General features: G+C 44.1%; 3 protein-coding genes across 3 annotated transcripts in view; 1 reads left to right on the top strand and 2 right to left on the bottom strand.

Annotated features, from left to right (window-relative positions):
- Positions 1-27773: 27773 nt before the first annotated feature.
- On the bottom strand, positions 27774-41640 carry LOC147891701 (uncharacterized). Its single transcript, XM_087388765.1, has 2 exons — positions 41457-41640; positions 27774-28710 (listed from the first exon to the last, which is right to left on the bottom strand). Exons 1-2 carry the CDS (start codon positions 41626-41628, stop codon positions 27908-27910), a joined length of 975 nt encoding a protein of 324 aa, XP_087244891.1. The 5' UTR covers positions 41629-41640; the 3' UTR covers positions 27774-27907.
- Positions 41641-55546: 13906 nt separating this feature from the next.
- LOC147891700 (ribonuclease H2 subunit B) lies at positions 55547-115497 on the top strand. Its single transcript, XM_087388868.1, has 11 exons — positions 55547-55699; positions 66210-66284; positions 73411-73512; positions 85553-85629; positions 95949-96072; positions 96153-96217; positions 103111-103177; positions 103407-103482; positions 114303-114381; positions 114728-114842; positions 114934-115497. The coding sequence occupies exons 1-10, from the start codon at positions 55555-55557 to the stop codon at positions 114830-114832; spliced, it is 915 nt and encodes a 304-aa protein (XP_087244994.1). The 5' UTR covers positions 55547-55554; the 3' UTR covers positions 114833-114842; positions 114934-115497.
- Positions 115498-143079: 27582 nt separating this feature from the next.
- The window catches only part of LOC147891699 (mitochondrial dicarboxylate/tricarboxylate transporter DTC-like), a 16070-nt gene continuing 14970 nt past the window's right edge, over positions 143080-144179 (bottom strand). The window contains exon 6 of the mRNA XM_087388641.1: positions 143080-143606. Coding sequence (XP_087244767.1) covers positions 143550-143606 — 57 coding nt within the window. The 3' untranslated portion in view covers positions 143080-143549. The remainder of the gene's footprint in view (positions 143607-144179) is intronic.

The following is a 144179-nucleotide window of genomic DNA, read 5'->3' as shown; positions in this document are numbered from 1 at the left end:
AATCTTCTTCAATAATTATGTCAACTTTACTCCACCAGGTTAAGACTTAACCTATGCCCACGACTGATCTATTGTGACACCCCTTTACTGTTATTTTGACGCATTATGATTAACAAAGTTGAATTTGACCAACAATGCAACGGAGGACTTACTACTACCTAAATAATTTGATAAAATGAATCTAACACGCATTCTGGCCTATTTTAAGTGATGTGTGGTTTGGTAAAAGGTGGCTATGACAGGCATAGGAATCACTTCCAACACAACAAGAGGTAGGATCTCAGGTCTCACAGTTTTAAAATGCCTGATTATGAGAAGATCACTTCGCTGTGCTAGGGGGGGTAATCATCTACAAATAAGAAAACGGGATCTAGAACTGCTGTAACACATAGGCGATGTGAACTGTAGAGTTAAGCTTTCCAAAATTATCTGCAATTATGCATGGGTGCAATCGTAAAAGACCTAGGTGTCCCTATTTGATTATTTGTAATTTACCCTTGTAGGCCATTCTATGGGCTATCCATAGTCTTCCTCATTCCTTGGTATGTGCCTAGTTATAGGGCAGTTAGGACACTTGGTACAGTTAGTACATGTACCCGTTAGGACACTTAGTCCAGCTAGGATACCCCGTCCTAGGGTTTTGTTATATTGGGTGTACTTTGTACTAGTTCATTCTTTGCAGCAATACACTTCAGCATCTCGTTTTTGCTTCATTGCCTCTTTTCTTGAGCTTCCATTGCTTGTCCTAGCCTACTGTGGTATCAGAGTAGGTTAGGGATCCTTTCCCTTAGACATTGACAGCTTTTCCAAGCTCTTTGGCAGTCATTCTCTCCTTGCTACCTACTGGTCGGCTCATTTTGAAGGCATTTGCTGCAAGCTGAAGTGATTTGAGGCTGTTTTAAGCAGTTCCATTGCTGGAAATCACCTCCATTGGGGCTGTTGCAGCATTTCAGAGTGTTGGGTTCCTGAATCAGCATTTCGGAGTATTTTGGTCATCCCCGAGCTGTTATCTTGCTGTCGCCTCCACACTTGCAAGCCATACCACCTGTACGGATTGTCGTACCACGTGTATGGACAGATCTGGACCTGTACGGGCACATTTAATGCTGTTGCAACTCGTACGGACGGTCGTACACCCTATACGTACAATTTCAGACCTGTATGGCCTGTACGGCACATTTCTGATCATTTCGATGCTGTTTGAAGCTGCATTGTGAAGCATACCTGCATTCTCAAGTTCTACATCAGCCGATTTTGAGTTTTGGGGCCTGTTGCTACATTTCTGAGTACCTACATCCACCAAAATTAGGGTTTGGAGCTTGTTACTTCCATTTGGAGACTTCTCCTTGAGCCCATTTGCTCTCATTTGCCATCCCCTTGCCTTAGGCTGCAAGATTCTCTCCTCTGGTTGCTTGTTGCACTCATTTCGAGGTGCTCTCCTCCTCCTGGGAGCACATTCTCTTGGCTGTACATCCATTTTTCAGCCTTCTCTTGGCACCCTTAATTGCCATTTGATGTCCATTCCACCTCTCCTCCAAGAGGACTACCTGTGCTCGCATTTGGAGCATTTTTCTTGCTGAATTTGTTGTCTACATCGCTTGGTAAGCCTCTACTGAATTGATTGTTTTCATTTTTAGGAAAACATTCCTTTCTTTGCTTCATTGGCATTGTGGAAAGGCCCCGAGTTGCCTTTTGGGAATCTTTTTGCAGCAGGTACACCTTGTGACAGCCACGCATTTGCAGTGAAAATCTTTGAAGCTTGTCTATGAGGCACTTGTCATGCATGGATTCATTGATAGTGTTTGGGCAGGCTGTTCTGATACTCCTGTGTCACATAGTGGCAATTGTTTCATGCTTGGTACATCATGCATCCCTTGGTTCAGCAAGCAGCAGACTACAGTTTCTACTTCTAGCTTTGAGGCTGAGCACAGAGCAGCTTTTACAGCTATAGTGGAGTGTGTGGCTCCGGAAGCTACTTCCAAATCTTCATGCATGTTAGACAGCTCCTCCTATCATCTTCATTGATAGTCGAAGTGCTTTGGCTATTGCATAGAATCCAACGTCCATGCCCGCACAAAGCATATTGAGGTTCACTATCACTATGTCAGAGAGAGATTATCAGCAACAGGTGATATTAAGTTGTCTTTTGTTTCCACTGAAGACAACTTCGTAGATTTTTTTACAAAGGCTCTTCCTTGACCTAAGTTTTAAGCTTTTTGACAAACCTTAAAATTAGTCCCTTTTGTGACTTGATCTATTATACTCGGTACAGTCATAGGTTGCTATATCCCAATAGGATGAACATGTGCAACCATGACATTAGTTATTCATGTATTTTGAGGCATGTCCAAGATACTTCAGCCCATACCATGGAAGGAGGTTTGTAGGCCATTCTATGGGCTATCCATAGATGCCACTTATACCTTGGTATGTGTCTTGTAGGCCTAGTTATAGCAGTTAGGACACTTGGTACCCTTAGTACATGTACCAGTTAGGACACTTAGTCTAGCTAGGACACCCTGTCCTAGAGTTTTATTATAGTGGGTGTACTTTGTTCTAGTTCATTCATTATAGCAATACATTTTAGCATCTCATTTTTGCTTCCATTACCTCTTTTCTTGATAAACTGGGTGTTCAAGTAAACAGCAAGGGCTTTTGCTCTAATTCAATATCCTGTAGATACAAATATATTGAGATTCAGATACTTGTGTGTTTGCGCCTTGGTGAGCACAAGGGTTAAGGTAGGTGAAATGTGTGACATCATAGCTTAGGTCATTGATGAGATGTCAATGGATATGCCTTTGTGGCAAGGATATCGATCGGGTAGTTCCATGTCTCATCGACCTATCCATTGAGAGTGGGTGGGTTGAGGGCATACGTATAGAAGGTCGCATTTGCACTTTGTGTCTGCAGGAGATTGAGTTGGAGGAGCACTTTGCTTTTAAATATCCTATGTTCTATGAGATTCAAGGTCAGTACCATTGTCATTTTGGCGATGGATTTGAAACCCTTTCTAGGCTCCACTCTTATTCAAATCAAAGATGCTTGGTGACTCCCCTGATGCTTGGTGGCTTTTCTTCATGAGGCAGTCCGACACAAAGATAATCTATTAAGGGCACATAGACAAGATCAAGATGCACAACCATACTCCATTCAGAGCATGATCAATAAGTTCTTCCAACCAAATAGCATAGACCAGTAGTCCCTAGGGAGATGGCATAACCGAGGCTCAGGGCACACAACCCAACAAACTCACCAGTAGGTCAATGCAGAGATATGGCTTGGCGATGTTCCCTACTAGACACGACTGATGAGTTCACAGTGACACTCGTCCTACATAGGGCCACAATGGACCACTCACACTAATCATCGCTAGCAATCTATTGCAAGTTTTCATGCCACTACAGCCTCGTACAGCACTGGGATCTCCCATGGGATTAACCCCTCTGCTAGCATCCAAAGGACCATCGCAATGATGTCACACCATGGCTTCCATCCTCTCCATGAGCTCATACATTTTATGTACTAGTGTTTGTATGTTCATGTTGCACTTAGAGGCTCCACCCATTCAACTCATTCTATCTAGATTTTTTTGTCTCATAGATCCTTCGGTCTTTTGAAGGATTTTAAATAGATCCTTCGGTCTTTTAAAGGATTTTAAATAAACTCTCTCTCTCTCTCTCTCTCTCTCTCTCTCTCTGTCACATACACACACAAACACACACGCACACACACACATTTAGGTCAGTATGTTTGTGGAATGTTGAGGGATGGCAAATCATGCTACACTAGACCATGTTTTCACGCTGAGATGTCATTAACGAGGCCTGTGCATGGAAGGAGTTAATTTGTGATACTTGCAAAACCTTAGATACTGTATCACAAGCTTGACTATTCTAATGACTACCGGATCTAGGATACAGTGACGATATCATTTTGGCAGTACGAACACTATATGACCGGGTATTAGGTAGAGTCAGGACTTTGACTTAGGTAGAGAAGATCATGAGCCAATTCGATAGTCCCAAGCTACAATGGGATGGAAAAAATATTGTCTTGACATCGTTGCTAGTATCACTCCTTGGCACATTTGGAGCGTATAGAGGCAATTGATAGGAAGGGTTTGACCTAACTCCGACGTTGGCCAATCAGACATTGTGCATATATGGTCTAGGTTTGCAAGGACATCCAAAGCAACTTCAACTAGAAGGAGGTCATTTCTTAGGAATTGGAGAAACAACACCTTGAGCCTCCCTCTAGCATGGTTTGGCTTTTTTTTAGCATTATCAAAAGTGTTGTCAAATATGGGTCCAATTTTCTTTGATTAGTGTATAGATTAGGTTATAGGCATGCATAAATTTTTTATTTGAGTCCTACATTGTTAACAAAATGAATGCTTGAAAGACTTTGCATCCCAAATTTGGGGATGGGCAACTAGCTAGCCATCTTGAGTGAAGTTTAATGAGTCAGAAAACTATGATACTTAATTGAACACCCGGCTTCCCTAATTTGGGAGGAACACGTTCATTCAACAACGGTGTAGACTATTAGAGATTTCAACACTTGGCTCTAATACCATGTCAAAGAACAACACCTCACTAGTTACCCTCAGATTACAAACAGCAAAGACTTTTCTCTTTGAGGGACAAAATAAGATGAAAATCCTTTCTTCAGCCCTATGTCGAATGTACCAAAAACAACATAAGGAAGCACTGCACACAAATGTACTATCCATACAAGATTAAACCAAATTTGTTACCAAAGATTACACCTGATTCATTACCAAATATCACAACAATCTGCTTCTTGTTTACACATAACTCATCAAGGAGCTTCAAAACTCTTAACCTTGTTTGAATGTACAACACTTTAGCTAGAACTTATGACTAATAAATGGATGATGTGGATCCCGCATGCCTCCAATGAGGGCTTAAGTAGAATTCATGTGTAGCTCTTCAATGCATTGACTCAACTTTTGACTTGCCTTTCATGCACAACTTTGTTAACTTATTACATTGTTGTAGCCTTCAGTTTAGCTTGGATTTTCTTTCATGTGTTGGACTTGACTTGTGGTCACTATTCCATGTCACTAAGCCTCATAAATTTGCATCCTAAGTGTGTAGCTTCTACTATGGGATAAATACAATGTCATGCCGCTATATCTCTTTAGCTCTATACTTTATTGACAACTATGCTACATTTCTCATTGTCGTCTCTCTTTGACAATTGCATTTTTGCCTTTCTCTAGGTTTGCCTTGATTCCACACTAATTGTAACTCATCTGTGACTATTTAGTGAGATCCCTTCCCCACTTCCCTATGATTTGGTGGTAGCTTTAATCCATGGCTGATGCATGATTTAGCTCCAGTAACTAGGGTGATTGTACCTTGATTTAGAACCACTATCATCCCCAAATCACTCCTATTTTGTCCCTGGGATGCCTATACGATTATGCATCATCTAAATCCAATCCAAGAAATGCCTTCTAGACCAAATTCTAGGCTACCTTTTGGAATTTGGCTTCGCTAAGAAGTCCAAATTTGGTTTATCTAGAATTTGGATTTGCTACAAAGTTTGCATTTGTTTTTCTATCCACCCTATTGTCCTCCTCATATGGGGACTCACATGTGAGGCGGTGATCTCTAACATTTATACACTATGGTTTTTTTAGCCACCATGGCTACGATGCTGGCCTTTCTTGATAATCACTTGTTGGAAACACTTCTCCTTTTTGTTGACTTCTCTTCCTGTTGAGAGGATTTGCCACCGTGTTAGACTTAGCCATGCAATCTTTGATGTCTACTGCTACCTCATGGACATGACTACATTTGATCACCTTTTATCCACCCCAGGTATTTTCTCACTTTCTCATTTTTAGGTTGCTTGATTTTCCCAAGTTGTAGAGCAAGGTCACTTTGCAAGATTTCTATTTTGAGCCTTCTTTTGAATTGGTCGGTAATTGATCAAAGAGCACATCCCAAGCAGCTCTTTCTTCTATCGATAGGTCCAAGTACCATTCAAAAGCTTCATTAACCAGATCCATGGGAAAACTACTACCTTCGTATGTTTTGATAGGTCCTCTTAAGATTTATGAGAATCTGTGTCAAAGAGCTAAAGACATCTTTGCGGATCACCTCTTCCATTGTGTTTTGATAATTCTAGTTTGCCAAAGTGACTTCTTTTATTGTTTTTGGGAATTTTGCTTTTCCCATGACGTGGTCATCTTAGTTATGCCATATCATCCTCATGAGCTTCACCTCCATCTCATCTTCATTGTCCCATGTTTTTGGTAGAGGATGAAATATTAAAGTATTGGATGGCATCGAGGGTGCAATAAAGTTCTTAGAAATATGTTGGCCCCAACTGTCTAGCTAACCTTAGGTGCTAAACAATATCAAACAAGACTTATCACCCTCACCTTCCTAGAAATATGCCAGCCCTAGCCTTAGGTGTTCTCATCTTTTCTCATCAATAAATTCTCTTGGAGCATGTTTGGCTTTGGCACTCTACAATCTCTGAATAGTGTATTATCTTTCCATTGGTAGGTGTCCTAGGTTGCTAGGGTCAAAGTTAACAATGCCAATGATTATTGGTTTATTTATCGGGGCTACAGGAGGTTATAGGTCAATACCAAGGGTCTATAGCTTCCTAGGAATGATTGAGGCACTATGGGGATTGGTCACTATTTGGGAGTCTTTGTTTGGAATCACAAGTTGGCATGGAGTAGTATGAGTACTTGGTGCTTTATTCATAAGCAATCTTTATAATTTGATTGAAAAAAGTGCAAAAATGTACCAAACTATTGCATTCATTATGTTGAAGATTTTGGTAGACATATCTCAATACTGACCCATGTGGACCAAGTGATGATAAAAAATGTGTAACTTGTTGGTCAAAATTGTCTTTTAATTAGGACAAATAATAATATTCAAATTGATGGGCACGATGCTGGAAAAACTCCATTGTCTAATTGAAATCATGAATGGTAGCATTAGTAGATCTCTTGAATAAGCTGAAGGTGATACCAAAACCCAAGTGTCTCCAAAGTAAATAACAAGACGTAACCACCAGTAAGACATTGTTAAAGCTGAGATTAACAAATAAAGAGGACATAATCTATCTTTAAAATAAATAGAACATGAAAAGGATCCCATGCTGATCCTTCTACCATTTTTCCACCCTAATTTACCTTGACAAAACTCCAAAAAATACAAAGCCTCTTTAGTTAATCCTTCTTTAAGATATTGGACTTATTCAATGTCTCCTCTCTCATCTCTTAGTAAAGAAGAGAATGGACAGCACATGGAAATGGAATATGTACAAATGTACAAATTAACACTTCCAAGTGGTCTCTCCATAAACACCATGTAGGCCCTCCTCACACCAACTTAGCCAATGTTGTTAGAGAACACATTGTGCTCTAATACCACGTTGAAAAATTTTCCAATTCTTCCCCTAGCTATGTATTGAAAAACTCGTTTTGACCTCGAAAGCCTCTCTTATTCCTACACTTGATTTACCAAAACAATCAAACTAATGGACTCTAAGAACAATGCACACTTAGAAATAATCTTGAATATCAACAAAATATTACACCAATCGATTCCTTGATAAGACACAACTATCAAGGACCTTCAATACTTTTGACTCTATGGGAGTATGTGACAACACTTTTGGATGCGACTATGAAAGAATGAAATAGATACTTCAAAGGTATTCAATGAGATCTTGTGTGTGTTCACTTAGCTTTGCAACTCCCTAAGCCCTTATCTAACTCTTGTACTAAGCCCAACTTAGTACATTGGGTATGGACCTTTGTTGTAATGCTAAGCTTTGTCTTGGATCTAGACCTAGGCTTGCAATATGTTATCCTACTAATCTTTGTTCTTTACTATTGAAGACTGGTGACTTCTTGCATGCCACTAAGTCATGTATCCCACAAATACTTCCCAACAACATGAACAATAATGGAACTAAGAAATGCTATGTCGATTAGCTATGTCTTAGCCTTTGTTCCACTTTCATCTAGTTGTGTTTCCTTTATTAAGTTGATCTTCTCCCTTCATGACTACAATTCTAGAACTACTAATGGTGTCAATCCATTGATTGATGCCCCAAATCTCTCATCGTAGTAGTCCCAAAGAGGAGTCAAGCTTTGAAGTAATGCTATGATTTTCCATTTGGTCTATCAACAAGGTTACCTCTCATTTGAGTCCAACCTAGGAGTTCTACTCTTTTAGAACCCAAGTTGGGTAGTTCACAGGTCTACTTATCATCTAGATCCAATCCAAGGTAACTAGTGTTCTAAATTTGAGTCTGGGAAGGTTACAATCTACTTATCATATGGATCCACCCAATCCAAGATAACTAGTGTTTTGGAACCTAGTCTAGGTAGTTTACATTTTCTCCTTTTATAAGAAGACCAAAGACATCTTCATCATTTGGCTTCAGAGAGAAGACTGAATACCACTATGTACTTTGGCTTCCATGTGAAGGGTGAGTATGATCTTCGTACTTTGCCTTTGATGAGAAGGCCAAATATGAGCTCGTCATTCTGCTTCACTAACAAGACCAAATGGGATCTATCAGTTGCACATTGTCCTCTTCATCGAGTGGCTCACATGTGAGGTAGTCATCTCTGATACCCTCTCTCAATGAATCAATGTGGGCCTATGCCCAAGTGTCACATGACATGCTCCATCTATTCTCTAGATAGGTCCTTGGTGAAGATGTCAATACGATTTTCCTTCATTGAGCATTTTGGAAAGTACTAGACCACAAGCCTTCCTTCTTCACCTTGCTTGCTGTGTTTTGTCATCACATGGCACACCAAGTTCTTCACAATTGCTATGCAATCCTTAGTTTTGGAATAAATTCCATAGCTTCATCACTTTGGAAGGATTTTGTGTCTTCCAAGTTTTAGCTAATAATATTCTTCTTCCATCATAAAGACAAAGCTACACTGGGTTGATTGTTGTTGTTGAGAGCCACAAAATGGACCAAACTCCTAATACAAAGCAATTTTTGAAATGGATCATTATATGTCCATGTCTGTGGCCCAATCTGAATCACATACCCATAGAAATCAATTCCACATTGCTAGGGGGTTCCATGTTCAATGGTATCCTTCAAATATTGAGTGAAGCATATGAAGGCATGCCTTCCATTGTGTCTCATTTAGTGCATATGCAAACTAATAGAGTAGTCCAAAAGCGAATGTGATGTATGGTAGGATATTCAACAAAATATAGAAGCCTCTTTGTAAGATATTTGATGCTCAACTTTGCTCCAATTTCCATTAGAATGTCTACTACCTTGTAACTGTCCATCGAAACTCACTTATGTATGTCTAGTAGTATTTCTCTATGAGATGAATCTGTTGCTTTTCTCCTACCAAATTTTGATGTCAAGAAAGTAATATAGATCAAGCTCCTGTTGAGAGTTCATGCTCAACATCATGTGATCATGTGTGCCTAACCCTAAAAGGGTTTGTATATATTCTATTTTTTCAACTAATTCTAGTGTACAGTTAGTCATTTGTGGTGTGCTCTCTAGCTGTGCCCTCTCTCCTCATCTCCACTCTTCTCCTCTCCCCTCTTCATATTTTGTCATGGTATCAGAGCTTCCTTGTCTTCCGCTGAGACATTGAGATTCTTGAGAGTGCGAGAGAGATTGTGAGATTGAGAGTTCTCTTGAGTGATTGTGAGATTCTTCCCTTCACTTCCGTTGAGAGAAAATTCCGTCCATTTGAGAGAAAATTTCCGTCATTGCTTAAGAGATTTCCGTTCATTTCTTGGGTTCCATGTGAGGATTTCTCTTCATTCCATTGAGATCTTATGAGTGATTCCGAGAGATTGTGAGTAATGCTTTGAGAGAAATATAGGGAGTGTAATGCTTGAGAGGAATATAGGGAGAGAGAGAGAGCTGCTCCTCTATGTTCTCTACATTAGTGGTCGATCAAAGGTTCTCTACAGGACCTTCTACAACTCTAAGGCTCTCAACCATCTAGCCTTAGTGCCCGGCAGCTCGACTTGTTGCTAGCATCACAACAAGGATGGACAACTGCATCAATAGCCTCTTCTAAAGGCTCTCGCATAAGCCATCTACAGCAGCTCCTCAACCCGTGGTTCTTCAACAAAGCATTCAGCAACTTGACCTACGGCTCACGATTAGCCAGCAGCTCTAAGGCTTAGACAGCCACCACAGTCCAAGGCCTCAAGGCACGGCCTCGACTTGCGCGGACTTGCAGAAGACTTCTACGCAACCTCTCCATCAAAGGCCAGCGCAGCCCACCGAATGGCTGCCATTAGCCATTGCCCACCGAATGGCTGCCATTAGCTCTCATAGCGCAGCTCCAAAAAAGGCAAGTGCTCCTTCACGAACTGCTCACTAGTCAGCAGCCTCTTCTACGACAGCCCATAGCAAGGCGACCCTGCAACAGATCCTCCATCGACCGGCTTCATTGAAAGACACAGCTCTCGCGGGTGCCTCCAACGAGCTGCATCTTCGACAGCTCTACCGATCAGCGGCCGTCGACCCAATCATCGCCATCAATCTCCTAGTTGATCTTCTACATCACACAACGATCTCCAGACGTGCAGCCACCATGAGTCCACCGGGCTCAACTGCCTCTCTCCAGCCTCAACGCTTCATCAACTGAAGTCGTGAGCCGTTGCAGTAACCGAGCCTCCACGCTCAAGGCGATCAGATAAGTAGTGCTACGCCTTGAGCCTCCGAAGGCTCTTCGACGATCGGCCGCCATAGCTCCAACGAACGACCTTCGCCAATCTGTTGCATCTAGCTCCTCGCACCCAGGCGACCTCCGCCAACGACACCCTCTACACGACATCGACGGAAATCCGCAGGCAGACGGAATCTTCCTAGATTCCATCAGAATCTTCAAAAGATTTTGTGAAGGGACATGGCGACACGTGGCAGATAGCCTTAGCCACAACTGCCATGTCATCAGTTTGCCACGTCGTCTTATCTGCCACGTGGCAGATAAGCGCCTCATAAATCTGACACGTGGCAACCTTATCCACAGTGCCACATCACTCGCACACATCAGCTGACACGTCACCATTGCCACATCATCCCACGTCAGCTCTGCCACATCAGCACCAACAGCCACGTCAGTAGGCCACGTCACTTTGCCACGTCTGTAGGCCACGTCAGCAGACCCGTCACTTGTGCCATGTCATCAGGCCACGTCATTAGGCCACATCATTAGGCCATGTCACCAAGCCATGTCATCAGGCCACGTCACCAGGCCACGTCATCATTGCCACGTCATTTCTACCACATCAGCAGTGCCACCTCAGCATTGACCTCTGCAGGCACAGTCCCTTGCCAGGCACATTGTGCACACACTGCATGTGCACACTCCTGCCACCTCAGCACAGAGCTTCACTGGCACACCTCTTGCTAAGCACTGTGCCACATCATCACTGCATGTGACTCACAGTGACACATCATCATTGAGCACCATTTGCACTCCTTTTGCCCCTCCACCTAGATCAAGTCGTATCTCTTGATCCAGGAAGAATTTGAGGGTGCTCCAAAAAGAAAAGTCGCTCATTTTTTCGTGCTCTACGTGCTCGTCATATCACACGCACACTTTGGTGCAAGTTACACTCACATTTGAGCCTCGTCGAAAAAACCACTTCCTTCACGCACATTTGCCTCTACATCGACGCATCTGACCCAGCACTTAAAAAGAACAAAAGAAAAGGAATTATTTGCTGCTCTTTCATCGATCGACGGTTGGTTTAGATCTAGATCAGAGTAGACTAGATCGCCATAGAGGGGACGCTTTGAATTCCCCAAGTTGCCAATCTAAGCCATGCTCGAAATTCCCGACTAGTACCTACTCGGAGTCAGTCCATACGCTCACATCCGATTTCACATCATTACATTACCTGAAACCTTACGTTCATTAGTTCAGTGAGCAGACTTCAGAGTTCAGAGGCATTGCAGCTTGATTCAGTGGGCAGATAGCACTTGATTTCACACACACATGCCACCATTGTAAAGCCTATTTGGCTATCTCACGGCATCGTGCACATAATTTTTCAACCTTGTAAAGCCTCTTGGCTATTCCCGGCATCATTGCCACAAGCCTTGTAACACAGATCAGATCTTATATACTGCAGTTCTATCTTCACCGACGGTACAAAGATTTCACTTGGCATCTTTAGTGTATTTGCAGTTGATTCATACAGAGATCTTCATGACACTTTTGAGTACATTTCTTGCACCATGTCGACTAGCAACCTTAATCTGGAGGCATCTGCTAAGTTAGACAACTCCAATTACGGTACATGGAAATACCGAATGGAGACCATTCTTGTGCTTCATGACAAATGGGAGTATGTCGATGGATCTATACCTAGACCATTGGCCGATCCAGCCACCAGTAGCTCTACTCCATCTGTTGTCACAGTACTAGCAACGGGATCTACATCGGGATCTACATCTACACAAATAGTTTCCGCACCAGTAGCAGATCCTGCCATTGCCCGAGCTCAAGCATAATGGGATAAGAAAGACAAGTATGCCTATCACCTGATCAAGCTGAATGTGCAAGATGTCATGCTAGGACAGCTCAATACAGTCAAGACATCAAAAGAAGCATGGGATATGTTCGCAGCTCTCTACGAGTCTAAGAACACATCCAGGATTCTCACCCTGAGAAACCAGATCAACCAGAGTTTCCGCAATAGCAATGAAACCGGTCATGCTTATGTACTCTGCATCAAAGACTACAACAATCAACTTGCAGCAGCAGGAGAGACTATGAATCCCGCAGAAATGGTTCAAGTAATCCTGAATGGACTAGGAGAAGGATATGAGAATCTAGTCCAGAGTATTGCCATCCAACGGCAAATTCCAACACTGGAAGAACTTCAGTCAGTTCTACTTGGTGAAGAACTCAGGACTCAGGCCATTCAAGCACGTAAAGGTCATTCTAATGATCAAGCATTCATAGCTTCAGACAGAAGTAGAGGCAAAGGTAGAAACAGAGGTAGATCATATCAGAAAAGTGGTCATCATCAACAAAATCAAAGTCAGAATCAGCATCAGCATCAGCATCATCCTCAGCAACATCAAAATCAGCAAAGAGGAAATCATTCCAACCAAGGAAGATTCCAAGGACGAGGGAATGCATCCACCAATGTGTCAAACATTCAATGCAACTACTGTCACAAGTTTGGACACTATGAAAGAGATTGCCGCAAGAAGCAGTATGACCAAGGCGGTCAATCCAGCAATAATCGAGGGAATTCCCGAGGAAGAGGAAATCATCATGGTGGACATTCTAGTCACAGTCATTTTGCAAATGAACATGGCAATATGTTTCTTGCAAGTGAGGAATTGCATCAGACTGATACAATGCACCTAGACACTGATCTCAATCCCAAAGAGGATTTCATTTATCAAGTCGACCAAGTGGAACAGGATCCTTGGTACATCGACAGCGGTGCATCATCTCATATGACAAATCATCAGGAATGGTTCACAGAAATGAAGCCATTAGAAGGTCAAAAGAATGTCATCTACACAGCAGACAATACACCGAATCCGGTTCAAGGGACAGGTGTTATCCCTATGAACAATTTCACTGGTACAAAAGGATTAGTCAAAGATGTGCTCTATGTTCCGAAGCTCAGCAAGAACCTTTTGTCAGTAGGTCAAATGACGGAACACAACTACAAAGTCATCTTCGACGGTGATGAATGCACTATCAGAGACAAATCCAAAAGAGGTCAGCTAGTAGCAAAAGGTGTCAAGGAAGGATGCTTATACAGGATGCTAGCAACAGTACCAGATAAGCATGCCATGTCAGCTCAAATGCAACAGATGCTACTATCTGCAAAATGGCACAAAAGATATGGTCATGTTAACTTCAAGTACTTGTTAGATCTCAGGAATCAGAATATGGCAATTGGGATTCCGAAGCTACAATTTCTTGGAAAAGTTTGTGAAGCATGCTGCTTCGGCAAACAAAAGCGAACCAACTTTGTCAGAAGTACCTCTCGTGCACGAGGTATTCTTGATTTGATTCATACAGATGTATGGGGTTATGCCCAGACCCGCAGCATCAATGGTTCACTTTATTACTTGACCTTCATCGACGACTACAGCAGATATTGTTGGGTCTACTTTCTGAAAGAAAAATCTGAAGTGTTTGCCAGATTTCAAGAATTCAAAGCCATGGTAGAAAACCAGACAGGTAGAAAGATCAAGGTCATGAGATCAGATAGAGGAGGTGAATACATGTCTTCAGCATTCATGAACTTTTGCAAAAATCACGGCATTCGAAGACAAGTCACATGTGCAGATACTCCTCAACAGAATGCAAGAGCTGAAAGGAAGAATGGGACTTTAGCAGACACTGCTAGAGCAATGCTTAGTGAAAAGCATCTTTCGAATCAGTATTGGGTAGAAGCAATAGCTACAGCTAACTTTTTGCTTAATCGGCTTCCTACCGAACCGATACAAGGTATGACTCCTTATGAAGCATTCACTGGACACAAGCCATGCATTGGGCATCTCCGCATATTTGGTTGCATAGCATATGCCCACATACATGATGATCATCGCAGGAAATTGGATGCGAAGTCACACAAATGCATCATGGTTCGCTACAGTGAAGAAAGCAAAGCATACAAATTGTATGATCCCATCAACCACAAAGTCATTATCTCCAGAGATGTAATCTTCGATGAGGAATCAGAATGGAAAACCTCACCTACACAGGAGATAGAAGCATCAACTTCACAGTCATCTACTGAACAGGTTGATGAAGAAGAGCAAGAATTGCCAGCAACACCCCAAGCAGCGCCACAGCAGCTCAGACGGTCTACTAGGGAAAGCAGACCACCAGCCCGATTGACATATGCTCAGAAAGGCAAAGCAATTCAGGTGGAAACCACCAACTATGCTCTTATGACTACCATCATGGCTACAGAAGAGCCAGTGTACTTCGAAGACGCAGTAGATAAGCCAAAATGGCAAACTGCTATGAATGAAGAAATGGATGCTTTGTATAAAAATAACACTTGGGAATTATGCAACCTTCCACCAGGAAAGAAGGCCATAGCCAACAAATGGGTATACAAAGTGAAGTACAATCCAGATGGCAGTATTCAGAGATACAAAGCCAGATTAGTTGCAAAAGGATTTGCACAACAATATGGCCAAGATTATGATGAGACTTATGCTCCAGTAGTAAAGATGGATTCCATACGGTTCTTGATATCACTAGCGACACTCAGTAAATGGAATGTGTATCAGCTCGATGTCAAGAATGCATTTCTCAATGGTTATCTAGACGAGGAAGTCTACATGCAACAACCAGCCGATTATGTTGAACCAGGAAAGGAGAACAAGGTTTGCCATCTAAAGAAAAGCCTCTATGGCTTAAAACAAGCACCCAGAAGTTGGTACAGCAGAATTGACAAGTATTTTGCTAATCTAGGATACATGAAGTCCAATGCAGATCATACTCTCTACTACAAAGTTCAAGGGGAAGATATTACTATTGCACTTTTGTACGTAGATGATCTGATTGTGACAGGAAGCAAGGATAGCTTCATCAGAAAACTAAAACAAGACTTATCTGCAGAGTTCGACATGAAAGATCTTGGACTTATGCACTATTGTCTTGGAATTGAGTTCTGGAGAGATTCAGATAGCACATTCATGAGTCAGCTCAAGTATGTTGACAGTCTCCTGAAGAAGTTTCATATGGCAGATTGCAAGATTGCAGCCACTCCCATGGAACAGAGTTTGAAACTTACTAAAGATTCAGAAAAGCCTACAGTCAATGACAGATACTACAGGCAACTCATTGGATCTCTTATATATCTGACAATCACATGGCCAGATATTTGTTATGCAGTAAGCTCACTAGCACAGTTTATGGCAAATCCAAAACAGTCTCACTGGAATGCAGCCAAAAGAGTCTTGAGATACATCAGAGGTACAAGACAGTTTGGGATAGAATACAGAGGAAGTCATCCACGGTTGCATGGATACTGTGACAGTGACTATGCTGGAGATCATGAGACCAGGAGATCGACACAGGGATATGCATTTTTCCTTGGTCAAGGTGCTATATCATGGTTGTCAAACAAACAGCCAACTGTTTCTTTGTCTTCGACTGAAGCAGAATATAGGGCACTCACTACAGGTGCATGTGAGGCTATATGGCTCAGAAGACTATTATCAGAAACAGATTACTTTGATGAGTCAAAGCCAACAACAATATACTGTGATAATCAATCGGCTCAAGCATTGGCCAAAAATCCAGTATATCACTCCAAGACAAAGCACATTGATGTCAGAGAGCACTTCATCAGAGAAAGAGTGTTACTTGGTGACATCACACTGCAGCATTGTGATAGCAAAGAAAATGTTGCAGACATCTTTACCAAACCACTCGGTAAAGAGGTATTCGAGAAACACCGACTAGCTCTTGGTTTGATGCAGAGGAAGGACATTCCCATTAAAGGGGTGTGATGGAATGTAATGCTCAGTCCTTCTTCGATTCCCTAAAATCATCATCTTGAGGGAAGGCCTACTTCATGATGTTGATCTTGAGGGAAGGTGTTGAGAGTTCACGCTCAACATCATGTGATCATGTGTGCATAGCACCATCACGTGATCATATGTGCATAGCACTAACCTTATAGAGTGCTATAAAGGAAAGGGTTAGATTCCCTAACCCTAACCCTGAAAGGGTTTGTATATATTCTATTTTTTCAACTAATTCTAGTGTACAGTTAGTCATTTGTGGTGTGCTCTCTAGCTGTGCCCTCTCTCCTCATCTCCACTCTTCTCCTCTCCCCTCTTAATATTTTGTCAGCTCCATCATATCAAACCATTATAGGTTAGATCACCAATGTACATGATCTTCAATATTCTCTTTGTGATCACCTATTATGGGTTAGATCACCAATGTACATGATCACCATCTATTTCTTATCCCCCTTCGAAAGGAGATATAGAAGCAACATTGATTTCCCATACCCTTCTAATGGAGATAGGTTTGCATCTAATGAACTCTGAATTAGAGGTTCATTCATCTAAAGAAAATGTTTATCATCTAATATGAGACATGGACCTACTTCATCCCATACAACGTCTTACAAAGTCTACATACTATCACCTTGGATGTGAAACTCGGGTAATTCCTCCACATAGACCTCCTCTTAGATATCCTTGTTCAAAAATTAGACCTTACATCCATCTAATTAATGGCCAATCACCATTATTTGGTTCACCCCCTTTTGTAAAATTACAGTGAATGTTGCTTTGGAGTTCATCCCTTCAATTTGTGCAAACCCTATCCCCACTAGCTACACCTTATACTTGTTAAGCATCTTCTTAGACTTGTAGTTGGCCTTGTATATCTACTTGGTATTACCACATTTTTCTTAGCTAGTCTTAAAACTAAATCCTATGTATAAATGGATTACATCTTAGAATTTATTTTAGATTTCCAATATTTATTGTCATTTGCATCTTCAAAAGACCTAGGCTCTATGATCACCTTGACATTTTCCATCAAACCATAATTCATTTCTGGTATGATGTGAGCAAGCATATGGATGTAAGTATCCTCACCTATGAAAGGGAGGTTCATTTGAAGTAATATAAATCAAGCACTTTGCACTATCTCAAGATTCTCTTTATGAGTCCAAGCTAATCTATCTTGGAACCTAATTGACTTGAGGTACATGTCATGAGCACTCTCTTCATCATGTTTCCACATAGGTTCCATCCACCTTAGAGTGCTCCATAGATCCTGAGGCACACATGATTTGTCATGGTATCAGAGCTTAGGTCTAGTATCCTAGATTAGTTATATGCATGCCTTAGGAACTCGTGAGTTCTCCTAGGCTAGTTTTTAGTTTTAGATTGAGAGTCCACTTCCATTGAGAGAAAAATTCCATCCATTTGGTTTGAGATTTCCATCATTCCTTAGAATGAGAGAGAGATTTAGTTTGTGAGAGTTGCTTCGTGAGGAATAGAGATGCCATTTCCTCCATGAGATTGAGAGAAATTTCATTATGAGAGAGAGCTTTAAAGGTTCAGGTTGATAGGGAGAAAGAGTCTCTCTGATGAAAGAGATCTAAGAGGAACACCGACACTCCCAGCAAGCATGTCCGCGACCTCCTGTCCCAAGTGCAACCTGCAACAAGCTCCCGTTTCTTGGTCTCCTCTACGAGCTCTAGCTTCGGCTAGTAGCTCCTTCTATAGTAGCAACTTTGGCTATGCTGCAGCCTACATCTCTAGCCGCTAAGCCACTCCCTACGACCTAACAAGCAAGCACCTATGTGTGAGCTACAAGGCGGCTCCTACACCAACTACAAGGCTCAAACTCTCCTCTCTACAATAGTTCGACGACAGACCTCCTGCCTCAACACCATGCTCCACGAGCTTTGTGGATCTATAGCTGCACCATCTACATCTCCAAAATGTGCTCCAAGCTCCTGTGAGCTCCTATATGACCTTACAACAAGCCCTCCAACATCGCCTGCGACTACCAGCTCCAACTCTCTACATCAATAATTGCACGGTAGACTCCAATGAAGAGTAGCGACTACTCTAGCCACGAAATCCCACGTCTTTGATTCCTTCTCCACGAGCCCGAATTCGCAGCCGTAGCGACTCCCTCTCCAAGCATCCTCCTCATTGCATCGCCGGCTACAAGAAGCTTCAAAGCTTCCATTTCCTTATGTTCTAAGGTCCTAACCTTAGGACATGTGGTAGCCTAAGGTAGAGACATGTGGCAGATAAACCACTCACCTTGGGTTAGTCTACAAAGTGACACGTGGTAGATAAGACTCAATCATGGTTTGGTTAACTTAACCCACCATTATTAGAGTTAGGGTTGGTTAACTGCCACATAAGCATGCATAGTCAGTAGTGCCACCTAAGCACAAAGTCCCTTGCTAAGCACAGTATGGAATTCAGCATGTGAATCCCTGTGCCACATCATCAAGACCCCCTCTTCTTCACAAAAGCTTCGACAAAGCATAACTTCCAATTCAGAAAGAATCTGAACACGCTCCAAAAAGAAAAAGTGATCATCTTTTTGAGCTCTATGCGCCTATCAGATCAGAATCATTGTTAGCAATTAGACACTACCAATATTGAAAGAAATCAATTGGTAAGACCTTTGCAACAAATGACATATCAAAGCATGAATGCACACATCATTGTCATAAGCATGCCAAAAGCACAAGTGCATGAGATGACCATAGCACGAAGCATGGCATCCACACATAAAGCATCAAGGCACATGGAAGAACAAAGCATCATGCATGAAGCTACACCAAGCGAAGAAGACAACGACATCGTCATCAAGCCATGAGCCAAAAGGTGACATCAATGGAATGTATTGAGAAACAAAAAAAAACCTTGCCAACCTTGCCTATATTTTGTAAAACAAACTTGACCACACCTGAGAGTAGCTATGAAAGCACCCAGGGGAGGTATTGACATGTAAAAACCACACTTTACCACCTTAAGTAGCAATGTATGCACTAAGGGGAGGTGATGGAATGTAACTCACATCTAACCACCTTGCAATAGCAAAAGGATCATGGCACCAAGGGGAGGTATTGAGAGTTGTGGTGCCATGAGCACATGTAGAGCAAAGGTATGAGTAAAGGGCAAGCTGCCACATGGCATGGAGGAGATATCCCACTTGTGAGCAAGCATATGGATGTAAGGACCCTCACCTATAAAAGGGAGGTTCATTTGAAGTAATATAAATCAAGCACTTTGCACTATCTCAAGATTCTCTTTATGAGTCCAAGCTAATCTATCTTGGAACATAATTGACTTGAGGTACATGTCATGAGCGCTCTCTTCATCATGTTTCCACATAGGTTCCATCCACCTTAGAGTGCTCCATAGATCTTGAGGCACACATGTTTTGTCACTGACTCCTCTGCAGAATAACAACGAGGGCAAATAGGGTCAGCCCCAAATCGTGACCTCCATAGATTCACTGCAATCCCTCCATGAATAGAAAGCCAAAAGAAAAGAGTGATCTTTCTATTTTTGAGGGATTTCTAGAGCCTCCTCCAGAAGTTCCTATGCAAATCTACGGTGATGAAGAAGCTATCCCAATGGGGGGCTCTGGAGGGATTGCTTTAGGCTTACTTCCTTTTGGTGATTAATCTATTTCCCTATCCATGTTTATAGTATTGTCATTGTCGTCGTCAACATTGTCATCATCATCATTGTTGTTCTTGTTCTTGTTCTAGTAGTTGTGGTTGTGATTGCTATTGCTATTGTGGTTATTGTTACTATTGTTGTGTTGTACTTGTTGTTGTTGCTATGGTTGTTGTTGCTAGTGTTTTTGTTTCTATTACTATCATTGTAGTTGTCATCATCGTCAGCATCACCATCATGATTAGAGGCATCATAGTCTTTGTCTTCATCATTTGTTGTCATTGTTCTTGTTCGTCGTTTTTATTGTTATTAATGTTGGCATTATCATCATTGTCATTTTCCTCATCCTTCTTATCATCATTATTATTGACATTATTATCGTCATCATTTTCCTCATCCTTCTTGTCATCATTGATGTCATTGTGACTCATTTTCATCATAAGATTTGCTATGGTTTTGGTTGTCATTGTTTTAATCATCAGCATTATTGTTGTCATTGTCATTGTCTCGACATTCTTGATTCTCTTCTTGTCATCATTATTGGCAGTATCACTACCATTAATGTTGTTGCTATTGTTGTTATTATCATCAACCCCCTCATTGTCTTGATCTTTATCATCATCATCATTGTTTTTCTTGTTATTTTCATCGTGGCTACCTGTTTCCCTCTATTGTCCTCATGGATTATGATCTACAAGTTATTAAAATCCCTTGTTGCCCCTTGACATCTCTTCTAAGATTCTCTTGTCGTTGTCCTTTCTATTGTTAATGTGATGTACATGGTATTGAAATCTCTTTTTGCCCTTGTCAATGTCTTTTATGATAATATATCACTGACAAAGACATCTTTCAATATAAAAATAATATGTATATTGAAATTAAAAACTTGTAGATTTTTTCATCACTACATCCGAATTTGTGGACTTTACAACCACGTTTGTCCTCTAATTACCCCTTATTTGTGCATAAGACATGCATCAAAGTATTCTCAACAAATCATCTTGGGATTCTCTTGTAGATTTCTCTTAAGTGTCTTGGCTATGAGCCTTCCTATGAGTGAACAAGTTTACATCATTTTCATGAGATACGATGTTGTGTGCACTACATCTTTCCAATATATGTTTTAAAAATAATTATCATTCACCATCATGGTTTTCATTGTTTTAGAAATGTTGTCTTCTATCTTTTGGATACAATAGTTGGTTGTTAAGTGTTTAGGCATGCCAGTTTTCTTAAATACCTTTTATTTTGCAAAAAATGAAGAATCTGTTAGATATCAATGCTCCACTCTCGTGTAACTATGCGGAAACCAGCTAACTCTACTTGTAAGCCCCCCATATGAGGAGAAGGCATTTGAGTAGCTCAGTCATCCGATAGGTCCTGGTTTGGACACCAGATGGCGATCATGTGTGTCCTGATGGCTGGACAGCTTCAAATAGAGTTGGCGTACTACCAACTAGGCTACATAGAAGTGTGGGAATGCATCCCATGACTGACCGCACTAAGGGTAGACAAAGCATTTCTCGGGGCAGCCCACTCTCGGGCTGCGGGGCCCGTTTGGAGCCCCAGATGATCTTGGATGGTTGGCTCTAGGTCGAACGGTAATCGTAGGTTAGTTGCTCTATTCTACACCACGGTTCTAACGTGTGGTCGGTGGCCTATTTCGGGACCGATCTCCAGTCGACCGTTTAGGGCCAACTGGGTCGGTCTCCCAATTGGGTCTAACTGATTACGATTGGTGGCTATATAAGAGCAAGCCCGTGCAGCCCATTATCATCACTAGCTATAGCAACCCTGATTCCTTAGCATCCAACCTCCGTCCTCTACTATTTCCAGCACACCATCGAAGCATCTCACACAGGAGCGCATGGCTGGGAGGCAGTGCATCAGTTTTACGGTAATCAAATTTTTGATTCTCCATACTATCTGCTTTTCTCTCTTGCATACGAGATCCTGTTATCTGTTGAGCATAGACGTTGTATTGTTTTCTTACATGGTATCAGAGCTTGGGATCTAGCAAGAAGATTTGGTAGTGTGTTTCTGTTTGTGAGCAGATTGTGAGAGATGGCCCAGCCTGCAAGACTGCGAATCCCACCATTCGACGAAAGCAGAAAGTTGGACGGCACTAACTATCCACTCTAGAAGTTCAAAATGAAGACCATCCTAAGCGCATACGAGCTTTGGGATACTACTACTGGGGTGGACATGAAGCCGATTGCGAGACCGAATCCAGCCAATGCAGGACAACAGATAGTACCAACTACAGATGAGATTCTCACGTGGACAAGAAGAAATGCAGATGTGCTGTGTTCTATTGTCTATAGTGTAAGTGATTCTATCATGGTGTTAATTCAACATGTCACCATAGCGGAGGAGGCATGGATGGTCTTGAAAAATCAGTACGAGCCCATGAATCAGACGTGGATTCAGAATCTGGAGACTCAACTCGCAAACGAGAAACTGTCTGAGTCTGAAACACCCGAGAAGTTTATCACAAGGGTGAAGAATCTGCACGATCATATGACTGCAATTGGCATCACCATCACCAACGAGAATCTAGCACGAAGGTGCATACGGATTCTCCCACCAAAGTACCACGGTCTTGTTACGGCGCTGAATACGTAGAAAAAAAATCCGCCCCTCAACTTTGAGGATTTTAGCGCAATGCTTCTAGAGGAGGAGATGCGTCAAAAGACAAGGACTGGAGAAGATTCGGCTTTCTCAGCTGGATCAAAGAAAGGTAAGGGTAAGGACTCTGGTAACCCATCTTTTTCTGATGATAAAAAGAGAAAGAAGAAGATCAAGTGCTATTGCAACAAGCAGGGCACAAGTAGAATGAGTGCCAAAAGAAGATTACAGATGAGAAGAACGGAGTAAAGAAAGAGTCCCGCAATAGCGCGCAAGCAATACCAGTAGAGCTGTTCGTAGCAATTGAGGAGATTTGCATGGAGGCAATTCATGTACTTGCGGATGAACCTTGGATTATTGACAGTGGTGCATTGCGCCACATGACCAGTCGGAAGGATTGGTATACCTCTCTACATCCGGTAGGGAATGACATCCTGGTAGCAATCGGCAATGATGCAAAATATCCAGCAAAAGGAAAAGATACGATTGCTCTCAAGTCAGATGGAGTTGTAAAATAGTTGTCTGATGTTCTTTATGTGCTAGATATCAAGAGAAACTTGTTGTCCGTTTCTGCGATCACGCATCGGGACCTCAAAGTTCACTTCGATAAGAATGGTGCACAGATTTTGGATCTTCAAGGGAGGAGGATGCTTCCTTCCAGACAACCAGGACCAGGATATTCATCCAATATAACCACCAACAGCAGACCAAACTCCCCCAACGGTGCTTGGGAGGATTCAAGATAAAGAAGAGGAAGAAGAGCCTGCAGAACCACAACGGCAATGGCCATTCCCGAAGTGGGTAAAGCAGCTTTTGGATGGCAGAGAACCTCCAGCCATTGAGGAGGAACCATCCGAACACCGCCATCAAGAAGGGCGCAGGAACACTTGGTCAACTACGCTTTGATGAAAGAGGTGATCCGTGCTCAAGAACCCAAGTGTCTTGAAGAAGCACATGGTGATGATAAGTGGATGGAGGCTATGCAGTTGGAGTATGGCTCCATAATGAAGAACAACACTTGGGACCTTGTGGATCGACCACCAAAACGCAAGGTAATCGGCACCAAGTGGGTGTACAAGACCAAGTACAAGTCCAACGGCATGTTGGATAAGTACAAGGCTCGGCTCGTGGCAAAAGGATTCGCACAGGTACATGGTTTTGATTATCAGGATACTTTTTCTCCCACAACTCGACTAACCACAATTCGCAGTGTTTTGGCTTTAGTAGCACAAGAAAGTTGGCCCGTGTTTTAGATGGATGTAAAATCTGCTTTTCTGAATGGAGATCTCAAGGAGGAGGTATACGTGGAACAACCACCAGGTTTTGTGATCCCCGATTCAGAAGGTAAAGTCTGTAAACTAAAGAAGGCACTTTACGAGTTGAAACAGGTCCCACGAGCGTGGTACCAGCATATTCATGCCTACTTTCTACAAAACGGGTTCAGGAGGAGCCCATCTGATGCAAATTTGTATATCTACAGAGGAGGAGGCAAGTGTATGATCGTGGTCCTTTATGTGGACGACCTTGTCATAACAGGGAATCATGAAGAGAAGATCTCGCAGACAAAGCATTTGCTAGAAAGAGAGTTTGAAATGACAACTGATGCATTTCTATTTGGGGATTGAAGTTTGGCAAGAGCCAAAACAGATCTTCATTTCACAACTGAAGTATGCTGTAGAGATAATGAAGGCATTTCGCATGGCTGAGTACAAGACAGTTAGCACTCCTATGGAGATTAACGTGAAGCTCTCAAATGAGGATTCATCACCACTGGTGGACGAAGCAAAGTACAGAAGGCTTGTGGGCAGTTTGATTTACTTGTTTTGCAACTGGTGTACTAAGCAGGTTTTCCAATAAGCCCCAGGAGAACCATTGGAGGGCAGGGATGCGGGTGCTGAAATACATCAAAGGCACACTTGATTATGGCATCACCTATACCAAGGGCAACACCTTGACCGGATTCTGTGACTCGGATTGGGCAGGAGACGTGGACAGTAGGAGATCAGTGACAGGTTACTGTTTCTCACTTGGATCTCGAGCTGTGTCATGGGTCAGCAAGAAGCAACCCATAGTTGCTCTTTCTCCTACCGAGGTTAAGTACAAATCAACATGTATTGCCTCTTGTGAGGCAATGTGGCTGAGGAGGATTTTAGGGGACATGGGTGCAGTGCAGAACAAGCCTACGCAGTTATTATGTGACAATCAAAATTGCATGGCAATTGCAAAAAACCATGTGTTCCACGCTCGCACAAAACATATTGAGATTCAATATCACTTTGTATGCGAGCTCATCATGGATGGAGAGGTCGACTTGGTGTACTGTCCGACTACATAGAATGCTGCGGACATCTTCACGAAGGCTCTTGGAAGAGACTTGCTAGAGAGGCATCTTCATCGACTTGGCATTGGGCCGAAAAAGTAAGTTCACTTGCGAGTGGACATTGAGGGGGGGTGTTAGATATCAATGCTCAACTCTCGCGTAACTATGCGGGAACCAGCTAACTCTACTTATAAGCCCCCCATATGAGGAGAAGGCATTTGAGTAGCTCGGTTATCTTGGTTTGGACACCAGATGGGGGCCATGTGTGGCCTGATGGCTAGACGGCTTGAGATAGAGTTGGCACATTGCCAACTAGGCTCCATGCAAGTGCGGGAAGGCATCCCATGACTGACCGCACTGAGGGTAGACATAGCATTTCCCGGGGCAGTCCACTGGGGCTGCGAGGCCCGTTTGGAGCCCCAGATGATCCTGGATGGCTCTAGGATGAATGGTAACTGTAGGTTAGTTGCTCGATTCTACGCCACGATTCTAACGTGTGGTTGGTCAGGACCGACCTCCAGTCGGCCATTTTGGGCTGACTGGGTCGGTCTCCCAATTGGGTCTAACCACGACTGGTGGCTATATAAGAGCAAGCCCATGAAGCCCATTATCATCATTGGCTACAGCAATCCTGATTCCTTAACATCCAACCTCCGTCCTCTACTATTTTCAGCACACCATCAAAGCATCTCACACAGGAGTGCATGGGTGGGAGGCAGCGCCATCTATTATATCAGTTTTACAGTAATCAAATTTTTTATTCTCCATACTATCTACTTTTCTCTCTTGCATACGAGATCCTATTATCTGTTGAGCACAGACTTTGTATTGTTTTTTATAGAGTCCACATTCATCACCTCTATTTGTTCTCAAACATATAAGTATTCGATTGATTTGATGTTCATTTCTCAAAAACCGTTGACCATTTGCAATTGGAATCAATTGCAAAGTGATTCTAATTTTCAATACAAAATTCCCATGAACAAATGAAAGGCAGGGCTGCTGGTGCGAGAGAGGGAGAGACGACGTCAGCACAAAGAGAGAGAGAGAGAGCCTGCAAGAGAAGGAGCAAGTGATAGTGAGAAAGAGAGGGAGAGAGCACAGAGAGAGAGAGAGAGAGAGAGAGAGAGAGAGAGAGAGAGAGAGAGACCACAGGAGAGGGAGCAAGTGGCAATGAGAGAGAGAGGGAGAGAGCAGAGGGGGGGAGAGAGAGAGAGAGAGAGAGAGAGAGAGAGCAGAGGAGGGAGCTTGAGAGAGAGAGAGAGAGAGAGAGAGACAGCACTTGAGAGAGGGGGGGAGAGAGAGAGAGAGAGAGAGAGAGAGAGAGAGAGAGAGAGACAACAAAGAGGAAGGGAGGGCAAGGGAGTGATAGAGGAAGCAAATTTATAGAGGAGGGGACGCAGGCATGAGAAGAGGCGAGAACCTTTGAGACCAAGCTTTCGTAACCTCCTCAAGCTTAGGTGTTAATTCTTTCATTCCATCCCCAAGCTTAGGTTGATTCTTTCGCTCCCTCCCTCACTAATTAATAGAAAGAATAAAACTCATCGAGGGCACCTACTAGAATGCACTTAAAGTCTAAGATATGGTAAGACATGCTTCATTTCTCAATTAGATGCTTATCCATGCTAGTTAGCTTTATTCATCAATTAGACTCCATGCTTCTTTTTACTATTCACTCTTCCTAGTTCAAAAATTCACAACTAACAAACGACACATTATTTTAACGTAGCATCAATTGGAGATTGTTTGTAATTTTGCAAATAAAGTTCCCATGACAATTTGGAGGCAACTGAAACAGTGGAGCTTCCCATCGGCACATGAGGAGTAAGCTCCTAAGGAGTCATATAGAGGAGTGTCAGGGCAATGAGGGAAGAGGAGTGAATGTAAGTTGGGGAACGTTGGACGAGACAGGTTGGGAGATGTTGGACGAGACGGACAAGAGGTAAAGGGCAAGAGGGAGGGAAAGGGAGAGAGAGCACAAGGAGAAGGTAGGGAAAGGGCAAAGAGGGAGGACAAGGTAGAAGACCACATCAGTCGAGTTGTGAGAACTATGGCACTATGGTACACATGACTCGTCACAAGCTGAGAACTTCAATTCAATCAAATGTAGTGGAAAATATATGGAAGAACCCTAGAAAGAACATGGATTTCACAAGTCGGATGTAAATATTGACCAAGGCTATTTGAGTAATGGAAGGGAACCCGTAAAGAATAGCATATATGCTAATGTTCTCCAACAATATAGTACACATGGATTTTTCATTGCAACAAACTCAAATATTACAGAGACACACATAGAGCAATTTACTATGAAGCCTTATTCTCTCATGGTAGACAATAGAGGTGGTAGGGATTCATACTGCGGCACCTAAGAATATAGCATACAAATCATTCACTGTAGGAGAACTCGGGGACTTGACATTATGGTTGATGTGACGTAAGTAGCTTGTAGTGGCACAGTAACAAATAACACGTAGAGATGACGATAATAGTAAGCTTGTTAGTAAGCAGAATATTAATGTAAGTAGCTTGTTAGTTAGTAGAATATTAAGGTAAGTAGCTTGTAGTGGCATATTAACGAACGAAATGTAGAGTTGACAATCATAGTTAGGAAACTTACGATTGCTTTGATCAAACTCAAAAAGGTTCAAATAATATCAGCCGGCATGCCCTTGAATGCCTGCATAGCAGGAAAAACCTTGCTCTGTATATTTTGAAATCTTTGGCATCCAACAAAAACTGCATGATATCCCAAAAGCAAAGATTTTATAATGTTACTTTTATATTATCCACAGGACCCTTCCATATCAATGTAGCCTTCTTAGCCAGCTGTTGACTTTCGCTCAGGATGAATGAGGTCAATCTGTGTTGTCCAATTGGTTGATAAATATTCACATTTATGTTCTTACGCAACAAAAGGGCTTGTCTAGCAGGAACCACATTGGCCCACCAAAAATCACTTAGCACACCAAACATTAATGACCAATACTCAGGATTCCGATCTACTCGAAAAATAGAACTCCCATTCAACGTCCAAACAAATACGTCAAGCCAATCTCTATCCAAAATCTCCATAAGGCCTTGCACCTGAGGCATGTAGTAATAGGGAACTGCAGACCAGGGCGCACACAGCTCTGGTCTCCCCTTATTATGAGGACATTTCACCTCCAAGATGCCACCTTTCTCATACACTCCGGATACACCTTCATCTATCAGACCATCAGGAGATGCTCCCAGCCAACCCTGCAAATCGTCCCCCTCTTTATAAATCTTGAATGCCAAATCTAGAATAACATTTCCTGTTACCTCTTGGTATCTCTGCACTGCAATAACTTCGTTGTTGATGCCCCATTCTGTGGCGGAATTTCCAGCAAAGTTCCCTCTGCGACCAATTTTTTCTTCCCAAAGTTCTACTCTTTTATCAATACCCCAGAAACCTAAAGCTGATGAAAACGTGCTAGCAGTTAGTCTTGACTGTCTCAATTCCCGCCATTCATCCGTCCGCTGCCTCAGTACTGAGTTGCATTCATGTGGTGCAGTATTGCTTCCTTGAACAAGAGTAATGTCATCTTCAATCACAACCAAGTCATTGATCAATTCAAGAACCACCAAAATAACTGAAGGTGATAAGTACATTGATTAGATCCTGTTTTTGCGATTGTACCCATGTATGCATGTATGAACAGACCCGTGTATGAGGACCCTGCCCCCTCCCCCCCACCCCCCCCTCTCTCTCTCTCTCTCTCCAGCCTCGTTGTTTGTCCTCTACATCTTTCCTTTTTCCTTGCGTCATGTTGATCGGTCAAGATTTGTGTCCTTAAGGAAAGTCTGGTCCTTTTATACCCCCCTAGTTGCTTTTGCCCATGGAATCAAGAATGCTGCAGCCACGGCAATTTTTGAACACCTTTGTCTATGTTGCATTAATAAAAGCCTCTTACTCTTACATTTGGAAGAGATTTAGCAAGGTTATGCCACAAGCTCAAGGGATCTCTCCAACCCCCAACAGCAACGGGTGAAAGTTCTCAATATTCGTCTTGCGGACATGTATCATGCTGCATGTCAGCATAAGCTATAGATGATGTGAGCAATTTTTTGCCACGAGTGTAATGAATAATGTAAGCATTCACTGAGCTTGCAAGTTAAGTGACCTCAGGAGGTTATGCCGTCTCACAGATCTGTAATAAGGCATGTAGCCATTTTTTGGGCTTAAAGCATCTCTTGTTTTTTTTAAAACCACGATTTATGAGGACAAAGAAGGAGAGGGAATGTTATAGATTCAATAGGACTAACCATGGCTACCAAGATTTGATAAACCATGTTATAGCCAGTTGAATCCAATATTTGGATAGATCTGGAGTAACCCAGGAATGGTGATAGCCAGGGCTGAGACAAGGCTAACCTAGAATCTGTTGAGACCAAAGATTAGGACACAATCTAAATGAAATATTAGGAATAACCTACAATTGAGGCTGGCGCTAGCATGGACAAGGCTTAGATTCCAAGAAAAAGGCTATCCTAAGAAAAGCAAGGGTAATTTAGGAAACGCAAACCTTTTATGAACAAGTGACCATAACTCTTATGTCTAAATTGGATGCCAAAAATGGTAGAGCTATTCTTATAAATACAAGCCAAGGCTCAATATTCTGGACATCTTGGGAGAGGTTGGAAGCCTAGTATGGGATTCATCTTCTAACTATCAAATAGGCCTTTGTAAGACTAGAATAAGTCCAATCAAACAAATTTAGATTTTTTGTTGTTCTAAAGACCAAAAATCTACACAGAAAATAAAAGAGAAAACGAAAGAGAAGAAAAAAGAGAGGTAAACAAAAACTTTTATGAAAAACACAAGGAAGACATACTTAGCAAGCAAAGCAACACTTATGTCGTCATCAGTGCCCAAGCATAAGCAGCTATACTAGGTTTCTAAAGACCCGCAGAGTCTCTAGCTTCCTTGGTGGTCTACATCTAAGGCTTGGAGGTACAAAACCTATGGCAGGCAGGCGAGCTTGCTAGCTCAACCTTAGGGTTTTGTTATCATGTCGTATATACATATCGATGAATCCAGGAACATGCCTAGACTCAGCCTCTAAAAACACAACATAGTGCAGTCTCGATCTCATGATAGTCACTCATAAGGTTAAAAACCATAAACTCCATCACGCATAGCAGGGACTACCTATTCTAACATCCCGACTGGCGTCATCAGCGTCCAACAATGGGTGTAGACCATAGTATAAATATATGTTCTCACAGAAACAAATCCACACACCCACACATACTTGAGCATCCATCAAAGCTCTTCGACTAGTTTCTGTCAGCACTCCAAAGGTGAAGAGCACACCCAGCATGACGGAGGCTAGCACTAAGGGAGAAGGCTAATAAAAAACTAGTCCAAAATCTCTTCATGTTCGTATGGTCATCAATGTGGTTTGATAGATCAAGGAATTCTAACTCAAGGCGATTAGCCCCATGGGGTGCTAGCTAGGCCTTATACTTGTGGAACTATAGGAGGTCCTCTCTGATGACCTTGTTCGCATCTTCATACGTGATCAGTAGGAGTGGGGCCTCACAGCTATAGTAGTCTTTACATATGGAGTCTAGGCCTGCAAACCATCTATACATCTAGGCATACCAAGTCCTCCTATCTCTGTTTGCCCCTAGAGACTTAGATGAGCTCAGGGCCAACCAGGGTATCTTACACCGTCCGAATGTAGTGATGCTGAAGTCCATGACTCCATGAAGGTATGTCACAGATTTCTACATTCCATCGCCCCCACCTAGAGCGGACCATACCTACTTGTTTTTTAGCTTGTCCATCCCACTCGTCACTGAGCACATCCCACCACACATACATCACCTATCAGGAATTCAATTTGATCATAAATAACTCCTACATACACTGCCATGATACCCTTCTACTAGAAAATAGAGCCGCCTATCACCCGCTCCTTTCATGATGCCACTCTCTAGTCCTTTTCCCACACCACCAAATCCACCCACCCACCACCCATTGATCGATCCCTTGCAACAGCTGGTATGATGAAAAGTGTGAGGCCTTGCGCAGTCAACTTCAATTCGAAAACAAGCATTAGCTTCTAATAACGAGGACATCATCATCTAGTCTGTCGAAAGAAGAGGGACTTCATCCACTAGAATGTGAAAGAATTCCTAAGCATTATGTTTAGCAATAATTGTTAGCAGAAGTTTCTCGAGCAAAGGTCCCCAACGCCCTTACAGACCCGACCATCTGGTACACATATGCACATACCCTCTATAGCATCCCTCATCAGCCTCGCCTTACCTCTTATTCACTCTTCACTACCGTTGGTATCAAACATGCAACCCTAAAGTTACACAATGGCCAAGCCAAAAATCGTGAGGGACTATGCGCTCAGTACATTGCACATGGACTTAGCACCTGTATACAAGTGCAAGCAATGGAAGCAATGGAAGATGGAAGCAAGCTGAAACTATATGGCTGCTGTAATGAATGAAAAACATAGTACAAAGTACATATACCTAGATGAATCCAGGAACATTCCCAAACTCATCCTCTACTAAAAACACAACATAGTGCAGTTTCAATCTCACGATAGTCACTCGTAAGATTGAAAACCGTAAACTCCATCATGCATAGCAAGGACTAGCTACTATGACATCCCCACTGACGTCATCAACGCCCAACAGTGGGTGTAGACCATAGTATAAAAATATGCTCTCACACATACAAATCCACACACCCACACATACATGAGTATCCATTTATGAGTTTCTGTTGGCACTCCGGAGGTGAAGGGCAAACTCAACCATGACGAAGGCTAGCACTAAAGGAGAAGGCCAATCAAAAAGTAGTCCAAAATCTCTTCATTCAAGCTACAACTGCTTGTGAAGTCTTAACGATTTCATTTTAGTCTCTCGCAAACAAGCATCTAAATCTAGCTGATAGGGCAACGCACCATTTAAGATAGAAAGAATTATCGCACCATTTAAGTACAATATAATGAAACCCTAGGACAGGGTGTCCTAGTAGTACCTAGTGTACTAAATGGCCCATGTCCTAAGTGTGCTAACTATCCTAACTGCCTATACCTTGGCCTATAAGGCACATACCAGGGAACAGAAGGCACCAATGGATAGCCCATGGGATGGCCTACAAATGCCCCTCCGTGGTATGGTCTGAAGTACCCTGGACACGTCTCAGAATACCTAAATAGCTAATGCCATGGTTGCACATGTTCATCCCATATGGATATAGCAACCTATGATTGTACAAAGCTGTTATGCTCTAGCTGGGATAGCATGACCTCGGATAGATCGGTGGGCATTTTCTCTTAGATGACCAACTTTTGTAATAGTTAATGTGCGTAATTAAATGGTCAAGAGAAGTAACTGCCAAGGTCCTAGGTGAGGGCGGAATGGCATTGACTAGGTAGTTCTAATAGGGCTAGGGCCTAGGTGCATCTAAATGTGCAAATTGCCAAGGGGCAATTGTTTTTAAATGAACTCCAAGAGAGGGGTAAAAAAAGGATGCATCTAAGAAGGGGCCTAAAATGAAGACATGTGGCCAGGAACTAGGGAATTGTGGGTCTCAGGGATAAGAATAATGAAAATAACGAAGAGCATATACGAAATATGATGCATCAACGATCCCTGAGAGTTGGCTGGGAGGAAAAATTCAAAAGCCATCGCCCGTGATAATTAACACGACGTGAAGAGATTTATCTCGGGAGAAACGACGAGATAGGAAGAAAGTCTTTTACATTGTGGTATCAGAGCGAAGGTAAGGTAGAACCCATCGATTTGTGACGGACAGCAGGTGGAGGATCAGGGGATACGTGATGAGCGACGTGCACGATCTATGACGAATTAGGATTGTTGGCTGTCTGTGACAAGGAACCCTTGGTAGCGACGTGAGTGTCAAATATATCGACGGAAGCCCGTGAGGCGTTGACGAAGAGGAAAGCATCGATGGCTCCCGGATTGTCAACGCGAAAGGCTAGCAGGTCCCGTAACGCGCTGAAATGCAATTGGGGCTTGAGCGCAGGGGATGCAGCGCAGGGGCAAGTCGGCAGTGCATAGAGATTAAATGACTGCGCACGTACCAAGGCAGCCTTTGAGGAGAAATCAGAGCGAGATCAGAGCGTAGTTTTTGAAGGATATGGATTACGTTTTGTAATGGACGATGGGCGGCAGACTGGAGCGATGGAAAAGAATCTGGCGCAACTTCTAGAACAAGCGTAATTTTGACGAATCTCAGTTTGTATATTCGATTCTGATTCTGCAAGTAAATCAGCGTGGAGTCTGATCTACTTCGAGAACAGTGCATTCAGGAATCAGATTCTGAGATTAGAGTGAAACCTCGGAACTGACGAGAGCAGGGCCGAAAATTTCGAGTCTTGAAGTTGCATTCGGTGCATTAAATTCGCTGCAGATCGACTGTTCAGAATCAGTTCCTGATACTTGGACTTGGACGAGTTTTTGAGAAGAAGAAAGCCCAGGGAGCATCTTTTTCCTTTCGTTTGAGTTTCTAGTTTTTCGAGTACCGCAGAGAGAAATTCGAAAAATTGTATATATATCACTTTGGAGTTTGGCGTGTTGAAAAAACAGAAAAGGGAGAGAGTATATATTTTGGGGAAAAAAAAAAAAGGAAAAAAAGGAGATATATACATTTTATTTTTTCTTTCAAGAAAAAAATAAATACCGAAGGACAAGATTCCAGGATGAATCCTGAAGAATCTAGGATTCAATCCACACAACAGATGTCACATCATGCAGTACCTACTTTGATTGGTAGGATTTCGATATTAGAGGATGCTTTACAGCAGATTATGAACCAGCAGCCTCAAGTGAATGCTGGTCAAAATGAGATCAGGGAGATGGTGCAAGCCTTGTCGGCTAGACTGTCTAGAATTGATAAGGGCAAAGCTCCAGCGCAGAGCCAGAGCCCAGTATACATTCCTTAGAGCGCGCAAGGGTCAAAGTGCCCAATATCGCTAATTATAGACTGGAGAAGTACGCTGGTTGGATGACTGAGCGCAGCTCTGATGTGATCGAGGTTTGGTTGCACAAGTGGGAAGAAGCCTTCGCCATTTGTGAGATTAGATCCGATCTAAAGAAAATCCGCGAGGCCACACACCTGTTTATTGAGGCAGCGGACAGATGGTGGATAAAGCAACAGAAGGATCAAGTTGCTCCAACCACCTGGGAAGGGTTTAAAGCTGAATTCAAGAAACACTTTCTCCCACCTGATGAAGAGTCCCGAGCTTGGGATGCTTATAGAAATCTTCGTCAGAGGAGTCTGTCAGTGGCAGAGTACACTGACAAATTCAGGGAATGTGTCATGAAAATAACAGACCCTCTCCCTATGTCGGTTCAGTTAAAAGACTATATCTATGGACTGAACGACAAGATCAAAATGGAAGTTCGGGCTAAATATGTGACTACACTAGATGAATCTATAGCAGTAGCCCTGAACTATGAGGATGCCAGAGGCAGATCTGGTGGATTTGTGCAGGCAGGGACTCAGTATGAGCACCCGAGAAAAGGGGGATTTCAGAGGAAATGGGTTTCAAAGACAAGTGTCTCGCAGCCAAGTGGCCAAACCAAGCAGGTGAAGCCGGTTGAGGGACCAGTAAAAACAAGTACCACCGTTGGGGTGAAAAGGAAAATAACTCCAATGGCAGCCCGGGCTTGGTCAAAGTCCTCGTTGACCCCTGAACAAAAGGAGAAAGCTAGAAAAGAAAGATTGTGCTTCGGCTGCCTTCAGCGACATCAATGGAAGGATTGTCCACTGAATAAAGACCGTCGCACGGCTAATATGATAATATCTGAATGCGACGTAGAGATGCAGGAGAGTCCCAGTGCGGAACATATGCAGATGCAACTGGCAGGACCTTCTCAGAGGTTAGTACCTTGTTTGTTATGTGTATCTGTTGCTAAGTTAGTGACGAGTGCACCTGATAACATCCTATCTAAGCCCGCAGCAATGGGGTATACGGCCTTTAATGATACGGAGTTAATTAAAATGAAAGGGCAGGTGACCAGTCATGATGTCATTGTGTTGTTTGACTCGGCGTCAACTCACAATGTGATTAACTCCAAGCTCGTGAAGAGGCTGAAATTAAAGACAAGTCCATCTGACTATGCGTATACAGTCAAGATGGCAGATGGAAGTTCAACTGAAGTATGGGACCAAAGGGTTACCCAGTTGGAGCTTCGGATTCAGGACTATGCTGAGAAGCTTGATTTTGAAATGACCAAGCTTGCTCATGCAGATATAGCCCTGGGAATGGCGTGGCATTCTAGGAAGAATCCAGCCATTGATTGGAAAAAGCATGTATATCAATTCAAGATGAATGATGTGCTTTATGTCTTACGAGGTGAAAAAGATATACCTCAGGGACCGTTGGTTTCCGTGATGGAAATCAGAAAGGTTCAAGTTGAGTTTTTATTCCTTTGCACAGCATCGGTAGAGCCGATGGATGAGTCTTCGGCTAGCACTGATGTTACGCAAAGTGGTGAGATGGCCAAGCTGGCTAATCTTATAACAGAGGAGTTCTCTAAATGTTTTAGGAACGAACTACCTTATGGGTTACCTCCAGAGCGGAAAGTTCAACATAAGATTGAACTGATCCCGAGGGCAGAACCTGTAAGTAGACCTCCCTATAGAATGAGTTTTGCTGAAGAAGCGGAGGTGCGTAGGCAACTGGAAGAATACCTCAAGTTGGGGCAGATTCAACCAAGTTTCTCACCTTTTGCTTCGCCAGTGATATTAAAGAGGAAAAAGGATGATACGTTTCGCCTCTGTATAGATTACAGAGCATTGAATAATATCACTGTTAAGCACAGGTATCCGATGGCTCGGATTGATGATTTGCTAGATGCATTACATGGAGCCGTGATTTTCAGCAAGATAGATCTTAAGTGCGGCTACCATCAGATCCGGATTAGAGCCGAGGATGTGCATAAAACCGCTTTCAGAAGCAGGTTTGGTCATTATGAGTTTTTGGTAATGCCCTTCGGACTTACCAATGCTCCAGCGACCTTCATCATGCTTATGAACGATTTACTACGTCCGTATATCGGAAAGTTCGTAGTACATTTTATTAACGATATCCTGATATTCAGTAAGAGTGTTACTGAACATCGTGAACACTTAAGGATAGTGTTCAGTACTTTGAGGAAAGCCAGTCTTTATGTGAATAAAAAGAAAACTATACTGTGTATGGTTAGGCTTGAGTATTTAGGGTTCATAATTACTCCACAGGGGGTAGAAATGGATCCGAAGAAAGTGGCTACGATACTAACTTGGCCAATCCCTCAGAGTCTGACCGCGTTGCGATCATTCTTGGGATTTGTCCAGTTTTATAGAAGGCATATCAAAGGATATTCTGGAATAGTATCGCCATTGACTAATCTGACCTCAAATAAAGTACCTTTTGTTTGGGGACAGAATCAACAGGAAAGTTTTAACACCATAAAACAAGCTGTGGTCTCAGGACCGGTGTTAAAAATAGTTGATCCCCAGAAACCGTTGTTCCTAGAAACCGATGCAAGTGGCATTGCGGTAGGAGCAATCCTCCTTCAAGAGGGAAGGCCAGTAGCCTTTGAAAGCAAGAAGCTTTCTCCCTCTCAAAGGAATTGGCCAACTCATGAATTGGAGTTGTACGCAGTTATCCATGCTTTGAAAACATGGAGGCATTATCTGTATGGTTCAGAGTTTTATGTGGATGTGGATCATGATACTCTGAAACATTTTTGTAAACAGCCTGACTTGAGGGGCCGCCAAGCTAGGTGGGCAGAGCTCATGCAGGAGTTTAATCTAACGATTCGGTACCGAAGAGGAAAAGACAATAAGGTAGCTGATGCGTTGTCTCGCATTATGCACAACCTGAGTTTCGCGGTATTAGAGAGTGCTCTAATGACCGAGATCAAAGAAACTCAGAAGGTGGACGAGTTTGTCCAGAGCTTATGGCCTAAAGCTCATGTGTTAAAACCCGGGGAAAGTGAAAAGGATGACCTGGCATCCAGAAAAGGCCAAACTTATGCAAGATATACCATAAGGGATGGTATGCTAGTTAGAAATGGCAAGGTTGTAGTACCTGGTCAGAATGATCTCAGGCAGAGAGTCATTCGACAGTGCCATGATAGCCCGTGTGCGGGACATCCAGGAGTCGAGAAGACCTATGATCTCGTGAAGCGAGATTTCTTTTGGCCAAAGATGAAAAAGCATATTCATGAATATGTGACACGGTGTTTCTCGTGTCAGGTAAGTAAGGCCGAGCGGGTGAAGCCACCCGAACTTTTACAGCCCTTGGAAATACCACTAAGTAAGTGGGAGAGCATTTCCATGGATTTTATTATAGGGCTACCTGCAACACAAGGAGGGTATAATTCTATCCTTGTGGTGGTTGATCGTCTAACCAAGATGGCTCACTTCATTCCGACTAGAGAGTCTGTTAGTGCCCCGCAAGTGGTGGATTTGTTCATTAGACATATATTTCGTCTGCATGGATTGCCTAGATCCATAGTGTCAGACAGAGATGTTAGATTTACCGGTCATTTTTGGACAGCGGTATTTGAGACACTAAGGACTGAGTTGGGAATGAGTAGTGGGGATCATCCTGAGACGGATGGTCAGACGGAGAGAGTCAACCAGACTTTAGAGGATATGCTGAGGGCATATGTGTCATTGAGGCAACATACATGGGACAAGTGGTTGCCATTGTTGGAGTTTGCCTACAATGATAGAAAACATTCATCTACCGGGTTCAGTCCGTTTGAGCTGAACTATGGTTATAGACCAGCCAATCCGACTATAGTTGGAGTACCTCAGAAAGTGCCTAGTGCCACGAACTTTGTAGTTCAGATGCGGGAGATGCTAGCACTTGCGAGAGCTAATATCCGCCAGGCTATGGATAGAGCCAAGGTGTATGCGGATGAAAATCGGTCTATAAGAGTATTTGAAGAAGGAGAAAAAGTTTTTCTCAGAATTCCTTCGCACTCGAAGTCGTTGACTTCAGGAGAGTGTGCTAAGTTATCACCTCGATACTGTGGGCCGTGGTTAATTCTAAAGAGAATAGGCAGTGTAGCCTATAAATTAGAATTGCCACCGGGGTGTAAGGTGCACCCGGTTTTTCATGTTTCGCGCTTAAAGAAATTTTTGCATACAGGTGACTCACTAATCGAAGGTGTGGTTTTGTTTCAGGAGATAGAGGATATTGCAAAGCGCCAACCAACAAGAATCCTGGACCGAGGAACAATGCAGATACGAAATCGGAAGATACCCACGGTGTTGGTTGCATGGCATGGTCAGCCTCTATCGGAAGCTACCTGGGAATCCGTATACCAGTTACGGAGAGCGTTCCCAGATTTCATCATCGAGGACGCTGATGCTTGAAGAGGGAAGGAATGTTATGCTCTAGCTGGGATAGCATGACCTCGGATAGATCGGTGAGCATTTTCTCTTAGATGACCAACTTTTGTAATAGTTAATGTGCGTAATTAAATGGTCAAGAGAAGTAACTGCCAAGGTCCTAGGTGAGGGCGGAATGGCATTGACTAGGTAGTTCTAATAAGGCTAGGGCCTAGGTGCATCTAAATGTGCAAATTGCCAAGGGGCAATTGTTTTTAAATGAACTCCAAGAGAGGGGTAAAAAAAGGATGCATCTAAGAAGGGGCCTAAAATGAACACATGTGGCCAGGAACTATCTGGGGAATCAGGGGTCTCAGGGATAAGAATAATGAAAATAACGAAGAGCATATACGAAATATGATGCATCAACGATCCCTGAGAGTTGGCTGGGAGGAAAAATTCAAAAGCCATCGCCCGTGATAATTAACACGACGTGAAGAGATTTATCTCGGGAGAAACGACGAGATAGGAAGAAAGTCTTTTACAAAAGCATAACAGATCAAGTTACAAAAGGTACTAAGTTCAAAGCTTGTTGAAAAGCTTCAAACTTAGGTCAAGGAAGAGGTTTCATAAGAGATCTACCAAGTTGTCTTCAGTGGGAACATAAGACAACTGTATATCACCTACTAACAATCTCTTTCTGACATAGTGATAATGAACCTCAATATACTTTAGGTGGGCATGGAACACTGGATTCCGTGCAACAGCCAAAGCACTCTGACTATTAGTGAAGATGACGGTAGAAGCTGTCTGACATACATGAAGATCTGCAAGTAACTTCCGAAGTTCACTGTACTTGTAAAAGCTGCTCTGTACTCAACCTCAAAGTTGGAAGTAACGATTGTAGTCTATTTCTTACTAAACCAAGAGATGCATGAAGTACCAAGCATGAAACCGTTGCCACTATGTGACACGGGTGACAAAACAGTGAATCCATGCATTAATTGGCCTTGTAAAGAAGGCCCAAATGCTGAGTTCCTTTGAGATACCTGAAGACACGCTTCACAGCTTGCCAATGGTGTGTAGAGGGGCTGTGCATGTATCTACTCCATTGTAAGACAGCATACTGAAGATCTGGCCTCGTATAGCATAAATATACCAAACAACCAACTGCCTACTGTTGAGAGTGACATCACCATTGTCATCATCAAATGACAAATGAAAACAAGGCTCTAATGGTGTGGATATTGGCTTGCAATCCTCAAACTGAAAATGTTGCAAAAGCTGTCCATTGTGACAACTAAATCCCGGCCTCATGCCTATCCTCTGCAATAGAAACACCAAAAACTGCAAGACCTAACGACTCCTTTTCAGATGCAATTCTCTTCTTGCACTCAGTAATGTCACGCCCAGTTTTCCTACAATAGTTAAATCTCTTTTTCTTTTTCTTTTCACCAGAAGAAGAGGCATCAGATGAATTACCAGGATGTGCATTAAGTGGCGTACCAATTGAAACTTTTGCTTTGTCCTTATTTCTATACTGAGTGGAAAAAGCTTGGTCAATAGCGATGAAGCATTTCTATTCACACTGTTGGAATGGTCACCTCCCCATCTGTAAGCCCCCATATGAGGAGAGCATGGGGGAGGTGGACCTAGGGATGTATAGACTGCCACATGGGCAGAGAATGGGGCTGCCACATTGGCAGCACATGAGCTGTCATGTGGACAGCACAAGAGACCTTGTGCAGGAGAGATGGCGGGGGCATGTAGCCCTGGATCTGGCCTGGCAAGACAGAACTTCAGAACAGGTGCACGGGCTGGAACAGGCCCCGAATAGAGGCGCACAGTTGGCGCTGACATCATCAACTGTACGGAGCAGGGTACAAGGCTGTACGGGGCTGGATGAGGCCTGTTGGAGCATCAAAGGAGGCTGCTATGAGGCAGGGACCTGCCTTTATATAGGGCTGGTCCCTTGCCTTGATTGGAGAGCCAAGGCCCTAGAAGAGTGGGCCATAAAATCCCCGGTTTGTGAGCCCTAATAGGGCTGGACCAGCCACAGACTGGTCGGCCAGAATGGGGTAAGCTGGTCGGTTTTTGCCAGCCCCCTTGGGAGCCTATAAAAGGAGGGCCTTTGGGCCCTCAGTCACATCATCTGGAGCAGCCAATCCACTAGCAGAAGGAGCAGCAGCAGGGCTACCTTTGGGCCTACATTCAGGACGAGAAAGAAGTACCTTGTGCTGCAGACCTAGCTCACAGGAGGCTGCCCACCTAGGCTGGTTTCCAGACAGCAAGGTGGAGAGGATCACTCTAGACAGAGAGTCTACATTTGCTCAAGGTGGAGCACGCGGGCTCAGAGATCTAGGAGTGCTTGACATTTAGTAGGAGAACCTTTTGGTATTGTATCCTGTCCTACTTTGTGGACGGACTGAAATATAAAGAGTTGCTTCTATATTTGTTTTTGAGCATTGTCTATTTACTGGCTTGCATGTCTATGCACCACATTCTCGGAGTTTTAACCAGAACACCACAAAAAGGTATAGGAGACCAACCTTGTTTCAGAATTGGCATACTATCTTGTCTTGTCAAACACAGGCAGCTCTAGGCCCAACGCATGCTTTCTCGACTTCTAATTGAATGTTTCCTTTTCCATGTTTAAATAAACTGACCACATATATACGGATGCTTTCCTCTGTCATCCTCTAAATGTTTCCAGCCCCGCGCTGAGGTCTACGTCGAACGATTGAGCTGGGAATCTAGGTCGTAACGTGGGACGTTTTGACAGCAGAATGAAAAACGTGAAACGGAGAGAAAGCTGCAAAATGCGCTTATAGTGTGATGCGGGAAAAGGAAATTGAACCTCGTTTCGCCGCTCATCGTAGGATGCTCACGCAGAATGACCCGAAGATTCGAGGGTGAGACAGGAACCATGAAAGTGGGAAGGGAAGAAACAGATGTGCTTACCGATTATGTTGGCAGAGGGAAGGCAATGAGCAGAGGAGCGATCCACGGGCAGGGAAGCTATGCAGCTCTGAGGTGCTCCATTAATTGTGAGATGTCTTGGTTGTGAGAATTTGAGGGGAGCGAGGGCTGGCACACTGTAGAGAGAGCGCACGCTACATCTCCGAAAGTGCATGCTGATAATGAAATGAAGTATGAAGTGAACTTGGACTTTGAAGTCATATTACCCCTTCACTTGACCTTGGTTTAGGCTTGGTTGACACCACCGGTTTGGCCCAATAGGAGGGACGGAGCGTGAAAACATAGAAAGCTAAGGTTGTACTCTCGTAGGCGAGTAAGATGAGCCACCAATAACCATATGTTGTACCTCCGGCGAGAACCAAAACCAAGAATCTCGTGAAGTCGATATAACATACTACCACCATGAAATAGTGGCGAAAGAGGGTCAACATGACCTGACTTCTTGTAGCTTTCTCATCAGCATCTTGGCAAAGGCGCTTGATTGACCAACTTGTTAGAAATAGGACACCACACCAACATCTTACATCCACGAGGAATATTAATCTGCCCGGACATCAAGTTGATATCAACAAATGTACATTCACAAGAAGAAAGAGGTCACTATCTACATTTTCTACTATATATTATGTGCATGCATGCATACACATACTACAAATTGTGTATATGGCATACACATAAAATTTGTGCATGCATGCCTATGTGTGGGTTAAAAAGAGAGTGTAAAGTTGCAGTCAATCACGACTGTTGGGACTATTCTAAACCTCTTGGGAGACCTCTCTACTTCCACGGTTAGGTGTGTGGAAGGTCTAAGAGGACCCTTGAACATGTTGGGATCCCTAATCGTTGTGCTAGATCACCTATGAGAGATAGAGTATGGGGACTCGCATTGCTAGGACTCCTGCTGATGAGAACTTCCTTGGGATCCCTGCTGCTGATGTTGGTCAGTGGGGCTCAGAGTGTGTTCAGAGGCCACGGAGTCATGAGAAGGAGAACGGGTAGTGTCTAAACAACATCTAATAGGTTTAGCAGTTTGTTCAACTCATGCCATAGAAAAGTGGGATTTTAGGGTTTTGAAATGCTTCATATAGTCTTTTTGAAGCACTTTAGGCTTTTTATTTATAGGCCCTTTTAAATTAGGGTTTGTCAAGTGCCCCCCCCTTTCATCGCTCGTTCACTAATGCTAGCTCTTGGAATATGAGATTGACTCGGAATAGTATTAACTTTATTCATCGAACATTTTACATTTAGGGTTCTCTTAGGACCTCTAACTCTACATTGCAACCAAAGCACAACCCCTTGACTCTCCCTATGGAGGACTTCCAAGCAACACATCTCCTTGTCTTCTTGACATGTTGAACCACTTTTGCAAGACTTGATTCAATACATGACAATACTTAAACCGCTGACTTGGTAGACTCTTGTCAGCATATCTATAGGATTATCATCTATATGGACCTTAACAAGCTCTATGCGCTTGTCCTCAAGTACCTCCTTGATGAAATTTTACCTGACCTCAGTGTGTTTGGTCTTTGCATGAAAGACCGGAGTCTGTGCCAGTAGTTGAATAGCACTCATGGAATCACTATGCAATGTTGGTACACCTGTATGAATCCCCAAATCTCCCTTTAGATGATCAAGCCATATAGCCTCCTTGCAACCCTCCGTGGTTGCAACATACTTGGCCTCTGTGGTAGACAAAGCAATGCACTTTTGTGTGCAAGACATCTACGACATTGCACCACCTGCAAAGGTGAACACATAACCAGAATTAGATCTCCTACTATCCACCTGCCCTGCATAGTCTGAATCTGTGTGCCCAAGTACACGCTTCTCTCCTCTACCAAAGAAGATGCACATTTCCTTGGTATCCTTCACGTACCTCATGATGCACTTAACTACCTCCCAATGCCTCTTTCTTAGATTAGCCATATACCGGCTAATAGCTTCCACTGCAAATGCAATGTCTAGTCTAGTAACTATCATAACATACATAAGACTCCCAACCGCTGATGCATAAGGAAGCTTGGCCATCATGGCCCTCTTCTCATCTTATTTGGGACTATCTTCCTAACTCAGTTTCACATATGGAGGCAATGGAGTACTTACTGCCTTCCCCCCTCCAAATTGAAATGTTGTAATACTTTTGTAGCATACTCCTTCTGTCCAAGCCAAAGGAGTTTCCTACTCCTGTCACATGTGATGCAGCAAGTCCCAAATCCTTCAAGTCAAAGGCCTCATGCAACTTGGCCCTTTAATGCATCTAGCCCATAAGTGTTCTTGCTAGCCAATAGCATATCATCCATATAAAGTGCCAGGAGTATTAGGCTCTTACCCTTAGCCCTTTTAGAGTAGAGGCAGTGATCAATCTCACTTCTTTTGAAACCCCAGGACTGAATGAAAGCATCAAATTTATAATATCATTCTCTAGGCACTTGCTTAAGGCCGTAGATACTCTTTTTCAGCTTGCAAACCAAATGTTCTTTGCCCTTTCCTTCAAAGCCTTCTGGTTGTACCAAGTAAATTTCCTCATGCAGATCCCCATCCAAGAAAGCTATCTCAACATCCATCTGCATAAGCTCCATATCCTCTACTGCCACAAGTCCAAGTATGCATAAGTGTAGTCATCTTCACTACCAGAGAGAGAATCTCATCAAAGTCCACACCCTTCTATTACTTGAACCCTTTAGCAACCAAACAGGCCTTGTACTTAGGCACATCATCACCTATGACCTTCATCTTGTAGACCCATTTACATGGCAATGCTTTCTTTCCATCTGGCAAAGAAACCAAGTCCCAAGTCTTATTCTTCATGAGTGAACTCATCTTTGATTGCATAGCATACTCCCACTTGCACTGATCCTGACACATCATAGTCTCTCTATAGCAAGAAGTCTCTTTGCAATCAATAAGCATCACATAGTCTACCCATGGAGCAAATCTATCAGGCAGTCTAGACATTCTAGTTGATCTTCTCCAGGGCATTTCAACTTGTTGTCCTGTCTGCATATCAGCCACTTTTGGCTCATCATTTCCACCAATAGATGATCCATCATTTGCCCTTGATTGTGTACATGTGGGAGTATTTGGTGACACCATTTCTTGCACATTTGGTGCATGGACAACTTGTTGTCTATCAACATATGCAGGTGGATTCAAATCATGGAAAGTGATTCTCCTCCTTTCCACATCCCTCATGGGTGTTATGCATCTTCTTCTCATTGAAGACCACATCATGGCTTTGTATGATCTTCTTTGCTTCTAAATCCCAAAGATGATAGCCCATCTCTCCACTTTTACCATAACCCAAAAAAATGCATTTCCTAGACCTAGGATCTAGCTTCTTCCAAAGGGCACATGTGCATATGCCTCACACCCAAATATATGCAAATGAGAGTAAGAGGGCTTCTTGCCACTCCATGCCTCTTTAGGAATACCACCATCCAAACTCTTACTAGGTGATTTATTCATCACATGCACTACAGTCTTCATTGCCTCATCCCAAAAACCACAAGAAAGACTTGCATTGGAAAGTATACATTGCAACCTTTCCTGAATGGTGTGGTTCATCTTTTTTGCAATTGGATTTTGCTCTAGAGTACAAGGGGACATGAGCTCCCTCTTGATCCCACGTGTATCACAAAAACGCTGAAAGTCATGAGAGAGATACCCTCCACAATTGTCAGTTCGTAGGCATTTAAGCATTCTACCTGACTAATTTTCAACCAAAGCCATCCATTTCTGAAATACCTGGAACATCGCTCTTCCAAGCCATAGAATAAGCCCACACTTTCATAGCTACATCATCAATGAATGTCACATAGTATTCATCCCTGCCTAATGGTCGTGTAGGCAATGGGCATGGGACCACATACGTCTAGATGCACCAAATCAAGCTTTTCAAGCTCTTAGCATAAAACATCATCTGTGTGCTAAACGTCCATCAATAAAGCATCCCATAAGGTAATCTGGGCCTAACAGTGCATCCAACAAGGATCACAATGCATCCACATGGCCTGTAAAGCATCCAGTGCAACCCAGTGTACACCACAAATGAGCACACATGGGTCAAACTACAACAAAAGTGATTTGCATAAGGTACACTCAAAATCACAGCCTCAAGGTAACGACCGCTACTGAAAGTAAAACCTAAGAATCTTTGCATACATGGAATCAATGACATGACCTGTGCTTTCCACGGCTCAAAGAATACTTCAAAAAATCACTCTGGATGTGAAGTAAACCCGAGTCAAAGCTTGTGATTGACCTATAAATGAAACCTTAGAAGCCTAAGGTTTAATTTTAAAATGCCACATTTCAAAAAATCAAAGGTTTGAACCTTTGAATGGATTTTTGATAGAGAAACAGACGATTCAACGTCTCAGAGAGATGAGACTTCTCTAAATCTCCATGGAATTATGCGAGAGCTAACATATAGGGGTTTTTAGGCCTCTAGAATGCAATGGAATAGATGGTTTCAAAATCGTGGTCCCAATCACTAAGACCAACACACGGACTGAAAAACATTTTAACAAACTGATCTATTTGTAAACACCACTAGAGTGTGAATGATGAGCAATAAAAAAGTTTAAGGACCTCTTGAGTCCACCAGAACTGATAGATCTACAAATGGTTGCTTCAAACTTGAGTTCCACAACACTGGCAGAAAAATGTTGAAGCAGAGGCAGTGAGTTAGAAATCCAATGAAATGATCCCAAATTCAAGAATGAAGGGGTTTTTAAACTCCCAAAGTGCAATGGTGGACACCAAAAGCAAGTAATGGTTGCCTCTACAAGTCATTCCAATCTCTCACTCACATTGAAAGGAACAGGGGAATCATTAAAAAATGTATTTTTGCTCCAAAACGACTTGCAGGCTTGCAAATACCACTCAAAGACTTCCAAAAACCACTTGTAGGCTTCTACAAGGTTCCAATACCACCTGGGTGGATCAAACAAGCACCCACAGGCTTGCTCCATCCTCCCACAAAGATGGAGCAGTAGACTCTAGGCTCCAAGCACACACATGGGCTCAGATAGACAACCCACAAGCATCAAATAGACCATCGGAGCTCTGATACCAGTTGAGAGTGCTCTCAACTCTCCTTTAGACTCGTTATCTTAAACTATCAGATTTCAACCACTGGGCTACTTAAAACATTTAAGTATTAACATGGAAGTAGGTCGGCAAAAAATCAGGTATTATGAGCACCATAGATCATGGATGATGGCAGTCCAAGAAAGTCCACAAGTCCAAGAAATTCATGCAAGATTTTAACTTTTTGAAAAAATACGACGACATTTTGCAAATCAAGGAAATTCGAAACTCCCAACTATGTTACCAACCTCTCGATAGCAAGTATCTCCTATCTCTTTAGGCCAATCTGATGAACTGTTGTAGACCTCATTACACACTCGAACCACCCACTGCTTGCTTGCCTCTGCTGACTTGTATGCCCATAGTAACTCCTCCTTTAACTCAGGGTCCTCTTCATCCTGGTATTGGCACTATATACAATTTTGTGCTGCCATCATGTCCTGCCAAAAGAAACCTACATCATGAGCTTGACAAGTATCTTAAAGGAGCTGGAAAAAGGATAGCCAAGGAAATTAATATTCACTGTCTTTGCCGACTCCAAGTCATATAGCCAATTGCAAAGCATGTCCTCCTTGTAGCTATTTTTCTCCCTCATCTCCAAGTCTATGCTACGAGGAGTTCATCCAACATTGTTCTCAGATAGAACATGAGCATTCCAAAGTCTTTTGGGTATGCCATAGATTTGCAGTAGGTGGATCAGTGTACAGAGTTTTGGAGCTAGATTTCATAATGGGCTCTTAGTTGTTTCTACATTACACTTAAACAGGGAGGGAGTTCAATGAGCTTGGCCTTCACATTCTTGTTTCATACAACCTGACATGTCCACCTCTCATCTTTTGACTATTTAATCGAAATATTTCATCTCACATTGGTTGTTTAATCGAAATCTTTTGTCTCACATTAGTTGTTTAATCGAAATCTTTCATCTCAAATTATGGTCCTTGGCCTATCAAAGGACACTATCTAGTCACATAGCTAAGAAAACATCACTTCGGTCACTTTAGAAATATTATAATATTACATATATATACATATACATATACTATTGTATGTGTATATATATATGTATATCTTAACAACTGCACTTACATTGAGAAATATGAAATCCCATAACTAATCCACAATTCCTAAATGAATATATTGTATGACATTCATCTTGTCTTGTAATAATAATAATAATAGAAGCAAACCATCGCGTTGGTGACAGTTAATTTTTTGACCCACGTAATAATAGAAGCAAACCACCATGCTGGTGTTATCCTAAAACAGGTACATTGCCCAAGTGAACTCTAGAGAAAATTAATAATTCAATAGATTACACACAAATTACATAGATTATATCTCAATGACTCCTTTCCTTCAGGGGGTTGGTTCCACATTGCTTTGAGCAGGCCGCCTTTTTGAGCTCCTTGATTGCAAGCTCGCCCCTCCTTGCTCCTTTCCCGAAGGGGGCTGGTTTCTTCCTTCAGGGGCCCGGCCCCTCCCTTCATGTCACTTCCTCTTTCCTTGCTTTGAGCTTCTTGGTTGCAGGCTCCGCCCTTCTTGCTCCTTTTCTGAAGGGGGCTGGTTCCTCCCTTCAGACTTCTTTTCCTTATAGCCAGTTGGCCTTCTTCAATTTGAGCTCCTTATCTTTTGCATTTTTTGCCCAAATGGCAAATCGAGCTACAACATCTACTTTCTTGTCATCGTAGATAGTTGTAATAGGCAGGCACATTTGATCTATCCATGACTTGGGCAATGGCAAATGACATTCTCTGCATACCGAGCTTGCATGCACAAACACCCCAAAGTAAAAAACGTGCATAGGGTGGTAGCATGCAAGCCATCGGATCATGTAGTCATCTATGATGGGGGTATGCCAGACCATGCATTTCGAACCCTACTGCATAGCAGGATAGGCATATGATTTAATTATTGTAGCCGCCAATACCATAGTCTTGCTCTATACATGATGAAGTTGCTTCTTGATTCCTTCCTCCCTCATCCTAAGGCTACAGATGTTATCCTTCATCTCCTCCACTCTTTGCTCACTCTATGCAACAACTTCTTTTGATTCCCTTAGCATCTCTTGAAGCTGCTTAAATTGCTCAAAAACATCAATATGGGCCATTTCCAAAACTTCCACTCTAGTTTGGAAATCTATCACGATGATGGAGTGCTTTTCAAAACTTTTGAAAGTCACTACAAGCTCGTGCACAACCCTATTGTAATCTTGTTGCAAGGTCTTGTAGCTTACTCTTTGAACTTCCAATGGTGTTTCAAAAAAACAACCCCCAACATCTAGAATATCCTGTCTCCTCCACTGCTTCTCAAAGAAATGTGCTTGCAAATTGCCTCTAGGAATGCTTAGCACATTTTTAATCATGCTTTCAATGATGGTAATCTTCTGACCTTTACAAACTATTTGTCTCTTCTTCACGTTCACCTCCTATACCAACTTGTTGGTGAAGTTGCTGAGAGAATCCAAATTGGGCTTTTGAAGAGCAAGTGAGGAGCTCCCAGATGTCATGATTTCAAGATCAGGGGAGGAGAGGCTCTCGCACTGTGCTACAAAGGGGGAGGAAAGATTGTGTGAGGAGCTCTCAAACTGTCCAAGGGGATCCATTACGAGAGGGGATAGAAGTTGCAAGAAGAGCACAAAGGAGATATAAACATTTGAGAGGAATAGAAGATGAAATAGTGAAGGAAATGGAATAGTGGAGGCTTAAGTTTGCAGTCTGAGTGCAAGAGATAAAGAAATGGTCAAGAGGGATAGAAGACAAAACAATGAAGGGAATGGAATAGCGGAGGCTTAAGTTTGTAGCCCAACTATAAGGAGCTGTCAAGGTGAGAGCCATCGCGGTGGTTGGCCTGAATTTTGATTAATTCAAGGCAGTAGTGTTACCTTGCATGGCAATGAGTGATTACAGGTGGTGGCATCTCAGATTACTAGCCACGTCTGTGGTGGCCACTAAGATTCCACTAGGTTGACAGTTAATTACCACCCACCGCAATGGCCCACAATTACTCATCTACTAGTTACCACCACTGGGCTTGCATGCATGATTACTATGAGTGCAATAAATTATCAGTCACTGGGCTTGCATGCTCAGTAGAGTACTAGAGCGCATGGTAATGAGTGATTAGAGGTGATTAGGATTTGTGATTTAATTTTGTGGTAATTACTACCCAGTGGTGGTGGCTCTTATCATCCACGTCTGTGGTGGCCAAGATTCCGCTGCTTGGTAGTTAATTCTAGCCACCGCAGTGGTCCACAATTACTCACATGCCACTTACCACCACTGGGCTTGCATGGATGATTACTATGAGTGCAATAAATTACTAATCACCGAGCTTACATGCTCTCAGTAGAGTACTAGAGTGCATGGTAATGAGTGATTCGAGGTGATTAGGCTTTGTAATTTACTTTTGCGGTAATTACTAACCGGTGGTGTGGCTCTCATCAGCCATGTGTATGGTGACTAAGATTCCACCGGCTTGGCAGTTAATTACCAACCACCGTAGTGGCCTGCTCACCTACCAGCTACCACCACTGGGTGTCTACTTCATGATTACCAGCCCGTCTAGGGTGGCACCTAAAATTCCACCACGGTGGCCTGCAATTAATATGGATGGAACCCCGAGCCTCTAGCCACCACGGTGGCTCAAACTTTATAATATATAAGATTCGTGGCATTTGGCATTTTAGTATGTTGCTCTCATTCACCCTTGATCTGCTACTTTGCTCCACACGCTATGCCACTTTGCTCCACACACCCTCCTCTAGCTCTCTTTAGCCCCTACTCTACTTTGCTCCATGCTCCCTCCTCCAACTCTCATCACTCATCTGCTCACTCACTCATCTTCACTATGCCTACTACCACCCCTTGATGCAAAGTGATCCCAATGTTATATGCCTTCTTGTATAAGGTGATTGCATGGCACTCACCTGGAGTAGAAATGATGGCTCTAGTGGATAGCCTTCATTCCCACTGTCGATTTCCCCCATATCTACATGTCACCACCTTAGATGACATGCTCACCTCTAGCCTCTTTATGGTTGTGCTGTATGGGTTTCCCCTAGACATGGATGAAGGCCTCAGGATTTCCAAATAGCAGAGTACTTTCGTCTTGTTGGGGGGGGCCGTACTTTGAGTCTTGGCAATGTGCATGGTCTTCGACCTCTCCATCATCTCCTCCATTGGCTCCCTACAAAAATTTAATACAACAAGCTGGGCTGGCGGCAATACTGAGTTATAGAAATTTCCTCTTGCTCAACAAGGCTCACAACCACTCAGCAATGGTGGCTGGATGTAATCTTTTGGCCTCTAAGGCTCTCAACGATCTTTTGGCTCGCTGGATGTAATGTTTTGGTCTTTACGACTCTCAGCAATTACTGAGTTTTTATTACATTCATGTAATCTCTTTTTGTTTAATTTGAGGTTCTTAGTATGCACTGTTGTTAACTTTTATATTTAAATGGTTATGGTCGCTAGAAGTAATCTTTTGGCCTTTAAGGCTCGCAGCAATTGCTAATTTTTTATAAATGTAAGATCCTCTATTCAATTTTTGCTCAATATAAGTTGTTAATTTTTATATAACCTGTTATTGGATGTAGATGTACATTGTAATCTCTTTTGCTCATTTCACTCGATGAATTATATTTGATTATCTGGATGGCACCACCGTGCCTCCAGTCACCATGACGGCTCGAAATACTTTTGCCCTCATTTAGGATTTACTGCAACAAGGACTAAAATACCAGTAAAGTAGGACTACAATTTCCTTGGTTTAGGACCAAAATAGTGCCAAGATTGCTCCAACAACCCACATTGTGGTTGCATGGAGATACATATAGAAAAATACAATTAAACTTTTAGAAAATGCAATTGACAATATGGCCCGGGTCCCCGCTAGGGGCAAGGGCCATATCGACATGCATTATATAATATCCATGATGCCACTGGACAGATATGGCATGTCGATATGGCCCTTCCCCCTAGAGGGGACCCCTCAAGGGCCATATCATCAATTACATTTTTATTGGTTGCATAAGGAAATACATTTTCATTGGTACACAAATATATAACTCAAAAAACCAGCATGGTGCCTATCATAGATTTCCTTTTGTTTACCAGCACGGTGTTTGTAATAGACCTCCTCCTATAATACGTAAAAATAGGTAACGGAGCTATAACTCCAAGAACCAGCACGGTGGTCGCTCCAAGATAACCTTGAATTCTGGGTGATGAGATAGGTTATCAGGCCAGAGACCATGTTGAGGCAATATTCAAAATGATAGATTGCGTCTTATTATTATGCTAAAAACTAGCACGATGGTCTCTCCAAGCAAACCGATGATTTGCATGGGCGTGCTACCCAGTGTGATAAGTGGCAAAGCTGCAGCAAAAGGTTGCACAATGACAAGTGGTCATGCATTGCGGCGGTGTCGACGAATGATAGATTGCGTCTCATCATTACGCCAAGAATCAACGCGATGGTCTCTCCAAGCTAACCTTGAATTTTCATGATCTACATGGGCATGTTGCCTAGTGATAGGTGGCAAACGTGCGCTAAAAGACTGCGCGATGATAAGTGGTCAAGCCAGAGACTGCGCTATGTGAAGCAGTGCAGAGATGCACGATGTAGTGCAGAGCTGTCGTGTGTCGAGCTTTGCGGTGTTTAGAATAAATAGATTGCGTCTCATTATTACGCTAGTGTGGCATCATGACGTCGAGAAATTTTTTGGTGAGGGCACGGGTCCGCATAAAATTCCAAATCTCACCCAAGAGTGCGTCGCATTGCAGTCCCAAAATGGCCCCAAAAATAGTTATGCGATTGGCTACACCTAAGCAAATGTTGACCCTTTGGCTAAAGAAAGATAGAGGATTGATTCTCAAGCATCATACATGGAGACGCATGAGAATCTACCCTTATTTCATTTATCTCTCGAGCCTATTCTTTGATACCTAAATTCGTCATTGGCTAGCTCACATTGCGTTTCAAGCATACCTATAATGCATCTCCGTCTATAGCATTTGGTGAGACCATTCCATGCCATAGTCATCTCCAATTCAAGAGACATTCTCTTTTTCTTTTATCATCTTGTGACCTATAATTAAAAATAAAATAATACATAAGATTATATTGTTAGAATGCTGCAAGCAACAATAAAACCATAAACTAATTATGATTGTGGGATGTTTTCTTCTATGGAATTTAGGGCAAGTAAATACCTAGTGATAATGCATCAAAAGACACAAAAAACAAGCCCATCTATGAATAGTTAACCAAGAAATAATCTCGAAATAATCCATAATTGAGATGCTACACTTATCTTATTGGTAAAAGCTCTCAAGTAATAAACTAGTTTTAAAAGACAATTGATAAACTAGTTTTAAATTCTATATACATAAGCTAATATCTTATTGGTACAAACTCTCAAGTAATAAGCTAGTTTAAAAGATAATTGATAAACTACTTTTGAATTCCATTATACATAAGATTATCTTATTGGGATGTGCACACTTTCCGAGCAAAAACCTACGAGCAAAAAAGTCCGAGCGATCATTTTTGACACCAACCATGCTTGTATATTTCTCAAAGGAATATACAATTCTTTCTTAATTTCTCATTTATGGAAGCATATACTTACTTATTTTTCATTATAACCCTCCTTTTAGAGAACATCATCTATATATGAACAAATAGTGAACACTTTAGAAACTCCTATAAATACCTCCCTACCATACTCTCTTATGAGGATTATGGTAATTAAATCAATTTAAAAGAGTTTCCCTAATCTTTAGCAATCCCATATTTGAAGCTCTCATATAACAATGTATACCATATTCCTTGGATGAGTAGGAAAAAGATATTGGAAACCTCATACTTGAGGCCATTATAATCGATCATAAATTAATCTCTAATACATTATCAAATATGGGAAGGCAAGGAACGGATTTTCAAAATATTCCCAATTCTCCAAACCTAAGTACTTTTAAGGAAATGTGGTCTCTATTAAACTCCTTCCTACCATAATATGAATTAGGGAGAAGTTATAACTCTCATATACATCTTGAAATTTTCACTTTTTCTCTTTTATAACTATAAAAAGTATAATTTTAAGCCTACCTTTGCATAGATCATGAAATTTCCTTTTTACAACTCCTCAATCTGAGATAAGGAGCAAAAGTTATGACCCCTTTTGCGTAGGCTCTCCAAGGGTATTCCGATGGCAGAATAAGGTTGGGGCAAGCTCTTCAAACCATATTCCTCTGGAAAAATACACTTAGAGGGTCTATTAAAAAGGTATTATATTATTTTCTTAGGTCGTCCTGAGGAACTGTAAAGAGGATATTTGCTCAAAATTTCATGATCCAACCAATGGTGAAAGGAAAAGAAAGGATTTTTTAAAGTGATAAAATAAGTCACCACTTGGACATTATATATGTATATTATATAAAGGTATATTTATATCTATATCTATTTATCAGTATTTCATATTTACTTACATATTCCTTGAAATAATTTGGATTTTTTTGCTCCCCAAAAATGACTTGAGCCTATATATTTTGACCCCTCCTACCTTTTGTCCGCTCATCGCTCGGGGATTTTTGCTCGGAAAATGGAAACCCCCTTATTGGTAAAAGCTCTCAAGTAATAAACTAGTTTTAAAAGTTGATTGATATAAGTAAAATAGGAAATTGACTTGTTTCCAATGCAAATGTAATTGAGGAACATATAGCTATCGCATAAAAGGTACGGATTCTCTCCAATGGGGCTATTGTGAATCGTGACTTGCACTCCCAAGAGTGCTAGCATTGGCACCAGAGAACGAGTAGGAGAGGGCTCTTTGGAGCATCCACTCCCAAGAGCAAAGGTCAAGGGGGAGAGTTAGCTAACAAGCTTTGTAAGCCTCGCCTCATAGCACTTGGCAGTGTCCTTGAGCATCAAATGGCTTTGGATTTAGACGGTAACTCTTCTACTTTTAACCCTACTAAGTATATACCTTATGGCAGTGTAAGTTATGCTATTTCAACAATAGATTTACCTTCAACCCTTAGACATTCAGACTTCCCAAATAATTTTCATTTGACAGTTAATGTACTCTATGCCTTGCGTGCTTAACTTTCATCATGGGAGGCTATAGAGATGAATGCATTTCTAAATTTTGCCAATCCAAATGTCCTTGGTTTATTGTACGACCCAATTCTATGGCATATTGTAGACAACATCTGCTTAAGTGCTCAAAATTGCACCTTGTACTTTGTCCAAAAGTACATCAACATGGCTTTATAGTGGTTGTAGTTGTCCCGAGTATAGATTTTATGTGGTAATCTTAGGTTTAATGGAGGGGATGGGGCAAGAGTGGAGCCAAGACCGAGGTAGCTGATCTTCACCACACGGACAAAACCAAGTCGATTGATGGGGACATGCTGATGCAAATTGAAGCAATCCTATATAGGTGGGGCCTTAGAGGTTGCCCCATACCCTGCTAGCAAAGATGCACCCTCTCATGTGCAAGGGGGCGGAAGGTGTTAGTTTGCGTCCCCATACCCTGCCTACAAAACTGGTTCATAGCCGGTTCTTGCTGGCAGTGACGATGGGGGTTCAACAACAAAGACGAAGAGCTGTGACGATGGCTTTGCATAGGTACTGACCCATCATGTACCCCGAGCACCCCCTAGATCGTCTTTGCAAGTGGGTGTGTCTGGTTTGACGCTATGAGGACAACACCATTCAATCGTGCCCCTCTTACAAGTTGTTTCTGCAAAGCGGAGTGCGGTGTAGGTGTCAACAGGCTGACAAGATCACGTGTGGGGAGTCAATGTGGGCATCGATGGTGAAACAAGTCCTTGGAGGCGACCAATCAGAGCATTTGGCTGCTCAAACCGCCACCGAACTTGCGTGGGTGGGAACAGGCCCTTAGGTGTGGCACCTGGCCTAGAAGGGCGATATGATTTTCCCGCCATTCTTTTCATGAACTACGACGAAAAACTCTCACATGCATTCTTTTGTGAGATACTCCATACACCTCAGTGGGAACGCTGCCTTTGCATCCAAGCTCCTTCCCCAAATGACTCGTCGAAGTGCCATGGTCGCTGCCCAAGCTGTAACCCCCCCGGATTCTCGCGTCCTCATCGCTCATCGTATGTTTTCAAAATGCCAATCCTATCCTATTTCTTACTTTGCTGCTTGTCACTTTTTCTGGAGTATCATCTGCTTCTCAGCTTCCCAAACAGCAAGGGGTGCGGAGAATGTGGTTTAAAAGTATCCCTGTTCTGAAAACTAAAAAGGACTTGGAATGTGGTACAATTTATCCGATGACGGAGTATAATGCTCTATGATCGTAGGTTTTTACAAAGGGCCAATTAGTTGTAGTATTGAGAGTTGAGAGGAATGATGACGTAGAGCTTTCATGGCAAGCTTTTCATCTCTCTCCTGCTCCCTATTTCTCTACGGGTGTCATTTCCGATTGTCTTCTCATTTGGGTGCGTACAAATGGGGAGTTGACCCTTTTCTTCTGACAATAACAGTATCCCGAGCACTCCTAATACTCTCTTTAGCTTGCTGTCTCAAATTCCATGAATTATAGGTCATAATCAAAGGAGTATACTTGTGGGGATGCAATTGTTCAAGGACAAGACTTCTATTAAGTATGAAAATATGTCAAGAGTGGAGATCATGGTGAATTTACATCATGCAAAACCAAACACAAAAAAAGGACAAATAACGTGCTCATCCAATGGAGCTAGAAAAAATCCAAGGTTGAAGTTGAAAGCGCCATCTCAATCTTGCGGAGGACCTTGAGAAAAACCGTGAGCTACTCCACTCCCTAAAGAAAACAATTCTCTTGGTAGAAGCTCCCCGAGAAGACCTTTGCATGCTCACCTTGTTGAGCATAGGCATCTCCAGGAATGGCTGGCTGACCAGCTCCCACGCAGCAAGGGGGGCCAGAGGGGGTAGGCTGGCCGACCAGCTGGTCGGCCCAGTTGGCTGACCGACCAGGCTGGTCGGTCTAGGCAATCTGGCCGACTCCCCCCTGGCCTGCCCTATAAAAGGGACTCCTTCCCTTCACTTCCTTCACCACTCCTTGCAGCTCCTCAAGGCTCCAGCACACAGCCTGCTCCTGACCATCCCCTCAGAGCCCCCTCTTAGCTGCTCAGTTGGCTGCCCACACTCCCGCAGCAGATCTTGCCTCTTCAAGGCTCTTGCCTCCTCGCTCCAGGCCTCTACAGTTCCCTTGTTCCAAGGTTCCTGCCTCTTCACCTAGGCTCCTTCAGCCTCCTCTTCTCTAGGCTCTTGCCTCCTCAGTTCAGGCTCCTCTAGCCTCTTCACTCCAGGCCCCTGCCTCTTCGTTTCAGGCTTCTCTTGCCTCCGTGCTCTCAGGCTTCAGCTTTCTTGTGCCCCCCCCTTTCCTCTGCTTCAGTTCAGCCTCTCCTGCAGCTCCTGTTTTATTATCTTATTCAAGATATCTTGTATTTCAGTTGCTGCCCTGGTTTAAGGGCTGATTTACAGCAGATCAGTTGTGGCACATTTTGTTATCTCTAGTGTTCTCTGTATGGCTCTATAATTTCAGTTTGTTTGCATCTTCCGCTGCCATTTTTAATATGGTATCAGAGCACCAGAATACTCTCTGATCTGGGAACTTCTATATTGATGAAGTTGAAGAAGTTTGTCCTCGTCAGCAACTCTCCTTCCCACTGACTACAGAGCTCTCTTCTCCCCTCTCTATATATTTTTTTTGCTGCCTGTCGGCAGCCCTGTTCTAGACCTTGATCTTTTCACCAGCCCCGTTCTCTTCAGCCCCTTGTTGCTGTCCACTCCCTGGTTTCAGTTATGGCTGATGAAACAAAGGATTCTACTCCGGATCTTCGCGTATCCCCTATGTCCAGTTTCTTTTAAGAGTCTGACAAGCCTGTACGTATTCCCACTCTTCCTACATTTCCAGATGCTCGGCAGTTAGATGGGACCAACTATTCTCTTTGGAAAATTCAGATGGCGTCTGTATTGGAATCTTATGATCTTGCTGAGTTTGTTGATCTCGGGATCCCTCGTCCGTCACCTGAGGAGGAGCCACATGCTTCTCTTATCTGGGATAAATTGAATGCTCGTGTACGCTCGTTCATCTTTCTCAATTGTCAACCAGGGGTTCTCAATCATATCAAGCATCTTACTTCTGCACGTGCTATTTGGGAATTTCTTGATGGCATGTATCTTCGCGTCACTCCCATGAAACGTATTTCCTTGGAAGTTCAGCTTCGTCGCCTCGATCCGACTACTTCCCCTTCCATACGGGACCACATCAACAAAATGCAGAGCATGCATCAGGACATCCTCCATGCAGGCAAGGCTATCTCCTCCGAAGATATGGCTATTACTCTCTTATCTCATGTTATTACTGACAGTCGATATGCAGCATTCTATTCTTCTCTTATTACCTCTGGCCGCCTCAGCACCATCACTTGGGAGGAACTTGTCCCCATGATGATGGATCAGGAGGAACAGTTCACTAAAACCTCTGATGGTTCTTCTGAGGCTCCTGTGGCTCACCGTCCCAAATCACGATCCAAGAATGCCCCGTCCTCTGCCAATAACTCATCTCCTTCAGATCCCTCTAGTGACCGTCCTGCTCCCAAAGGTAATTGCAATCACTGTGGCACTCCTGGCCATTATTGGCGCAATTGTCCCTACCGCAAACACAAACGAGCTGACGCATCCCTGGCCGCTGCGGCTGATGCTTCCCTTACCCCTACTCCTGCATTTGTTCACCTTGAGCTCTTGAATTCGGTACCCCTTCCTGCAGCAGAGTCATTGGCTCTCCATAGCTCCGAAGGATGTTGAGCATAGGCATCTCCAGGAGTGGCTGGCCGACCAGCTCCCACGCAGCAAGGGGGGCCAGAGGGGGTAGGCTGGCCGACCAGCCAGGCTTTGGCCGACCAGCTGGTCGGCCCAGTTGGCTGACCGACGAGGCTGGTCGGTCTAGGCAATCTGGCCGACTCCCCCCTGGCCTGCCCTATAAAAGGGACTCCTTCCCTTCACTTCCTTCACCACTCCTTGCAGCTCCTCAAGGCTCCAGCACACAGCCTGCTCCTGACCATCCCCTCAGAGCCCCCTCTTAGCTGCTCAGTTGGCTGCCCACACTCCGGCAGCAGATCTTGCCTCTTCAGGGCTCTTGCCTCCTCGCTCCAGGCCTCTACAGTTCCCTTGTTCCAAGGTTCCTGCCTCTTCACCCAGGCTCCTTCAGCCTCCTCTTCTCTAGGCTCTTGCCTCCTCAGTTCAGGCTCCTCTAGCCTCTTCACTCGAGGCCCCTGCCTCTTCGTTTCAGGCTTCTCCTGCCTCCGTGCTCTCAGGCTTCAGCTTTCTTGTGCCCCCCCCCTTTCCTTTGCTTCAGTTCAGCCTCTCCTGCAGCTCCTGTTTTCTTATCTTATTCAAGATATCTTGTATTTCAGTTGCTGCCTTGGTTTACCTTGGTTTAAGGGCTGATTTATAGCAGATCAGTTGTGGCACATTTTGTTATCTCTAGTGTTCTCTGTATGGCTCTATAATTTCAGTTTGTTTGCATCTTCCGCTGCCATTTTTAATACACCTAAATGGCGGTTAAGTTGTGTATCTATGTATTGGCCAATGTGTATGAAAGGACTTAGAAGGCATCCAAAGCCTTGGTACATTTGGGTCTTCAAATATGCCATGTTGAAATGCTCGCTAGAATTTCCTAGAAAGTATCCACTAAGGCATGTGCAGATCTGGCTCTTCAAATATGCCACATTGAAATGCTCTCAACTAGAGAGTATGACTCAACTTGATGTCGAAACGAAAAAGCTAAAGAGAAGTCATGCCTCTCATAAAATACTTGAGGTCTCGAAAGAGAGCGAAGTTACCGAGTCCCAGGTCATGAAGAAGGGAGAAGGAACAAAAGTGCTCAATAATCTAGCAATTCCCTTCTAGATGGTCCTCGCCTGTTTGTGGTCCATAAAGAATCCTGAATAGACTTGTCAAGAGGGCAAATAGAGGCTGCATGAACATCCACCGAGTTACTGTTATCCCTCCGAGAATAGAAAGCTAAAAGAATGAGTGATTTTTTAATTCCTGAGGGATTTCCAGAGTCTCTTCCAAAAGATTCTCTGTGGGTCAGTAGGGTCAGTAGAAATCTGAAAATTCTCCCAATGAGGAGCTCTGGTAGGCTTCCAGCCTCCAAGGCTGAGTTGAAATTTCATGGCATTACTAACCGTGTTGTGAAAGAAGGGGAGCCTCTTCTCTCGGTGCTCTGTGGCAATTGACTTATTTCTAATACTTTATGCGGACACCTCCATAGAGCCAAATCCTCCATGGTCTCACAGAAATACGATTTGCGTTCAAAAAACACTGCTCGATGTGACATGAGACCTTGGCAGATTGAAAAGCAACATTTGCAAGGGATACTTGATTTGGTAAAGGCCCTAAGCCAAGCAAAGAGATAGTGAGATCTGTCATCTATATCAACTCGATGCAAGGGTTGACTGCATCAATTACATGAATTCTCCTTGTACTTCCTCTAAGGTGACTTATTAGTTGGAGTTTTCAATCGTCTGGAAAGTCTTTGAAATCCTTCAAAGAGCCTACAGAGGAAGTGAGAACTCTTTCCTATCTAGACCATTGCATACATTGATAAGTGCCAATTGGTCTGCCAGTTTGCCATGATCGTCAAGTATGCTGTTATTCCATAGATAGGCTGCCTATCAATCTCAACTTGAGAGCAGGGGAATTTTTTGAAGGGAACTCTTGAAGTTGCCCCAAGCTTTCAAGATAGCAGCCATAAGAGGTGAGGAGAGAGCCCTAATATGGGCTGAAGTAAATTCCAACTAATGTTGCCCGTCGCATCCCTACTCGTGGAAGGAGAGCAAGACTGAATGCATTGAATAAAGAAGTCCTCCCAAGGTTCCTCTCTTGGCAAAAGCCCCCTGACCACCACCTTGCACTACAAGCATGGACCAATGATATTGAGGCCCCGTTCGCGTGGGTAGGATCAAGGTCTCCCATGCCACCCCTAGCTTTGGTGTTTGCTGAACCATCTAGCCCATTCATGTTGGAAAAGTCACCTCTTCATTTATATGAGGAGAGTGTGAGGGAGGTAGGCTTAGGGTATATGTGGCTGCCGCATGGGAGCACATGGGCTGCCATGTGGGCAGCATACCCACAGAGAACCAAAGAGAGGAGGCTGCCACATGGGAAGCACTTAGCACATAGGCTGCCATGTGGGCAGCACACCTCAGGGCATACCTGGCAGTTTGGAGCCTCCATGGTGGACAACAAAGGTACAGATGTGCCATGTGGCTGTCAATGATTGGATGGAGTAGGATTGCGCAGAGATTCCAGCATGAACAGAGGCGATGACATCAGCAGCTTTACGGATGCTTGTGCAGGAACCTGTGCGGGAGCCGGAGCAGGCCTCTTGGAGCAGGTGCAAGGCCTGGACTGAGGTGAGATGGCTGCAGGTGAAAGGTGCCTGCTTGGCAGGGCATATGGAAAGAGGCCCGACTAGGATTGGAGGGGCCTGGTCCACTGGCTGCCTGCCATGTGGACAGGTAGGTCCATCAAGACCATGCTATAGGCCAGGAAAAGGCAGCCAGCCAGACCGACTTGTAGGTCAGGGTCTGCTGGTCGGTAGAAGATCAAGACTGATCGGCCATTTAGGGGCCCTTCAGGGCCTATAAAAAGGAGCCCCTCAAGGGGGCATTTCTCACCACTGCAAGCAGCAATCAAGAGCAGACTGGAGCAGCAGAGAAGCAAGGATCTGGGCCTACATCCAGGAGCTCCAGTGGGAGCTGAAGTGCTGCAGACATAGCTCAAGAAGGGGCTGCACCCTTGGCTGTCTTCTAGGGCAGCAAGGAGCAGGGATGAAGGCACGGTGATACAGTCTATTTGAAGCTCGGTGAGGTGCACACAAGCTTAGGGATCTAGAATGCCATGGAGGTAGTAGGACAGCATCCTTTTGGTAAGGACAGAGGACCGCATTTTGGTAGGACTATGGACTCCGTTTTTGTATTGTCCATTGGACAGAAATATATTTTGCTGGTTCTGTATCCCTGTTGGAGTATTTTCTATTTACTGGCTTGCACATATATGTTGAGCACACAAAGTAGAGAAGCTCTTTGATTTCCACCCCCTAGCACCGCTGTGCGAGCTCTTGGGCTATTTTGTCTCTCTTTTGCTATGCGTACCCTCTGTTATGGTTATTTCTATCACTCCACAGAAAATTCCTCTCGGGCCTTTTGAGCTAAGCAATGCAATCCCTAGAATGGCTCCAACAAGAGCAAACAAACCAAGCCGTGGCTAGAACTACTTGGTTGACCACAACCCAAGTCAACCTGGCAACCCAAGTATCTAATAGAAACACACTTGAATCCAAGTGAAACTGAAATCAGCTTCTAATCTGGAATGTCCTCGTTGCTAATCCAAAAGCCATTGGATTCATTCCAATTAAGGTGTCCACCTACTGCAAAACAAAATAAATCCAACGTTGCCTTGAAAGAAGTGAGATTTGTAGAGTGGCATCTAAAAAGATAGCAGTGTCATCAGCAAGCTCATTGTCCAAGGTCTCCTCATCCTATCTCAGGGGAAGTCTCAGCCCAATAATGTCTAGCTGAGATCTCAAGAAGATGCTCATTTCTTCAGCCACGAATAAGTACAAGAGGGGGGCAAGAGGGCATCCTTGAGTCTTGACAAACTGATCTAGAGATTTGAGCCCTCTCTCCTTTGACTGATTTGTACAGAGAGAAGAAACCTCTCCGATTCAAGCATCTGAAATTCCAAAGCGTAGAAAGATAAAGAAAACCCCAATCTACTCTGTCATAAGTGTTCTCAAACTCCAAGTGTAGAATGGCAAGTCTTTGGCCACTCTACATAGCCCAATGTGGAAGCCTCCCAAAATGAGAAGTTATTATAAAAAATCTTCGGCCATGCACGAAGCCCCTCCGCGCATCATGGATGAGATTAGAAGAATGGATGCAAACGTGGACTGTTAGCTTGGGTCAAAATATTATAAAAAGTGCCCAAAAGATTGATTAGCCTCCATTGAGAAATCAAATTTTTGCAACCTTCTTTTGGGATAAGATGAATGAGACCCTTTGTAAGTGAATCAAGCATAGCATCAAAGACCCAAACACCTTGCAGAGTTGAGGTAACCTGGTCCCGGATTATGTCTCAAAAAGCAATAAAAAGGAGGGTGTCGACCCATTTGAGTCCTGGTACCAGGGCGAAGTCCTAAGTTCGAGATTGTTGAAAGGTGCATCCAGTGAGACTCTCATGTTTGGTTTCACCAATGTTGGAATATTTGACTGTAAATCCCCATTGGAGGACAATAAGAGTTGAAACATTTGCTCTACCATGTCTCGAGCCATGAGTAGAAAAGACGTGTTTATTGACTCTTCCTCCCATTCGAATCCAAAAGGATTCGTGTGCATGAAAGACATAATATGTCTCAGGTCAAGAGTTGAAAAAAAGTGTACCCAAATCTGCAAAACATCCTTTGTGAGGTCCTTCTCTACATGCAAGGCATCTAGAACCTTGATACTAGCAGAGCGGTGTCTCAAATGAGGTTTAGAAATCATCATAATTGCCAAAAATTGTCTTGTGGCAGAAACCCCTGGTGCAATGCATACCGAGCCACCTTTCTCCATGCCTAATCATCAACATAAAATTTGTCTATCCGCACATGGATGGACATTTGCAATCTCTTGTTCAACCATGAGAATAGGACCAAATAAGGCAAATTGTAAAAGGTATCATATGTCCAAGCATCTTTGCCACTTAATTGGAAAATGAAGGCAGCTCAAGCTGCACTCTCTAGCTAGTGAATGCCACCTTCTCTTTCCTCCTTTTGTCTGAGGGCAACTCCACCATGTTGAAGGCACCTCTATTGATCCAAGAGTTCGCAATAGAGACCCAAGAGAGAAGTTCCTTCTAGAAGAGGACACGATTCCCTCGATTGTTTGGGGCATAAAGGTTAAGAAGACTAACCATACGTCCCCCAATCAATAGTACGATCCATTGTGCTCTGGAGAGTGTAGTAATATCATGTCCAACCACAAGGGAAAGAAAGGACTCTAAAATTGAAATGCAAGTTCCTCCCCTAGTCCCCAAAGTAGGTGACCAAAAGGTATGACGGTAAAGCAATATACTTGAATTTGCGCAATCTCTAGCATCTAGCTTGTATTTTTGAATAAAACATGTCAATAGATCCCCAACGACACTTGGATGAAGCTGATTACGAATTAGCTGCCTTCGGTAGCGATGTGGCCCTGAACATTCCAACTAACAATCATCATCGATGGGAGGAAGTTGGCTTGAAATCCTTACCAAACCTAGTGGCGGGAATAGCTCCCTTGTGAGTAGAAGATCTCTTGGAGTAGTGGAGACAAGGGAAATCCATAGGGGAAAGAACTTCTAGACCTGTGGAAGATGAAGCCCTGTCGATAGGAAAAGCAACAACTGTGTCACTAAAGATAGAGGGTACAAACTTTGCCTTTCCAAAATTAGCCAGAGTAGAGGAGGAGTTCATCTGAGCCAAGCACGGTGCTGGATTGTGTAAAATCCTTCTGTGCATAAGAGTGGAAGAAGTAGGAGCCACATCCTTTCCTCGATGATTGAAGGGAGGCCCGAAAGTTGAAGTGAAAGGGGGCTGCTTGGACGGAAGATCAAGAAGAGGATCTGAAGGAATGTCACGAATGGCCGGCTAGGTCTAGAGCATCACTAGCAGTGACTTGAACATGCTCGTGTGCATCACTAGCCGCAAACAGAACTAGAATACCACTAGCCTTGATCGTAGTGTGGTCCAAGGCAAGAGAAGGGCCCTCTTGGTCTGAAGGTGGTGGGGAAGCAGCAATACTAATTGTAACTCAATGGCAACATGTGCAGGATGTGCAACAATTGCCTGATGGGTAGGAGGTGCCAAAGAAACACTCTATTGAGAATGAGAAGGGCTGCACGTGAAGATTTCTTAGGCCTTTTCTTCTTGTTTGGGCAATCTCTAGCAAAATACCCAAAGGTCTTGCGTATCTGATAGTGATCTTGTTTGCGTGCGATCTTGACTCCCTATCTAAAAAGAGATCCATTAGGACATTGGAGCATGATTGCTCATGAGACATATTAGGGTTTGAAACAATGACCCTAACTCTAGGAACCCCATCGGATCTGATGGCCTCTGATGTGAAAGAGCGTAAACAAGGGAGGGGGATCTAAAGGTAGCTCCCATCCTGACTATGAGTTGATGGTATAGAGTTGTAGATCTATTGAAGAGTGAAGTCATCTACTGGTCCTCCTCAATAGGGTCGAATCCTAAAGAGAAGGGCTTGAAGAAGGTCTTCTTGGAACCAAACACTAAGGCGCTAGGCTTGAGCACTATGCTCGCAGCTCTAGGAGAGACAAAGGCGACTTGAAAGAAACCTCGTCCAAATAGTTGAATATCCGAAAGGCATGAGGTGAGGTCCCAAGGTAAGGCCGCAAGCATCGAGTCCCTAGCTTGTGATCTGGAAGGGTGGGACCCATGACTGCATGTGAAGAGGGTGGTGGAGCTCTCAAACTCCACATCCTTTTGTAGCTGCAGCAGCTTGTCTTTTGAAAAAGTACATGTTTCTTGCATGGTAAAAGTGGGAGAGGATTAACTGAATGGGTCGCTACAGGTTGAAGGCCGATTCAAATAGTTGAAAAATCCGGCCTTGCTTGGAGAAGGTTGAAGGGGAGGTTAGAGTGGAAGAGGTGAAGGGAGAGGAGAGAGGAGGGGTTGAGAGGGGCTGAGAAGGGGGGAGAGAGGGGCTGAGAGAGAGAGGAGAGGGATGAGAGGGAGGTAGGGGGCTGAGGGGATAGGAGACTAGCTGCAAGGAGAGGGGAATGAGGAGAAGAAGCTACAAGAGAGGGCATAGCAGATGCAAGAGGAGAGAAGTAATTGCAGGTGGTAGAAGTGCAGCTGGCAGGGGAGGAGGATGTGGGAATAATAGCTGCAGGTGGAAAATGCAGCTGCTACGGAGATGGAGAACAACTACAGGTTGAAGAAGAACAACTGTGGGGGAGAAGGAGAGCTGGTGAGGAGGGAGAACAGCTGCGTGTGGAAGGGGAGCAGCTACACCTGAGAAGGGGAGTTGGAGGAGAGCAAAACAGGCTGCGATTTGGAGGCAGCACCCTGCAAGTGTGAGCTAGGTGAGGCAGCAGGGTGGGCGGGAACGGCAGCCAGATGCAATTTGATGGAGGAATGTAATGAAGCTCGCTATTCAAAGTGCAAGTGCAGTGAGGACCATGGCTTTCAATTCCAAATGTGGGCAAGAACCTAATGCATGAAGATGTGTCAGGTGTGTGCATGTGTGGTGACACATGTTGATACATCGATGTACACACTGGTAGGCATTGCTGTCAAAGTTGCTGGTCCTTTCTATGCGAAAAGAACTATGGCAATCATTGTTGTGCTTTCCGACGACGAGTGAGCACCATTTTGCACATGTATGTGGACTTTACTAGAATTCACAGAATTTCAGGACCATACACTTTTATTTTGTGAAGCATTGGCCTTGGTTTGCATAGCAGGTAGGCTGAACTTAAATGTTCTCACTCTCTTTGTGTGGGTGTGCTTCTCATTCATTAGTCATAAGGTTCTAATTCCTCTCTTCAAATTTCATCCTTGATTTGCAGTACCATCACAAGCTACATCTCAGCTTGGTGTAGATATTCAAGGATGTCTACTTCATTTGAAGAATCCAAAGAGAGGTACCTTTTCTCTTTTGCAAGGCAATTGTTTCTTTGTGCGCACAGATTTGTTTTTGGCCATTTTTGTAAAGAACATTTTGCTAACAAAAGTCACAAAAGACATCTTTGTCTCTGTTTTCTGTGTTTGTTCACCCGTTTGCAAATAGACAACATATAGTCTAATTTCTTATTCTATAGAACACATCATCTTAAATCTATGGGCACTCTTGTTTTGTTCTTTTGCAAGTCGGCTGTTTTGTTCTTTTGCAAGTCAGCTCCAATCATTCTTTCCTAAGCAATTGTCGCTAAACCATATTTATCACACAATTCAAGAGAGTGGAAGGGTTTGAAAAATGGTCTTCTCATCAGTATCTGTATTTTTTCTAGGCTGAGGCTTCACAAAATTCAACAAAATAGAATCTATATCTGACACATAGATAAAAGCATCATCTATAAATACTCGCAGGGTGTTAATTTCAATTTAGACTATTTTTTGTCTCATGGCCACTTGTAAGCCAGGTGCTATTTCGAGCCCTGTTACTATATTAAGCTTTCTAGTCTCATAATGCTTTGTTAGGGGGACTATAATTTAGCAGAACCGTGAGCTTTAAGGTTGTAGATACTGACCAAACTTGAGCAAAAAGGAGCAGTAACCATCATCAAGAATCTAAGCACTCTCTTTTACTCCTGAAGGGTGCCTCGTGGAAACCTTGATGCTTGAATTTTTCCCAAGAACAAAGAGAAATGTTTAAGATTGACTTCGGTCAACGAAAGTTGACTTCGGCTAATTAGAACAAGTTTTATTTTCCTTTGCACTGCATTGGTTAAATAACAATGTGGGGATGCCCATAAGGGACTAGGATTAGTCCAAGAACTAGAATGCATGCATTAGCTAATGTTTAATGGGTTAAAGTGTGTTTGATATTGTGGCAGGGCCTTGGAGAGTGCAAAAAGGCCCTTGTTTTAAGGGAAAAAGCACAAAAATGGGTCCCACAAGAGAAAAGCAGATATGGGTGCCCAATTTTGGGAAGAAAGACGTGGCAAGTGGGCCAGTAGCTTAAAAGAGGGCCCACAGGGCTGAAAGCAAGAACATCACCCTTTTGAGAAGAAAGCTATAGCTTTCTAAAGAGAAAAGTGCCTATTTTGGCAAGAAAAGCAGGCCCGGCTTTTAGAAGGCACATGCTTTCTAGCTGGCTGGTCTGGTCTATAAAATAAGGGCCTCTAGAGTCTAGGCTCCTAGTTGGACATAGAATCCAAGTTATATCAGCTTTATGCCTTTGCCCACTGTGAGCCAGTTGTAAAGAGTTTTCTATTGCAGTTTTCTATATTATGAGATCAGAGGTAGATTCCACTGTCTCTTCACGGATGGCTTTGGACCTCTCTCACGAGTGATGGACTACGAGGATCAGCATTGCCTAGCCCTTTATGTCAGGGAGGCCACTATGCTTCGGCGAGACTACCTCAGAGAGCACAGACCGGAGCGTGATAGAGCCCAGCCTCATAGAGCTCAGGCACACGCCATACCAGAGGACAGAGACCAGGAGGAGCACGAGGACGGCAGAGCCCACACAGGACACATGCCTCCACCATGTGGATGTACATATGAGATGGTTTGTAGACGCCGCAGGATCTTGTTACATAGGGGACGTACTCGCCGCTTCATCTCCAGACGATCCAGGATGATGGCAGCATTTCGGAGGAGACTTACTCATGGAGATCTCGCCCCACCAGCCGCTCACCTCACCTTTGCCCAGATTTGTACTCTCATAGCAGGAGGCAGAGTCGATGGACAGGATTTCCAGTATTATTTTGGTTCTCAGACTCCGTGACACCTAGACTTGTATCTTTGCATTGGCATATTGTGCTCATCCCCCCCATTTTGCATCCGGGGGCGGTTTCCGTGCATCTAGTTTACTCTGTATTTAGGCTCAGATTTGACATTATGTACTTTCACTTGCATTATATTGCGTAGCACTTAGATGATATTCGACGATGCCTCTTCTTTGGGGCACGTTGATTTTGTGCTATCTTGTATGCAGAGTTCTTGATGTCCCATGGGCCCATTTTGGCCTCTAGTGGACAATAATACACTTTCTTTCTTTCTTTCTCTCTCTCTCTGTGCCCTGCTCCCTCGCTGCCTCGCCTCTTTGCCCTGCACCTTTGCCCCTCTGCCTTGCACCTCCGCCTTGCACCCTCCCCTCTGCCCTACTTCCTCGTCTCTCCGCCTTGCCCCTCCGCCGTGCACCCTCCCCTCCGCCCTAATCCCTTGCCTCTCCGCCCTGCCCCTCTGCCTTGCACCCTCTCCCCTCCGCCCTACTCCCTCACCTCTGTCTCCCGCTCTACCCTTCGCTCTGCCCCTCCGCTTTGCTCCCTCGTTGCGTTGCCCTCCGCCCTCCTACAACCCCCACTACGCTACCCTCCCGCTTTGCCCCTCCCGCTCCGCTCCCTCGCTGCCCCTCCGCCCCTTGCTCTGTCCCTCTGCCCCTCGTTGCCCCTCGCTGCCCCTCCGCCCTGCTCCCTTGCTGCCCTTGCTCTACCCTCCGCTTTGCCCCTCCCGCGCTGCTCCTATTTTGCCCCCTCCGCTTGCAGCTTTGCCCTCCTGCAACCCCTCCTTGGCCCGCTGTTTCCTCCCTCATAATGAATGGCAAAGGGGGATGAGGACAGGGGACTAGGTGGGAGGCCTTTCGGTCCAAATTTACATACATGAGGAGATGTAGAACGGTGACAAGGGGAAAACACAAAAGCAACTCAGCGTGGAGGACTTCAACAAATGCAGCAATCGGAGCGGTTTGACAGTGGACAGTACCGCGGTCCAAAAGAAAGGGGCCCACCTGAAGCCCATGCCGCTCACCACAGCCTCGACCTCTATGGTTACCACCACTATTTTGCCACCATCATCTGCCTCATCATCTACGCCACCTCTCTCCTCCCCCTCCTGCATCATCATCATAGGTCTCCTCCCCAGTAGCCCCATCACTAGCCCCACTAGCCACTGCTCCACAGTACTTTTCCCTCGTATCCCCTTTACCTCTCAGTCAGCCACCCTTCATCGCCTCGTTCGGCCTCGCTACTCCTACATACCACTCCTCTGCCTAGATCACGCTGTCCCCACCCTCAGTACAACCTCAGCAGCCCACCTTCATTCCAACCCCTCTGAAGACCCAGTTCCCACCTGGACCAGGATATCTTAGGCCCCCACCAGATGCTTGGGACTCCCTATTGGCTGAGATACACAACATTTGGGCCCGTCAGGTAGATCTGACACATTACACTCAGGAGCAAGCCCGATACACCCAAGAGCAGGCCCGCATTATACACAAGCAGGGCACCCTTATCCAAGGGCTTAGACACGACATCACACAGCTTCGAGAGGAGCTCGGGACCCTGAGAGTAGCGCCTGGAGGGACCCTAGTCACAGAGATGGAGGCATAGATAGCCACGATATAGTCAGCTATAGCAGAGACGACTATACGTCCTTCCGCATCTTTGGCCAATAGAAATAGTGCTCTAACTTCTCCAAAGTCCCGTTGATACCTCTGTGACCACCAGTAAGGGCGTCATGGGCATCATGAAGAAGCAACTGTCGTTTGTCTTTGAGTACACATAACCTTTTCTTATAGAAAAGCCAACCATCCTCTAATGAGTAATGGCTTGGAGCAAGCGTCGTGGCTAAATGGAACAGCGTGCCAAACTCTGCTAACTCCGCGTACTGTGCCTTCATGCTATCAAGATCCTTTCCTTTGATTTCGAGCAGAGTGGCTTGCTCAATGGTCTGGATGGAACCTTTCCGACTGAGAGCGTCTGCAACGGGGTTGTTTTTGTTGGGAACGTACTCGATCATTTCCCCAAACTGCTTGAATATTTGACTCCACCACTGCTGTCGATCACTCCATTGCATACTAGGCATTGTCTGAAGCCACTTAAAAGCTTGGTGATCTGTCTTCACCGTGAAAGTCCGTCTGTATAGGAAAGGCTTCCAATGTTTTAATGCGTGGATGACACCGAGGAGCTCTCTATCATACACTGAATAGTTCTTTTCGGCATCGTTAAGCTTTTTGCTGTAGTATGCCACGGGCCTATCTTCTTGTTGTAAAACTACCCCTATGGCGACATTGCTAGCGTATGTGATTACCAGAAATGGATCATCCCAAGAGGCGATCTTCATAACTGGTGCTGTCGTGGCCAACCGTTGCAAGTCGTGGAAGGCCTGCAAAGCTTTGCCTGTGACTTGAACTTTTTGTCTGCGTGTCTTTACCCCCTTGAGTAAATCTATAAGAGGGGCTGTGTATGTTGAGAAACCCTCCATGTGCGAGCTATATGCTTGACCCGTTGTGGGGACAGCCCAACTTGTGATAGCACTCTCTCTCTCTCTCTCTCTCTCTCTCTCTCTCTCCCTCTCTCTCTCTCTCTTCCTCTGTGACGATTCATGTTCCAGTTCCATCATTGAGTTTTGGTTGCTGAATTGAGTTTCCCGCCAATCTTCAAATTCGTTTTTGAAGTGCCAAGTACTCATCTCTGTTGCGAATTGAATCTTGTAGCTTGTTTTGGTTCAAGAAGGGTTTCAATATCTTTCTTGAACCTGTGAGGCACTGTCTGCTTGGGCTCAATGACATCTATGTCCTCAACAATCTTGAGCTGCTCCAGTTGGAATCTGTTGACCAACTATAATGCAGTTTTGCAAATTCCAACTTCACTCCCATCGAAATCTCCCCTTCATCTACCTTGGAATTTTGTTAGTTCTTTTTGAGCTGGGTTCTTTTTCTCATGCATGGCATGATGTACTCCCGCATTAGAGGTTGCTCTTGTGGTTTTCATTCATACTTAATGAAGTAATCTTTTTGGGAAAAAAAAAGAAATCTCCCCTTCAATGTTCTACTTGAACACACAACTGTAATGGTTGCCCCACGTCAAATATTGCGATCAACTATTGCACTACGCCAACTATTGTGATCAACCAAATTCCACCTACAAACTTCCCTTGCAATGAAATTTCCCAGTGATAGATTACACCCGAGTCGCTCTGATATCAACTGACAAAGATACACAAAATTTCTGAAAACAACCAGTAGGAGAATCACGGGCGAGTTGTGAGATTTTCTCCTAGCCTTGCTCTACAGCACATTCTCACGATTCAATCCATATCACGTTTCATTTCATGTGGCTTTTCTTGTGTAGAGTCTCCAATGTCCCTAGATGGGCCTAGATTGCCGCATGTCCATTTTATAAGGCCTCATTTAGATGCTCCATTTTACCCCTTCTTGGGATTCCTTTAAACCATTTGCTCCTAGGCACAATTCATCATTAGTAATACCTAGACCTTAGGGCTTTAGACCCACCTAGTCGCGCAAATCATCGTCAACAATGACCTTGACATCAAACCCCTTTGACCTTATACATAAAGCGCAATACAAATTATTTACAATTGTCAGTCCTCTAAAGGGAAAATGCCAACTGACCCTTCCAAGGTCATGTTACCTCAGCTTGAGCATAACATTCAACCTATTTTCTCAATTCTATATAAAACTTCACAAACATTTGCTTCTCAACGCATGAAATCTTTGGCATGAACCTGACAACAACTTGAAAGCCAGCAACCTGCAGCAACCTATGGAAAGCTCTTGGTAGCACCAAGACGCTCCTTCCAACAAACTTTGAATCCCAATGCCATACTCAGCGCAAGAATTGGAAACCTTATGCCGCAACATAGTGCCGACTCTCTTTTTTCATACGAAGTGATAACTTTTGATACGAAATTGGGATTGATACACTATAAAAACAAAACTTATAGTCTTTCAGCTACTCTACAACTTTATTTTAGAAATCATGTCGAAATTCGATGTGTATCTCAAGATATGGTCTCTGCACTGCTCGCATATCTGTGAAAACTGCATCTGTAAAGGATCTCGTACAGCTTTCTTGTGTCAGAATCTCCTTCAAAGGAGCCTTGGGACCTCCCAAATCAGCTAGCCAATGCAAAAATGGCCTCCTCCTACTTTTTGGCGCTACAACAGCCTCCAAAAGCAGCTCATCATGCAAAAAGTGATAGATCTATCTTTAGCTCACATGTGCCCATGCAACCTCTGCTTTTTTAGTATTTTCTAAAGATGTCTCCAAGTAAACCATAGGACCACATGTAGCTAATCGACCCTTTACTGTTGGCTACTTATGCAAACTTCCAGCTGTCATGCAACCACTACCTTTCTCGTAAAGACTCTAGTAGAGTGTGTTCATCTCTCACTATGTCCCTGAGTCTTCATCGTCCTCATCGTCCTCATCACATGCACTTAGCTGCCAGTTTCCCAAGATCCACAATTAGAAGTCTGTGGGTATGCCAGTTATTGGTGAGTGGCAGTGCGCCTTCATCATCACTTCTTGTAATCAGGGTCTCCCTCTCCCCACAAAATCATATTAGGAAAATCATGATTATTAGGTTTTCTATTGATTCTTATATCATAATTTGGCGCCTAATATCATTATTATCGAGGACACATACCCTACCTTTGTAGAGTAGGTAGCTATCTTCAATACTATTATTTTCCATTTGGGTCCTTTATCACCTATCTGTGGTGTGTCCACTCTTCCATGTGACTCCTCAATAAAAGCCTCTTGACTTGTTAAATCCCTCGTCTAATTGCTTTGCATATTTCAAAAAAGTGAGGATCACACTCACATTTCCTTTTATGGACTCAAGGAAATCATTTTGGAATTTGAGTAAAACTCAATTCATTAACCATTGGCATTCATATTAGGGAATCTCTACCATATTAAAGTTCCCGTTCTGATATGTCAATTGGATATCAAACCCATGCATTATTTCAGCCCACCTAGCTTTTCCTCCTTTAAATTGACTGACGTTCAACCTCACTTTTAATTAAAAAATTGACGCGTGCACATTAAGTGAAGGGCTGGCCACTGTCCATCCTGTGTTATGAAACTTACTTGTTGTCTTTAAGGCCCATGAATTTTTTATGGATACATATTTAGTTCCATATACACGACAGGTTTCTTAAGGTTATTAGTCTTGATTTCTGTATTTTTGTGGTGATATGGGATGGATACTTAGATGAAGAGCAAGTGTGTCTATGCTTGATCTTGTTGACCTTGCATGACCGCAATGAAAGCTTGAGCGGAATCTGTTTTTGTATAGGTGCAAAAGCGTGTTACATGCTGATGAACGAAAGTCTTCAAGAAATTCATTGGTTCAAGCAACCATTCAGTTCCTGGTTTCTTGGCAATCACGTCCTTGAAGGTGCTGTTTTGTGTACTTCAGCCTGCTTATCCTGATATTATTGTGCTGCTTCAAAATGGTTGTTTGGTGTGAACTCTGAGGCAAGGTTCTTTATCGATCCAACTGCTCGAAATGCTGATTTAGAAGTTTTGTGAAAGGGAAAAAGGATGGTTCAGAAGGTTTATTATATCTATTTGCTGTTGTGGGCTGGTTCTGATGAGATTGACAAAATAAGCACTTGAGGTGTGAACATACTGCAATGCCCATCATATATACAGCCTAACAGCAGCTGCAGCAAATTACAATCCAGGCAAAGTTGGAAGTCTCTTTAGCTCAAATTTCCCTTAGATCTGTCTGAGAATCCAAGATACAAGTGAGCTCCTTTTGGAGCCTATGTGATGTTCTTCTTTGTGCTTTCCTTCAGACATCCTACCTGCCTTCACCTAGCCAGGGAAGGGTGCTAAGAGGACTCCACTTTTTTTTCCTCTACCTCGTGCAGTTCTTCTCTAGCATGTTTATATTGGTTGATTAGCCATGGGGATCTTGGTTGTTGCTCCTTAAACCTCTCAATAGAAATGAGATTCCTTTGGAGGGTTCGCTCCTTCTGTGGAAAGTTTGGTGATGGCTCAATGCTTGATCTTGTAATGCATCATTGCTCCTTTGAATGGCCAACATCGTCCACTCTGCTTGTCCATTAAGATGGGGGTTTGTCCTCCAAGGTCCAAATCTATGTCACGACTTCCTGAACCTCGTCCCCTTGGCAGAGACGGCCTCGGATCCTTAATCTATAATGCGAAAGGCTGTATCGTGGTTGGTCTAGGCATAAGGTTAGGGGAAATGGTTTGACATAAGATTATGGGGGAGTGGTTTGACATCATCATGTGTGTTAAGATTCTTGTCAACCTCTTCTTTGTAGAGCCCTCTTACGTAAAAATGGTCCAATCTCTCTAAAAACCCATCGTATCTTCTTTGGCCAAAGGCATAATGAGGTTTTGTAAACAGTGTTAGAAAGCAGAGATGGAGGTTGCTTGCTGTAGCCAACACTCCTGCAGCAGAAGATTGTGTAGATGTAGCCCAGAAACCACACAGTGCTAACTCAAATCTCACTCCTTTCTTTATTGTGCACACAAGTGAATATAGATGGATGCAGACAGATAATGAACGATGCACATGAGAGTAGAAACAATAAACAGGTATTGCTCCAAAGATGGACAAAACCTTGTACAAAAGGGTGCTCAACGTGCCACCATCTAGCAGTTAAGGTTGCCTAGATGTGGACCCCTGGCACCACAAAACTGTTCTCTTACCTCCTCCTAGCACTATGAAAATTCTGTCAGCCTACATGCTCTCCTAGAGCTTCAGTGGGCTGGCTGTAGTGATGTCTCTCTGGAAACTCCTTGCTGCTTCTCTTCCTCATGAAGACCTGCACTGTGCAACTCCTGGGCAGCCGTTCCTGGCTGACATATTTGCAGCAACCTGCATGCTGCACATGTGGCAGCCCTGTTACAGCTGTCAGATCTGCCCCCGTAGCAGCCTTCCTCTCTTCCCACATGGCATCTCTCTATCCCAAAGATGCTGCTGGTACACTTCCCCTATGGCTCATAGGTGGGGAGGTGGCCACCACAATAATCCCAACAAATAGGTAACTTTGACACTCACCAAGGATCCCTCTCTTTGACACAAAATACAAATGGCTCTCAAGAGCTCTCTCCGAGTGCAAGGGCATCATCGGCTCCAAAGCCTTATATGCCCATGCCATCAAGGTTGAGGCAAAGGTCCTCAACTACGGGACTAGTTGTGCTCGTGGCCAATATTTGACTTGGTTTTGCAAGGAGTATGATGCACTCTAATTGAGATCAATAATCTCCCAACTAGTGGCATGTCTAAAGAAAACATAAGCTTATGAATGGCCTTGTTTCCATGTATGACTTGGACGGATCAAATTGGGGTTCTAGTCATAGCCTATGCATATGCATCTCTTGATTGGCATCTTGAAGTCATAGAGAGCCGGGTAGAGAACATGAACCTTCAAATTGGATGATTTGTGCCACAAATTGCTCTTAAAATTCTACTTTTCTAGGCCGGAGAAAGACTACCAAGACTTCCAAGGCATGTAGGTAATCTTGTAAAATAGCCATATAGTTTTGTGGGCGTAGACACTAGAATTTAGGTGGAAGAGGCATTGGCTTGTTGGCTTGGACTTGGAGCTTTCATTGTTTGAGAAAGCTCTCAAACCCTACGTAAGGGTGGGGTGAAGTCCACTTGCAAGGGGCTGTAGAGAATCTGCTTATTGCCTTCAACACCAAACCAGTTTGATATGAACGATTGCTTGGGAAAGCACGACTCCTTGAGGTAGCATCCCTCCCATGGAGCACGATCCCCGTTACCGACAGCATTGTCACACAATTGAACCGCCCTAGTGATGTGGTTTGGGTGGTGAGCCACACTTATTGGTTGACTGAAGAGCTTGTTAGTGCTCAACTGTGACTTCCCATGGATAGAAAGCAGGAGATACAAGCCATGTTGACATTGGAGATAGAGTGGATGTTTAGGAGAAAGAAGGCCTACGAGTACCTACTCAGCAACTTGGTCCTCAAGGAGAACATTCCTTTCGGCTTTTGTGACTAGGTGTCTACTTTAGGCTGATCGCAGGAGGAAGTTGGTCTGTGTGAACCTCTCTCTCACGAGGTTTTGCAAATGAGTGCAAACGAGGTCAAGAGGGTGTACCACAATGGCGTCACACACTCCAGAGTTTGGCATCTTTTAAATATGCTTTTTCCATTCTAGGGACGGTGGCTCAAGCTCACGACTCTCGAAATTAGTAGGGAAAGCATCCAAAATTGGATCCTTTGATGCTAAGCTAACCAAAAAGAAAAGGGGCCTCAAGAGACGACGGATCCCCAACTGGTGATATTTGAGGAATCCTTTGACTCTGCACAAAATGATGCGAATGAGTCTGGCGTGAGCCGGTCCATTCATTTTGAGCCAAACACTTCGTTCTCCCTACCTCTCAAGGACTTGGCTCCTCCACCATGTGTGTCCACTCCTCGGGTGTCGCCTCCTCTGTCTTCTGTGCCCTTGGAGACCGGTCTTCTGAACACTCCTATGACCTTCCTCCCCCTGTCTCTTGTAACAATTCGCTCCCGACCTGCACATCCGCCATTCCCTCCGGCTTATTGTTTGTGACCCCTCCACTTCTAGTGTGAACAACTCCTCTGCCTCCAATACCTCCAGCTCAGTCCACTTTTTCAAGCAAACTCACATAATTCTTCAAATGGAAGGTTGTGTTGGACACCCAGGAAGCCTTGGATAGACAGAAGTTCGAGACAGAGGCTGAATCATATTGGCAGTAATGCTCTCGGTTGATAGACCACTCAACCCCCCCTCACCACCCAAATGCATGCTTGCTCGGACTTGCGGGTATCTTGATTCTTGGAAGCCAATGGCCCACCCAAGCAAGGCACGTCCGGCAGGAAGTCGACTAGCTGCACTCCATGTTAGAAATGACCCAACAGAGGGTACGCACAGCGGAAGACTGATAGTAGTGCCTAGGAGCTCACACAGTGTGATGTGGGGTGTGTGGAATCACAAACTTCTTTACTTAATGTGCATAAAATAGGTGTGCAGACTCATCAATGGACAATGAACCAGCCAGATAGAGAAACCACCAAAATATATATTTCCGTCCAAAACTATGGACACAATACAAAAGAGATAGATCCAGATTCCCACCAATGGTGTGGTCCTCTGATCTACCACAAGGTCCTTCTCCTATCAGCTGGCTATCTCTAGACTCGAGCCCGTGTGCTCCACCTCAAGCGTAAGTAGACTTTCTGTCCAAAGATCTCAGCACCTTGCTGCCCTAGTAGACAGCCTAGGCTCAGCCCCAAGTGAGCTCAGTCTGCAGCAACTCTGGCCCTGCTTTGCCTCCTGGATGTAGGCCCAAAGATCAGGCTTCTGCTGCTCCTGCTGCTCATCTGTTTGCTGACTTGCTGGATGATGACATGAGGCCAAGAGCCTCTCCTTATATAGGCCCCAAGGGCCCCTTGAAATAAGCGACCAGCCAGCCCTAATGGGCTGACTGGCTGGTCTGTTTGGGCCGACCAGTCTGCCCCAAAACTAGCCCTTTAAGGGCTCCAAAACCGGGGCCTTTTGCCCCACACTTCTAAGGCTTTTGGCCCTCCAATCTAGGCAAGGGCCCAGCCTATATAAGGCATGCCACTGCCCACTGTCAGCCCCATTTGCTGCTCCACCAGGCCTGCTGGTTCTGCCCGCTGCCAGGTTCTCTCCAGCCACGTGTGCAGCGCGGTACACTGCTGATGTCATCGTGCCCTGCCAGGTCAGATCTAGGGCTTGTTGTCCCCGCCTTCTGCTCCTTCCATAGGTTCCGTCCTTTGCAGCCTTCTTCTCTTGTGAGGTGCTGCATATGTGGCAGCCCCCTCTCTCTTTCTTCTCTGGGCATCTTCTGCCCTAGGTCTCCCTCCCCCATGCTCTCCTCATTTGGGGGCTTACAGATGGGGAGGTGACCTTTCCAACACCCCCTCTCACCGACACATCTCGGCCCAATGCCAACACGTTGATGACGATGCTTCAGTAACTCCCTGGTCGTAGTCGTCTGGAACTCTTCGATGTCGAAATCTTTTCCTGGCTTTTCATCCAGTGGCTTCTGCTCCTCCAGGTCTGGTTCCACTTCCGCACACCATCCTGGTACATAGGTCCATCTCTGGTGGCACCTCCTGGCACCACCTCCTTCAGTCACGTTCCCGCCTTCGAACTCGAGCAATCCAGCCATCACGATCTTCCAGTTGTCCCCCTCATAATGAGCGAACAACCTGGAGTCTTTCAGGCACCATGCTCTGAGGGTCTGTTTCAACCTGTCATTCCTTTGGCAAGGTTTGCAACCAATATTCTTGGCAAGGTCTGCAACCAATGAATATTTCCAGATAACCTGGACCATGAACTCTCACTGAGTTCTCAAGCAGATACTCTTCTGGCTTCAGTACTTTTTGTCCATCACCTTCTAGCAGCAATCTGCGTCCGAGATTTGAAGAAGCACCAATACTTTCCCTTCTGCCTTTGAAGAAGGCCAATTCCTTCTAATCTTGTATCACTTGAGACAAATGAAGAGCAGAGTCTCTCCACAGCATGCTATAAAGGCTCAAATGCAAAATATCAAATACATACGAGACTGTTGTACTGCCTGAATGTTCGCTCTGAAAGCAAACCCTGTACCTCAATGAGGCACCCGCCAAGAGCCTGTGTAATCCTGTACTGTCCCCTTGTGAACTCCAGCATCCATCTGACCATGAGACCCCAAGGCCCTCCATGGAATCCACCCTCGTGTTAGTGTCAACAGCCACGCACCTGGAAGGTACCAAGCGCTCCATGCTGTCCTTCACCTTCATAAAGGCATCTGAGTCCTTGTCGACCCACATCTCTATGTCAGACATCCTCACTGTGATTTCTGGATCAACATATCTGACCTCGGTAACACTCGGTGATGTCACTAGGAACAACTCTTTGATTACCACATTTGCTTTGGCCTCTCCCTCTGAATCTGAGTCAGCAGACTCCTTTTTGTTTTTTTGATCCGCCTTTTTCTTTCTGCACTCCTTTTTGTTTTTCTGATCCGCTTGTTTCTTTCTGCAGTCCTTTGCATAATGTCCTGGCGTATCACAGTAGAAGCACTTCTTCTTATGCTTCCTCTTCGAAGTCCCCTCGTCGTCAAAGTCGTCTTTCTTGGACTTGCCACCATTAGGCTTGCCCTTTCCTTTGCCAGCAGAATCCTTCGCCAGCATCACCTTGTCGTCTTTATCCTCATTGCAGAGCTTCTCGCGAGCTTCATCCTGTAGCAGTAATGGATCCAACTCCTCGAATGTCAGAGGTTTGGTCCTCTGTCCTGCTGTCACAGTCGTAACAAAGCTCTTGAAACTCCGAGGTAATCTCCTCAGTACCATCAAGGCCAAATGGCAAGAGTCTGTCTTGTGACCAACTACTGCTAGTTGATCCCTCACCACCTTGACCTTCGTCAAATGGCTATGTACCGTATCTCTTTCTTCCATATCAAGATTGTAGAGTTGATGCTGAAGAATCAAAATCCGGGATGTGTTGTCCGTCTTGTACAGATCCTTCAGGGTGACCCATGCCTCTACTGACGTCTTGGCTAGCTGGATATGTGGAAGAACGGAGTCCGCCGTAGTCCCTATGATTATTGCCAGGGCATGGGTATCTCTGTCTTCCCAAGCTTCGAGCTTCTCTCTGTCTACTGCCATGACTATCTCCCCTTTCCTATCCACCATGTCCTCCGGCTTCGACTCCACTCCCATGGTCAGCTTCCACAACTTCCGAGCCACTAAATGACTCCGGATCTTCACTTTCTATTAGGGATAGTAAAAGAGAGAAAACTGGGGGAGGAGGAAGGTAAAACAGGGGCTGAAGAGGTGGTGGCGGTCGACATCTCTGCTGTGTATACCACACAGCAAAGTCAACCAAACTTAATTTCAGTAGACCAGAATTTTGAACGCACCTGACTGAACTGGAGTCACCCTCCTTCTCGCAAGGGCACAATCCTCCAGTCGTGGAAGTCGATTCCCAAGAGCTTCTGAATCAGGGTTGTGCTTCAGCAAGGTCCCTGCCTTCAGGCTCCCACACCAGTGAGCCTCCTACTTGGGCTCTGATACCATGTTAGAAATGACTCAATAGAGGGTATGCACAACGGAAGACTAATAGTAATGCCCAGGAGCTCACACAGTGTGATGTGGGGTGTGTGGAATCACAAACTTCTTTACTTAATGTGCATAAAATAAGTGTGCAAACTCATCAATGGACAATGAACCAGCCAGATAGGGAAGCCACCAAAATATATATTTCCGTCCAAAACTATGGACACAATACAAAAGAGATAGATCCAGAGTCCCACCAATGGTGTGGTCCTCTGATCTTACCACAAGGTCCTTCTCCTATCAGCTGGCTATCTCTAGACTCGAGCCCGCGTGCTCCACCTCGAGCGTAAGTAGACTTTCCGTCCAAAGATCTCAGCACCTTGCTGCCCTAGTAGACAGCCTAGGCTCAGCCCCAAGTGAGCTCAGCCTGCAGCAACTCTGGCCCTGCTTTGCCTCCTGGATGTAGGCCCAAAGATCAGGCTTCTGCTGCTCTTGCTGCTCCTCTGTTTGCTGACTTGCTGGATGATGAAATGAGGCCAAGAGCCTCTCCTTATATAGGCCTCAAGGACCCCTCGAAATAACCGACCAGCCAGCCTTAAATGGGCCGACTGACTGGTCTGTTTGGGCCTACCAGTCTGCCCCAAAACCAGCCCTTTAAGGGCTCCAAAACTGGGGCCTTTTGCCCCACACTTCTAGGGCTTTTGGCCCTCCAATCTAGGGAAGGGCCCAGCCTATATAAGGCATGCCACTGCCCACTGTCAGCCCCATTTGCTGCTCCACCAGGCCTGCTGGTTCTGCCCTCTGCCAGGTTCTCTCCAGCCTCATGTGCAGCGCCGTACACTGCTGATGTCATCGTGCCCTGCCAGGACAGATCTAGGGCTTGTCCCCGCCTTCTGCTCCTTCCACAGGTTCCGTCCTTTGCAGCCTTCTTCTCTTGTGAGGTGCTGCCCATGTGGCAGCCCCCTCTCTCTTTCTTCTCTGGGCATCTTCTGCCCTAGGTCTCCCTCCCCCACACTCTCCTCATTTGGGGGCTTACAGATGGGGAGGTGACCTTTCCAACACTCCACACTAGTAGACACAATAAGGGAGGCAACAGAACAACGGGAACAAATGGAGGATAGGATTGTGCAGCTCAACAATTAGGTCTCAACCCTCCAAAATGTATAGAAGGCAGCCCATGTGGAACACCTCTGAATGCTTGAGGCCTTCAGGGCCAATGCATGATTGGGTGTAGCAATTTTTTGTGAGGTTCAAGAAACGAGGACAATGATTGGCCAAGTGGCCCATTGCTCTACATCATAAATAGTCTTGGGAGTCTTGCGACCTCCACTTGTGACCTTCACTTGTTGGTTGATCACCCCTCCACTCAAGCTTTTTAGCATAACCTTTAAAGGAAGCGTAGATAGGTCCTTGACCCCCAAATGAACCTTTGGAATATTTTTGTACTTTCATGCAAAACCTAAGAATCTCCATGTGATTGGAGGCCTGAGCACATAGTGTAGAGTCTTGAGACTTTGCACTCTCTGTGACACACACATGGTGAAGACCGAGTAGCATGTCTTCACGAGATGCCTAAGATACTACGTGATCCAAGGGAGGTAACATGAGGTCTCCCGACTCAAGTCTAGACTCATGAGACCCACCATGGATCCACAACATCATATAGTATGGGAGGATGTGGTTGGGAGACACCGAAAGTAAGACCTTGACTTTTACGCACGCTTGGTCGGGAGGAGGCTAGATCTAGGTCCCGTGATCACACATTCCATCTAGTGCACCTCTCTTTGTCGCCCACAAGTACATCACATGAAGAGGGCGCCTACGATAGATCTTGGACATGTTTCGCCGACGCCGAGTCTCTCGATGGGACCCTAGTGAAGCCCAAGTGGAGCTTCGACTACTGATGACTGACATGGGACATGACACCACATGACAGGAGTTCCTTCGACTCTCGAGGCTCCCTCTTGTTTATATCGATACTATCCTAGTTTTCATTTATCTGATCATCAGTAGTTTTTGGGAGGTGTGCTAGACGGCCCCAGTTCCCCCATTGGGGGGTTGTTATCTCATATTGTATTCAGATTTATTGCCTTGGTCTCAGGCTTTTTGACCTTCAACAATATTAATAAGTCTTTCTTTCTTTCTTTCTTTCTTTTTACTATGGAACCATGGTACTAGAGGATGAAGAAGGCAAGTTGTGAACCCAAGTAGATTGGTTCTTGTGTACAATGTTTGAGCAACTAAATAGGTAAGTTGAAGCAAGAATAGTCTACCCCCATAATTGGCTACATCGTGTATGTATGAGCTCCTGAACTGCATGCTTAAGCTGCTTTTAATCTTTGAGGAAAGAGTGATTCTAAAGGTAGTGGGAATTTAGGAAGCTGTCATTAGAGCACCTTTAGCCAAACTCGAAGGTCACCAATTGAATCCTACTCTTGTGTGAAAGGATGGACTCAAGACCTGCTCTTGGAAAAGATAGAGAAAGTGAATGAAGGCTAGTGAACTACAAGGGAGCTGGCACCAAAGGAAGAGGGGAAGATGGTGAAATGAGGCAGCAAGACAGCCCATTAGTAATGGTCTGTCTAGCACAGAGAAGCTTGGGACAGAGAGAGTAAGAGCAAGAGGAAGAGGCAAGAACTCTCCTCCCAGCCTTTGTTGCTATGTCACTCTGTCCCTTATATACACATATTTGCCTCAACTTTGATTAAGATATCCCATTGGTAGCCATCCTTCTTGAAGCTTGAATCTGTCAAAAATTTGAGACAGGTTTGTTCTGAGCTTGTAAGGATTCTTAGCTAAAAAACAACTTGTAGCTGTCAATCAATCCTCATGTGAGGAAACGTCTCTTAAGAGTACATTTCATTTTGCTTCCCTATTTTTTTTTGCTGTTTGGCATTAAAATGATGGAGCCAAGTGTCAGGAAATGGAGTCAAGATGAGTCAGTTTGGTGTGTTCTAGTGTGAGTTCTAGTCTAGTGTGTCCTATGGATGCCACGTGTCACATTGGGAGTTATCCCATAAGCATTGGTGTTCATATGTGTCTCTGTGCTCTATATAAGAGTTGTACCTTTCTAGTGTCAAATCAATCAAGTATCAAGCCTACAAGCTCTTTGGTCTACATGTGAGTACTTTCATTTTGGTTCATTGCTCTAGTTATTTCATTTCCATTTCATTGTCTCTCTTTGAGGATCACTATCTCTCTCCCTAGCCTACCCTCTCTCTCTCTCTCTCTTTCTCTCTCTCTCTCTCCCCCTCTCCACCATGTACCTTCATGTGGTATCAGAGCCTCCCTTCCTACCTTCCCCTTCTTCTTGCTCTGTCTAGAGGATGAGAGAAGCCTGCAAATGGAAGCTCGTTTCTCCTCCATGATTGAACTCCCTTCCACTCCTTTTTCCCCATCTTGTTCACTTCTCCTACCTTAGCCTCACCTTCAGATCTGTTGGAGCTGATTTGGAGCTAATCTACCTCGCCATCAACTACGCCTTCGTCAGCCCGAGATGCCTTGCCAACAGCCGCTTCTTTTGCCTCGCCATCAGCCGCCTTAGTAGCCTGGCCTCCAGCTACTTCATCGACCTGCAAAAGGCCGTACAGCCTGCTGCAAGCAGGCCGCACAGGCTGTACAGTCCATACGGACTCTACGGAACAGTCTGGACTAATCCGTACTGCACCCGGGCTGTACAACAGGCCGTACAAAGCCCATTCCAGCCCTCAGGACTGCCGCCAACTGCTGCTGCTCCTGCCATCGCGCACAACAGTACCAGCCCTCCGTACTGCTTGCACTCCTGCCAGTCTGCCCGTACAGACTGTGCACCATTTCTGCTACTCATTGCCTCTCCAAATGTGCATGAGCCACTGAGCTGAGCTGCCCTCACTTTGCTCCCGATTTGCAGGTGCCCCTGATTGGCTGGTGCCCACGATTTGTTGCTCCATCTGCCACTTCTGCCCACGGGATTTTTACCCGTGGGAGCTACTAGTCCACCGTTTCACTACCTTAGATTGATTTGCTACCATGGGGCCTCGCTCTCGTGAAGAAGTCATATCATCTAGGGAGGAAGGATTGGCTTGTATCGGTATGAGGTTGGATAACAAATACTTCGTCACTTTGACCCCACTACTTCAGCCATGGAAATCAAAGCCAAGTTCGAGAATCTTTACGCCACATCTACTGGACCTGACCGATGAGCTTTATCTATTGTTTTGCATGATCTATCTGAAATAATAGATGATGTTAGCTCTTTTTGGGTACTCTACCTTGGGTTGTTTCCCAAAAATAAATGATGTGTGTTGAGTCAATAAAGGTTCTTTGCCTTGGATAGTCCTCCTAAAATGATGTATTTCTTTTATATTTATGGTTTATGGCTCCATGTTCCTAGTTACTCCCTGGAGTCAAGAGGGGGATGTACTGTGGGAGCCATGTATTGGCTTTGATGGGGTCTAGTTATCAGGCCTGGCATATGAGCTCCAGGATGTTGGTGCATTGGTTTCCTAGACTGCTGAGTTGGTCATGCATCCATGCTGAGACATGAGCCTCCGAGTCATGCTTTGGACGTAAAGCCATGTGAGTGCTCAGTACGACCTTTGAACCATGCTCAGACTTCAGCCTCTGAGTTAGCATGAGAGCCATGGCTAGTTCACACATTGCACAGAGTAGTAGATAACGTCATTGTCATGTTCTGCCCTTGGTTCCATTCCAATAGTCACTCACCTTTCCTCCATGGGGGGGTGCTAGGAAATGGAGTCAAGATGAGTCAGTTTGGTGTGTTCTAGTGTGAGTTCTAGTCTAGTGTGTCCTATGGATGCCACGTGTCACACTGGGAGTTATCCCATAAGCATTGGTTTTATGTGTCTGTGCGCTCTATATAAGAGCTGTACTTGTCTACTGTCAAATCAATCAAGTATCGAGCCTACAAGCTCTTTGGTCTACATGTGAGTACTTTCATTTTGGTTCATTGCTCTAGTTCTTTCATTTCCATTTCATTATGTCTCTCTTTGAGTATCACTATCTCTCTCCCTAGCCTACCCTCTCTCTCTCTCTCTCCCTCTCCACCATGTACCTTCACCAAAAAATATGTTCTTGAGTAGTAGTGCTGCAGAACATGCTTTGACAGTTGTGATTTATGCCATTTGAACATCAACTAGTTGCAAAGTCATTTTGATTAGAATAGTACTAGCGATTTTCTTGGAATCTACATGAATTTCCTTGCTATGTTCTTGGTGGCTTCCGTACCGACTATTATGATAAGTATGAATGAAGAATGACACAGAGATACTTTTGAGATTTGACAATGATTCTTGTTGAATAGGATTATAGATGGGCTTATTTGGTGTCCATATTGGTAAACTTCAAAGATTAACTTGCATCTTTGTATACTCATAGGATGGCTTGTCTTATGTTGACAGATGGCAGCTTATATATGTGTACTCCAGTAGATCCAATATTTATTCTTTTGCCAATATTGGATGAGGCTCGAATGAAGGTAGCGTTACACATTGTGTGTGTGTGTTCCTCTCTCTCTCTGAAAATTTTTGACACATGCAAGGGTTTATCGGAAGAAAGTAACTTTTTTAAATGCATCTGTAATGCAAAAAACCCCAATCTACTCTGTCATAAGCTTTCTCAAAATCCAGAAGTAGAATGGCTAGATTCTGGCCACTCTGCATGGCCCACTCTGAAGCTTCCCAGAAAGAGAAAATGTTATAAAAAATGCTTGTGCCATGCACAAATCCCGTCTGAGTGTCATGAATAAGATCAGGGAGAAGGGGTTGCAATCAGAGGTTGATTGCCTTGGCCAGAATCTTGTAACAAGTCCTCAGAAGTGTGATAGGCCTCCACTGGGACACTAAATTTCTGCAACCTCCTTTCGGGATAAGGTGGATGAGACCCTCTGTAAGCGACCCAGGCATCTCGCCAAAGTCCCAAATGGCCTGCAGGGCTGAAGTAATGTAGTCTCCAATCATATTCCAAAATGCAATGAAAAAAGAAGGGGTGAGGCCATCCGAACCTGGGCACTTGCCCTTGTGAAGGGCTGAAAGTGCAATCCTGAACTCTGTGTTGGTGAAAGGTGCATCGAGCAAAACATGCATATCCGGATTCACCAACAAAGGGATGCTCTGCTAAATAGCCTATCTAGCATCCTCTCTATCCTATGTCTCAGGATCAGCAGTAAGAAGGGTGGCATAAAAATTTGAAGCTATGCGTAAGACATCATCAGGTTCTGTCTGTAAAACCCCATGTGAGTCAATAAGCTGGGATACACTCTCTCTACTATGTCTAGGGCCAAGAGTGAGAGAATGGAAGTGCCATGAAGGTTTTGTGGCTGTAAATGTGACGAACAAACCATGATCCTAGTCTCTTGTGAAAGAAGCTCTCTTGGCCACTGCGGCATGTCAGGAACCTTGAATCCTACCCCAAGTGGCCATGACGGTATGTTAAATATCTTGCCACATCATCAAGACCGACTGACATGATCTCCCAAGCCGAGTCTATAGAGGGAGTGTCACGAGCATTCACACACCCGTGGCCATGCTAGCTAGTGCTAGCGCAAGCAACCAAGTCAACGGCCACGTAGATGTCCCTACAACCATTCAGAGAGCCTTGCGCAATCAGCAATCAGCACAGTCAACAGGCAGTCAGCGCCACGTCATTGCAAGTCAAAAAGCGCAGAGTTGACTTTTTGGTTCAACAACAGCTTCAACAATCTCAGTAGTCATTGAGGAGCTTGATGAACAACAGACTACAAGGACAACCTCAGTAGTCATCCAGGAGATTGAAGCTCAGGAGAAGGGGGAGCCTCGTCAGTTTCCCAATATGTTCCAGTTTTATGGACAGGTCGGTGGTCAGAAGGTCGTTATCCTACCAGACTCAGGCAGTTCTGAGGACATCATCTCCACCAAAGCAGCTAAAAAGGCTTAGTGGCCTCTTACGCCAATGGAACCAATGACCTTGAATGGTGCATTTCCAGGGCAGCAGATAGAGAGCAACATGCAGGTAGCTTCAGCCACTCTAAAGATCTAAGGGTGGGTACGCAATCGACCACTCAGGGTCGCACCTACTCAGGCAGCAAACATCATCTTGGGAGCACGATGGTGGCACTAGTTCGAAGTCCGACCAGATTATCAGCACCAAGGCTTTGATGTCATAATCCCAAGCCATGGGTCCAAGTTCATCTATTGGAGTAAGGGTGTGGCCATGCTAGCTAGTGCCAGCGCAAGCAACCAAGTCAACGGCCACGTAGACGTCTGTACAACCATTCAGGCAGCCTTGCGCAATCAGCAATCAGCACACAGTCAACAGGCAGTCAGCGCCACATCGTTGCAGGTCCAAAATCGCAGAGTTGATTGTTTGACCAAAAGTCACTCATTGACTTTTTGTTTGACTTGGTCAACGGTCGGCGTTGACCAGCCGACCAGGTCAATGGTCGGCGTCGACCAAGTCGGCCAGGCTGACCTATCAGCCTGTACAAGGCAGCCTTTGGCCCTCATTCTTCATCCACTCCTCAGGCCTTCAAGCCTTTAGAGCAACAGAGTCAGGCCTCCCTGCAGTAGACCAGCAAGGTAGCCTCAGCCTCTTCAGGGATCTAGTGAGGATTCACCTCCTATAGGTAGTCTAGTCTTCTAGTTTTGCAGTGAGGGTTTCAGCCCCTCCATACAGTTGTATTCAGCCCTTTGGGCATTCATTATTCGGTTGTCTCTATTTTCTCTTCTGAGGTCCACTACATTCTCTCCCTCTAATTCTCTCACTCACATCCACAGTTCACTTTGTGTATTGAGTGCATCATCTTGTAGTTGTAGTTAGTATCGGGTAGGAGAGAGAGTGAGGATAGTCTATCTCCCACTACAGGGAGATTGTGGTCTGTGAAAAGAAAAACATGCACTACATCTAGAGTGATAAGCTAAGGGACTCATTTGGTGATGAGAATGGCCTTGTACGAAATCGACCCGCATATAAAGTCTGAGGACTTGACTGTGGGAGGTAGGCCATAGCAAGCCTCACATCATTGTGTTTGCATCATGATACTCGAGGGAGGGCCCGCGTGCTTCTCCTGCAGGACTTATGGGCAAATTCATACCTTCCACCTTATATCCTACCGGGGTTCTGTAGCTTGGGTTTCCTTGACTGAGCCTCAAGTTATTTATGAGAAGGTAGAGTCATCTTGGCAATCTACCCCACAACTCTCACTAGTTCTAGCTGTGCATTGTGCTCAATAACTTGCCTTTGGACTGAACGATGAAAGTTGAGGTATCCCCTATCTATCTGGATTGGATAAGTACCCCCCACGTGTGGGTTAGGACTTGGGAATTCTGCGAGGTCCTCTAGATCCTTGGCTTTGCCGTTCTATAACTTTTTGATGGCCTCTTTTAGACGAGCTTTGGTGAATTGTGTGGAAGTGGTGGGGTGAGGGATGCCATATAGGGTGAGCATAGGCTCATCATAGTGTGTCCACGTAAGCTTTCCAAAGATTAAGGTCCTTGATAGGACACGGTGATTTCCTTTCTAAGAGCTTCATCTAATATTCTTTGGAGTTGCTACTGTAAAGAATATTTAAGAGCTCTAGGAACTGTCATTTCTTCGACACATTAAACGTCAATACTCTTTTCCAATCTCCTCTTGGTCAAGGTTTCCTTGTTTGATCTAAACATGCTGCGATGCCTGAGCGCTTTGTACTCATCATAATACCAACTATTTGGTGGTATAGACCCTTCAAGTGGCTTTCTTGTGTGCTTGATGGTGTAGGGAAAGGAGTGTTGTGCAATGATCTGGATGGATTTAGTAAGGAGATGCTTTGGTATCTATGCCTGGTTGCTCATCTATGTGCTCTAAGAGAGTCGTAAGATAGCTACCATATATAATCTAGTGAGTGGTCAAGTCAATCGGTAGTAGGTAGATTAGGGGCCTTATGATCCTCTTGAATAGGTTGGTGAAGTGAAAGGTTGAAGGATAAGTGGGAGTGGTTTTACTCGTAGCATGAGTGTGTGGACTACGAGATCACATATTTGTGAATTGAAGGAGGCTAGGGATCCCATGACACAGTCCACCACACTGTGGCCATGCCCATGAGCGCGTCATGTATTCCCGCCAATCATAGCTATTGTTGTAACCTATTGTGAATTAGTAACTCATGGGTGTTGCACATATCCGGTAGATACTTCCCATATTGTGTAACGGTGGCTCCAGTATGTACATCCTCGGATCTCTGACTAAAGTTGAGCTCTCTTAGATGAGAGTATAATGGCACCCTTGGATCTTCGACCAAAGTTGAGCTCTCTTAGATGGGAGTAATGGCCTCCTCTTGGAAATCTACGATCTTTGCTTGCCATCCTTGGCCTTGGCATTGAAGTCCCCATAAGCTGTCTTCCGAGGTATCCACTGACTACTGGCACAGGGTGCTCTAGACTTTGGTGTGTCTCTGTATAAAAAGCTATGTCTTGACCCATGTAAGACTTCGAGAAGCTCCTTGGATCTGACCATAAGATAGTTCCAAGCACGGCAGCTCAGGGTCTTGGTAATCTGAATCTCATATACCCTACCCCTTATGTAGCGGAGCCACTAGATGTCCATTGTGAACATATGTTGGGGAGAGACTAAAATGAAAACATTTAGACTTCACAAGCAGTTGTAGCTTGATTGAAGAGATTTTGGACTACCTTTTGATTAGCCTTCTCCTTTAGTGCTAGCCTTCGTCATGGCTGAGTCTGCCCTTCACCTCCGGAGTGCTGACAGAAACTCAGTACGAAGACTTTGTATAAATGGATGCTCAAGTATGTGTGGGTGTGTGGATTTGTATGTGTGAGAGCATATTTTTATACTATGGTCTACACCCACTGTTGGGCGCTGATGACGTCAGTGGGGATGTCATAGTAGCTAGTCCCTACTATGCATGATGGAGTTTATGGTTTTCAACCTTATGAGTGACTATCATGAGATTGAAAGTGCACTATGTTGTGTTTTTAAAGGATGAGTTTGGGAATGTTCTCGGATTCATCTAGGTATATGCTTCTGCCATATTAGCGGACGTGCAAATTTCACCTTGTGAAGTTTTCGTCCAAGTTGCGGCCTGCTAGTATTGTGATAATTCTTTCTATCTTAAATGATGCGTTGCCCTATCAGCTAGATTTAGATTTAGATGCTCGTTGGGGAGAGACTAAAATGAAAACGTTTAGACTTCACAAGCAGTTGTAGCTTGATTGAAGAGATTTTGGACTACCTTTTGATTAGCCTTCTCCTTTAGTGCTAGCCTTCGTCATGGCTGAGTCTGCCCTTCAACTCCGGAGTGCTGACAGAAACTCAGTACGAAGACTTTGTATAAATGGATGCTCAAGTATGTGTGGGTGTGTGGATTTGTATGTGTGAGAGCATATTTTTATACTATGGTCTACACCCACTGTTGGGCGCTGATGACGTCAGTGGGGATGTCATAGTAGCTAGTCCCTGCTATGCATGATGGAGTTTATGGTTTTCAACCTTGTGAGTGACTATCATGAGATTGAAACTGCACTATGTTGTGTTTTTAAAGGATGAGTTTGGGAATGTTCTCGGATTCATCTAGGTATATCAAGAGCCGTCCCTCTTGGACAACTGTCCACTTTCCCTCCTTGTAGGCAATATCCCCCCACTTTGCGATGTCCCGCTATTGTATGAGGGTAAGCCTCTCCTCTACCTGGAGAGGTGTTAAGTGTTGGCACATGAAGTCAAAGTGAGTGTTCTAGGTGTGTTTTTATAGTCTAGTGAGTCCTAGACATGCCACGTGTCATATTGGGAGTTATCCCATATACACTTTGGCTTTCTAGAGTCTAGTGTCACACTCTATAGTGTTGTACTTGTCTAGTGAGAGTGGTCTACATCAAGCTTTTCTATCATGTGAGTGTTTTGGTTATCATTGCTTTGTACTTTCCATTTCCTTCATTGCTTTCTAGTTCTTCCATTTCTTTTCCATTCCGTTCCTCCTACCATGTGTCTTCATGTGGTATTAGAGCCATGCTCCTAGCCCTATCTCTCCTTCCCCTTCCAAGAGGTTGAGGTGAGGGAGGCCAATGAATCATGGAGCAGCAGCAGAGAACCGGTAAGGCTCTCAACATCAAAGTTCGTGGCATCCCTCGGACCGAGAGCACATCGATGAATAATGCAGCTATATTTGTGGCCACGACTCTAGGGGTAGTAGAGCATGGGAGTGAGAGGGCCTGGTGTGTGGGAAGAGACCCCAATCGAGAGCAGCTCCTCATCATACGGTTTCATGATGCACATGAGCGACTCACAACTTTATGGCATAGATCTGTCTTATGAGACGATCCATCGATCTCCATGAATGAGGATCTCATCCCCCTATAGGTAGAGGAGAGACACACCCTGATACAGCAACGGGATCAAGCCCGTAAAGACGGAAAGTGGTTGGTGGTACGAGATGGGCGACTCTGTATAGGCCCTCGTAGGGCACATGGCCTCTCTCCCACCTAGGGGAGCGGGGTCTATGGGACTCAGACATCCGAGACCTTGTCTTGTACCCATTTGGAACTGTAATGGTACCTTATGGTCGGAACCTGAGAACTGTAATGGTACCTTATGGTTGGAACCAGGGAACTTCTCGGAATCCTATAAAGGTCGTGACATAGTCTTCTATATAGAGACACATGGGAGTAGAGAGTGTGCTCTACCAGGAGTCAGTGGCTATACTTGGGATGCTGCTTACAAGAATGGGGACGAGGGACATGAGAGGATTACAAGGGTCAAGAGGAGTAGTAGTTCTCTACAAGTCTTCTCTTTTGGGGGCCATCTCGATAGAGAAGAGAGACTTACACTCTAGGTTTCTCTAGATCCGGATTTGTGACATACAAACAGTTGGGATTTGTTCATAGCGGCATGCTACTTTCCCCCCGAGAGCTCACACTTTGTCCAAGATATTCAAGAGGAGGTCGAGACATCACCATACACAGCCCTCTATCGGGACATTGTTGATTTCTCGAGTTGCAGGGAAGTCCTCCTGGTTGGGGACTTCAACGCAAGGATAGGGGCACAGCAGGTATCACTCCTTGACTTTAGAGATTATTCTATTATGTTACCAGACATTGATCTCGAGGATACAAGTCTCCTGCGAGTCTTAGTTGATAGGCAAGCCCCTATCACATCTTATGGGAAAGCTTTGTTAGATCTTGGAAGGATGCATGATCTCATTATTTATAATGGTCTTCACAAATAGCCTTCTTCGGGTGGCTTTACTTGCTTCTCTCACGGAGGAGGCTCTAGTGTCGTTGATTACATCATGGGATCCCCTGCCTTCACCTCTGATATCAGTAACTTTTTTGTCGCACCACTCCCTACTGGGGCTAATCACACCTACCTCTTTTTTCGTATCTCCATACCTCGCCTCGCAGTACCCTTCACTCTGATTGTTCACAGCACTTATGAGGACATACATGTTGATCATAGTCTCTCACCGAGGTACGGAGCACGCCTTTATACGCTCCTCACATATATTGACTTCATAGCCTTACTAGAGAATCGTGTTGCTCTGATCACCCGCTCACTCCATGAGGTTGCACTTCACGCCTTCCCTTACACTACCCGTTCTACTCACCCACCGCCACTGGGGACCGTCCCTTGCAACAGTTGGTATGATGATGAGTGTAAAGCTCTGTGTCATCAACTCAAATTCGAAACCAAACACAACCTTTCGATCGAACCTAAAACGATATGCGAGTATTGTCGATTAGTTCCCAAGAAGAAGGATGAATTTATCTGCTAAAACAAGGAGGAATTATTGAACACTCTATTTAGTAACAACTCCAAAGACTTTTGGCGGAAATTTCTAGAGAGACGATCCCCTTCACCTCTCAGTGACACTAAGGTTTGGTATGATTATGCACGCACACTATACGACATCCCAAATCAGCCAATTTGTGACCTTTTACACATACCTCATCCTACTTCCTGTATACTCTTCACTAAGGGGGGTGTTAAGGACGCTCATAATGGCCGAGCGAAGGATCATGAGGTTCTATGCATTGAATTCATTACATATGGGATTAACATCCTTGCCTCAAGCCTAGCAAAGCTCTTTAATGAAGTTGTTTACCTAGGCTTCCCATGCACTTGGACCCTTAATACTATCTCACCCATACACAAGGTAGGGGATCCCATGAGCTCGGGGAACTACAGGATCATTATGATTGGACATGTCATGTCCAAGATTTATGCATTTGTGCTTGATTCTGAGGTCAGTTGATTCGCAAAGATGCGGGGGCTTAGAGCATATGGACAGGCCGGATTCCAACATGATCATAGGACCATGGATCACATTCTCATGCTCAGATGTATTATTGAGGAGGTGAGGACTCGAAGGCAGAGGGTTTATGGTTGCTTTGTGGATTTCCGCAAAGCCTTTGATACAATTTTGAGAGCTCGTCTCATCAGGCGTTTGTAGGATTTGGGCTATGATTAGGACATAATCTGGTTTATCATGGCACTTTACGAGAGACTCTCAGGCAGAGTTCGGACAAGATCGGGTTGGAAAGATGAGATTTTGAGTACAATTGTGGTCAAACAAGGGTGTCCTCTATCACCCACCTTGTTTGGCCTCTACATTGATAAGCTTGAGACAATCATGCAGACATTGGGGGGGTAGATGGTCTTTTGCTTGCACTTTGATTCAGATAAGAGGGCCTCCAGAGGCACCTAGATGCACTATAGTCTTTTTGTGAGTCACACGATCTGAAGGTGGTTTGCTCACACAATGAGATGGTTTGAGCGACTGGGCTACACATGGAAAGACTTCCTCCCTTCCAGTACACACCATTGATGCACCGTTTTCCCACTTTGATGTCATGAGGTCAACTAGGTCATACGTGAGGATCTTTTGCAATTACACACATTCCGGACCTGGTTAGAACCGAATGAGTTCCCATTGAAGCTCAGCTTCTATAGAGATCATTGCCTACATACCTCAGATGAGGGGTTTATTGACCCGCCATGATACACATGGATTCATTTACCCTATTCACTAAGGATCTCTTCTCATAGACTCCATATTTAGAGTGGTCGAGCAGAGGGTCTACCTAGTGAGAGACACATATGCACTTATGTGGCTTACAGGAGGTTGAGTTGGAGGAATATTTTATCTTCAGATGCCCAATACTATGAGATTAGAGGGTGCTTCTATTGTGTTTTCAGAGATGGCTGTAGATTGTTATCTCGATTTCTCTCTTTTCCAGATTAGAGATGCCAGGCCGTGTTCATTCATGAGGCAGTCAGAATCGTGAAAGCCTACTCAAATCTTAGAGACATGAGAAGCATATATTGATAGACTCTTCTTAGAGCATGATCATGGAGTTCTAGAGGCCTATTATTTATATTTTGATATGACTCTGTAGCTTGTAGTCTTTGCTTTTGTATGGGTGTTGATGCTCGGTTAGTAGCTTTACCTTTAGTGCTAGCCTTTCCGGAGTGCTGACAGAAACTCAGTACGAAGACTTTGTATAAATGGATGCTCAAGTATGTGTGGGTGTGTGGATTTGTATGTGTGAGAGCATACTTTTATACTATGGTCTACACCCACTGTTGGGCGTTGATGACGTCAGTGGGGATGTCATAGTAGCTATTCCTTGCTATGCGTGATGGAGTTTATGGTTTTTAATCTTATGCGTCCTCGGGGGGGCAAAAAATGACCCATGGGACCCGTCTCGATACAATGTAAAAAGAGTCTCCTCAAGACCCATGGGACCCGTCTCGATACAATGTAAAAAGAGTCTCCTCAAGGAGAGGGGTCAGGAGTCTATGAGTTCATGACGATAGGTAAAAAGACAAGTGACAAAAGATCCCAATGCTGTCGGAGAGGCAGTGAAGAGAACTGATGTCATCTGAGCGGAGTCCCCCAGTATCTGTTGGTAGTCCTCCCTGATATGTGCATATTGGGGGCACTGTAGAGCTACATGTGCCTCCGTCTCAACTGTCTGCATGTCACAAAGGGCACAGACTCTAGCATTTCTGGGCTGGTGTATCCAAGCTTCCTGCTCAATGGCAAATGTATGAGATCTGGTACGGAACCTGGCGATGTTTTTGCGATATAGAAGGGGGATAGGTGTGCTAATATAAGACTAAGCATGAGTCTCTAAGGACATGTATGTAGACCAACATGTGGGATTTATGTTGTCTTGGTAATATTCCAGCTTTACCCTCTTTTCACTTGTCAACCAGTGATTCTGCAAAGTGCTTAGTAAAGACAGTTGAAACTCTTGCATGTTGACCTTTTCAGGCGGCATGGTCAAATATGCTTCCACTTTCCATCTGCTGAACCATTTTCTTATGTCGGTTGCCCATCCTGTGCAGATGACCTTACTTTTGTAGTTCTTTTGAAGCTTTGTGCTGGCATTCCATGCTTTATGAGGCAGCCTATCAGGTTGCATTTGTTGCACCTCTATTAGGCATTGCATAACTCTGATCAATGCATGAAATTCAATCGGTCTCCTTCCCGTTTCCAACAGAAGTAATGAGTATGGAGTAGTGGGTTTGACACCAAGGTGTCTCCTTAAGAAAGCTTTTTGCATTTTCTCAATATCATTCCATGTAGAGGCTGAAATGCTGCCTCCCCATACTTCCACTCCATATAATACTGTCTGCACTACATATGCATCAAACAATACATTTCGAATTTTCCATTTCCTTTAGTATTCATCCTTTTAATCAATGAATTTAACTTTAATGTTTCACTTAGTCAAGGGATGCTTGCATTTAATAAATATATGAGGGTGTTTTCTATTTTACCATGCTTGTATATTTGACAAAATTCATTCTGTTGATTGGTTGTAGAGGGCGGATGATCTAGGGAAATTTAGGTCCTTGGATGAGATACTATGTGTCGAAGGCTATCCAGGCTACAACCACCTTCTACCGCTCTTGTCGCACTCACTTGATGCTGTGTGTGAAGTGAGAGGTGGGAACATAGGTTAATTCTATTGATTTTTAGTATTTGTAGATGCTATGTGATTAACACAATTGTGTGTGTGTGTGCAGAACTTGGGACCTCAAAGTATTATAGACTTGATGATTCGAAAGTACTTTCTTGGCTTTGTTGTAAGGTATTCGTTGTTATTTGTGAGTTTTGTACCATTTTTCTTTTAAGAGTTAAAAGATATCACAAGGATTTAAAGCTAATTACAAACTCTAGAATTGTTATTTCATTAGAACTAAGAGGTATCACAAGGATTACAAACTCCATAATCGTTGACTGATTAGCTTTGGTATCTTGAAACATATCAATGAAAATCATCTTAGCTAGCTAGCTGGCATATAGAGCCATTTCATTGCTCGCTTAGAACAAGATTGAATATATATACATGCTAGCTAGCAAGCTAAGATGATATTCATAAAATAGATTTCAAGATACCAAGGCTAATTGGTCAACAATTTTTGAGTTTGTAATCTAGCTCTAAGGTGATTGAATACTTTAAGAGCTCTCATATGCGTGGCTTATTGATGAGGAAGGGTGACTATGATTTGCGACCGAACATATGATAAAGGTCTTCATAGTGTATCCAATAGTTTCCCAGCATACCCTTCATGTGTTGCTTTAACTATATTTTTCATGATAATGCTACAAAATTCGCCCATTGAACCTAACAGGGGTTAGGGCACTTTTCATCAATAATAATGTTAAGAACATTGCATGTAATGACACATCTTTGGAGTATGCCTACTTTGAAGGGGATTCGGGTGTGAATTAGATTGCTGAAGGCATGAGACTTGTTTCAAATCTTTGGTCTTGTATGATAACTCTGGAATCTAAATGCTTCACTTTGTACATTAAGGTGGAGCCTAGCAATGATAGAGTGCTGAACCAAAGCTTAAATAAGTTGGTCAAGTGTCTACAAGTTGAGAGACAATGCTCTACACTGTGCTATGGGTGATGACCTTCCCTCATCCCTCATTTTCTCCTTTGCTTAATTGACCCACACAATTAGCTTTTAAGCAATACTACTCTTACCCTTTAATCCATTAGTTGCACCAAAAAACATTATATCCCTTACTCTCCACACATCTTTCACTCTCTTCTCTCCTTGGGGAATGATGGAAAGAGTCACTCTTCAAGTTGGTGTTTATTGCTTGTGTGCTTTAGTATGTTTGCCCTTTCGAACCTCACCTTTACAAGGTGGTCTAGTCCTAGACATTGTCTTGATTGCTGAAATTTCAACTTGACCTCTACAAATTGTGAGGTTCATTAACTTACATCTTGATACTTGAGAAACTCTTATAGAGATACATTTGTTTTTTTAGCCAAATCAAATGTATAAGATTAACGATTTTGGAAAAGTTTCCATTAGATGGTCTAAATTCAAAAAACCAGCTTGTTTTTAGAGTACCCAGCTCATTGCGTAAGGAATCTCTGAAATAGGGGCTACTAACTAGAGTGGAGGACTATACATCCTGTGAATACCTTGTCTTAAAAACATAAACGAAACCCTACAAGCGAAGCCTTACAAAAACACTCCCGCCCTTGCGATGGTTGTCATAAATCTTGATGTCTCGTGCTCCCAAATGGCACACAAGGTGTAGATGATATCCTATCAGATGGCGATGAGAGTGGGCGCTCGAATAGGACCTAGTGACCTCCCATCACCAAGCTGCAGCAATAGGCAACTGAGATGTGCCAAGCAATGAAGCTAGACACCGTCTCCCAAACTTTGTCTTCTAGACCAAAAACCGGATGTTGACATGAAGGGGGAGTCACATCCTATACCTCAATATGGAAGACATTGTGGCCGTGGATCTTTAAGCTGGGGTGATTGTGTTGATGGAGAAGGTGTGGCCTGTATTGTTTTTGTTCCTTTTCAAGAGCATGTTGTTAGGCTAGCTAGCAAAGCTCATGAAAAGGATTTTTTGATTGGATGTGTGAAACCCTTATATGCAGCAATGAAAAAATTCTACTATGAATTCTTTTTTTGTTCTCTAGTTCAGCATAAGAGGGACAACTCTACTAACTCCAAATTCTTCTAACTATAGCTAGGTCACAAAAATTTTCTAGATGAGAACTAGAGGTTTAATCCGGAAGGAAAGTCAATGCATCACAAGAGTGCCAAGCTTGTTGAAAGAATTTTATGGTTTGGATAACCATCCAAAGCGTAAGAAAGCTCCTCCTCCTCATAGTCATAATCCAAATCAAGCGTGGAAGCTAAAAGCAATTTCCTTTAGTTTCCCTATTGCCCTTACGATATTAATAGAAACATTACGTCTTTGTTCAAGACCAATGCATCACATTCCTTTTAATTCTCCTTACTCCTAAAACTGGAGAGTTTGTTCCCATAGAAATTGTGGGGAAAGTATTCACTATGTTTTTGTGTCAATCTTTTTAGTAATGACTTTATTGCACCAAAATAATTCCTCGACCTCCTAGTGTGTCCACAAGAGGCTTAGCTCATTGATGTAAAGATCAAATAGCGGTGGCCCGTGGGGAGAGGGGGTACCCTTGCTTCATCCTCATAGTGCTACTCACCTCATTTGTCACCTATGTGTGGTGTCAACTCTGTTTATAACTCTCTCGTACAAAGCCATGATTGCCCATTTAATGTCATGTACAATGCCCAAGGTTCGGAGTTGTGTGATGAGGCATGTTTTTATTTTCTCTCTTTGCAGCGGGAGTTTTTGTGCTTGTTTGGAGAAAGAAATCCTTGGTGGTGACCCTTGGTCTGGCCAGAGGGGCTCTATGGCAACATCCTCGAATCCCATAGCCGTTAAGGTCCTTCTTTCTCCAGCTGACAAGCAATAGGTACATCAAGCAGTACAGTCCCTCCGGGACAAGGCGATCATGGGCAAAATTGTGGGCCTCACACCCACAAGGAGACATGTGCGAGAGTGGATCCAGGCGAGCTTGGCAATAGAGGGTGACCACATTCAGGAGGTTACCATCTACGCAAGAGGCGTCTTCCTCATCAGTTGAGCTCCCCGATACTGCCTCGACACTAGTGGAGCAGAGCCCCATCCTCCTTGGCTAGTATTTGGTGTACCTCTTCCCTTGGTACCATGGCTTTACAATGGAGGACATGGACACGACGCACCATGTTTCCCATTTTTCGGTTATGCTCCGCTTCCCGGGGCTCCCAAGGGAATATAGAGCCATCCTCCCCTCCATTGGTCGAGCATTTAGCATTGTGCTGGAGTCTCCACCAAATTTGGCCGTATCAGTGGTAGTAGACGACGGGGTCCCCAGGATTAGACTGGTGGTTGAAAGCCCAAAGTCCCTCCTAGAGTTGATCCTCCTAGAGACCCTTGAAGAGTCAGTAGCAGGCTAGGGCCCGGCAAGCAGAGTCAGTAGCAGGCTAGGGCCCGGCACCTCCCCAGACAGGAGTAGCAGGAGTCTCAGACCCCCTAGGTGACCCCTTCAGAAGGGGACTCGACCCAGGTTAAAAAGAAAAAGAAACCAAGCAAATTGGCTTGAAAGCGTCACAAGCAAAGGGCTAGACGTAGAGAGAGTATTTCGAGAGGCACCTGCAGAGGAGCAGCAGAGATGGAGATCCATCCCCTAGTGGCAGGGGCCACGGTTCAGCCAGGTGATCCTTCCGTGATGGAGGTCTAGCGTCTGCATTCGCCCTTGTATCAATAACGAGCCCAGGAGCTCTTAATGTTGCGATGGCAGGAGCTGCAGAAGTTAGCCCAACAGCGGTTGAGGAGGAGCGGATTCAAAACCCCGGTGAGCCTGATCAGTAGGATGGGCCTGTGGTCGCCCCTACTCCCTCCGGTCCCCTTCCCCCCTGCATTCCTCTTCCTCTCCACTCCCCCCCCTTCCTCTTGAGTTCCCCCCGTCCCCTCCCCCCCCTCGCCCCTCTTGCTATGATCATCCTCACCACCTGTCCACCTCCCTCCGCCTCCCCCCCTCCCCTCTCCACCTCCTTTTTAGCAGGTTCTTTAGTCTCCCCCCCTTCCCCTCCCTCCCTAGGACTTGCCTCGAGTCCCTTGCCAACGGGCAAGGGTAAGATAGCGCCCCCTTCCACTTCCTCATCACAATATCCCGTTCCCTCTCTCCAGTCGAGGGGGGAGCCAAAGGGAAGGGGCTCGTCCTCCCAGCCGTCAGCTCCCAACTTTCAGCCTAGGCATCCCCTACCGCGGGGCTTTTATAGATTGCGGCCTTGGAATTATCTAGAAATTACGGACTGTTACACTCTACCCTTGGAGGTAACGCTTGTGATCTTGCAGCCCCGGAAAGGGGTTCGATCAGCGTAGTGGGCTTCCAGACACACCCAGTTTGGAGATTCCAGTTCGCCTCCACATGGTTGGAGAAGTGGTCCCCAGTGGTATTTGATGCTATGTTGGGAGATCAGATTTCACGCATGATGGACGAGTGGATGGGGCCACAGGGTCTGGACCTTTGGCACGCCCATGGTGCTGAAGTGAATTTTCAGTTGTGCTTCACGCGGGAGAAGCTGATGTGTGGTTTGACAGTAGGGGTTATGATTGCGGCCTGAGGCAAAGGTTGATCAGACATACTACTGGCCACTTCAGAAGTGTGCTGATTTGTTCGGGGTGGAAGTCTCCTTCATGATGAAGTGGGCATGGAACATTGGCATTGAGCTAGTGTCTAACCTAGTACGCCGACATACGGACACGGACGACTCGCCCTCCAAACCCCCAGCAAAGTCCCAAAAGGCAGTCTTCCTAGAGCAAGCACCCACGCATAGGAGAGCCTTGTTTTTTGCATCATCGCCCTCGTGAGTTGGACCATAGTGAGTTGGAATGTGCACAGGCTCCACGACGGTGCTCGTAGTCAACCGCAATACTCGATCCTTTGGCGGGAGTTGCAGAGGACAGTGGTCATTCTTTTGATTCAGGAGCATTTGTTCTCAGCATCAGACATTAGACGGTGACACCATCAAGAGGCCCGCCGAAAGTGTGTTCCTTTTCTGTGGGATGGAGCAGAGGGGTCTGCATCTCAGTCTCACAGATAGTGGCCCCAAAGGTCTATGATTAGGGTGAGCTTCAAGACAGCGGGTAGTTTGGATGGGAGTTAGGATGGGAGAGTCCAAGATTGGGATTCTGAACGTGCAGACATCACCGTCCGATACATAATCAGAGTGGTGGGACGATTGGGGAAGGAGTGGCACATTGATCCCCCTAGTATCCTAGAGCAGGATGTCCCCATGGCGCCTCCGGCTTTAGGAGGGTTGGCCCTTGAGGGAGGTCTAGTGGGATCTGGGAGAGTGGTTTTGGTCCTCTAGGAGCGGCCTTCAGAAGCAGGTGGAGTAGGTGCCCTTCTTTTCCTACACCACACGGATTGGTAGGAGGCTTCAGATGTGGACTCTTCGATTTGGACCCCTTTGAGGGAGAGGCATTGGGTGGCCCATAGAGTGCCCCAAGAGCTCCGTTCCAGGTTTTGGATGCAGTTATGGTCCAATTTACGGCTAAGGAAGATCACCTACTTCTTCTGGCTGGCTATGGTTGGAGCAGATGCGGGTGGAGGGGGCAGTGTCATTGTTGCTCTGTTAGATTTCTGGAGACAATCGCTCATTGCCTCTGAAGCTGTCGTAGCACAGCGAGGATTTGGATGGGAGCCATCAAGATTATGACCCGCAAGCAGAGCGTTCAAAGGGACTACACATGGGGGATGGTGGCCTGGTTGAATGAGGCAAGAGACATGTTCCAGATTGATGAGGTCTCCCCAGCTTACCGGATACAGGGCCAGAGCATTCAGAGGATAGAGCTCCATGAGGCGGTCGGGATAGCCCCAATCCTCTTTCTCCTTCGGAGGACAGCGTATGGGAGGTAGTAGCCAGTATCACGGCGTGGAACATTTGGGTTGCTTGTTGCATTCTGGTGATGGGTGAGCATCCGGTTCCACCCTTGGCTACCTTGGTTGCATCTGGCATGATATCATCTACACCCTCTGTTTCATGTGGGAGCGTGGGACCCTAGGCTCTAGGGCGATTGTTGTGAGGCACGCTCATTTCTGCAAGGTTTGGCCTGCATGACTGTTTTACATATTCAATCCATGAGGGATTCATTGGTTGTATAGTCCCCCCATCTGGCTGTTAGACCTTGCACCAAAGATCCCCTAGGCAATGAGCTGGGTTTCTCTGGAACAGGCTGGTTTTTTCTTCTTTCAGTCTTTTTTTAGTTTTTCCATACTCAGCACCTTTGGGGCTGCTGTTTTGTATAAAGTTTTTCAAGCATTAATAGAAGGTTCCTTTCTTTGCCCAAAAAACAAAAGTGCACTATATAAGATTTGAACAAAGGAATTACAATGCATTTTCTTGCATTAGAAGCACAGTTACGCCGAAACGCATTTCAGAGCCCAGCCAGGCTTGAAACGCCGTTTCAGAGAAGCCCCGTTTCCTGAAACGCGTTTGAGGGTCTGAAACGTTTCAGGACCCTGAAACGGTTGGTTGAAACGTTTCAGGCAGTCTGAAACGCGTTTCAAAGCCTTGAAACGGGCTGTTTCAGACAACACAGGCTGCTAGGTCTCCAAAATGATGCGAAATCCGCCGCCAGCCCCGTTTTTGGTCTTTTTGCTTTTGATTTTGGCCTCCGTCCACTCCTTCAGTCTCATACTCTCTCCATTCTCAAGGTTTTCCAGCCCTCCTTGAGCCCCATTCACTCCTTTCCTCTCCTTTCTCTCCTGCAAGCTGCTTTAGCCCTCCATCATCATCTACTCCCCTCCAGCCCCTTCCTTCAGTCCCCTCTTTCAGCCTTCTGTTCCCTCCTCTTTCATGCCCCACTTTCAAGTTTCAGCCCTCTCTTTCAACCCTTGGCTCTCTTTCAAGTTGTAGGCTGTAGCATTCTAAATGTGTGTGTTCTCATCTCAAAACCCCCTTTTCTAAACCTATCTTGCTGACGTGGCGTTTCCCCGTTTCAACCCTCCCAGAAATCCCGAAACGTTTCCATTTCCGTTTCTATTTCCGTTCCCCGTTTCCCCGTTTCTGTTTCCCCTAACTGTGATTAGAAGTGCTCTTATAGATTCTTCATCTCTGTTGTGCTATTTTTTTAGGTAAACCTTACACTTGAGGGCTTGGACTCACTAGGGGGCTATGAAGGCATGCCTGGAGAAAAGAAGCGTAAGTCCATTTCAATATGGGACCCAAAGGTTTTACTCATGCGAGCAATAAATGAATTCAAAGAACAATTTCGAACTAATGGTCTAATTGCTTTGATCTTGCCACACATCCTTTTTTCCTATTTTCAAGTAGCTCTTTGTCAATCTTAAAGCATTCTCAATAGGCTCGTCTTGGATTCTTTGTATACAAAATAATATAACTTCCAAAATATGTGCTATGGTTGTAACAGAGGCTCATGCAATCGATCTGTTAGGAGAGTATGTTGAACAAGCTCCTTGGCTAGACATGCTATGCCAGCATCTTGGGTAATTATCAATCTCTTCTTCTCCTGACATGGAAGCCACCATCTATAGTCTTCAAATGATATCTTTCGCTATAAATTGCACATATTGACTTATTATCTCCTGATTGAATGAATTTGTGCTCACTAAATATATGTGGGAGGGTGGGTGAGGAGATGAGCGAGCTTGATCATAGTCGATGTAATATTGGAAAGCTTCCGATAGCAATCTCAGTTTCCCCTTGAAACAGTAAGAAATCAACCAAATGAGTACGAAGGCTTCAATATTACAGCTAAGGCTAATGAGGGGATGTAGTTAAGAAAAAAACAAGATGCCTTGTGTCACCATGATATCCATATTAATGATTTATCTTGATCTAATTTATATATCCATATTAATGTCAGGAAGGTGTTTGCGATATTGTGTGCTTATATGTAAGGAAGGTGGGCGCGATCTTAGAAGAACTTGATGTCTTTCTATATTTGCGCAAATGCATTGTGCGGATAACTATTTTTTATTTGCAGAAGTGGATGTGGGAGAGAGTCTTCTCTTGTAGTTATTGGTCTTATATGCAACGTGATTGATGTTGCATGAGGATACCTCTTGCGAAAATGAGGAGTCTTACAAGAAAGAGGAATGCCTCCAGTGCCTCCAGAATCCAAATGTTGCTTTAGCCATTGTGATTACAATTCTCATAGTATAGGTAATGGCTATGTTCGTGCATATGTATCCCAACTTTATGGCCATAATGGTAAGCATCATCAAGATGCAAGATGCAACATGACAGAATTTATTCAAGCTGCAACAAGTTGACAAGTAGAAGCTCTTTACTCAATAGTAAAATAGATCGGGGTTAGTGTGGTTCAACTTGTGTAGACATGCCCGAAAAGATAGCCTTTATGAGGTATGATGGAAGATAAAACCTTTGACAAGACAAGAAGACATAATTTTAACAACACTCTTGGGTGAAGTAGTTTATTATTTATTCCAAACGGTGCGCACAGCCCATAGTGAGAAGAGTTTGTTAGCTATCATGCATGTCATAGTTGGTGATTCATATTGACAGAATGATCACACAATTTCTTATTAGATGCATACTATAACAAACTTACTCTATCTACTGGCAAATCACGGGAAAAGCACCGATGTTATTCCACCCAGCCAACCTTGTTGAAAACGGGAGAGCTAACAGAGAATTCGAATAAGAAAAAAGACATACGTGAACACACATTCTCTTCTCTCACTAGCTTCAACAAGCCCCATCTCCCGAGATGGATCTAGATGCCACATGTCATCAATACAGAGCCTTCCTAATGCAACATTTCACCCCTCTCTTGGGATGCTTTAATTGCATTTGCCCCTAGGCACATTTCTTGCATTAGACCCTTAGCCTTAGATCCACCTAGTCTAGTGCTATCAACCCTCACCTAGGACCTTGACATTAATTCCCTCTCGATCGTTTACATGAAGCGCAAACAAATATATTACAATTATAGATCCTTTAAGGGAAATGTCGACTGATTCTTTCGAGGTCATGCTACCTCGGCTAGAGCGTAACATTCCTTCCCTCTTTAGACATCAGCGTCCTCGATGATAAAGTTTGGGAACACTCTCCGCAACTGGTACACGGATTCCCAGGTAACTTCGGATAGAGGCTGACCATGCCATGCAACCAACACCGTGGGTATCTTCCGATTTCGTATTTGCATTGTTGCTTGGTCCAGGATTCTTGTTGGTTCGCGCCTTGCATTATCCTCTATCTCTTGAAACAAAACCACACCTTCGATTAGTGAGTCACCTGTATGTAAAAATCTCTTTAAGCGCGAAACATGAAAAACCGGGTGCACCTTACACCCCTATGGCAATTATAATTTATAGGCTACCTTGCCTATTCTCTTTAGAATTAACCACGGCCCACAGTATCGAGGTAATAACTTAGCACACTCTCCTGAAGTTAACGACTTCGAGTGCGAAGGAGCTTTGAGAAAAACTTTTTCTCCTTCCTTAAATACTCTTATAGACTGGTTTTCATCCGCATACAACTTGGCTCTATCCATAGCCTGGCGGATATTAGCTCTCACAAGTGCTAGCATCTCCTGCATCTGCACTACAAAGTTCGCGGCACTAGGCACTTTGTGAGGTACTCCAACTAAAGTTGGATTTGCTGGTCTATAACCATAGTTCAGCTCAAACGGACTGAACCTTGTAGAGGAATGTTTTCTATCATTGTAGGCAAACTCTAACAATTGCAACCACTTGTCCCATGTATGTTGCCTCAATGACACATATGCCCTCAGCATATCCTCTAAAGTCTGGTTGACTCTCTCCGTGTGACCATCCGTCTCAGGATAATCCCCACTACTCATTCCCAACTCAGTCCTTAGTGTCTCAAATACCGCTGTCCAAAAATGACCGGTAAATCTGACATCTGTGTCTGACACTATGGATCTAGGCAATCCATGCAGACGAAATATATGTCTAATGAACAAATCCGCCACTTGCGGGGCACTAATAGACTCTCTAGTCGGAATGAAGTGAGCCATCTTGGTTAGACGATCAACCACCACAAGGATAGAATCATACCCTCCTTGTGTTGTAGGCAGCCCTACAATAAAGTCCATGGAAATACTCTGCCACTTACTTAGTGGTATTTCCAAGGGTTGTAAAAGTCCGGATGGCTTCACCCGCACGGCCTTACTTACCTGACACGAGAAACACCGTGTCACATATTCATGAATATGCTTTTTCATCTTTGGCCAAAAGAAATCTCGCTTCACGAGATCATATGTCTTCTCGACTCCTAGGTGTCCCGCACATGGGCTATCATGGCACTGTCGAATGACTCTCTGCCTGAGATCATTCTGACTAGGTACTACAACCTTGCCATTTCTTTTCAGCATACCATCCCTTATGGTATATCTTGCATAAGTTTGGCCTTTTCTGGATGCCAGGTTATCCTTTTCATTTTCCCTGGGTTTTAACACATGAGCCTTAGGCCATAAGCTCTGGACAAACTCGTCCACCTTTTGAGTTTCTCTGATCTCGGTCATTAGAGCACTCTCTAATACTGTGAAACTCATATTGTGCATAATGCGAGACAATGCATCAGCAACCTTATTATCTTTTCCTCTTCGGTACCGAATCGTTAAATTAAACTCCTGCATGACCTCTGCCCACCTAGCTTGGCGGCCCCTCAAGTCAGGCTGTTTACAAAAATGTTTCAGAGTATCATGATCCACGTTCACATAAAACTCTGAACCATATAAATAATGCCTCCATGTTTTCAAAGCATGGATAACAGCATACAACTCCAATTGATGAGTTGGCCAATTCCTTTGAGAGGGAGAAAGCTTCTTGCTTTCAAAGGCTACTGGCCTTCCCTCTTGAAGGAGAACTACTCCCACCGCAATGCCACTTGCATCGGTTTCCAGGAACAACGGTTTCTGGGGATCAACTATTTTTAACACCGGTCCTGTGACCACAGCTTGTTTTATGGTGTTAACTTTCTTGTTGATTCTATCCCCATATAAAAGGTACTTTATCTGAGGTCAGATCAGTCAATGGCGATACTATTTCGGAATATCCTTTGATATGCCTTCTATAAAATTGGACAAATCCCAAGAATGATCGCAATGCGATCCAACAAAAAGGGATTGGCCAGGTTAGTATCGCAGCCACTTTCTTCGGATCCATTTCTACCCCCTGTGGAGTAATTATGAATCCTAAATATTGAAGCCTAACCATACACAGTATAGTTTTCTTTTTATTTACATAAAGACTGGCTTTTCTCAAAGTACTGAACACTATTCTTAAGTGTTCACGATGCTCAGTAATACTTTTACAAAATACTAGAATATCGTCAATAAAATGTACTACAAACTTTCCGATATACGGACGTAGTAAATCGTTCATAAGCATAACGAATGTAACTGGAGCCTTGGTAAGTCTGAAGGGCATTACCAAAAACTCATAATGACCAAACTTGCTTCTGAAAGCGGTTTTATGCACATCCTCGGCTCTAATCGGGATCTGATGGTAGCCACACTTAAGATCTATCTTGCTGAAAATCACGGCTCCATGTAATGCATCTAGCAAATCATCAATTCGAGCCATCGGATACCTGTGCTTAATAGTGATATTATTCAATGCTCTGTAATCTATACAGAGGTGAAACGTATCATCCTTTTTCTTCTTTAATATCACTGGCGAAGCAAAAGGTGAGAAACTTGGTTGAATTTGTCCCAACTTGAGGTATTCTTCCAGTTGTCTACGCACCTCCGCCTCTTCAGTAAAACTCATTCTATAGGGAGGTCTATTTACAGGTTCTGTCCCCGGAATCAGTTCACTCTTATGCTGAACATTCCGCTCTGGAGGTAACCCATAAGGTAGTTCATCCCTAAAACATTCAGAGAACTCCTCTGTTATAAGATTAGCCAGCTTGGCCATCTCACCACTTTGCGTAACATCAGTGCTAGCCGAAGAATCATCAACCGGCTCTACCGATGCGGTGCAAATGAATAAAAACTCTTCTTGAGCTTTTCGGATTTCCAACACGGAAACCAACGGTCCCTGAGGTATATCTTTCTCACCTCGCAAGACATAAAGCACATCATTCATCTTGAATTGATATACGTGCTTTTTCCAATCAATGGATGGATTCTTCTTAGAATGCCACGCCATACCCAGGGCTATATCTGCATGAGCAAGCTTTGTCATTTCAAAATCAAGCTTCTCAGCATAGTCCTGAATACGAAGCTCCAACTGGGTAACCCTTTGGTCCCATACTTCAGTTGAACTTCCATCTGCCATCCTGACTGTATACGCATAGTCAAATGGACTTGTCTTTAATTTCAGCCTTTTTACGAGCTTGGAGTTAATCACATTGTGAGTTGACGCCGAGTCAAACAACACAATGACATCATGATTGGCCACTTGCCCTTTCATTTTAATTAACTCCGTATCATTAAAGGTTGTATACCGCGTTGCTGCGGGCTTAGATAGGATGTTATCAGATGCACTCGTTACTAGTTTAGCAACAGACACCCATAACAAACAAGGTACTGACCTCTGAGAAGATCCCGCTAGCTGAATCTGCATCTCTTCCACTCTGGGACTTTCCTCCATTTCCACGTCGCATTTTGAGACCACCATCTCAACCATCCGATGATCTTTATTCCGTGGACAATCCTTCCACTGATGAGGTTGAAGGCATCCAAAACACAAGCCTTCTCTTCTCGCCTTTTCTCTTTGTTCTGGGTTTAAGGGAGACTTAGACCAAGCCCGGGCTGCCATTGGGGTTACTTTCCTCTTCACTCCAATGGTGGTACTTGGTTTAGGAGTTTCAGCCGGTTTCGCCTGCTTGGCTTGACCACTCGGCTGAGAACCACTCCCTTTACTAATCCATTTCTTCTTAAACCTAGATTTCTTCGGATACCCATACTGGGTTCCGACCTGTGCAAATCCACTTGGCCTGTTGTCCTTGGCATCTTCATAGTTCAGGGCTATGGCTATTGCATCATCTAACGTGTTTGCGTACTTAGCCTGAACTTCCATTTTTATCCGATCATTCAATCCAAATATGAAATCTTTCACTTGGATTGATTGAGGTAGGGGTTCATCGACCTTCATTACGCTCTCTCGAAACTTATCAGTGTATTCTGCCACTAACAAATTTCTCTGACGAAGGTTCCTATATTGATCCCAAGCTCGGGATGCTTCGTCAAGAGGTAAGAAGTGTTTCCTGAATTCTCTTTTAAACCCCTCCCAGGTAGTGGATGCTATACCATCTTTTTGTTGCTTAATCCACCACCGATCGGCTGCCTCACTAAACATGCGGGTGGCCTCGCGGATCTTCTTGATGTCATTTCTGATTTCACAAATGGTGAACGCCTCGTCCCATTTGTGTAACCAGGTCTCAATGACATCGGAACTACGGTCATTCATCCGACCAGAATACTTTTCCGGCCTGTAATTGGCAATATTTGGTACTTTAGTCTTCCTAGGCTCGACCGTATGGACACTAGACTCCGGTTCCATTGGAGCCTTTTCTTTCTCATCTCGAGAAGGTCTAGCAGACATACTGTGTATCGCTCTCCTAAGTTCAGACTGCCGTGCATTGGCCTGTAACTGTTGCGCTTATAACTGCTGCAAGGCATCCTCAAGTAATGCAATCCTACCAGATAAGGTGTGAGCTCCTGGGCGCGATACCTGCTGGGTCGGCCGGACTCTTGACTCACACGGGTCCCTCCTGGAAGCTCCTTCTTCTGCTTCCATTCAGTTCAATGGGTGTTTTGTTCTGTTTTGTTTTGTTTTGTTTTTGTTTTTTTTTAAAACACCACTAGAACACTGTATTTACAAGTTGACGCAATTCAGTGTACTGGCACTCTGACACCATTCCCTGTACTAGGGAATGCCTGCAATCCCACATGCACACTGACTAGGCATTTGACACATGCATAACCCAAATAGCGCTTCCCCCTATACTAGGGAAATTCCTGCAAGTCAACTTAGACTGAAGCACAAAGGCATATGCACAGGCATAATCTGTCCCTGCTATAGCATCATAAACCACAAACTCTGCTACAACCACAAAAGCCTAAACTGCTTCTGACAAAACAGGAATGACGAAAACCAAAAGGGAAAATAGATAAAGTGCTCCCTGGTCTTGTTTGCTCCTGCCTCAGCTCCACAAACAAATGATGCGCTCCTCTTTTCCTCTGCTAAGGCGTAGCTCTCTGATCAAAATCTGTCTGAGGGAATCAGGTCAAAACTGTCACGGGCCAGCCAACCACGTAGCCAGATATCTCGAAGCCTGCAGCCCCAAGTAACTTCCTGATCACAATTAATACGTCTGCCTACGAACTATTTACGTGACCATGCAGGGCTCTGATTGTAAGTCACGTCATTCGTCGCCACTCCAGAATTTGTCGAGTCAGCCCGTCTCGCATCTCGTCACATATCGCTCCAACCTGCTGTCCGCTACCAACGCTTCCACCTAGCTCTACGTAACTCCCATACCACGAACAGTCACCTAACATCCCGCCATCTTCTGCTAACCAGTGCGGGATGACCATCGAACAGCCACATCGTCCGTCGCGTGAAGGTCACGAGCCCTTTGTCTGTTTCTTCGTTGGGTGTGACGCGTAGCAAATTCGTCACACCTACGCTCTGGTCCTTCGACGACCGTTCGTGTCTTTCGACTTCACAGCTCCACGCCTATCCCTTCGCCCTTCCTGAAGCTCTGGTCTTCCATCACCCAGATCATCTCTCTCACCTAGCAACCTGGCTCTGATACCAATTGTAACAAACTTACTCTATCTACTGGCAAATCACGGGAGAAGCACCGATGTTATTCTACCCAGCCAACCTTTTTGAAAACGGGAGAGCTAACAGAGAATTCGAATAAGAAAAAAAACATACGTGAACACACATTCTCTTCTCTCACTAGCTTCAACAAGCCCCATCTCCCTAGATGGATCTAGATGCCACATGTCATCAATACAGAGCCTTCCTAATGCAACATTTCACCCCTCTCTTGGGATGCTTTAATTCCATTTGCCCCTAGGCACATTTCTTGCATTAGACCCTTAGCCTTAGATCCACCTAGTCTGGTGCTATGAACCCTCACCTAGGACCTTGACATTAATTCCCTCTCGATCATTTACATGAAGCGCAAACAAATATATTACAATTATAGATCCTTTAAGGGAAATGTCGACTGATTCTTCCGAGGTCATGCTACCTCGGCTAGAGCATAACACATACATCAAGAGACGATCACTTGGGAGGCCTTGCTCCACAACATGAAGGAGCAAGTTTTGTGGCCTAGTGCTTGCTCCTTGTAGCTTAGTATTTTGAGAACTTGAAGGATTGATTATTAATAGTAGGCAAGGCAAGGAAGAGACTTGGAGGCTAGAGCCTTCACACAAAAAGGCTCATCAAGATTACCATTCTTACATATGAGTCTAGGAAGAGTAAGCTTGCATATTTCTTCATTGATTGAGGCATGATATTAGTGGTATGTGGGGTCCATCATCCCAAGATGTACGCTATGATAGCACCTTCGACTTTGCGCAAAGCTTCCACTCTTGAGATGATGAGCGAGGCTCCAAGTTCCAAAATGTTGCCTCTAGGATTAGACCATGTTTCATAGCCAATTGAGTAAAGGAGGAGTATTGTAATGATGAGAATAAGAATGTGAGGCAACATAGCTTAAAGCAAAATAATTCAAGTAAGGAAAGTTTGGTTGATATCTCATGTCTCTAGAACAATAGGGTTTCAGTGGAACAACGAAGCTTTTCACTTTCACCATATATGCCACAATAAAGGTGTATTTGTATTTCGGTCTCATGCAACAAACCGTATTATTAGCAACTTCAGGAAGCTTAGTTTATGTCATTGTATCAGTGGTTGAATCTCACCAAGAGGGGGATAACTCAAGCAAGATAATTCAAGTAAGGGAAAGTTTTGTTGATAGTTCATGCCTCTAGAACAACACGATATCCATGGAACAACAAAGCTTTCCAATTCCACAACATATGCTACAATAAAGGGCATATTTGCATTTTTGTCTCATGCAACAAAACCACATTATCAGAAACTTTATATAGGACATTATTTTGAGCAAATTAGCAACTCCCATTGAGTTGCATCTTAGCTGTCGCCATTCAACCGGTATCAGGAGTTAGTACCCAAGTAATTGTAGAGTACAAGACTTGAGAGGTAGAGATTTCCACTTCGGACTGCCAGTTCTAGCATAGATGCACCATGGCATGTTTAACGGAAGGCACGAGTGTCTCAAGAGGAAAATGAGGATCATTTGGAGCCTTTTGAAAGATGCAGTAACAATAGGAAGGTAATGTAGCTTGACCAACTAGGTTTTGATTTCTAGAGTTAGGGTGAGGTTTTCAATATAACCAAAGTCCTGTTGTATTATGAGTAGTTGTCAGTCCATCGTGGAATACTCTCCTCTATCTTGCTTTATGCTCATTTCTGTGTGTCTTTAAATTGATATCAGAACCTTCTTGTTCGCTCCCACTTGCATTCTTGGCCCTGGTGGTGCTTGTCCATCTCAATGGAGTTTTTGCCACCACCTCCTAACTGCATGCATTATTTTGCAGATGGCTCTTCTTCAAGTGCCACAATCTCTGGCACCCTCAAGAGCAACCAGGCAACTCCCTACAGCCGTTGAGGGTGTTTAGGTGCATTAGATTTTGAGCTGCACAGAATTCAATGAGCATCTGCAAAGGCCACCCGCAACATGGATCAATGTACAAAGGTAGAACCTATTTAGGTAATTTTTTCTTATGCCATTGCCCCATAATCAACAATGGACACCAAGTTCGCTATAGCTACCCTGAAGCTCCTATCAAGATCCTTGAAAACATGAAGTGAGGAAAACACTCGACATAGCTGAGCACCCGCATCCCTGCATTCCAATGATTCTCCCGGGGCTTATTGGAGAACCTGCTCAAAACGCCAACAGCAAAACTGATGTCCGGTCTGGTGTTGCTTTTTGAAGTAATCAGGAACTTCCCTTAGGCCTTCATGGCATTTTGAGGTGCTTGCTTGGCTGCTAGCTCCACTTACAGAGCTCTCTTTTCCCCTTTCTATCATGCGGTTGCATTTGTTTTTGATTGTACAGCTGCCATCCAGTTGCTTAGCCTGTGTGACCACTCCAGGTTGATTTGGTTTTTGATTCGCATCCCTCGGCAATAAAAACACATTTCAAAGCTGTTAGATGTGTTTTAGGTTGTAATTTCAGATATTTGCTTGTGGATATATCTTCCAGATTTGGATCATATCTGCAGCTTGTGGATGTATCTTCCAGCTTTGGATCATATTTCATATCTTTGCTTGTGGATATGCCTTCCAGCTTTGGATCATATTTGCAACTTTTGGCTTGCAAGTTTCACTTGTGGGTGCGGATCCTTGCACATTGATGCCAATTGGTGCAAGTATGTTCCACCTTGGTATGACCCCATGATGAACATAGATATTGCAGAATATGGTCACATTTGTATTGAATCCATAGATGATATACATGCAGGAGAGGAGCTATTTGCAGACTATGAGTTTTGAATAACAACATTGTATATCTTTATACAATCATTACTTATGGGAATTACTACTTTCTTGCCAACTATGTAAATTGGTGCGTAATTGTTGTGTGTGAATAATATGCAAACATGTTCATAACTACAGTGTCTCTCGTGCCATTCTTTCCGGTGCCATTCTCTTTGGGGCTAGAAATTGAGAGTTTCTTTGGAATCATGATTTATTTCAGGGATTTCAATGGTGTATCAACAAGTTATGTTTTCATCCTAAAGTGTACTTTTTTACTTTGCAATGAGTAATCAACATGACATGTAAAGTTATTTTTTTGTAATGCTAGTCAGTCCAAACATTGAAAGTGCACACCTAGTCAAGGTTTGGGGAAATTTTATATCTCACTCAATGGGGGCAATTTATTGCAAGAGTTTGCAAGTCAAAGTCCAAAGGGAATTGGCAAAGCCAATGCAATAGTATGTACATGTGCAAATGCAAAGAACAGCAGTCGAACTTAGCAAGAGCAAGGTGTTGCAAGCATATTGACAGGGAGATTGGAACATTTCGGAAACATATCGGTGTTGAAATGTCTTATCTGCCAATGCTCTTATTGTTGTTGGATGGTCAACTGCTGAACCTGGTTACTTGCTGATTTTTTACTCTAGAGTAGTATAAAGCTTGACCATTTAACTACTCACCACGTTTGCGCAGAGAGAGAGAGAGAGAGAGAGGGGGGGGGGGGTGGGGGATTTATGCAGTTAAGGTTATGAAACTTGATTCTTAGCAATTGTTTACAGTGTTGATCTACAAGTGTCGAGGAAATCTGAGTCTGTGGACACATATGAAGCTTCATTGTGTGCTCCAATGGCGGCTGCGGTAAGCCTTTTTGAAAGTTTTGGTTTAAGGTTACTGCAATCTCATGCCATACATCTTCCTGTTTTTCAAAGCACGCAATAGATCTTTCTTCAAAATGTTAGAAATGCTGGAAAAGATCCTGATGTTAATGTGGCCATCACTCTTGTGATTGGCTTTCTGAGCTTTGACTTCAAAGTAATTTGTTTAAAGAATCCTAATTAGTTGTTTGGGACTTTGGAGATAGATATGTTCTTGGGTTCATATTATATATTGTATGCGTATTGCAAGAGCCAAAGCCTTCATCCCTTCATAAGAAAACACAGTATGCAATCAATATAATGACTTTGAATCCGACATTTGTTTGAAGGTAAAAAAGGAGCAAAAGTTGTCATCTGGAAAAACAAGAACGACCAAAAGAGGTCCCATTGCTGGCATGCGCAAAGTGACCCAGTTTTTTGCTTCACAGCGTTGAAGTTTCAGAAGTAAGATCTTTGCATTCCACTCTTCAATCAAGAATCTAATAGTTTTATGAAAGGTTTTAGTATTGAGTTTTTTTGTTTTTTTTGTTTTCAGTTCATTACCCAAATTTGTTACTGGAATTATACCTTCCAAAGAAAACATGCCAAAAAAGTCAACATATCGGCTTCCAGCAAACTGAAATTCACATGCGTATAAAGGCAACAATTTGGGAAGGCCCAAATGACATAACTGGGCTTGGAGCACCTTAAAATTTCCAAAGCCTGCAGCTTTCCTTGTAAGTTGGCCTATTCTAAGTCGACCTTAAGGCAAGGCTCAGAAACTGTCAGAGAAAGCAATAAACTTCTTGACGGTGAGTAATCATATCTATAATCTATCTTAGACTCATCAGGGTTAACCCTTGTTGCCTATGTGGCCAAACCTTGCTCGAGACCTAGAGCTCTTGTTTTTGTATGGGTCATCATATTTCTCACGACATATTGGTAATTTTGTAAGGTCCATAAGGTGACCAGCACAAACCTGTTCTTGAAGCTTGAATGGCATTTAAAAGGATCTGTCATAGTCAAAAAAATTTTCATTTTTATTACAAAATTGGACGACCTTTTGGATTACAAAGACTATGTTCAAAGAAACATTGTAATGCTTGAAACAATTTTTGTTAAGGGTGGACCAAAATATGGTCTAAAGAATTGGGGACCTAGTTGCCATGCTTACACCAGTTAAGAAACCCACCTTCGACAATTATTCGCTTAGAAAAAGCAACTTAAAACAACGTGAATGGAACCATCGCCGCAATATTTTGGTGGGTAGTGAGACATCTCTTTTATTTTTTTGTGAACAAATCCACGGCACCAAGATGTATAGTTTTGTTGACTGCGTGCTGTCCCCTCTCCTCAATATAAACTTGCACGTGCATCAGTGGACACTTGCTGGGAGATTGTAACAAGCATCAATGCCTAGTACATTTGGAGATCTAGATAAAGAGAGGCTATTTATGGCACTAGCTCATACCTTGGCTAGCATTATTGTACACATTTTGACAGTTATTTGATCTCGGCTACAAGGTTCTTCCAAGTCTTCTTCAACTAGGAGGATGCTTTTTCTCAGAGAGAGGTTGTCCTTTCTTTTCAGAGACTATCATAGGCATGGCATTTCCAGCCAGAGTCCTGGGTTCTTCTCTAGTTTTCATCTTTTCACACTATGGTGGTATCTACCACGGGTTTTCCATGCTTTGCATGATGAATCTTTGCCTTGTATATCTCTCTCAGTTGTTTCTTTCATAGATAATGGAAATCTATTTCAAGAGGATAAAACGAGAGTGGGAAGCCTACAATATGGCTCAACTAGCCTCAATGCGAACATGGGATTGTCCACGCATTGTTAGTTAGAGGTTTTAATAATGATGTTATGTGATAGGCAAATATGTTCCTTGTTCATATCAATAAGGATTCCAAAATTTCAACATGATAGATGGTCATACCTCCCGTCTCTAATTTTTGATATGCTATAAAGACCAATCTAATTATTTTTGCAGTACCATATACCTTTGTTGCTGCACCATTTGCACTCCAAACCATAGCAACAAAAGGCAATGTTATATCAAACACACAAAGAAAGGGATTACAGGTTTTATTCAAATTATGGTGGTTGAGTCCATATCATTTCCTCCCCCTTAAGTTTGATGCATTCCACAAGGTTAATTATATAGAAAAACTTGAGATGAGAGGAAGATTCATCCATTAAGCTTTTGAAGCCAAAATTTTATTTCTTATTCATAATGTACATGTTTTGTAGGTATTTAGTTGTTGTTGACAAAAAATGGTACAATATGATGTCCTTTTGGAGAGATTGGTAGTAGCAAATGATTTATGAAGGATAGGGGTATTCGGGGCCAAATCATTATATTGCAATGGAGGATAATGACTTAAGAGGCCAAAAATCAACGAGTTAGGCAAAGGTAATAGCCATTAGCAGAGATTTTAAAGATTTCACAAGGACCATTTGCACCTTGACGATTATTGGGAGTCTTTCCTTCTTAAATGGTGGAGGTCTAAAGGTCTAATAGATCAATTAAGTCGAAGGAGATGGAAGATCTATGTCCATCACCTACTTCAAAGGAGATATGCCTAGCTAAAAGTGGGCTCAAATCCTCTACAAAACACGGAACCTTAAGAAGAGGGATTTCAGTAGCAAGATCAAGCGAGGTGTTAGCATGAAGGGAGTATTTTACACCTAAAGCTTGAGCTTTTTTAGATCCCTTTGCCCTATTGGATTGTACATATATCACCACATAGTGCATTAGATCCCTTAGAGATGCAATGCTAAAATTGTTAAATGGAAATGGTAGAATTATTTTTCTGCTATTTGTGTTGCATAGAAGTGTAATTTGCCAAGTCATCAAAGTGATAAGAGAATTGGACATCCATCTCATTAGCCATAACATTAGAGAATTTCAACATTGTGCAAGCATCATGTCTCTAGCTCATGGATGTTAAATAGGATTGTCGATCTTAGGGATCCAAGCTATGAAAAGGAAAAACTAGGTATGGGGGCATGTAACGAGTATACATAGCAAATGACCCCACCATTCAGATTCATAGACACTAAAATAGCAAGATCAAAATTTTAAAAAGAAGTTTGCATGTTGAACGACTCAGTATTTGGTTGTGTGTACAATGCACCATTGGATACAATTGAATTTAAAGAATTCAATCTAGAGCCACTATATCTTGCAAAAAAAGGCCATGAAGTGATGGCACTAGTGACTCTAGACATTTGAGTACAAGTTTAACACCCCATGTAGACCCATTCGTTTACTCATGCACCTCCTCCTTGCAATCAATTTTGAATTGATCCCTCTTAATGCAGTAAATGAGTTGCTAGGGTTTGCTTAGTGATCCCTTGTTTGCATCTAGGATGTGCAAAAGTTGTTGCTTTGTTGGTAATTTGAGGCTATGTTGTGTGTTTGTTGTTATTTGTCTTATTTGGGATTTTTGCTATGGTTGTATGATAACAAGTAATCATTAAATTGTTCCTTTTGTAGAAGTGTTAGATTTTGTCCTAACTTTTGCAGGTATAGTGCTTAGGAGGTGGTGGTGATCTGGCCATCTTTGGTATCCTACAAGGTAAGGAGGTAGGGGTAATTTTGTTGGATATTTGCATTATCTTTATTCCTCAGCTAGAGTTTAAATGGTAACAAACAGAATATGATAAGCATGGGAATATGGTTGCTTGGGATGAGCAGTATGTCATGTATGGAGATGAGGGCCATTATTGGTGGAAACTCAAGGTGTATTGCCATCATTGTGGGTCTTATCTCTCATTGTTGAAGATGGATTATGTAAATGAGGAAATGGTGTCAGTAGATCATCCCTAAGTTGGATTTTAATAGAGATGAATTATATGTTTGATTAAGGCTATTCCTTTGTGGTTGTGTTTATCCATGTCGTCAGATTTTCTTTTGGGATTGCCCCATGATTACCTTAGTTGAGTTGTGAGAGGGTGGTGAATGTCCTAAGTTTGGTGAATTTTACACTTAAGTGGAGTTCTCAATTGCAAATGAGGGTTCAAGATGTTTGTGGGCAAGTTCTCCATGGGTTACATGACCCATGATGGTACTAGTTCCACCTATTAGGGGCTACCATAGTAGTGCACTCATTGGGAAGGGTTTCTCACTAAATTTAGCATAGGCACTGCACTTGTCTTATCAGTCTATGTTTTGGATTGGATTTATCCATGTGCTAGATGATTAGTGCCAGCTCATATGGGTTTCACATGTTGTATACAAGTGCTAACACACCTATTTCATTAGGAATTTGCTTATGGGTTGTTGATTAGTATTAGGTTGCCATTGATAGGTGAGAGGGTGTTGGGCATTTGCCGGAGTGATGGTAAGAAGCCATTGAGGGGAATTTATCTTGCCAATGAGATAGGGAACACTTGGGTGGATAAGGTTTTATTATTGCAGGTGCAGATGGTATATTTGGATGGGCTTTATCTCCATAAGGTCCTCAGTTCCACCTAAAGGGAACTATGAACTTGTGCATCCACAGAGATGGGACTAGTACAATTTAGGTACACCTAAACTCACCTTAATTTGTCACTATTGACATGGACTTTGCATAGTCCATTTGCTCTTGCACTAGTGCTAACACGAGTCGTATACACATTTATTGGGCACAAAGGCACATATCTCCTTGGGTTATTTGATTGGGTGCTTATGCATATGTTTGCCGATCATTGAATGAAGGGGTTTGGGAATGCCTAGAGTGGACTTTGGGCAGTTGTTGTGTTGAGACCATGCTAATGAGTAAGGGAAAGTTTTGGAGTGATGTGGCCATTTTCTAGTTATGTTTGGATTGGTTTCCATGGGGATTTATCCTCATAACGGTGCCAATCCGCCTTAATAAATTACTTATGCTAATGCACACTTTGTGAGAAGCCATACACATTTCAATGCTTTCACTCACTAGATGAAGCCATGCACTTACACTTGTTGCACTTGCACTCACATGAGAGAAGCCATGCACTGTGTTATGAGGTGTTGATGGTTCTGTATTCCATTTCTTGTATTGCTCATGGTTTTATGTCTATTGAAATGTTGTAGAGTTGATAAGGTTAGTTGGGTGATAATTTGATCATGTATGAAGAGGTCCCAGCTCGCATCAATGAGCCAGTTTCCATGTGCCAATTGATGGATGGATTAGTGGTTACATTGATGGTTTTTAAAGATCTACCCATCAATTCTATGCACCATAAATATAAAAATTCTAATCCCTATTTGGACTGGTTTAGATACCAAAGTAGAGGATGCTGTGTTGAGCATTTTTGGTTTTTGGATCACCTTGATCTGGGATATTTACAAGAAGTTATGAGATTTTCCAGCTCAATGGTTTTGTGTGACTTTGTTTACCTTGGGTCATGTACCATGGGTCAGTCAGATTATCTTCGGTTCTCGACCAGGGCATTACATGGATTTCTTCGACATCATAGATGTAGTGTCGTAAAAAATATTTTTCTCCACAAATCACAAAACTTGGTTTTCAGGTTTTTGAAGGGTTTTATGGAAAATTCACAAATTTTATATTTTAGTGCAAAATTTTTAGCTAAAATATAACTGAACGGCTTGAAATTTTGCAGATTTTACAAAATGGAGAAAATATTTTTTATAGGTGAAAATGAAAATGTTACATGTTCATTGTAAATAGTCTACATGTTATTTGTGAACACTACAAAGATGTGATGCAATATGATGCCACGGTTTGTCGTTTCATCGACCGAGGTTGTCCATTAGCTAATCTTTTGACCGCATATAGGTTTTACTATGGAATTGGTGAGTCTGACGAGCCGGCTATATTGGAGGCCTCATAGCTTGTAGGAAGGGCCATCTCTCCTAGGATTTTGGCACCCCTTGAAGTCTCAATGCAACCTCTGCAAGGAGCTATAGGATGCTAGTGAAAGTCTTCAAAACCTAGTTAGGTGGTCCATCTCGGTCTATAAAAGGAGGGCCTGTTTGATGGTTTTCCTGATGGTGCTTCTCTCTCTTGATCCCCCTCGAATTGTTCTTACATATTCTCTCCCGTAATCCCATCTATCGAGCTAGTTTGGTTGTGCACTATTGTGTTCCATTCTCATCTTTACATAAGGGGGGTGCAAGCCATTAGTAGGAGGGTCAATGGAGAGTAAAGCCATGTCTTAGATACTTCTAGCCATTTGTGAGTATTTTGGTTGGATTGCATAGGACTTGTTGTAGTTGCCATATTGGCTTGAGTGGCTATGAACAATTTTATTGACTGGTGTGCTTGAGCAAAAGACCGGTGAAACATTTGACGGCTACCAATATACATTCTTCTTTCGCAAGGAGGCTGAATTCTCCCCAGCATGCATTTGCTTACCTAAATCCTCATGAATCGCAGTGAACTTGCCTATAAGTGAGTTGACTGGTTCTCACTCCTCTAAGTGCAAAGGGAAAAAAACATCTTCCATGAATAAGAGCTCTTATAAACCAAACATAAAATTTCCAAATGGACTCACTACACTTACAAGTGAAAAAGGTACATAGATGGAAAGACTAATAGTGTGATGGTATCCTAGATTGATCGAATGATGGAGGTAGCCGCATATCTTTTCCCATGTAGAAGTGTTGCACCTTTGCAAGCCATCCTTTCTTTTGAAACTTGAGCTTCAAGATGTCTCCATTCCACTCATACAAGATATAACCTCTCTTGCTCTTGGGAAGCTTATGTGGACCTCTAGCAAATCCTTTCATGACTATCCAGTCATTCAAGCTATAAGTACAAGGGATTCAGTCATCCAATTCATTTCTACTGTTGTGGAAAACATAATAGGTCACAACATTGCATGGTCTTGTATCCATGTTCCTAACTATACTTGTAGAGGTCACAATGGGACTTCTGCACAGGGTGGTGTAGCTTGGAGGAAGAGAGCCACTCCAATAGAGGGGGGAGAGAGAGAGAGAGAGAGAGGGGGGGGGGGGGGAGTAGAAAAGACGTGTTGTTGTAGCCAAAATGGAAGAGAGAGAGATAGAGGAGCTCCTATATGCTAAAATGAGTAGAGGAGGAGGGGCTAGAGCAAGAAGGGATAGACAAACAGGGGGCAGAGGGCCATTGCAAGAGAGGGAAACCCCATGTTCAAAACATGGAGGGAGAAACATGTTGGATTAGAGTAGTGCACTGGAGAAAGAGGGGCATACCTCCTAGACAGAGGAGGGGGGAATCAAAAATCATCCAAGAGGGCCCACCTCCTCTTGAACAGAATTTAGGGCTGATTTGGGGAAGGTACACATGGGAGGAGGGTCAAGCATGGGTTAAGGGGGGGGGAGATGCTTTGGGTGGTCCCTACTATAAGGGGAACAACCAATAGGGGCTCTTTATAGGACTGCCTTGACATACCATTGCCCCATACCTTGGGGCACTCTCATTAGTGCACCTCAAATCCCTCCCTAATCCCTTAAAATTAGGAAACACTAATTGGAGCCCCTTTTGAGACCCCATTTATCCCCTAATGTTTGGCGCTTGGCGTGGTAGTTGAATTCAGTCGTTTGTCATGAGGATTCTAAATTGCCATGAGGATTGGAATTTGGTCTACTACTTTGTTGAAAGTGACTTGTGTGAATAGCTACGAGGAGTGATTTCTATGGATTGTTGTATGCATTGAAGTACTGCATGGGTTGCCGTATGCCTGGAAATGCAAAGTGCATGTGCGGTTTGTGATTTCATTTGCATGTAGGTACAAAAACCCCCACATTCCATAATTACAAGAGATAAAGCAAAGTTGGAGACTTTGCATTAGCAGTATCATGAACAGAATCTTTTCAGGCAAATACATTGTCTTTGTCGATGGAAAAGGACACTAAATTCATAGTTACAAACCCTCAAAAATAACCAAACAAGCATATTGAACTAAGTTAGCCACATTTCCAATCAATTGGTGTGTGCATTCCATTTTGAATGGGAAAGTAGATTCATCACTGTAATTTATGAAAATATAATTGTTGGAATATGAAGCCAAAGTGAGTAAAAAATGAGTGTACTAGTGGTTTTATAGACTAGTGAGTCTTAGACATGCCACATGTCATATTGGGAGATATCCCATAGGCACTATGGCTTTCTAGAGTCTAGTGGCACACTATATATTGTTGTACTTGTCTATTATCTAAAATATCAGTCAACATCAAGCTATCAATACATTGTGAGTATTTTGGTTATTGCCTTGCACTTGTACTTTCCTTCCTTTCCATTTTGCCTTTCATTATGCTTTCCATATTTCCATTCTGTTCCTAGCTAGCTACCATGTCTCTTCATATGGTATCAGAGCCTTTCTTCCTAGCCCTTTCCTTCCTCCTTGCTTCTCCATGAGGTAGAGGGTGGCCGGAAAAAGAAGTTGCCCTCTCTTCTCTTGGAGGAGCTCCCCTTCCCTACTCCTCTCCATTGAAGGCTTCATCAACATTGGGATTCTCCTCCAATGTTGTCTTCTCCAACGTCAGCTTCTGCCACCTCTCTTCCCTTTCCTTGGTGAGCTCTTCTCCTTCCTCTAGCTATAAAGATGTCCTGGAGTGGTGTTGTTTCTGTTGCTCTCTCTGTGACCTGCAGACGATGTGATGCTTCTATCTAGATCTGGAAGCAGAATCACGACTTTGTGTCTTCAAGAAAGTTGTAGAGGACCTTGAGTACTACAAGTTTCATTCTTACATCATTGTAATTTAAATTTTCTATGAAAAGATATAGCTCCTGCAAAAAGTGACGAAAATTATTCTTGCACGCAGATTTGTTCTTGAGTTCATGGGATGATAGTTTCCAACCTACTGTCACTATCTTGATCTCCACCTCCATCTTTTTCTACTCCAATTGGTGCCCATGAAGCTAAGCGGTAGCTGTCCATGCAGCTTCTCTTGCTACCCACGTAGCTATCCTCTCTACCCACCATCTAGCTGCCCACGCAGCTGCTCCTCTTGCTCATGCTTCTCCTATTGCCCACGAAGCTCTATCTTCTCGCCATTCGAGCTGCCACATTGTACAACTCATCCGCCTTCTATAACGGTGTATAGACTCCACACTAATTTGCAAAAAGAAGATAAAGAAAAATGATCTTGATGTGAGGTACGATTACTTCTCGGCTTCTACGATTACTTCTCTGATTGCCCGTGGTGCTAGGCTTGCACATTGAGTGACTCTACTAGTCCTTGTGGCACCTATGGCCTCTACACCAATTTTTAGGTAACTCAACATCTTCTATCTTGAGAGTCATGCCATGATCGCTCCATGTAGCTACCCCATGGACTTCACCAACACATATTTTGGGGCATCCATGCCTAGTGCTTCATCGACATCGTCATCGACTTGTAGGGACGTGCACACATTTGCAGTGGCTACTTGGAGGACATCTCTTACTCCTAAGAGTTCTATTTTTATTATTCCTACAGCTTGATGTATTTTGGGGTCCTCTGCCCTGGGTAGTCCCCCTAAAATGATATGTATTGCGTGTTTGGTTGTCATTGAGTCTAAAGATCCTCTACCTTGGATAGTCCTCCTAAAAAGATGTATTGGTTTTCCTATTTTGGTGTGTGGCTTCCTAACATGTCCTGTTATGAAGCCAAGGGGGGATGTATTGTGGGAGCCATGTATTGGCTTTGATAGGTCTCGTTAATCAGGCCTAGCCTTCCAGGTTATTGGTGTATTCCTAGACCTATCAGCTAGTCATGTGGCCATGCTATAATGTGAGCCTCTGAGCATGTTGAGTCTCAAGCCGCCATGAGAGCGCTTTGATCAACCTCTGAACACGCTCAGACTTTAGCCTCTGAGTTACATAGGGTGCATAGTTTGATGACCGTCATTGTCATGTTCTGTTCTTGGTTCCATTCCTAGACCGTCATTGTCATGTTCTATTCTTGGTTCCATTCTAGTAGTCTCTCACCTTGCCTTCATGGGGGGGTGTTGGAATATGAAGCCAAAGTGAGTAAAAAATGAGTGTACTAGTGGTTTTATAGTCTAGTGAGTCCTAGACATGCCACATGTCATATTGGAAGATATCCCATAGACATTGTGACTTTCTAGAGTCTAGTGGCACACTATATATTGTTGTACTTGTCTATTATCTAAAATATCAGTCAACATCAAGCTATCAATACATTGTGAGTATTTTGGTTATTGCCTTGCACTTGTACTTTCCTTCCTTTCCATTTTGCCTTTCATTATGCTTTCCATATTTCCATTCCGTTCCTAGCTAGCTACCATGTCTCTTAAATAACCTCATCATGCACATGGAACTTAGTTAGATACTATTACAATGCATTTTCTTTTGTAATGCTGTGAAATAGGATCACAATACAAAATATGTTGGGGAGGACATGTGATGCAAACCTTTATGGTTATAACAACTGAATTTAGTTGATGCCAATACATATGACAATACCCAAGGAATGTTATGTGCAAGCAACTATTAGTATACATTGTCTTTTGGAAATTGGCATGTTCTAACATCAGCTCATGTATTGCTAGCAAATCAAAAGCAAAAATGAAAGAGCGTGCTACCAATCAAATGCTCTCCCATAACCATGCATGTTGGAAGTCCATCTTTGTTGAATGGAGTGGCATCACTTCTGAATTGCTCCACACCCTCTATATTTACCCAAATAGAAGGACTACTACAAAAAGAAACTTTTTTGCTGTCGAACTTGTAGAGGAGAAAAAGCCTAGGCTTGTTGAAGTGAAGGAGGAAACACCTTTATGCAATCCATGTATTGAATTATTGTCTTTCCCATCATCGAACAAAGCCAATAGTTGGTTGGGGGAAGACAAGGAGGCACCATCAGGCAAAATACTCTAGGTTTATGAGATTGATCTCACTATAAAGAACTATATTCTTTATAGTATATTTTTAAACAATTTTGGCACCTACATGCTCTACAATGTCAATTACCCCAAGTGCTTGTTTGAAAGTAGACCTTGTTGATCGGGTAGGTCTTGGGATCATCACTTTCCACATTGATGAGCTCTACTATCAAAGTTTTGAATATTGGTGATTGCATTAGAGTCACAAATTTCTTCATGTGTTCCAAGAACCCGAGAAATGATGGTGGAACAACGGACTACACAATTGCATTTGATTTGTCCACCAGAATTGAGAGGATTGCACCCTTTAGTGTTGTGCTCAAGATATACCTAGAAGGATCTATCTTAGAATACAAAGAGAAAATTTAAGAATTTCATAAACAAGGGATAAGGAAGCTAGCAACTAGCCTTAGCAACCCTAGCAGTCATAGTTACCAAGCTAGGCACCTCATTAAATGAAGCCATGGTTGGGAGAAGACAAGGAGGCATCATCAGTCAAAGTAATCCAGGTTTTTGAGATATTTCACTATAAAGAACTATATTTTTAATGGGAAAGCTTTAAATAAGTATGGCACCTACATGCTCTACGATGTCAATTACCCCAAGTGCTTGGAAGTAGAGCTTGTTGATAGGGTACGTCTTGGGATCATCACTTTGCATTTTGATGAGCTCTACTATAATGAATTTGTCAAAGTTTTGAATATTTTTAATTGCACTAGAGTCAAAAATTTCTTTGTGTGTTCCAATAACCTAAGAAATGATTGTGAAACAGCAGACTACACAATTGCATTTGATCCATCCAACAAAGTTGAGAGGATTGCACCCTTTACTATTGTGCTTGAGATATATCCAAAAGGATCTATCTTAGAATACAAAGAGAAAATTTAAGAATTTAATAAACAAGGGATAAGGAAGCTAGCAACTATCCTTAGCAACCCTAGCAGTCATAGTTATCAAGCTAGGCACCTCCTGTAAGTAGAGGGATGAGATTATTATTGGAGATGGCGAGCTTCTAGAAGATCTGATCACAGTAAGAACTTTCATGAATGATCCATACTATTAATTGCGCTGTTTTCTTCACAAAATGAAGGGTACTTTTTGTGGAAACATCTCACATTCTGGAGTAATCGGCTCTCCGACCTCCTTAAAGTTGTAGAGAAGTTCAAGATTTTTGGGGAAGTACAATTCATTTTGTTGAATGTCCGCATACTTATCTTTAAAAATGATGCATTTTCAAAAACTTTCCTCTTCTTTTAATAAAGACATTTAACAATTTTTTGATGTTGTCATCCTATCTTCTTACTATAGTTTTGCACACTTGATTGCCGCATAGTTATCTTTAAAAATGATGCATTTTCAAAAGAATCTAGATAATTCAATATAGATATGGTTTTGAATCTAGAACTTTATCTTCTTACTATAGTTTTGCACTCTTGAATCTAGATAATATTCAAAATTAGTACATTTTCAAAGAACATATGTCCATTGTTTTAAAAATGATAATTGTTATACTTAGTCAAAGGATGCATAGCAAGTGTACATGGTGGATTCTATCTAAAAAACCCTACTTTTGTTTCAATTACCATCCAAACAACATTCTCCAATGGTCTCCAAGTATCATTTTACAAGCTAAGAAGCCTTATCGTTCTCACATAGACACCTCATGATGAGCTCACACACATCTATCATACCCAACTCCAATCACACTTAAGAATTAGTTCACCTAGTGTGTCCAATTGGTGTTAAAGAGACTGTGATAGAAGTTTGAATGGTTGTCTAGTGAACGAGTAATAATAATAAAAAGGTAACATGGAATGGTGACTTCTTCTATGAGTTACTCCTATGAGTCTCTAATGGGTCTCTACAATTAAAAAGTTATGTATCTCGATGACCACAATTCTATTTAGTGTGCAATTTTTTGCATACACATAGTAATTTTGTGCTCTAATCCTTTTCCTACATCAAATTTACAATCAATCACAAAACAAAGGGATATTTACAAAATTAAAAAAGGTTTCATTCATTCTTACATAAGCTCTTACATAATAGCATTTACTACCTGCATTCGGCCCAAATGGCTCTCAAAACTTTGCAACAATAGAATTCATTCGGCCTAAACGGCTCACAAACTATTACATAATTAATAAGTATGCCGTTCCTGCATGCCTTTATGAGATGCAGATTTGAGGTAGACTTGGAACAGTAGAATTGGTGGATTGAGTTCATCTAGAATAGTAATAGGCTCCTTCCTAAGACAGTGTTGTGGGATAGGTCATGAGCTCTAACCACTTATAGCGATTCGGCCTTCGCTACACATTTCACAAGCAACAAGAGCAATGTTCTCTTTGCCTAAAAAATTATTCGGGTGTGAGTGTGAACTATCAATACTTCCCCACTTGGGCTTTCACTAAATAGCATAAATCCCCTCCTCACATGTCCTTTGCATTTTTCATCAACCCATATTAAAATACCTTGACCCACGATTAATCAATCCTTTAATATGCTTGTTAACATTTGGCCGACTTACTTTTGCATCATCACAAAATAAAATATTATTCACATCATGAGGTGTGGGAAAGGCAAGTGCAACTTGAAGTTGGTCATCTCTCTCTTTAATAACTAAGAAGACTTCCCAATGAAAAGCCGATTGCGACTTAGTAATTGGCAAGCTAAACTACACAAAAACTAGCCATCTTGGGAAACATTAACCTCATCAAATATTGTGCCACATGTTTTGACTTTCTTTACAAGATGTGAGGGTCCTCTTGCAAATGGATTTACCTCAAGGAAACATGCAATCCCACTTACGTGCTATGGATGCATCAAAATTCCTAAGTAGCAGGAAATAAAAACCAATACTAATGGGCCCTCAATTTCAATATTTTGGTATATGATTAATATTTTCCCAAGTGGATTAGAATTTGTTTAGAGAACAAATCTTCTTTGAAGACACTTGACCGATGGTTAGTAAAGCCGATCCCTTAATAGGGCTCATGTGATTATAAAGGAGGCTCATGTTGAGAACTTGAGTTGCTAGATACTGTGTAGTATCATGGATAGTTGCTTGATTCTTTGTAGTATCATGGATTTTCCTTTGTCAAGGAGCCAAATTTTGGTAGCACGAAAAGTACTTACCAAATGATCATGACATAGGGTTAGGTTGTCACTATTTGGCTTATTTAAATTTTCGTTAAGGAAGTTAATAAGAGTGCAATAATCAATTTCTATGTCTGTCAAGTGCAATGATACTTCTCTCTTTGACCTATAAGTATTGAAATGGATTTTAAGGGATTTTAGACACATACTATTGTGAATCTAGATATGAAACAGAAGTATAGTTTGGTAAATGTTGGCATGATATTGAAAGATTACAACACTATTATGATTCAAAGATGAATCAAATATTCAATAAGATTTGAATGTTGCCTACTTAATCCTCACATGAGAATTGAGTAAGCAAACTATAATCAGTTTACTCGACATATTCTACTCAAATTTATGTTTATTGTAATATTATAGATTCTAAGTTCATTAGAGATACTACTATTGGAATCTAATTTTGGATGAGAAGTAGAGTCTAAGAATCATTTATTACTTTTTCTAACCTAATTTATGCCAAGATACATCTAGTGGGAGAAATGTAATGTCCATAACAATGGGAGTAGGGCCTAACCAAGACTGGACCAAGCTCATACTAACCTATGGTCTTGAATTGGGTCTAGACATGATATAACCTAGGGTTTGGATTAATCCAAGGTGAAACTAGAGCTACCGTGATGAGGCTTAGATTTGGTGCATTGGGCTAGGCTACGAAGGACGTGGATAGCCCAAGGTTAGCAAAGCTAATTAGGGAAAAAGCATGACTCTAGTAAAGTAAAGCTACTTTATGCATGAATCCTAATGTTAAGGCTAACGAATAAAGGTAGGTAGTACCAGTCCTATAAGTATGTGCTAGGCCTAAAGTTAGGGCAACAACTGAAGGTATCTAGGTGCTAGGCCTATAAGTATGAGCTATGGGCTTAGTATTCAAGATTCAAGGAGTTGGAACCTACTCTAGAGATAGACTTGTTGGCCAAGAAGTTGTAGCTAGAGCAAGGGGCATGTGGTAGGGGACACATGTCTTGACCTTGAAGCTAGCTAGCTCTCATAGTGGTCTAGACCTCAGGCTTAGGGGTGGCTCGATGTTTGAGCCTATGTCTGGGATATGAGATGCTATGTCTACCCCTATGGGTTGTTTTATGGGATCGTCCTGTGGTATTGAGAACTCTGTCTTGGAGGTTTTTACCCCACCAAGGTTAGAAGTGGCTGACCTAGTTGGGAATGCTTCATAATCTTTTTTTGATGCGGCTTGGTTCCTAATGTGAAGTTCCTTCACCCCCGCCTCAACTTTACAGTCATAGACCCATGTTGCATCAAATGTTGAACACAATCAGCTAATTCAAGTGTACCATTCCTATCAGTGGTGTCTCAATAATAGAAAGGAAAGGTCTACAACCAGTACCTATAAAAAAATCATTGTACTGGAGCTTGGAATTCATGCACAAAAATAACATGGTGAATTGTATGACTTAGATAAAGCAACCCACTTTCAATGCATGTCAAGAAAGTTGCCATCTATACTTTTAAAAGAATAGCCTAATTAAACTAAAAGGAAATTGCATCTAATACATAATGATTTAACATAATGTCAACCATTATGTGATTCCATCGTCCTTAAGAGACTTGATTGGTTTCAAACTACATGTTTATAGAAAGGTCTAGTTTTTAATTTTAATGATTGAATAATCCACTATTTTAAAAATCTTACGGATAAACCACTTGGTTAGACTTTTTGGATCACTAAGGTAACGTGGTTGTGTCACTACAATGACAAATATCAAGCAAGTTAATATTCTAGAATCTGGATTCGTGCGAACCCCAACTAAATTGAGAGAAACTTCTAATTGGTGCTTTAGATTAAGTATGTAATGAGGCAATGTTGAGTACCATTCATAAATAAACTATGGAGTTCTTGCTACTACATGCACTTCTTGGATTGGCAAGTGTGATATAGGATATAAAAAGCCATACATCAATGTCTCTTGTCAAATATAGATAAGGTCATACTTTCCTATAGTTTGCATAAGCAAGGAATGTTTGAATCTAGGATAAGGATTGCTTTTGTTATATGCAAATGTGGTTGAGTTATGGACAAAGATACTCATGTTAAAAGAAGGCATTGAGTGGATCTCATGTCAAGATTGAAATTAAGGAGTCAAGTTGGATATATGGTTGAGTTTTCCACCAATACCTCTCTCTCAAGGCCGGTCAGGGAAGCCCTATTCTTATTTTGAACGGGGGAGAGGAAGCAATCAAGAATGAAATTATAGAATCTAGCAATATATTCACAAGTCTATGGTCTATACTCATGATGATTTATTGAGTTTGGAGGTGCACAAAACACAACTATTTAACATTCGTGAAGCAGGACATACAATAGGTGTCTCAAATTAAAAATAAATTTGAGGGGAAAAAAAAACTTGCATACACATTTTATTATAGAATCAATACCTATCTTATTGGTAAGCTTTGAATACATTAATGCAAAACCCCTTGATGGCACTAGTTGCTATCGAGACTATCATATGACCTAGTGTGACAATGTAATGGCGGAAGAGTTTGTCAAAATCCTTTGCGATAAAGGGACTTATTGAGGTACCTTTTTTTCATGGGCTATAAGTAAAGAAGAAAGGGTGAAATTTATATAGGAGAGGGAGGGTACATAAGTTACAACCAATTAATACAACAAGGTGCATTGTGAATGACTTTATCAAAGGTCAATAGGAACCCCATCTATTTCATATTTCCCCCCCTCAAACTCACTTGGGGCATTGAGAAGATTCTTTGAAGGTGCCACACTTAAATTTTGTTTCTTGGTGGCTAAAACCATGGGCATGATGGGATACACCAATCTAAAAGCATGGCTAGTTGGCCACAAGTAGAAGGCAATAAAAAGTGCCACTAGAATTTTTCCGCTCCTGCGAGCCCCCCTCCCTCCCTTCCGTAGCTTCTACCTCCCTACCCTCCTCTGCCTCTCTCCCTCGCCCTCGCCCCCCCTCGCCCTCGCCTTACCCCCCTCGCCCTCGCCGCACACCCCTCAACCCTCGCCTCATCCCGCCTCCACGCCCTCACCCCTCGCCCCTCCGCCCCTCGCCTCACCTCTCGCCTCGCCCCTCGCCCTCACCTCCCCGCCCCTCGCCTCGCCCCTTCGCCCGCCCCTCACCTCGCCCCTCCACCTCGCCTCGCCCCCCCTCGCCATGCCCCTGCCCCTCGCCTCACCCCTCGCCCCTCCGCCCCTCACCCCTCCGCCCTTCCGCCTCGCCCCTCGCCTTCACCCCTCCCCCCTCCGCCCTCGCCTCCGCCGTCGTCCCTCTCCCTCGCCTTCGACCTCCGCCCTCCGCTCTCGCCTCCGACATCCGCCCTCTGCCCCCTTCCGCCTTCCACCTCCGCCCCCGCCTGCGCCTCCGCTTCCCCCGCCCGCCTCGATTCGTCTCCCCTCATCCTCTTCCGTCACACCCAGGCTCCATCCCTCGTCTATCTCCCCCCCTTTTTTTTTTGTGGCAGCCTCTTCTTCATCGGAGGTCTCACAGTTTGTCTTGGCGGTATGGCGGCTTCCTGCTCGGAACCAGAGGCCCAGCCGGACCCTCCCTCTCCAGATGCCTACCGCGTGATCTTGACAGAGCAACAGTCGTCTCGGGTACAACAGGTTGCCAATGACTCTGCCCTTACTTCCGTCTTTGGCAGAGTCATTGGACACTCTCCCTCCAGATCAGCCATCAGGGACTGGCTCTAGTCCACTCTCATGCTAGAGGACAGCCACATCGAGGAGGTGGCCCTTATGGGAAGGGGCATCTTTTGGCTTAAACTCTCCACTGCGAAAGCTGCGAGCAACCTGATTGCTGGTTCCCCCACATCTGTGGATGGAAACATCATCATGATAGTCCCTTGGTATCGTGGATTCAGCGCAGCGGACTTTGATGCTCGTTTCCTCATACCTCGCCACCCAGTGAGGCTAGTTTTTCCAGGCCTTGCTGCTGAGTTGCGGCCGATAGTCAGGGACCTGGGTTCGCACTTTGGCTGGGTGATGCATGACACTTTCGTCCACGCGGTCACTGCGGCAGGAGCTCCCCGAGTCCGTGTGGCTGTGGTAGACCCTGCGATTCTCCCTACAGTGATTGAGATCATGACAGATGCTGGTAGCATTACTCAGAGCATGGTAGTCACAGGACAGCTAGGCCAATGCCTGAGGTGTCACGGCTTTGGGCACCTGGCTGCTGCTTGTCCACGATTCTCCAGCTCCTCTCGGCCCCCCCCCGCCCCCCCCCTCCGCCCCCTCCCCCCCCCTCTGGGCAGCCATGTCAAGAGGAGCAGAGGCAGCCGGAGTCCGGTCCAGAGGTGGCTGGCGGCTGGACCGAGGTCAGAAGGAAAAGAGGAAAGAATAAGAAGATTTCTGACAAAGGCAAGGAGGCAGAGGTTACCCAACCTACAGCAGCGCCTCAGAGACCTGACAGGCAGCCGCCCCAGGGTCCTGGGAGAGCTTCTTCTTTGACTGTAGCCCGCCCTTCGCAGCCTCAGATCCCCATCTCTTCCGCTCCCCAACCCCCTTCCACTCAGCCCCAGCCGCAGCCCCCTCTTCCCGACCCGCAGCATCAGCCCCCGCCTCTTCCTCTTCAGCCCCCTCCTCTTCCTACTCAGCCCCAGTCCCAGTTTCAGCCCCGTCCCCCCTCCCCCGCCCCTCTCAGCTCTCCTGCAGTGTCAGCTGCACCGATGGTTCCTCAGCCGCGGGTAGCCCCCACTCCTCCTCCTTCGCCCCCCCCGCTAGTCGCTTCCGTGGAGTCTGAGTTGCCTACCCCTCAACCTCCTTCCCCTTCCCCACCCCAGGCAGGGCACCCCAAGTCTACCCCAAGTCTACACCACCCCTGGAGCAGTCTTCCCTGTCTGCTAGCCCGACCCCCTCAGTTGCAGACTCTGGCGGGCCTCAGCTTCAGGAGAGAGAGCTTCCTCGCGACTTCTACAGATCTGGTCCCTGGGATTACTTGGATGTGGCCGACCTTGGGACCTTCCCTGCTTGCCTCGACATCAGCATCTTCCTGCTCTCCGTAAAGGGGCGGATGGGAAGATCACAGCCTTGGCCCTGAGGGATGGCCCTAGCTTTGCTTTCACCTTTCTCAGCGACGGCACCGAGACTTGGACAGACGACTCGGTCTGGGAGGCTCTCAGAGAGCAGACACACGCTCAGATTTGCTCCTGGATAGGCCCGTCGGGTGGACAGCTTCTCGAGACTCAGTGGTCCCAGGGTGACGTGTGCCTGCGGTGGCGTTGCGCCGCCAAGCGCTTCAGATTGATTGTGATCCTCAGGCCCCCTCTGTCGTGGCCCCTTCCCCAGGATGTCAGAGCCTGGACTCCTCAGAAACTCCGAGCCTTCTACGGGATGACTACCTCAGAGATCTCGAGTTGGCTCAAGAAAGCGTTTGTCCATGGCACTAAAGGCCTCACGCCTTTGCTAAAAGTTTTGAAGAACGGGCAGGATGACCCCGCCTCCCCCTCCAAACCCTCTCAAAAGCATCAGCGCCTTCATTCCGAAATGTCAGCTTCTTCATCGACATCAGCCGCGAGCAGACAGTTGTTCGCAGCCTACCAGTCCTCATCATGAGCTTACACCTTGTCTCCTGGAACATGAACGGGTTTCATTCTTTTGGCACCCGTGGTCCTAGGAAGCTCATCTTGAGACAGGAACTTCGGCCAGTAGTGATTGGTCGCTTGGATATACTCCTGCTCCAGGAGCATAAGCTTTCAGTGGCTCATTCCCGTAGCTGCGAGAAGATCCTCCCTGGACACTCTCACACTTATTGGGAGCCCTCGATCGGTGCACAGGGGAGGAGTGGCAGTGTCTGTACTTCCGTTTGCGAGTCGTTTGCCCAGGGAGTTTTTGGTCATGGTACGTTGATCCCAAGCCGTGCACTTTGGGTTGGCCTAGAGTTGGAGGGCTCCAAACTAGGAATCCTCAACATCTATGCACCCACAGACCTCCGATGCAGAGCCACTTTCTGGAGGACACTCACAGAGATTCTCCCAGACATGGATTCATGGATTGTTGGAGGTGACTTTAACAATCTGGAGACCTTGGAGGACCAGCAGGGCAGAGGACCAGAGTTTACAGGTATAGCTCAGGCAGAGCAGTCCGCTTGGGACTCCTTTATCTTCGCGACAGGAGGTAGGGATAGCTGGAGAGGCCCGTCCTTCTGCCGATGGCACGGGAGCTTGGACTTCTCGTGGGGCTTCCGCAAGGAAGGAGGCAGACTCCTGGAGAGACTGGACAGATTTTATGTCAGTGATTGGGCCATCAGCAGAGGTGGTCATGTGGGTATAGTGCCAGGGACGACACTCTTCGACCACACGCCTGTGCTCTTATCACTAGACTCGGTAGCTCAGTCCCTTCCTCCCCGTTCGTGCAGGATTCCCGATTCCATCTTCTCTAGGGAGGAGGTGCGGCAGTAGTATCGGTAGCCTTTGGGACAGAGATTGGGGCGAGTGCGTGGATCTGGTAGAGTCGGTGGCACAGGCCTTGCAGGAGTCCAGCCAGATTTGCCATCTCGCAGCCCTTCAGATTCGCCAGGAGTGGTGGGGCAGAGAGAGAGCTCTTCGTAGGGACCTCGCCTCCATTCAACGACTCCAGCAAGCAGCCAGCTCCGGGTTCGAAGGAGCTTCGGATCCAGGCCCTTCGAGCCAGAGCCCTTCTTGAGGAGACTCTCCAGTGCCGCTCAGAGTTTTCTTATCACGCCTCCCTCTCCTACTGGGCTCGGAAGGGCGACCGGATGAGCAGAGAGTTCTTCAGGACTCATGGCCAGAGGGCAGCAGGTGATCAGCTCCGGAGTCTTAGGACAGTGGAGGGGCACATCGAACTGATCCGGAAGAGGTCTTGGGGTTGGCTACCGACTTCTACAGGACTCTTTTCCAGCAGGAGCAGCTTGCCCCTCGTACTAGACGTTCTCGTGAGGAGGTGTGGAGGCACATTCCAGCCCTTATTCAGCCCAGCATGCAGGCGACGTTGATGGCACCGTTCACTACTGTCGAGATGCAGGAGGCCTTGATGGCCATCGATGGGCAGAAATGCCCTGGCGAGGATGGGCTCTCTCGTGCTTTCTTCACCTCTTTCTGGGATGATCCATCAGCCCCTCCTAGCAGCCCTCCAGAGGATTTTCAGCAGCGGACATATGCCAGAGAGCCTCTCCTCGGGATTGATTTGCCTCATCCCGAAGGGAGGAGACCGACAGGAGATCCGTCAGTGGTGCCCGATCACTCTCCTCACCATTGCCTACAAAATCCTTGCCAAGATGATCAGCGCCAGAGTTCGGCCTCTACTTCCTGACCTCATTCATGACACTCAGACAGGCTTTGTCCAGGATCGCAGTATCCTGGATAATGTCTTTACCTTCTCAGAGGCGACGGAGTGGGCTCAGCACAGTGGGTCGCACTTAGCCATCCTACTTCTCGACTTTGAGAAGGCCTACGATCGAGTGGACTGGTCCTTCCTGGAGGGTACTTTGGAGAGACTAGGATTCCTAGTAGGATGGATTCAGGGTATCTCAGCATTATACAGGACAGCTTCTAGCAGGGTCATCATCAGCGGCAGGATGGGAGAGTGATTTCATTTGCATTAGGGTTGCCCCCTCGCTTCTTACCTGTTTCTCTTCTTCGCCGAGGCGATGACATACTACCTTTGGGCGAGGTCGACCGGGATCCGGGGTGTTCGCCTTCCCATTAGGGAGGACACGAAGCTCCTGGACTCGGAGTATGCAGATGACACAGCGATGTACATTCAGGATGATGAGATGATGCTGGAGAGGGTGAGGCTAGCCTTAGAGGTCTTCTGCTCGGCAGCCGGTGCGAAATCAACTGGAACAAATCAGTTGGTTTTCTCACAAACCCTGGGGCATGCTCACGTTGGGGGAGGTTTTTGGGTTTCAAATGGATCCCGCGGGGACAGACAGCTAGATATCTCGGCTTTCAGGTCGGCCTAGACATCACGCCAGCTCAGCAGTTTCTCCCGGTGCTAGATTCCATTCGACGGAAGCTGGCTTTCTGGAGCACTGCTAAGCTCTCTCTTGCAGGTCGTGCTCTTGTAGTCAACCAGGTTCTCCTAGCCACGGCCTGGTATGTGGCCTCTTGTTGGTGCTTCTCGAGATCCAGCGTGGCACAACTCAGGAGGTTGGTCCGGAATTTCCTGTGGTTTGGGGGGGATGGTCTCAGAGATACCAGAGCCAGGGTAGCCTGGCAGACAGTCATTCTTCCGCAGGCTGAGGGTGGCTTGGGGGTCATTGATCCTGAGCTTCAGAGTCAGGCCCTGCTGGGCAAGTTAGTTATCCGCGGTTTGACCCCGGGGGGGCAAACGTGAAAGATGTTACTTCAGCAGGGGATCGGTTCTTGCGTCCCGCGCCGAGGTGGAGAGTGGCTACCGTCTCTCCGGTGGATCTTCACCTCTGCACCGCTCACTCACCCCCGCTCCCTGCTCATTCGTAGCCTTCTCATGGTTTGGAGGCGACTCCGTCTCAGTCTCATTCAGTCCCCTCCTAGCTGTCAGGAGGAGATCGACCGCCAGCCGGTCATCTGGAACGATCAGGTCAGAGATGCCTTGGGCCTTCAGCTGGGGGAGAGGTCACATATCATGTGGGACGGTTGGATGTGGGGGCCATCCCGGTCCCTTCGAGTTTGGAGGGACACTTGGAGACGGTTGCTCTAGCAGCCGCAGCTGGAGGTGTCCGTGGAGCTCAGGCGAGACGCACAGAGATAGATGGAGCGATTCCTGCCGGTTGGTTGGCTCCACCCGAGATTCAGATCCTCATGCCTGGTGATGACCGTTGGCTTGGACAGTTCACCCCCCATGGCATCCCACTGGTAGTTGCAGGCCGGATGGACGACACCTCTGTTTCCTTCTTCGCGGTTTTGGGGGACGGCCGACTCAGGAGAGAGGGTGTGCTCATCGACCCCCTTCTCCCGTGGCAGAGGGTTCGGGTCGTAGGCCTCATGGGGAAGGTTTGGCGGACCGATCCTAGTATAGAGCAGGATCAGCTGCAGTTATGGCGACTCTGGCTTTGGGAGGGGCGGGCCTTGTCAGAGCTTGATTGGGAGGGGCGGGCCTTGTCAGAGCTTGATTGGGACCCAGGTGAGTGGAGATGGCCAGAGGTTGTGGCAGGCCAGGGGCCGACCCCTTTCTTCGCTTACAGCTCTTCGCTTACAGCACGACATTGGGCAGGAGAGTTCTCGGGAGGATGCAGAGCCGCCCGCCCACCCAGCGGCCCAGTTGGTATGTTCAGGGTATCTCCACGCTATTTTTGCAGGCCTTCTGGAAGGCCTTGTGGGAGAGCTGGTGGCTGCGGAAGATTTCCTACTTCCTTTGGCTACTCGCCCACAAGGGTCTTCCAGTGGGGAGCTGGTTGCGGCAGGTGGGTCAGGATGGACTTTGTCAGATCTGGCATGAGGATGCAGAGTCACCAAAACACTGCCTATGGAGCTGCACTCGCGCCCAGGAAGTGTGGAGGTGGACCTTCGGGATCCTTACTCGCGTAGCACCGGAGCCAGGTTTGATCACTTGGGGCGCATTTTGCTGGTGCAGCACCACACCTGGCTTTCATCAGTTGTTCGAGGCAGGCCCGCAGGACCCCATGTTCCTTATGACACAGGGGACTTGGGGGCCGCTAGAGGGCATTCCGCCGCACCTGGCAGAGGCTGACACATGTTCTCAGGAGAGGCAGCCAGTCTGGGAGATTATTAGCGACATCGTTGGATGGCACATTTGGACCTCGCGCTGCGCGCAGATCCTCGGTGGCACCTCTCTTTCGATTGCCCAGGTCATGACCGACATCTGGAGTGAGATTATACACACTCAGAGGCCAGTGGGAGATTCTCGGGCTGGCCGGGAGAAGCGGAGACGTTTCCTCCATGATTGGGATACGCAGGGCCTCTTCTTCAAGCATACTTCTCAGGGCCTTCAGTGGCGCTATTCACCACCTCTCTGGCTGTTCATTCACACTCGCCTGATCCCTCCGTGAGAGAGAGCTTTCTGCTTCCTTTTAGGGCTGCGTCCGATTTGTGAACGCAGCCCCGTCAGCTGCAAAACTGACCTCATTTTATTGTATCTTGTTTTCGAAGTAATATAATCAGCACTGCTTTTTTCGAAAAAAAAAAAAAAACAAGCAGAAGGCAATGTAGTGGAACAAGTCCCCCCACAATCTCACACAAGCAGAATGTTTGCAAGATGGGAAAGGACAATGTCTGATCTAGTGAATTTGAATGGCTATAAGGATCTTCCCATAATCTTGATGGAATTTAATCATGTGTGCTTCTTCTCAATGAAGACCTTTGTATTGGAGTAAAAAATGTAAATGTCTAATGGCAATTTATAAAAAGGTAGTCTTCCTGGTGAAGAACTTTGCATTGGAATAAAAATGTAGACCTCTAATGGAATAAAGAGGTCGTCTTCCTAGTCCATTTGTGAATCGTCACCAAAGCGATGCAACTAGCCAAATCTATGGCCACTTTAACCAAATCCACGGCTAAGAAAGTCACATGCATGGGTACAATCCCTATATTGTGATACCATGAGAATGCAACAATCCAGGTGTTTGGCCAAACTGTAAATATCTAGGGCAAACCAAACAGTTGAAAAACCAGTCTTTAAAGAGACGAACACTTTTTAAACTTATCAAAACCATCAAACATAGAGTACATGGCTTCCCAAGTAGAATGCTTATTGAATGTAAAAACTTAAAGCCTTTGCTTCTAAATCATCAGCATCATGAACATGGAATTCAGGAAAGATATAAAATTGTGGCAAAATAATACCATTTTAAATGGAAGGTAATTACAATGTATATTTGTGACCAAATTTGATAAATACAACTCTCTCCACCCAATTGACAACATGATGGTCCATTATATAATGACATAATAAAAATTTCACCAAACTTTCAGTTTGGGGCTTTCAAATTATTATTAATTCTATTTTGGGCCTCCAATGTAGCCTACCCATCACTCAATATGGTTGACCATCCCTCTGAATAGTTGTCATAATTCAGCCATCGAGTGAATTGATCTTCCATGTCATCCTCATTGCTACATATTCATTCTACTTTGGATGGTTCCATGCATCACGCACTAAAACGCCTTCATCTCTTCTTGAAAATGGTAAACCTCTCTAATAAAAAATGTTCTTGAGGCTCAAGTTCCAAAATTGCTTATGATGGATCAGCAGGAAGATACACTCAAGAGGAAGGCTTGTGATGCTGATTTTGAGAGGTTTGTAGGAGCAGTCTCAATAGTTACTCCAACGATTGAGATCTGCTAAGAGGGTTGCAGTCAAAATAGCCCAAAAATAGTGCTCAACTTTCATGATTAAGCTCCCACCAGACCGGGGTCAAATTGAACCCAACAGTTCTGGCAGCATCAGTAGCAAGATTGAAGGGATTTAGAAAAATGATCTACTGGGCCGATAACAGCAAGCAATCAGCAGGTATGCAGCTCGAATTCTGAGGATCATCTGCGATCAGCAGGTGCAGCCATCATGGTGGGCTAGATGCTCTCCTTGAATAAGCCGAACCAGTCGCCTATAAGTAGTCTAGGCCATGAGTAGACTTGCTGTCTTAATATACGGCATAGCTTTTGTAAGGCTAAAGTCAGTGCTGAAGCTAGCTTTAAGAACCTCAAATATCCCTCATGAGGGATTGTCTTCAAACAGCAAAGCTCAAATTTCTGTGACCAAAGTAACTAATCCTAGGTACGACAGCCAGTAATTCAGAACTGAAATGGTCCCTATTTTTCTAGGACATCACTGATGATTGCATGCAGCCCTGTGGGACTCATGCATGCTTCAAAGGCACACTTCCTGCAGCCCATGCAGTCCACTGGGACTGCTGCATGCTTCACGTGCACACTGCATGCAGACCATGTAGCCCACTAGAACTGTTCCATGCTTGCATACAACACATACACACTGCATGCAATCTACTGGGAGTGGTTGCATGATTCTCATGCACACTGCATGTACAATGCATGCAGCCATGCAATCTGCTGCTTACTTGCATGTCATTATTTTTAGGCACCTGCCTCTAAATCAGGCACATGCATCAGGCTTCTTGACATAGAAGGCCTATAACTGAAGACAAAGGCAGTCCCATCAGCATGCACGCTTGCAAGGACTCAAACTGAATCCAACAGCAGTCCCATTTGCATGACGTCTCTGAATGCATGCTGCACAAAAATAAGCAACTCGTGTAGCCTATCCCAGGCTACCCAATCAAAAGGGCATACAACAACTAACAGTGTGAGTTCCTTTTACCAGAGAATAAAGACCCTGACCTAATAGGCCAATGTTGCCTTGGCTATCCAAATGCAAGCCTTGATGATCCAATCCTTGACAGCAAAGTTCTCTTAAAGTCAACAGGATTCTGTAGAATCGCCATCCCCTCACCCAAACAATCTGCTTAGCCTGTCCAGACGCTCAACCTGGTGAAGGTTGCCTTCATTCAAAGGCCACAACAGCCCACAACAAATACCAATCTATGTACGCTCCCCAAAGTAATTCATAGTTCTTGGCAAACTCATTTCACATGCAGAATTGACGTATAACACTACCAGCTATTGACTACACAGTCATACACAGGGCTGCCATCTCGTGTCCTGTCTGATCCTTATGCTGGGTAAGCCAGAAAACAAGGCCACTGATTGAGAAAAATCTCAGCTTTTTAATCATTCCAACCATTCTTCCGGCTCTTACAACAAAGCGTTTTGTGGATCTCCCTGCTACAAGCTAAAAGCTGTACTCATAGGTGGTTACCTATGCTTCTCCAAAACCTAAAAACACCTTCATGATAAGCTCAAAGTTTCGTCCACTACTATGCTTGACCAACTATGATTTTCTCGGTCTGCCAGAACACGTACATTCTTCACAAGAATAGACACACCAAAGGGTTTTTACACTTTCCAAAAAGCTACAGGACTCTACCTGATACCGAACGAAACATCACCAACCAGATCAAGTCAATTCTGACCTTGGTGGGGTAATAGCTCCAAGCCAAAGTCCTTGATACCACAGGACGATCAAGCAAAACCTGTTCGAGCAAGCAGCTCACCTCCCAGCCGTAGGCTCAGTACATCGAGCCACCCCCAAGACTGAGGTCTAGCCCAACACGAGAGCTAGCTAGCCTCAAGGTTAAACATGTGTCCCATACCACATGCCCCTTCCTCTAGCTGCGGCGCCCTGGCCAACAAGTCTCCGTCAGGAGTAGGCTCCAACTCCTTGGACCCCAAATACTATGGCTATCTTTAGCAATTAGCGCTAGCTTTAGGCTTGTAACTTTACTAGAGTCATGCTTTCCTTAATAACTCTACTAATCCTCGGATAGGCACACCCTTCTTAGACTAGCCTAATCCACTGGATCTAAACCTCATCCATGCTAGCTCAAGTCTCAACCTTAGGTTAATGCAAACCCTAGGTTAGACTTCACCCTAACACTAGATCCATTCCATCATCAGAGGTTAGCTTGGCCTTGATCCTAGACAGTCCAGTCTTGGTTAGGCCCTAGTTAGCCCAACATTATCGACATAACAGATGCTACAATCAAAGTTTTGATCTTTATGAACGCTACTCTCACAGATCTGTTGTAATGTTTATTCCGGTGGCTTCTATTCGTTGATTCAGTGTTACCACTGCCATTTTGGACCTCCAGAACTGGGTATAATGTCACCCCTTCCTAGAAAATAATTGTTTCCCTTTTAGCCACGTATAATGTTCTACCTTGAGTAGTTCCTTTGTCTCCAAATCTTTGGCAGAGCGTTTCAACCTATGTTTCCAGGTGAATTCTCCTTTTCCATTGAAATGGGATACAACTCGTACCTCGACGTTCACTTACCAATGCAATTACTTCGATGTTCACTTACCAACGCAATTACTCAAGAGCTGGTATTTCCCCTGTATCAAATTTCTATTGCTCCTTGACTCAGGCCTATGAGCTTGCAAAAAGGACTCCCTGGTTGCTGTATTGGAAGGTGTAGAGGAATGGGTGGGACTTACTTCGTCATCAAACACAATGTCCTGCAATCCCTTTTCCATCTGCCAGGCTGATCATCACAAATGCCTAGATATAATAATTGGTTGCATCCACCACAAAGTAGCAGATGCTGCTAAATTGACTGAACCAAGACTATTGACAGCAGTCCCAAAAAAGACAGGTCAAAAAGTGCAAAATCATACGCCACAATATAATTGTTCTATAAACTGATTTTCCATAATGTTGAGCTTGGAATGCTATACATTGATGTGAAGTGTAGTTTATCCCTAGTCCACAATCTTTAAATGAAAATAGCCATTTTAAACATTAATTTCCCTTTTGTTGCTATGACAAATTGCACATCAATCATTAGTCCACACTTTTAGAATGAAAATAGCATTACAACATTAATTTCCCTTGTGTTGGTATGACAAACTGTTCTTGTCATTATTTGGAAACGACAGAGTAAATTCTGCAGTAAAGAGCAGTACTGGGGAAAAAACAGTCATCTGAGAATATGGAGCTACTATCTGCAAAGATACTTAAGATCCAAATCTCATTAATTAAGATGGCTCTTCCACACTTCAACAGATGAAGGTTCATGTGATCAGAGCTCAGCATAAAATGTGTCCATTTGCAATCCTCATGGACATTCTAGATTTTAGAAAGGGATGTACATTGTGAGATAGTCTGGAGAGCGCATGTGCACTTTATTCAGGACACTAAAGGTCACAACACACAGGTTTGGAAAGCACCATGTAGCTAGGAAAATCAAGCATAAAGAAGAGTTGAAGGATACCAAAATTAAAATAATGGAATTGATTCTCTGCAAGCAATTTAAGTGGGCATATATTCGTTGAGGAAGCAGTGTCTATTAAAATTGTGTTTCAAAATCCCTGCTGAGGTGCAATATCCTAAACTACAAAAATTAACTCTGGAAAAGTTATAATGACTTGTTCTGAATCGCAGGCTCTCACTTTTTTATTTTCCTTACCATAATAAATGTTGCCCTGTTCCAGTATAGGGATCACTTATGGAACAGAGACACTATGTCGACCAAAACAGTAAAACCACCTTAAAAAGGGAAATATTTGCCGAGTTGAAGCTCCTGCTCAGTAAGAACGCATCAGCGTTAAGAAGAATAACTAAAGAACTGTTACATAAGAATGGAACCATCCTCCTTATTCTTCAGTGCCACTACCCTTTCAATGGAATCCGCATCAAGACATTGCAATAATCTGTCTGAGATGACGAGGAGATGACCAACAAGACGCAATTTCTATAATCCCACCAACTTTTCAAGTTTTTGTATCTGACTCAAGAATATCCAGGTCATCTGCCAGAAGCCAATTACAAAACAGTACAGAGACGTGAGGGTCAATATGGGACTATCTTGTAAAATAAAGTATTTACAATTAGAAGCGAATGAGCTCTCTCTCTCTCTCTCTCTCTCTCTCTCTCTCTCTCTCTCTCTCACACACACACACACACAGACGCTCTTTTGACATCTCGTAAACTCCAGCAGCATGGAAGTTCACATCACAATAAGTGCCACACAAGCAATAGCATAGTCAAGCCAAGAACATGTAAGCATGCACATAGCAGGCCCACATAGCAGGAAGCTATGCAATGAGAGCTTCATTCTATCTTGCTGGTGGATAGGACGGAGAATAAGAATAGAATCGTCACCCAATGGGTCTGTAAGGTCAAGTCCAGATCACACAAAGGTCTACGTAATTACAAGGCTAGACTTGTAGCCAATCAAATAGCCTGGACTACAAGGGGTCATTTGTCCCACACCTAGGATGACGACAACTAGACGAATCATTGGCCCATAGATGACTAGTAATGCCACAAGTCCATGTTGATGTCTCCCAAACGAAGTCAACCTTGAGCCACCCAAGAGTAA

This window comes from Dipteris shenzhenensis, chromosome 17, assembly GCF_047967505.1.
Source record: "Dipteris shenzhenensis isolate YYH24624 ecotype China chromosome 17, Dip_SZ_1.0, whole genome shotgun sequence".
Lineage (NCBI taxonomy): Eukaryota > Viridiplantae > Streptophyta > Polypodiopsida > Gleicheniales > Dipteridaceae > Dipteris > Dipteris shenzhenensis.
The sequence above is the reverse complement of the archived record's forward strand: the minus strand, read 5'-3'. Positions and strand labels throughout refer to the sequence as shown.

Coding starts and splice junctions, on each gene's coding strand:
- LOC147891701 (XM_087388765.1), bottom strand. CDS start 41,628: ATGCACTTTCGGAGATGTAGCGTGCGCTCTCTCTACAGTGTGCCAGCC. Junction 28,711..41,456: donor TCCCTCTGCCAACATAATCG/GTAAGCACATCT, acceptor TTGTGATTGAAG/ATGACATTACTCTTGTTCAA.
- LOC147891700 (XM_087388868.1), top strand. CDS start 55,555: ATGCATTCTTTTGTGAGATACTCCATACACCTCAGTGGGAACGCTGCC. Junction 66,285..73,410: donor TTTGAAGAATCCAAAGAGAG/GTACCTTTTCTC, acceptor GTTTTTGTATAG/GTGCAAAAGCGTGTTACATG. Junction 103,178..103,406: donor CATGCCTGGAGAAAAGAAGC/GTAAGTCCATTT, acceptor TGGTTGTAACAG/AGGCTCATGCAATCGATCTG.